Here is a 144,179-nt window from a genome sequence, read left to right on the forward strand (position 1 = left end):
TGCATTTTTCATTAGGACTTATGGGCCTCAGCTAGAAAAGATCCACGGATGTTTTATATATGGTAACTGCAGCGAAGATGGAAGACTACAGAAACACCAATAATGGAGGAATGGATAGCAAAGATGGCTGAGTTTGCAGAAATGGGTAAACTGACTTGTTTGATTAAGAGGAGAACTACTTTTACAAAAGACTGGAATAGACATTTTGCTAAAAATGGATAACAATAAACTGCTATTTTTAGGATTTATTGACTACAAATATTTGTTTATGGGAAAAAAGGTATGTAATGGTATGTAAATTGGATAGTGGAGTGGAGATGTTAATTGCTATGCTGGCTGTAAAGGAGATCAGAAGTTGCCTCTTTAGATATCTTTTTTTTCCTTGCTTTTTATTATTCATTTTTATCCTTTTATAATCCTTTTCTATTTCTATATTTTTAAGTCTTTGGAAAATATTCTTTTAATGAACATTATTTTTTAAAAAAAAAAAAAAAAAAACAAGAACAAAGAGAAGTAGAATAAATAATCAACATTCTCTTTCAACACCAAATGAAAGACACTGGAAACATGCTAGATTGTGAACCCAGCTTTCTGAATATCCTCAAAAATGCATTTTTGTTTATATCTCCATGCATTAACTATCTAATGTTGTAGAGATTGTTTGTTCAGAATGTGAATTAGTCGCATTATCTCCAAAGACCTTCATACACATATTCCAGACGTTTTATCCCAGTCACAAACACCGTGTCTTTGACCAGTAGGGGCCAGTCTTGCTCCATAAAACTTAAATTCCATTTCAGAAAATTCTCTAATAAGGATTTCAGAAGGAATTTTAAACGGAGAGTTGCAGTGTCAAGAAAAAGGGAGGTGGTTGTAATAGGGGAGGGAGAAAAGGCAATTAATGAACTCTAAAGTTAGAACACAAAATAAAGCTTCAAAACAAGCAGAAAACCAGGGTAAAACCAGAGCGTAAGATTAATCACTTCTAGCTAGTTTTCACATTAATATTGTAGAGGGGACATACATTCCAGAATATGCAAAAAAAAAGTGGTAAATGCAAGATGAAAGAAACATTAGTATATAGCTACCACTGACTAAGTTATATCTATCTTTCTCTTATCATCACAGCTGCCTTATTTTCTTTACCGCTGTGGAGTAAAAACATTGCAACCTAAGGGAAACAACTTTTCATCTGTTGAGCTGCCTTTTTTTTTTTTTTTAATGTGTTCTTGCTTTCCGGAGGAATTTTTGAATTCAATACTGCGTAAATGAATCTATGTGTCATTGAGGTAGGTGAGTGAGAGGAAATAGTTGGGAGTAATGTTGTGCCAAACGTCCCTTCCCTTTGGACTTTAACCTGTTTATAAATGATGAGATGAAGGAAAAAAGTCAGTGTGGAAAGCTCAGAATTTGAACAGGGAGAAGAGGTCATACGTGTTGTGTAGCATTTATCTTTCTTCTTTAAAAGAAGTTTCACGAATGACCTTCCTTCTTTCAAGCTCAAGGCTGCTAGATTACACAGTGATCAGAAGACTGGGCAGATTGATTGTTAGTGAGAAAGAGAAGATGAAGGATAAAAGAAACATGCTATAAACAGTACAAAGGAAAAAAAAAGCTTCTTATTTAAAAGAGAAGACACTATATGTGGTGTGTGAAATAACTATATTTTCTCTTCCTTCTACGAAACAATTAGCTGCAAGGTTGTAATGTCATCTAATTGTTGAATGACAAATGGTTTACTTGACTACCCTAAACCTAAACCTAATGTGAGCCTAAATCAGTGGTGGGATTCAGCTGGTCTCTCCGGATTGGGCAAACCGGTAGCGGCAACTGTGGGAGGCTCCACCCACCTGCCTGAACATAATGCACACCTACTGCGCATGCGCAGAAGCCTGTGTGCCTGTGCAGGTGAGGCACATGCGAGCGAAGCGAGCGCACATTCACATTTGCAAACCGTTAGTGAAGGTAAGTGAATCCCACCTCTGGCCTAAACCTAAACTAGAACTTAATCCAGGGGTGAAATCCAGCAGGTTCTGACAGGTTCTGGAGAACCGGTAGCAGAAATTTTGAGCAATTCAGAGAACCGGTAGCGGAAATTTTAAGTAGTTCAGAGAACTAGCAAATATCATCTCTAGTTGGCCCCAGAGTGGGGTGGCAATGGAGATTTTGCAGTATCTTTCCCCTAGGAGTGGGGAGAGAATGGAGATCTGCAGTATCCTTTCCCTGGAGTGGGGTAGAAATGGAGATTTTGCAGTATCCGTCCCCTGCCATGCCTACCAAGCCATACCACTCCCACCAAGCCACGCCCACAGAACTGGTAGTAAAATAAATTGGATTTCACCATTGATCTAATCTCTCCTTCCTCCACCCTTAATTCCTTGCACAATCCTTTAATTACTCCAGAAAGGAAGAACAAGTACCTTTATAGTCTCCCAACTATATAATTCCATGTTTGTTTATAGTGGTTTTCTGACTTTAAAGTTCCATCCCAAAATAAAGAGACGTTTGATACGTTGGGAGATTGAAATGAAATAGCACTTTGTTGCATTTGCATACTTACATGTTTTTGCCATTTTCACAATTCTTAAAGGTCCTGAAATGCATATGAACACCAACATCTAAATCTTTCTGTGGCCCCACAGAAAAATCTATAAGAAAAAAAAAACCTCATATATTACACGCACACAAAGACATATACACATATTCATTGTCTTGAAATTCAGAGAATTGAATAGCAGCAGCTTTTTAAAGACTAAAAACCTAAAAGTTCCCAATTTATATAGAATAGAATAGAATAGAATAGAATAGAATAGAATAGAATAGAATAGAATAGAATAGAATAGAATAGAATAGAATAGAATTTGTTATTGGCCAAGTGTGATTGGAGACACAAGGAATTTGTCTTGGTGCATATGCTCTCAGTGTACATAAAAGAAAAGATACATTCATCAAAATCATAAGGTACAACACTTAATGATAGTCATAGGGTACAAATAAGCAATCAGGAAACAATATCAATATAAATCGTAAGGATATAAGCAACAAAGTTACAGTCATACAGTCATAAGTGGAAGGAAATGGGTAATGGGAACAATGGGAAGATTAATAGTAGTGCAGACTTAGTAAATAGTTTGACAGTGTTGAGGGAACTATTTGTTTAGCAGAGTGATGGCGTTTGGGAGAAAACTGTTCTTGTGTCTAGTTGTTCTAGTGTGCAGTGCTCTATAGCATTATTTTGAGGGTAGGAGTTGAAACAGTTTATGTCCAGGATGCGAGGAGTCTGTAAATATTTTCACAGCCCTCTTTTTGACTTGTGCAGTATACAGGTCCTCAATGGAAAGCAGGTTGTCATTTTACCTTGGCTATTCTGCAGGTGAATTTAGTTCATGTTTGCAGGTTCTTGTTATTAAGGGATCTTCGATATTGGCAGTTCTGTTTCATAGGAAAGTTACTTAGTAAACTACACTTATACTAAATTTTTGCCTACTGAGTAGGAATGCCTGGCTTCTTTTGATGTCAAAATGAAGAACAAGGAAGTTGCAATAGAAAAGCATTGTACTTTTCTTCCCTCTTTGCTGTAAAGAATGAATTCATTGCCAGTAGGAAGAGATGACTCATGGCAGCACTCTAAAAAGTACCTTAAAGCTGAGCACAAAAGGCTTTCTGAAAATTTCCATCCAATATAAGGACAAAGGCTTTGGAAAGGTGAGTCCTCCAGATTGTTCTGAGGGGAAGATAAATTCTCCGCAATTTCTTAAGTGAAGGATTTCCTCTTAGTGCCGAGAGTAATATTACCACACGAAATTCTTTCAGGGTGGCTTTGAGATTGAGTATTGAGCATGAAAGTGAGCACTGGGAGATTATTGAGCAAGTTGATTTACATTCTAAATTGTAAAAAAATGTGGATAGCCCCGATGGGACAGTGGTTAAGTGCAGAATCTGCCCATAGACTGGAGTTGATCCTGATGGGGCTTAAGGTTGAGTCAGCCTTCCATTCTTCTGAAGTCACTAAAATGAAGACCCAGATTGCTGGGAACAATATACCAGTAATGGCTGACATTTTAAACTGAGTGTTGTAAAGCACTATGGGGAAGTATATAAATCTAAATACTATTGCTACTTTTTCTTTTCTTTCTCTCTTTTAAATACTTTAGCAGAATGTTAACGTATTTCTAATCATATCATAGAACCCCTGCTATATTGAAACAGTACAATTTGTCAAGATTTATAAATAAAATAAAAAGGGGGAGGGAGTCCCTTTCTATCTAAACATTTCATAACCTTAGTGAGGAATGACTAGCAATGAAAACTGGACGAGCGAAGCATAACCCTGAAATTCTCTGGACTTCTCATGCCATTTATCATATATATCTTTTTGGACCGTTTGGCAGAATTGAAACTTTTTGGCCTAGTTGTTTCTCTTAGGTGACTTCAGAAAGTGTGGCTAAGTAACGGGTGTTCAACATTTGTATTGTATTGACCATGTATTTGTTTATCACATTTATACGCTGCCCACCACACAAGATCCTAACTCAGGGGAGATGTACAATGGATAATTAAAAAGAAAACTAACAATATTTGTTGTTGGTTGGTTGGTTTATTTCTTACATTTATATAGTATTTCACCTCACAAAATTCACCTGGTACAGTGAAAAACAAATCATAAAACAAACATTAGAAACTTGATAAGAAATTCAGTTCAAAACCTTTGTGAAACCACTAGGGAGGCAATCAGTTCTTGTCTCACTTTCTTCCTCCTTTTCTTTTTGTTGCATGAGAAGGGGACATAATTGTGAAAGCCACTACCATGAAGTCTGGCTCGTTGGTGCTCTCTCAGCTTGATGGTTTCCTTGTAGTTGTTTCATTACCAAACTAAATAACATTATCAATGCTTCTAGCACTAATGATGTTACTTAGTTGGGTAATGGAACATCTGCAAGGAAACAACCAAGATCAGAGAACACGAAGGAGCTCATAGTTCACCCCTTAGCTACAAATATTATTTTCTATTGGTATTACTATGAATGTTTTTAAAAAGATATTTAGTGTATTCATGCAGGACAGGTCTATAAAGCTACTACTCCTAAAGCTTCCAGATTGGGGACAGGAGGCTTCTATGGACCAGTTTCAGGGTTAAAAAACCCCCCACAAAAACAAAACAGTGAATATGTGTTTATCTCTTAGTTATGAGGCATCTGTTGGCCACTATGAGCAAGACAGAAAAAATAGTACGAAGATGGATTTTGCCTAATTCTGCAAGAATACACTCTGGCTCATATATGATAACTATACTGTAGGATATGCACTACTTCTCAATTCTTTATAGGGAAGGTGGTGATTTAGAATTATAAAGCCCTAAAGAGATTGTGGTCTGCCTATTTGAATGGCTACCCCTTCCATTTTAGCAATAGCAATAGCACTTAGACTTATATACCGCGTCACAGTGCTTTACAGCCATCTCTAAGCGGTTTTACAGAGTCAGCACATTGCCCCCAACAATCTGGGTCCTCATTTTACCCACCTCGGAAGGATGGAAGACTGAGTCAACCTTGAGCCTGGTGAGATTCGATCTGCCAAACTGCTGGCAGCCGGTGATCAGCAGAAGTAGCCTGCAGTAATGCACTCTAACCACTGTGCCACCACGGTGGCGAGAAATTTTAATCTCTCTCTCTCCCTCTCCCTCTCTCCCTCTCTCTCTCATCTATCTACACACATGTGCAATCAAAACTCATCCTCCTTCTCCCTTTTTTGTGTACTGCATTCTCTTGGGAACTGCATTTAGTCTCTACTCTGCTACTCTACTCAGTCTTTAGAACATCTGTAACAATACCTTGTGTGTGTGTGTGTGTGTGTGTGTATGTGTGCGTGTGTGTGTGTTTAATGCTGATTCCCCCTCTCTTTGGTGCTTGTTTAAGCAGGTCAGCAGGTATCAAGCAAATAAAATTGAAACAACAAGCCACCTGTTTTCAAATCTCAAATATCTGTTAAAGGAGTTCTGTTAACTCTTTCCATCTCAGAATGAAGATCTATCTCATTACCAACTTCACTGATTCTTTTATTCATCCATTTGGGAACAGAACCTTAAGTTGCTGTGATCCTATCATTCTTAAATTTCTCCAAGTGTGACCTTTTTTGCCATAGCAGCTGTAAAAATTACAACCAAACCCTTTCAGGCCAAGGCAATTTATTATAAAGAGGATTTTCTAACATTATGGTGTATATTCTAAATTAAGTCCATGATTGATCTTGCTCCATGTAAATCCCTTGTAATGGTCCCTACTTACATACTTAATAAACTTCAGTTTGAAACCTGTCTTAATTCCTGTATTTTGGGGGAGGGGGATAAAAGAAAGCTTTAATCAAAGCTTTAAATTCCATCTTCCATCCTGCAAAAGCACTATTTTTTTTTTATTAAAAATGACAAAGGTTACGATCATTTATCATAGTGTCACTTCAGGAAATAAGATGCTAACCCACAACCGGGTAGGAAAAATTAACTATGACAGTATTACATTTGGGTGCATAGGTTTAATGTTATCTTTGATAGTGATGCGGTGAAAAGCACACCCACATTTCACATAAGATTAATTTGTAGAACAGAGCAGGTTTTCACACACACTGGCAAGGTTCACACTACTGATTATTGCCAAAGTGATTGGCTAGGATTGGTATCCTCAGATAGATAAAAAATGAACCCACCGAATTCTCACTTAGCTCAGTGATAAAGAATTTTTCAGTGCTAATGGAATTGGCTTCCTTTGAGTAAAACTGATAACCAAGGCATTGTTTTAATATTTGCTTTCTTTTAAAATGAAATAATTTTGCAGAATAGCTAAAGCCAATCCTAATACTACTGCCCCTTGTTTATTCAAGATATCCTCAGTTTTCTCCAAACAATAGAATGCATTGAGGAAGAATGTCTCTGGAACAATTTGAGCTCCTTCTGGCTAGTTGTTATTGGACAGCCTTCTTGGCTGCATTTCAAGGAAAATAGAAGGAGAGTAGAATGAATGATGGACTCAAGCAAGGAAAAAACAACAGCCAAATCCTAGCACAGTATGAGGCCCAATGAATTATTATTTTCTTATAGCTATTAATTTCTGCAGCAGGTGGCAGTATTAGCAGATCTTCATTAGCATGTTGAAGGAAGACCAAAAAACAAAAACCAAAGTCCTATAAGAAGGCAATTCTCAAATTATTGACAAGTAAATAAGAGAAGAGAAGACAAGAGAAATATCCAGGAAGTCACCAAAAATTGAAGCCCCACTTGTAAGCAATTTTATGTCAAGAATAGAATAGAATAGAATAGAATAGAATAGAATAGAATAGAATAGAATAGAATAGAATAGAATAGAATAGAATAGAATAACAGAGTTGGAAGGGACCTTGGAGGTCTTCTAGTCCAACCCCCTGCCTAGGCAGGAAACCCTACACCACTTGAGACAAATGGTTATCCAACATTAAAAACTTCCAGTGTTGGAGCATTCACAACTTCTGGAGGAAAGTTATTCCACTGATTAATTGTTCTAACTGTCAGGAAATTTCTCCTTAGTTCTAAGTTGCTTTTCTCCTTATTAGTTTCCACCCATTAGTTTGACTCCCTCTTCTTTGTGGCAACTCCTGAGATATTGGAACACAGCTATCATGTCTCCCCTAGTCCTTCTTTTCATTAAACTTGGGCTGCAATTTTAATTTTGTCACCCCTAAGAAGGATGGGGAAGAAGCAGAATAAAATAAATTCCAAGAAGGCCCTGGCCAATTAGATTCTCATTTAATATATTCCAATGTTTCTTGCCTCCATCAGAGAAGGAGAAGGATGCCATGTTCAAAATACTTTGGTTGACATCTCCACTGTTATGTGTTTTTCTGTTTTAAGGTTAAGTAATAAGGGAGAAAGAGGCATTTAACCATTGTTTTGTTTGTTAGGTTATAGAGGAGGTCACTATCACCACAGGAAAACAGTGGCAGAATCTGCTTCAGTGAAACAAGAAAGAAAAATGTTGAAAAGGAAAGAAAAAAAGAGACATATCTGACTGATATACTTTGACACACACAGCCCCTCTGCTCACTCCTCAGTTTCTGCAGAATTTGAACATGGAAAGAAAATCTCAATTCCTGGAGTGAGAATGTGGCTGAGAAAGTGAAAGCATTTTATAGGCCATTCAATGCTTATGATGCTTCATTGTTAGAGGGACCATTTCCTGCTTATTTGGTTGGTGAACTGGTAGATACATCAACCAGGAGATAGGACTATTGTAAAACAAACTTGCAAATACAACCCCTAAAATAGACTTAATATAAAGAAGACTGTGATGCAAAAGAAAACCTCCTTTCTTTGTTTTGACACCTTAAAGTTTTTATTCTGTTTTTTGCAGAGCTATGGAGATGCACCACGGATTGTCATAAACTTCAGGTTCTGAAGTTGCAGAGAATCATAATCAAAAGCAAGACATTTCCTTGACAATTGTTCCCAACCTGTCTTCTGTCTTCTAATTGGAGGAATGACTTCCTGCCAGCTGCCAGACATGACTCATCTTTAGTTTCTTAGTGAACATTGAAAAGCAACTTGTAAACTGCTCTGGGTGAGATTTCCCTGGAAGAACTGAAGGGAGGCTAAGTTAAACCTTTTGGTGATAATACCTTATCTATCTGGCAGAAGGTAATGTTGCAGAACTAAAAAAATAAAATAAAAATTGAAGATACCTTACCAACATTCAGGGGGGAAACAGCAGAAAATGTGGCTTCTATCCATGTGCTTCATCTGCTCCATATTATACAACACTCCTCCCATTGTGCCTTTGTTCCTTCCTTATGTTTAATTCAGTTTTAGTCATCCAGTTTTAGTAATCCAAAAGAATACAATCTTTGTAAAAGAAATGTAAATAAAATTCACAATTGTATCTAAGCCTCCTTGTCATCCTGTTATGAAGTTATTGACTTTAAATCTATAACACAGGGAGAATCAAAACAAATCGATGTTATGTCTATACACAATAGGCATAGCATAATTGTTCCGAAAAGGTGTGAACTTTTTACCAGCTAGATCCTCAAGAGATTCCCAGAACAAACTCACTTCCTTGAGCGATCTTCAACCATCAGCTGACATTTACTGCCACCTATTTGTCTGTATTTCCATACATCCAACTTGGAGATCATCAAATCAATAAAAACTCACAGACACATATAAAATAATCTATGCAAATACCCTCAATAGTTAAAACTCTGCGGTATTAAAGCAATGAAGAACTCATCCAAATTACAAATATATGAAAAAAACATACAGTGGTAATGAAATTATGCAGCAAATTTATATAATCCAATTAAATCAACCCAAGTAATTGAAAGTAAATAAAAATAAAAATGGTGATTGCAAACAATTCAATGTAATGCTCTTTGTAAAAGTTAAATTTTCAGTGGCTGAAGTGACTCTAACAGAAACATTAGAGAGGATGGAACAGGCTGTTCCACAAGTCTGGATTAGCAACTGAAAATAGAATAGAATAGAATAGAATAGAATAGAATAGAATAGAATAGAATAGAATAGAATAACAGAGTTGGAAGGGACCTTGGAGGTCTTCTAGTCCAACCCCCTGCTTAGGCAGGAAACCCTACACCACTTCAGACAAATGGCTATCCAACATCATCTTATAAACTTCCAGTGTTGGAGCATTCACAACTTCTGGAGGAAAGTTGTTCCACTGTTCTGTCAGAAAATTTATCCTTAATTCTAAGCTGCTTTTCTCCTTATTAGTTTCCACCCATTGCTTCTTGTCCTACCCTCAGATGCTTTGGAGAATAGCTTGACTTCCTCTAATTTGTGGCAGCCCCTGAGATATTGGAACACTGCTAACATGTCTCCCCTAGTCCTTCTTTTCATCAAACTAGACATCCCAGTTCCTGCAACCGTTCTTCATATGTTTTAGCCTTCAGTCCCCTAATCATGTTTGTTGCTCTTCTCTGCACCCTTTCTAGAGTTTCCACATCTTTTTTACATCATGGCGACCAAAATTGTTGGAGTAGAGTTTTAAAAAAAGGTCCAGGAAGATAAAGGAAAGAAAAGTTGTTGTTTTTTGATCAGAGTAAAAAGAGAAAAAATCCATAAAGATTTTACCAAGAAGAAAATATTAGATTGGCTAATTCAAGTAGGAGAAGAAGAGGCAGAGAGAAGCTATTATGTTATGATACTCTATAATAATAGACCTCTAATACAGGTATTCCTTAACCTATGACTGTTCATGTAATGACAGTTCAATGTTATGATGTCCTTGCAAAAAGTCACTTATGACCTGTACTTGCATTTACAATAGGGCATCACAGTCATGGGATCACAATTCAGGGGCTTGGCAACCAGCTTGTATTTACTAACTGCCTCATCCAGGATCACAATTTGTGATCTTTTTAGTCAATTTCTGCCCCAAAAGCACCTCCGGGGAAGCCAAACACACTTAATAACTGCTGTAAAAACTCTTGTAAAATTGAGTGTAACTTGATCTATCACTACAATGACATATGATGGAAATTCTGGTCCCAATTTGGGTCATAGGTTCAGGACTACCTGTAGTACTAGCTTCGTCTATTCCCTGCCTTGGCCTGCCTTGGTGAGTGGATTTAGATTGAGATATATGCATCATGTAACTTGGATACTAAATTGTACTCATCTTAAATTCATGCCTACCTTTAAAAAAATAAACAATAAAAAAAATCCATAGACTTAGAAGGGGGGTTTTGGCCATCAAATCTACCACCTGCTACTCTAGGAATATGTCCTTGTGGTGTTGGTCAGGAGGATATGTCTTTCACTGCCCTATGCACCATGAGATTAGGGCCAAACTACTAATGTAGGTGAATTTATGGACTTCAGTCTTGAACAATTGAACTTTTTTCTGGCAAATGTGTTTTCCAACTCTCAGCAACCAAGTTGCTACTTTTGCTCTGCTCTCATTTAAACTTAAAAAGAAATATTTAAGTTCTTAGCTATAGTCTTGGCTTTATTTTGCTGTAACCTTTTTACATCTAATACTCTTTTTTATTACTTTTTTAAACAATATTTTACTGTTATTTTATTGTATTTTATGGCATATTATATCTTATAACCTGTGGCTACAATAATAAACTTACTAACTTCCTTCCTTCCTACTGTAGGAACCTAAATTAAAGTGTCTTCAATAGAGGAACTTCTGCTGAAATATAACCAATAAAGAGGAGACCCATCCTCCACTTCCTGATATGCTACTTTTAGAAAACTTTTCCTGATAGTAAATTGGAATTTTTTTCTTATAACTTCAACATCCATCCTGATTCCATATTTTGTACATTGGGATTAAAGGTAAAGTTTGTTTCTGTATGATTCCTTTCAAATTCTTGAAGAGGTTCAAATGTGTATATCTGGGAAAAGAGGGATAAAGGACAAATTGCAAAACATGCATGGTGATGACATCACACCCATGTCATGGCTTGTGTAATGTGTCAGACAATGGGACTCCAGCATATAAGATTGGCATTTGCCTGCTGACATCGCCCTGTACATATCATAATTTTGACAATCTTGCAGTTGCTGCAGCTGCTACTAGATTCATATCTATTTTCAACCTGTGGTGGGATTCAGCCGGTTTGGGTGAACCTGTAGTTAAATTGCTAGCTGGCCCCTCCCCTTCCAGAAGTCCCCACACCCCCCATTTTGGCTCCCAGGTAAGTGCAGGAAGGCCTACTAGGGTGGTGCCTCCCCATGCCCTCCGTGCCCCCCATGGCTGTTTTTGTTCCCAGGAGGCTGCAGGGAATCCTACTAGGCCCAAAATAGGGCACCGGGGGGGGGGGCGGCACATCCCCCCATGGCCCGTTTTTGCTCCCAGAGGGTTGCAGGAGACCGAGTGATGCCTGTCACACCCACCATGGCCACGCCCACCCAGCCGGTCATTAGGGCAGAGAAACGGTTGTTAAATTATTTGAATCCCACCACTGTCTTCAACAATGGAAATCTAATGGGTAACTTTGGGACATACATTCTCTAATAGTCTAATTCGATCTTGTGGTGATAGAAATGAAGACAGATCCCCAGGTAAGTCAACATGAGTTCCTAGAGAAAAGGTGGAATACAAACCTAACAAACAGACAAACAAATAATATGTGAATATTGCTGAATGTTGAGTAACTCAAGTTCCATAAACTGAAGAACTTAAAGCTAAAAATACTCCATTATTATTTCACCTGATTGCATTGTTTGTTTCTGAGGATGTAGCTTACAGTATAAAGTTCATATTCATTGAATTGTAGAAGAGCAGAATAACAGAGTTGGAAGGGACTTTGGAGATCTTCTAGTCTAGGAAACCCTATAGCATTTCAAACAAATTTCAGATGAATACAATTGAAGTTTCAGGATATTCTTTAGCCCAGCCAAGATCTTTAGTTAACTATTTATTTTATATACAGTATCTATATCTACATCTGTATTTGTGTATACATTTGGACCACTAAAACCATTTAAAAAGCCCCAATGGTAAGCATACCATTAATAGTAGGATTATTATACTGTTAATAAGTTTGCTTATTAACCAATAAAAAGCTGGAACATATGTACAATATTATAAATACATTATTGAAATTATTTTCATATTGAGAACAAATAGTGCAATATTTGGCTTCTTAAACTGAGTCCAACACAACCTTAAGAGAAGGGCACCTGAATCATAAATTCAGAAATGATAGAAATATTTTGCTGAAAGTCAGCTTGCCGAAATCATGTTGTGTTCGGCACACTGTAGAAGAGCCTTTCATTTCACACAGAATGACAACGAACCCCAAAAGATCTGGTTCCATGTGAACTAAAAACGTATTTCATTCATAATTTATAGAGGCACCTGTCAGATTCTCTGAGACAGGTATGAAGTAGAAACTCTCCAGAGACTGAGGTGAACATGACTAGCAGCTAACTTTTATTATTACACTGGAATGGCATTCATGAGAGACATGTGATGGTTTCTGAGCAGGCAGAAGAGATAGCGTCAAATGTATACCCAGTCACACTTCAATTCTTGCATGCTGTTTAATGACACTCAATCAAAATAGAATTGGAAGGGACCTTGGAGGTCTCTTAGTCCAACCCCCTGCTCAAGCAGGAGACCCTATACCAGTGATGGCTAACCTTTTTCTCGTTGCATGCCAAAAGCGTGCGGATGCGTGTGCAACAGCACGCACGTGTGCCGGCATCCATAATGCAATGCAGCCCACCCTGCACATGTGTGCACAACCCCCCCACTCTGCCTGGCCCCCTGCGCATGCGTACGTAATCCCCCCCGCTTCCCCCACCCCAATGCATGCGCACACGACACCTCCCTTTTCCTTTTTTTGGGCCTAGTAGGTCTCCCTGCAGCCTCCTGGGCCCAAAAACAGGCCATTTAGGGGGCCTCGCTGCAGCCTCCTGGGCCTAAAAATGGGCTGTGTGGGGGTGTGCTGCCCCCCCACACTCCCCCGTCCCCAAGCATGCACGCACAACCCCCCACGCATGCACACACATCTGCGTGTGGCCCCCTGTGCATCCCGATAATCAACTGGCTAGCAGGAGGCATGCGCCCATGTGCGATGGAGCTGAGCTGGGTGACGGCTTGAATGCCCACAGAAAGGGCTCCACATGCCAGCTGTGGCACACATGCCATAGGTTCACCATCATGGCCTTATACCATTTTAGACAAGTGATTGTCCAGTCTCTTTCGAAAAACCTCCAGTGATGAAGCACCCATTAATCCCATGGAGAGGGGCAATTGATTTGCTGTTCTCATACACCTTTGTCTCATCTATTAAAAGCAGTTGCATCTTTATATTCTCTACATTCTTGTGTTTCTGACTAGACAGATCTGTGAATCTTCTTCTCTAACTGAAGGTCAGATCCCCTCGGCTGACCATTGATGAAAAATGAGCTCTTGATGATAGAAAGTTGCTTTAAAAATTATTTTAGAAAACACATTTTTTTTTCATATGTGCATTTTAAGTCTTCTCTTAATGCGTTTAAAGAACTCTGAGTTCTATAAACAATGATAGGTTGAGCAAGAATCACTTAATACTTGGTTGGGTGGAACTGATTCAATCTCAGAATTGATTAAGATGTCCTTAAGAAGCTAGATACCATAATGGATCGAGTTCTGGGACTTTAAATTTAGACATCTTAAATTTGCCAATGTTGAGAAATTTTGACCCAATTGGTCAGTTTAGCTGATTTATAATTGCAGAGATAAGTAAGAGAATTCAGAAATCACCTTTGAGCAGAGCTTAGCTCCTGGCGACATATGGATGTATCTCAGTGGTGAAATTTTTTTTACTACTGGTTCTGTGGGCGTGGCTTGGTGAGTGTGGTGTGGCTTGGTGGGCGTGGTGTGGCTTGGTGGGCATGGTGTGGTTTGATAGGCATGGCTTGGTGGGCATGGCAGGGGAAGGATACTGCGAAATCTCCATTCCCACCCCACTCCAAGGGGTGGAGTGCAAAATCCCTATTCCCATCCCACTCTGGGGTCAGCCAGAGGTGGTATTCGCTGGTTCTCCGAACTACTCAAAATTTCCGCTACCAGTTCTCCAGAACCAGTCAGAACCTGCTGGATTTCACCCCTGATGTATCTATGCAGTTTTCTTAGCCCGATACTGTGAAACTTTACTATTGGATTCTTCTACAGGCCTTCCTAATCTTTCCTACAGTCCTGGACTTGCCAGATGGTATGCTATCCAATTATCAACTAGGGCCAACTCTGCTTAGCTTTCTTGATCAGGCAACTTTGGCTAGGCTGCCACTGAGCTTGGCAGAGACATCACAGTAAATGTGATAATCTAGCAGTTGGTGGTATTGCTGTAATTGTAGACTCTGAACGGAACACTCTTTTGAGAAGATGGCTCTTTAAATGGTGTATCGGTATGTGAAAAAGGCCTTAAAAGAAGAGATGCTGCCTAGAGAACCATCACATGTATTTATTTAGCGTACAATGGGCTGTTGGTCTGCGCTCCGAGCTTGGCAACTTGGTTGCAAATATTTCATCACCATTCAAGAAGACATTGTCAGTGTGCTTTGAATTGTGCTCATCTGTCTGAACACCGGCCTTTAAATACCTTTTTATGATACCATTTGAGCAGACTGATGATGACTCCTTGAATAGTGATGAATACATTTAGCGTACAATGTCAGAGAAATATTCACAAAGTAGACACACAATGCAATCCTGACAATGTAGAATGCTATTTCATTTTGTTCAGTGCTTACACACCTTTCCTTGGTGCACTGTGTGGGGAGAACTAGCTTTATACCAGCTAACTAGCAGCACTTGGGTTGCTGGCTCTTCTGGTTTCCTCCATTGGTCTCTCATCTTGCCTCATCTTGTGTTTCTGATGCCTTGCATCCAGTCAGGTCCAGTACTGACTTCCTCTCTCCACACTCATGAATGCAGCTAGGTTTTCCCCATCAAAGTGGTACCCATTTATCTACTCACAATATAGCATGTTTCAAATGGGTTGGGCAGGAACTAAGGATCAAGCGACTGGAGCTCACTCCATCTCTGGAGCCAGGCTCAAAATGTCAGAGTGCAGACCATTTCTGGCCAGCAGTTCCAGCGTCATTAAGCTTCTGCACCATGGCATTGCCATACCATCAGATAAAAGAGGACATAGCCTGCAGCTGCATAGCAAGTGGAGAAAGAAGCTCAGAAGGGACCATAACAGGGGTGAAATCTAGCAGGTTCTGGCAGGTTCTGGAGAATCGGTAGCGGAAATTTTGAGTAGTTCGGAGAACCGGCAAATACCACATCTGGCTGGCTCCAGAGTGGGGTGGAAATGGAGATTTTGCAATATCCTTCCCCCAGGAGTGGGGAGGGAATGGGGATTTTGTGGTATCCTTCCCCTGGAGTGGGGAGGGAATGGGGATTTTGCAGTATCCTTCCCCTGCCATGCCCACCAAGCCACGCCCACCAAGCCACCCCACGCCCACCAAGTCATGCCCACAGAACCAGTAATAAAAAAATGGAATTTCACCACTGGACCATAACTAGTTCCCCATATGTAAAGGGGAAGGCAGGAGATTTGTACTTTCAGATTGCAAGATTCTACAATAAAATAGACTAGAATTAGCAGATTTGGTCATGCTTTCTGTCTCATCTACTTGGGAAGGCTGACAAAATTGTCCTGGAAGATGGCAATGATAAAACTCTTCCGCATTATTGTTATGAAGACATGTCATTCTATTTCCAGAATCACCAGGTTCAAGGATGTCTTAGCATTTGTTGCCGAAATTATAGTTTATTTTCCCCTAAAACAAATCTCCTTAGCTTTCTCTTTTATATATGTGCTTACCAGCATTTTAGAGTGCATCTATTTATTAAGCCAGAAAGGTTGGAGTTTTTTTGCTTCTTCTTTTTTTTTAAAAAAAACCCTGTAACAGGTTGGTTCCTTCTTGTTAATGGGTGTCATTATTCTGTTATTCGAAGAAATGATAGCCCAAGCAGGCTGATATTTTTAAAGCTAATGAGCCTACCTATTAGCATCTGACCATTGCCGTTAACAAGATAGGCTTTTTTTTTTTAAAAGAAAAACATTTTTTGTAGTGATTTATGATGGTAAATTAAATCATATAATACAGAAGTTGCTCTCATTTTTCTTAACAGGTTTGCAGAGTTTAAAGCAAATGGCTGGATTGTCTCAAAATGGAATTTATGATTTTTTTTTTCCTGGTGAAGCATATCATCAGGGCTACAGTGAGTGCACCGATATCAGCTTCAGAAGGCATAAAGAATGGATAAAAAGCAAGGTTGAAAATCTGTTCCCTGAAAAGCAGATAAATTAACACACACAGCTTGGAGACTGGGAATGGCTTTGTAGTCATACCAGTGGTGGTATTAAGCTGGTTCTATCCGGTTCAGGCAAACCAGTAGCGGCGGCTGAGGGAGGTTCCACTCTCCTGCCTAGATGTCATCACATCCCGTTTTTGATCCTCTGCGCATGCGTGGAAGCCTCTGTCCATGTGCGGAAGTGGTGCATGCGAGCACGCTCACATTTGTGAACCAGTAGTAAAGGTAAGTGAATACCACCTCTGAGTCATACATGTAGATGAGATTCAGATCTATAAAAGTATGCAAAAAGATAGGTAGCTGCACGAATGTACGAGGATCTGGATATTTGAGTCTTCTGAGAATTCGGTTTTGATCCCAGATAATTCCTATGTGATCATCTTGTAAAGCAGCTTTCCCAGAGTGGATCAGTTCCAGGTGCTGGTCTTTCTTTCTTTCTTTCTTTCTTTCTTTCTTTCTTTCTTTCTTTCTTTCTTTCTTTCTTTCTTTCTTTCTTTCTTTCTTTCCTTCCTTCCTTCCTTCCTTCCTCCCTCCCTCCCTCCCTCCCTTCCTTCCTTTCTTCCTTTCTTTTTAGAATTAGGTGCCACCCAACTGTAACTCTAGGTGACTCGCGGCATAAAAACAAAACAAATATACAATAAGTTAAAATAATAAAAAGGGCATATAACAACAATAGATGGCAAACATGTTTCAAGAACAAGCAGATCCATAAGGGACTCAAATCATCCTCACCCAGAGCCTGAGAAAAGACCCAGGTCTTTCAGATACTCCAAATTCCCGTTAGGGTAGAAGCCCTTCAAATAGCAATAGTGCTTAGACTTGTATATCACTTCACAGGGCTTTACAGCCCTCTCTAAGCAGTTTATACACTCAGCATATTGCCCCCAACAATCTGGGTCCTCATTTTACTGACCTTGGAAATATGGAAGACTTGAACTGGTCAGAACTGAACTGCTGGCAATCGTCAGATTTAGCCTGCAATACTACATTCTAACCACTATGTCTCTTATCTCAGGGATAACCTCATCCAGAAGGCAGGTTCCACATGAGAGAAAGCACACTTCTGGAGTCCTGGTAGATGGCGCTGCTTAATTAAAGGAACTTGCTCCTGTAACATTTTACTTTCAGTCTAACTTTTTAGCTTCCTTCTCTCAGTGCATTTGCCTTCAAACCATTCATTACATGAGACGGAGGATTTTATTATATGTATTCCTATGCACACATTCACATTACTTTCCTCTTGCAAGAACTATAAAGGTAGTCCTCCCTTACCAATTGCAATAGGGACTGGCAACTCTAAACGCACATAGACATTAGGTGGAGCATCATGTAAACATGCTGTCTGATGATATTGGTTTCTGTTGTGGTTAAGTAAATCCCTGCAGGCTGTTAAATGCGATGTTACATGTCCATGACTTGTAACTTTCTGCCCATTTCTCCATTGAAAGTGCTTGTCAGAAATCAACTGTGAAGTTCACAAATAGCATTCCATGACTGTGGGATGCTGTGTCTATCATAAATGGGCCCAGTTTTCATTTGATCAATCTGGGGTTGCTAATATAAGGGCAAGCCTAGGACAAAAATGATACACTAATTGAATTACTCACTGATAACTAAAGTTAATTGCTTGTAAAATAAGATACCTCATTTACCAAATTAAACGATCTCTCTCCCCCTTCTCTCTCTCTCTCTCTTTCTCTCTCTGTGTCTCTATTTATATTTTTGGTGACACACATTAACCATTTGTATGCACGTAGGTAGACAAACATTCTAATTTATCTTTCTAGCAGAAATGGGAAAAAAAGGAAGAAGAGAAGGAAGTGGGAAAAAGAATGATTCTATTAAGAAATAAAGGGGAAAAACAGGGAGGGAAATAAATCTGAGAAGGAAAGAAAAGAGAGAAAACCAGCTGAAGGCTTACAAAATGAGGTAGATTCACAGGGCAGGGAGCCTTTTCCAATCTTGATGTAAACTGATACAAGTTTGCTTTAAGATGCAGGCTTAATTTTCAATAGAGATGTTGATCTGTCCCCGTCCACACACACACACAAACACAGCCAGCCGAGGGTTAAGGAAGCACTTGGCACACACCCAGGTCTTTATCTCCAACTTGGCAGCGATATACACACTGTCTGCCAAGTGCTTTTATTTCCACAGAAACAGAAAGATAATATACTCAGAGAACAAGAGTCCAACAGAAAATAATATTCCTCTCAGCAGTTCCAGACGATGCTTTAGTGACTATCCAAGGTTTATTTTTGTTCGTCACAGGGATCACTGGCCACCACCCTCTATTATATAGTCTCTGGGGTGTGGTCCAGTGACTCAGTTCTAATCCCTAGCACGCCTCCTGAGCTGCTGCAATCGTTTATCACGCCTTCGGAGGCGTGCGTCCAGGAATGATGTCTCTCCTTCACTCTCATCCGAGACACCTGTCTCCCGGCTAATCTCGTCTCCCTCAGCCGGCACCTGAGACAGTGCCAGAGGGGAGGGGCCTGGAGAGGGAGGCCTGGCTGACTCCTCTTCCTCATGCTCGGAGCTTTCTTCCTCCGATGGGATAGGCTCAGAGGGCGGGGCCACAACAGATGTTTTATGCCTCTTCTTTGTTCCTTCTTTCCAACAATGTTTCTACTATTATTATACTCATCTCAAACGATGTAAGCCCTAAAGCTCACTATAACAGCATTGCCAAAAAGGCATTAAGAATTGTTAAACTAATTTTGTGAAGCCTCTTTTCCGGTAATGTTGTATTGCATACAAAACATTTGCCAGACCAATTCTTGAATAGAGCTTGTCCGCCTGGAACCCACACTGTATATCAGACATTAACAAAATTGAGCAGGTCCAGAGGTATTTCTCGAGAAGAGTACTCCACTCTTCTACTCACAATAGAATCCCTTATGCCACCAGGCTTGAAATCTTGGGCTTGGACAATCTGGAACTGCGCCACCTACAGTCCAATCTAAGCATAGTAACAAAATTGTCTGCTACTACATCTTACCTGTCAACGACTTCTTCAGCTTCAACCTCAATAATACACAAGCAAACAGTCGATACAAACTCAAGGTAAACCGCTCCAAACTCAATTGCAGAAAATACGACTTCAGCAACAGAGTGGTCAACGCCTGGAATGCTCTACCTGACTCGGTTGTTATAACCTCAAATCCTCACAGCTTCAACCTTAAACTGTCTACCATGGACCTCACCCCATTCCTAAGAGGTCCATAAAGGGGGTGTGCATAAGCGCACTAGCGTGCCTACCGTCCCTGTCCTATTGTCCCCATTTATCTGTATTTACTTCCTTTGTTCATGTTTATGTTCATACCTATACTTGTTATCTTGTACATGTTTGACAAATTAGATAGATGATAGATAGATAGATAGATAGATAGATAGATAGATAGATAGATAGATAGATAGAAAATGCTAGTGAGCCTTTGCACACCTAGTGCAGATAATTATTTTATGGTTCAGAGATGGGAGACTGACTTTTCCCTTATGTAAATATAACATACCACATGCATTAGAAAATGAGTCTTTTGTTCAGTTCTGAATAAAGTTTTGGGACTAGGAATCATTTTTTGTTTCATTTTATTGATTGATTAATTGACTGCATTTTTTTTGTTGCTCCAAAAGAGAGGACTTGTTAGGTCAATGCAAGACACATTTGCTGCTAATGTGCTACTTACTGGTTAAACATCCCACTTGCTGTCCATTATCCATCACTTTTCCAGTGAGTATATTGGGATTTTCCTTTTTTATAATACCCTGCACTTTGAATGGGATTGATTACATTAATTAAATGTACAAGACACATTAAAGCAGCCATTAATAAAGCTGTCAGAGAATCCACAAAACATGTTTAATTCTGATTTATGTTTTTTCCTTAGGGCTAAGCTATTTGAAGAGCGCCAGTTTGATATAATAGTTAAGGCACCGAGTTAGAAATTGGGAGACCGAGAATTGTAGTCCAGTTTTAGGCACAGAGCTGGGGCCAGTCACTTTCTGTTCAGAAATCATTTGTCAGAAAATCTTGTCAAGAAAATTTCAGGGCTTGTCCAAGCAGTTGCCAGGAGTCAACAATGACCTGAAGGGACAAAGAGAAGTGTGTGTGGGGGGGGGGACGGAAGTGTGTGGGGGGTGGGGGGAGGGAAGCTATTTAGAAATCCAGTCTCTCATTAGTTGGCAACAGAGTTTTCTACCATTTCTAGCTGTTATCCAGTCTTTACTACTGAGCTGTGTCCAACAATTTTGTCAATTTATTTGCTAGACAAAAATGAGAAAACAAACTGTTATGCTTTTTAAATGAGATAGCTGATTATTAAAGCATATAATTAAGCCAAGCTTAATTACTTTTTGTACATTAAAGTATATCCCTTTCTAGATGTGAAATCTGAACATTGAAGGGACTTGTCCAGACAGTTGCCAGGAATCAAAAACTGACTTGTAGGCATAAATATATATCAGTCCATCCGATCCATATCTATTATAGGTATTCTAGCCGATGGCAAACAAACAAACAAACAAACAAAAAATGTGAAGCAAGAAAGTGAAAGAAAATCTGATATTCCAGATTTTACAAGGTTGCATTCCAATGCTGGGCCAAATCTTTCTGGACAACTTCTCTAAACTTTTCTTTGTTACAAAGTAGGCTTCAGGTTCTACCAAAAGTGCTTTTTCAAGAGGTAACTGTACTTTCTTTGTTTTACTTTAAATCAGTGGTGAAATCCAATTTTTTTTACTACCGGTTCTATGGGCGTGACTTGGTGGGCGTGGTGTGGCTTGGTGAGCGTGGTGTGGCTTGGTGAGCATGGCTTGGTGGGCGTGGCAGGGGAAGGATACTACAAAATCTCCATTTCCCTCCCACTCCAGGGGAAGGATACTGCAAAATTCCCAATCCCCTCCCCACTCCTGGGGGAAGGATATTGCAAAATCTCCATTTCCACTCCACTCTGGAGCCAGCCAAAGATAGTATTTGCCAGTTCTCTGAACTACTCAAAATTTCTGCTACCGGTTCTCTGAACTGCTCAAAATTTCCGCTATCGGTTTTCCAGAACCTGCTGGATTTCACCCCTGCCTTAAATATATTTTGCTTCTCATCCAAGTAGCTTCAGTTCTGGTAAAACAAAGAAAGTGAAATAACAGGATACCTGTTCTAAAGAACTGACAAAGTTTACTGGATGAGAAGCAAAACATCTTCAAGATAAAACAAAGAACATCCAGTTGCCTCTTGAAAAAGCACCTTTGGGACAATCATGACCTGGATGACTGAGAATCTCCATAGACATTTAGGCTTCAGGTTCTACTTTAGTCTCAAAGAGCTGGAGAGATGATTTTACAGTCAAAGAAGAGAATTCCCAGGTCTCTTTTTCCCATCTTCCTGCCCAAAATACAAAGTTTGGAGGCTGAAGTCATCCTGTTATTTCTCTCATCATGTAATTCTTAATCTAGAGGATCATGACTCAGAGTTCTTCAGCAGGATTTCCAATGACTCTGCAATACATTTTAGCCTGAAAATGGTGGGAATTCCAACAATTCTCTTGTCAACAATAAATCTTTCTAAACAATATTCCATCTAAAGGAGCAAGGGCCTATGGCTCTGCTGAAAATTTAGCAGATGTCTATTTTTTTTTTTTAAAAGCTGAGGACCATATTTCCATAACTGTTCCAACTTTCGGCAGCCAAATTCGCCAGTCCTGTAAGCAGTTGAATAGGTTCAGAGCATTCTGTGTTGGTACTGGAACTCTACTGTCATAAAGTACTGAAAGGACTGCTATCAGCAAGGTAGTTTCATTGGCTATTGCAATTCACTTATGGTAAATACTCTTTTCCAAAGGACCAATGTGTTGAATTGGCAAAGGTCTTCAGTACTATCCTTCTGTCCTCTTGGCTTGAAACAAAGATTTGTTGTTCTTCTTGTTCTCACTTCCATCCCAGTGATTGCCCATCTCTCTGGAATTAGAAAGGGCACATGGAAGATACATTTCACTGAATCCTGCTCTGCGGCTGTGAAATTCCAGCTGTGGCATGCGGTTTCAAGTGTGGCGAGCAAACCAAGAGTTCATTAGCTTTTGTAGATCCGAAAAATGCCCTCATGTTCAAACAATCCCACACAAGGAACTTTCTGAAGGTGACATGATTAAAAGAATCATGGACCCATCTCTCAACTTGGAAGAACAGAGATGGAATACGAAGAAATATGTTAATGCTCAGGAACAGGTAACATGGCACCCCAAGGTACCTATGAACTTGGATATTTTTTTTTTTTTTGATATTCATCAGGATTCATGTACTAACTGACTTTTGAAAATGTTCTTTATTTTTTTTAAAGTTAAATAGGAAGCTACTATATTACCTAGTTCTTGATTTATTCTTTGAAAATAAAGACTGGTGGAAGTGCAAAAGTCACTGTTTTATTTGAAAGCATGTCCACCTCCCAAGTATGCAACCAAGGAAAGTTGCATACTTATGTGCATGCACACAAACAAACACACAGACACACACTGAAAAAAAGCAAAGGTAGATGAATGTCCTAATGAAGGTCTGGCCAATCAGTGGATTCCAAACTTGATGGCTGCTTGCTATTTCTAGATTGATAACATGGATGCTTTACATTTGGTATCCTCCTATCCAGTGGTGAAATCCAATTTTTTTTTACCACCGGTTCTGTGGACATGGCTTGGTGGGCATGGCAAGGGAAGGATACGGCAAAATCTCCATTCTCACCCCACTCCAGGGGAAGGATATTGCAAAGTCTCCATTCCCACCCCAGTCCAGGGGAAGGATATTGCAAAGTCTCCATTCCCACCCCAGTCCAGGGGAAGGATATTGCAAAATCTCCATTCCCACCCCAGTCCAGGGGAAGGATATTGCAAAATCTCCATTCCCACTCCAGTCCAGGGGAAGGATATTGCAAAATCTCCATTCCCACCCCACTCTGGGGCCAGCCAGAGGTGGTACTCAAAATTTCCGCTACCGGTTCTCCGAACTGCTCAAAATTTCTGCTACCAGTTCTCCAGAACCTGTCAGAACCTGCTGGATTTCACCCCTGCTCCTATCCATGTCTGAGGACTTTCTCAATGCATTGTTGGCCAGGAATGTTGCAGAACATTGGACTAGAACAGTGTTTTTTAACCTTAGCTACTTTAAGTTGTATGAACAGGAATTCCCCAGGCAGCATGCTGCCTCAGGCATTCTGGGGGTTGAAGTTCACATTGCCAAGGCTGAGAAAGCGTGGACTAGAGTATGGTTGGCCAAGTTCAGTTGGACTCATTTTAGGCTATACAGGAAAAAATATTAAAGCATTAAGATTGAACTAAGTTTTATCTAATGTACCTCTTTAGATATTTATTCTTCTTGTAGGAAACAGATGCAGCTTGAATAAGGAGATTACCTTAAAAGCCATCCTGTCTGAGCCTTTCCAAGAAACCAAGATATTTTGTTGCAACATTTTTAATGGAAAGCACAATCCCGGCACAAGAAGACAAATTGTGTTTACAGACTGAATTAGCTATGCTATGTTGTTGAGATTTTCTGGAAAGAATCCCCATCACTTGAATGAAGTTGCAGATTACCTTCAAAAAGTCTTTTAAAGCACAGATTTAAATGAGATTTTGCCGGCTGGTTTTTGCTTAAATGCTGCCCATATCTCCATCACCAATTTGGATCAGCCTATTTATTACTTGCTCTATCTTGCAGGTTTAAAAAAGGCAGACAGCTTAAAAATAGGTTGCATCTATCACACCAGAGACAATGCACAGAGATAAAGCATAGAAGAAAATAGGAAAAGCAGCCAATATATAACATGTATAGAGGTAATCATGGCGGAGGAATGAAACAAATTATAGGATTTACTGATCTGAATGGCACTAAAAGCAAATGAAGTAAACGGTACCTCTTAAAAGCAGTATCAAGAGTGCAGACTTTCAAAAGTGCTTGTCTGAGAAACTAGTATTTGTGGCTTTAATTAATGTTGCAATAAAATCTACCCTGCAATTTTTCAATGGATTTTCAACCTTATTATCAGGGTGCTTGAAGTTTTCCTAATTTCTCACTAGTGTTTCTGAGCTGGCTTTACTGTTAGAGACACTGTTGTTTATTGTTACAAGCAGTACAACTAGCAAGGTTTCTGATGAACATCTTTCCTCTTTCTGAAACTTTCTGAAACTTTCCAATCTGAAAAAGGACCAGGTATACATTCCTCTTATATCTTTCCTTGGGATACAGTGTGTTGGATATTCATCCTATGGTTGGGTAGTTAATATATAGAAAAACTATGTTTGTGACTTTAAATGATATAAGAAGAATGATTGGCTGTGCTATTATCAGGCAGCCATAAAAGTAGACAGGAAGCCCGGGAGCTCCTGCTCCTGCTATTTGATGATTGATCTCCTGAAGAGGGACTGTGTGTGACTGAAGAGAACTGTAAGCAAACTATGTTTTGTGTTGGAGAGTGATTATTCGAAGACGTGTTATCATTGTTTTGAGAAACCAAGTTTGTTTTTTCACTAAGAGTAAAGAATGTTTTTTTTTTCACTGTTCAGAGTCTGTGAGTATCTGTGTGTTTAACCAGCAACGTATCACTTTGCTGTCTGGTCTGTTGCCTACTATGCAGAGGGAAGTTTTACCCTCAACACAGTGGAAATATAGGAGTGGAGCAGTGGTGGGTTCCTCCCGGTTTGGTCTGGTTCGGCTAAGCCGGTAGTGGTGACGATATGACATCACCGAACTGGTTCTCCCCCCCCGCCCTCCCACCCCCCCACATTATTCTTACCTTTTATTTGGTCCCACCCCAAATCTATTGCTGCCTCCTGAGTCCCAGCTGATGACTAGAGGGAAAAAAACTGTTTAAACTCTTGCCGCGGGGCTTCAAAGGGCCGTCCTACAGCTGATCAGTGTTAAAAGCAAACAAATGAGTTGGGTCGTAAGTGCAAGGACTGGTCATAAGTGCGAAGACCTTCCAGAAATGACTCTGACCAGCTAGCCACGCCCACCTAGTCACATGACCTCCAAGCCACACCCACAAAATAAGTCACGCCCACAGAACCGGTAGTAAAAAAATTTAGAACCCACCCCTGGAGTGGAGGGAGGATGCAGTTAGAGAGATATTTGTGTACTGAACTATAGGGCATTATCACACCTCTTCCTTAGTAAGGAATATTAAAGATTAAAACATTTAAATATTATATAAATTATATACTATTATAATATATTTTACACATTAAAATATTGTTTAATCATTATATAAATATTAAAGAGTGCAGGGAAGAGCAATAAGGATGATTAGGGGGCTGGAGGCTAAAATGTATGAAAAACAGTTGCAGAAATTGGGTAAACTAGTGAAAAGAAGGACTAGGGGTGACATGATAGCAGTGTTCCAATATTTGAGGGGCTGCCACAAAGTTGAGGAGGTTAACCTATTTTCCAAAGCACTAGAAGGTAAGACAAGAAATAATGGATGGAAACTAACCAAGGAGAGAACTAATGAGAAATGTCCTAAAAGTGAGAACAATTAACTATTGGAATGTCTTACCTTCAAAAGTTGTGGGTCCTCCACCATTGGAGGCTTTTTTTTTTAATTTGATTTATATGCCGCCCTTCTCCGGAGACTCAGGGCGGCTTACAGTGCGTTAAGCAATAGCCTTCATACTTTTGTATATTTATACAAAGTCAGCTTATTGCCCCCACAAACTGGGTCCTCAATTTACCTACCTTAGAAAGGATGGAAGGCTGAGTCAACCTTGAGCCTGGGGAGATTCGAACTTGCAATAATTGCAAACAGCTGAATGTTAATAACAGGCTATTAGTCTGCTGCGCCACCAGGCTCTTACATTTAAGAGGGGACTGGATAGGCACTTCTCTGGAAAGGTATAGGATCTCCTGCTCGAGCAGGGGGTTGGACTAGAAGACCTCCTGTTAAGGATATTGATGTGTTAACCAACCAGCAGAGCAAGTGCACAGAGAAACGGTACTGAGAGCAATGAATACAATACATACAAACTGGTTTAACAAAGCTTTTACTTTGTGGTGAAAAACAATTGCATAGTCTTTTTATCAATCCAAGTCTTTAGCCATTCAAATCAGTCCGAAGTTACAGATATCTTCTTACCATACAAACAGCAGTAGGTAATAAACAGCAATTCAATGCTGGTAACAAATCACGATGGTAGCAGATCCATCCACTTCTTCACACCCGACAGTAACAGTTCCAACCAACAAGTCAAGCAATAAGTCAAGCAACAATGACTATAGCTCGACTCTCTCCTTATATACAGTTTACACTAGTAATTATCCACTTAAGATAAGTGGAGTCAGCAGTGCAATGACTCAACAGTACAATTAAGATAATTGCAGTCAGAAGTCTGTCAGCAGTCAATTACAATGACTCATCAGTACAATTACTCAGCATTACATCTTAAAGTTACAGAACTCATTTAAAGTTATAGCACACATATATTGCCTGGACAACTTGTTAGGCTTACACCATATCCTAACACCTTCCAACTCTTTTATTGTATGTTCTATGTTGTTCCAAATAGTACCAAACAAAATATAGTTGAGAATTAGAATTCCCCATGAATGCCAATTGTATCAACAACCAACTTCAATTTAACACCATGCCAGAGAAGTGAAAACAAGGTGTGTGTTAAACTAGTAGAAAGGTTGAAAAAAGAAATGCTGGACATACCGTATATTGCAGTGGGTATAAAATGGAACTGCACACTTATATTGAGAGATGGCAAGCAGGAATAAAGCAATGTTTCTCAAACTTGGCAACTTTAAGATGCGTAGACTTCATTTCCAAGAATATTACTTAGAATTGAAACCATTCGCTTAAATAACAGGTCAGCTCTGATTTATGACCATAATTTGAACTGGAACTTCTATCACTGAGTGATGCGGTCATTAACTGAATCACACCTAATTTTACAACCTTTTTTTCCCCATGGTTGTTAAACAAATAATCATAGTTATTAAGTGAATCCTACTTTCCCTGTTGACTTTGCTTATTGGAAGCTGGCTGGGAAATTTTCAAATGTCAATCATGTGACTCCAGAACGCTGGTTCCCAAGTGCCCAAATTCTGATTAAATGACATGGGACGTTGTGATGGTTGTAAGTATGAGGAACAGTTGTAAGTTACTTTTCTCAGCGGCCTCGTAACTTTGAACAGTTGCTAAATAAATGGTAATAAGTTGAGGACTACCTGTAACTTCATATGCAATACAGAAGAGGGAGTCAAGCTATTCTCCAAAGCACCTGAGGGCAGGACAAGAAACAGTGGGTGGAAACTAATCAAGTAGAAAAGCAACTTAGAACTAAGGAGAAATTTCCTGACAGTTAGAACAATTACCATATTTTTCAGACTATAAGACACTCTGGACTATAAGACACACCTAGCTTTTGGGGAGGAAAAAAAATCTGCCTCCGCCTTCCAGCATCCATCCAGTATTCATCTGGCCCTTTTGCCGTGGCCTGTTCACCACCGCCATGGCCCATTCGCCACCACGACCCATTCACTGCCACGGCCCGTTTGTGTTCTGCCCCAGCTCTGGATTCCCAAGGATTGTGACACACACCAACGGTCCTTATCAAAGTTATAATGTACCAAGAACAAAGTCCGGCAAAGGTTGGCAACCAGCCCAGAAAACAAGATACGATAAGACTCACTCTCCAAGATGCTCTGTAATAATTACATGTTGTTTCCAGCAAGAAATTACTAACTGTATGTGACTTAAATAGGCTAAGGGAGTGGCCAATTATCCTCAAACCTTACTCTTGAGGAGACCTCCTCCTCCTGAGTAGCCACTCCTGCCTTTTGGCAGCCCTGCGTGCTCAAGCATTGAGGAGAGGCTCCTCCACTTCACTCTCTCCACTTGAAGGAGCCTCTGGAGGTTCTGAAGGCCCTGGCTGAGTCTCTGCCTCTGGCACCACATCCTCTTCAGCCTCCTCACTGTCTGATGCGAGCGCCGGCTGCGCCGGCTGCTGGCGCAACCCCACACCAGCCTCCTCCTCGTCGGGATCAGCCACGATCTGCACAGGCCGCTGGCAGGCCACAACAGTTTGCCACCAAAGCACATTTGCTGCCGCCACTGCGGCCTGTTCTAGAACAGCTGATAGGCACCACACCAAGCCCCCTTCCCCCCACCACAATATTTGCTGTATAGGACTCAAAGACATTTTCACCCACTTTTTTTGGGGGGGGGAGTGTGTTTTATACTCCAAAAAATATGATAATCAGTGGAACAACTTGCCTCCAGAAGTTTTAAATGCTCCAACACTGGAAATTTTTAAGAACAGATTGGATAACCATTTGTTTAAAATGGTTTAGGATTTCCTGCCTAAGCAGTGGGGTTGGACTAGAAAATCTCCAAGCTCCCTTCCAACTATTCTATTCTATTCTATTCTATTCTATTCTATTCTATTCTATTCTATTCTATTCTATTCTATTCTATTCTATTCTATTCTATTCTTTAGTTTCTTATCTAATTTCAGTAAATCAAATATCTGTGCCTCCTCCGCTCAGACAGGGAACACTGATAATAACACCAGTGCAAACCACTACAGCCAAATATATGTATATATTTATATATACAGGACTGTATCTCCTGTACAACTATGTTCAGTACATTCTTTTGAGTTTGTCTGTGTTTCCTCCTAATTTATGTGGCTGCTTTTCTTCCTTCATTAATGGAGAATCTTTGAAAAATATCTTAATTTATTCTGTTTGCAAGTTTTCCCATGGAACAGCCAAAGACCAGCTGAGATGTTGCTTTAAACCTGAAGCCCTTACAAGCTATTTTGTAAATTAATATTGTAAAATGTACAAAGCAGGTGCATCAATGAATGCAAATTTTTAAATTCCCTAGTCAACAAATGACTTGGAATTTAGGGAGTTTTAATCCCCAGACATCTGGAACACATCAGGTGTCAGAAGGCTGAAGGATCCTTTTATCTATCAGCCCAGGGTAACTCATTCAATATAGTAAGTACTATTAATGAGCTCTCTACTGGTTTTTGTTTTTGTTTTGTTTTGTTTTGTTTTGTTTTGTTTTGTTTTGTTTTGTTTTATTTTATTTTATTTTATTTTATTTTATTTTATTTTATTTTATTTTATTTTATTTTATTTTATTTTATTTTATTTTATTTTATTTTATTTTATTTTATTTTATTTTATTTTATTTTTATGCTCTCTACATGGGGCTCCCCTTGAGGAGCACCCGGAGGCTCCAGCTGGTCCAGAATGCAGCCATGCGGGTGGTTATGGGAGCGGCGTGGCGCTCCCATGTGACCCCCCTCCTGCGCGAGTTGCACTGGCTCCCGGTGGCCTTCCGGGTGCGCTTCAAGGTTTTGGTTACCACCTTTAGAGTGCTCAATGGCATCGGACCGGGGTATTTACGAGACTGCCTTCTGCTACCAATAGCCTCTCACTGACCAGTACACTCCCATAGAGAGGGGCTTCTCAGGGTGCCATCGGCCAAACAGTGTTGACTGGCGGCCCCCAGGGGGAGAGCCTTCTCTGTGGGGGCACCTACCATCTGAAACGAGCTCCCCCAGAGATACGGAGGATCCCAGATCTGTGCACGTTTCGTCGTGCTCTCAAAACTTTTTTATTTCAGCAGGCTGGCCTGGCCTAACTCTCCCTTTTAAATTTTTAAATTGTTTAATCTGTTTTACAAATTGGGTGTTTTAAATTTGTTTTCGGCCAAAATATTTAATAATTTTAATGGACTTTTAATGTTTGTATTATCTGTATTTTATCTTGGTTGTTCACCGCCCTGAGTCCCCCCGGAGTAGGAGGGTATAGAAATTTGATAAATAAATAAATAAATAAATAAATAAATAAATAAATCAAATTTATATGACCACCCATCTGACACAAAATGACTCTGGGCGTGGACAATAAAAGCAATGATTTAAACATTATACAAAACTCTTACAAAACATTATATAGAACTCTTCTTCTTTACTTCCTCTTTTACTACTTTGGATGTTGACAAAATTTAGAATTAAATATTAAAATAAATAAGATAATTAAAGGGAACACATCAAAATATTACACATGATGCAGCTAACATCTAAGGTCCTTCTTAGCAGGGGATCCCAAGACGTGCTGAACCCCCTCCTTCCATTTTAAAGGGATTTCAAGAAGGGTATAAAGGAAAGGGCCAACACTGGTGGAGAGGAGATGATGTTCCAAAAAGCAAGTGTCATGGCATAAAAGGCTTGTCTCCTGGGCCCTGTCAGATGTAACTCCTTAAAGGAGAGGGTGGGACCCACAACATCTCTCTCTTGCCAGATCTGATGAAATGGATAGACATACTTGGGGAGAGGCAATCCCTCAGATAACCTGGCTTCATGTTTTATAGGGCAACCACCACCTTGAGTTGGACCTGGAAGCAAATTAGCAACCAATACAGCTCATGGATCAGAAGTGTAAATGTGTCCTTCCACGGGCATACATACCAATATAACATATAATATATATTATATTATATATTATATTATAATATAATATATATGAAAAATATAACATCACATCACATCACATAATATAAAACAGGGGATGTGGTGGCTCAGTGGCTAAGACGCTGTGCTTGTTGATCGAAAGATTGGCAGTTCAGCGGTTCAAATCCCTAGTGCTGCAAAACGGGGTGAGCTCCCATTACTTGTCCCAGCTTCTGCCAACCAAGCCGTTCGAAAGCACATAAAAAATTCAAGTAGAAAAATAGGGACCACCTTTGATGGGAAGGTAGCAGCATTCCGTGCACCTTTGGCATTTAGTCATGCCGGCCACATGACCACGGAGATGTCGTCAGACAGCGCTGGCTCTTTGGCTTAGAAGTGGAGATGAGCACTGCCCCCTAGAGTCGGGAACGACTAGCACATATGTGCGAGGGGAACCTTTACCTTAAATCTGCCAGATGTTCTTCAAGGGCAGCCCTGGGTAGAGCTCATTGCAACAATCAATTCAGGACTGCGAAAAAGCCTCACCATCTTGTATGCAACTGGCAAACAACATGGCATTGCTTAAAGACTCTCCTGAGAAAATGAGTGTCACCTTCTCCTCAGCAGGAGACCAGCAGGAACCCTACATTGCACATTATATCTGGTGTAGTTCCACTTCATCCAATACCCAAAACGGTAACATCATATATCTGAAAGGTCCTGAAACTCAAACCTACTAAATCTCACCAAGGTTCTGTTGAAGTCTGTGGTTTCCCCTTCTAGACCCCAACAGCATCCAGGCACCGGGACAGGACAAGCACAGCATGGGTTACTTCACTGGGGTGGACACATATAATTGAGTGTCATCAATGTTCTAGTGAAACATCACTCCATAGTGATGGATATCATCTTTCTTCATTCCACACATTCCTATTCCATAGGGTGACTGACCAAAGTTTACCTTGGGCTTAATTTAACTCATTCTGACATTTGGAAGAATGGTGGCAGTCCATGCATAACATCTGCAGTTAACACTGCTGTCTAAACAAATGCTTGTCAAGAATGTTTTTTTCCCTCTTTGTCATATAGAGTTTTACATCATTTAAAGTCATTGTTCACCCATCAAGGTTGGTCAAGCAAGAGTATGTTGCAAGGTTATTTTAACAAGGAAAAAGGAGAAAGCTTTCTGCATCAGTTTGGAGGTTTCTTAAATACCTTTTTGCAAGACACGTTTTCTTTTATTCAGAGGGAGTATAATAAAGCACTGATGGATCTAGGGCAGTATAGCAAAAGGCAGGCACTCATGTTCATATATCTTCTTTATGATTTTTTACAGCATCCGTATAGTTTCCCAAAAGTAGGCTTGAAGCAAAGGTCTTAAATTGGACTTAGCTAAGAAAATGTTCACAGGCTGCTCTTGTTTCACTATTCTTTTTAGACTGTAATGGTGCCTGCAATAAAGAGGGCTGAATTCCAATGAGATCACCAATGAGATTTTAGGGAACAACAAATCTGTGATATTTTCCAGTATTTTATTTTCTCTTCCTCTTATACATGTGTGCAGAGGTCTTTCTCCCTTTCTCTCTCTCTCTGTGTGTGTGTGTATATATGTTTGTACATACACACACACACACACACACACACACTTCCACAATTGTGGAAATTGCAATTATACCATTGTATGTGTATACGATATACAGTAAAGGCAATGATGAAATCCAATTTTTTTTACTGTGGGCATGGCTTGCTGGGCATGGTGTGGCTTGGTGGGTGTGGCTTGGTGGGCATGGCAGGGGAAGGATATTGCAAAATCTTCATTCCCACCCCATTCCAGGGGAAGGATATTGCAAAATCTCCATTCCCACCGCACTCTGGGGCTAGCCAGAGATGGTATTTGCTGGTTCTCTGAACTACTCAAAATTTCTGCTGCCGGTTCTCCAAACTGCTCAATATTTCTGCTACCGGTTCTCCAGAACCTATCAGAACCTGCTGAATTTCACCCCTGAGTAAAGGCAAAGGTTTCCCCATCCAGTTGTGCCTGACTCTAGGAGGCGATGCTCATCCACTTCTTAGCCAAGGGAATCAGCATTGTCCAAAGAACCTTTCCGTGTTCATGTGGCCAGCATGACCATATGCTGAGTTGCATAAAATGCTGTTACCTTCCCACTGAAGTGGTACCTATTTATCTATTTGCATTTGAATGCTTTCAAGTTGAGAGCTGGGCAGGAGATGCACATACAAAGGATTTATGTTTCAACTGTGTATTCATGACTGACATGTTAGAGTGGTGCGGTGGCATAGAGGTGGAGTTTGATCCTAGGTAGAAGCAGATATTTCTTTTTCTGGGCACACTGAGAATATATCTGCTGAACAGAACTCTGCATTGGTGATAGGAAAGGCATCTGGCCATTAAAACACTCTGCTAGCTCCATTCAGTTGCCCAGACTCCACTCCACAAGGGGTTATGGGGTTGTTTAAAGAAGATGATGATTCATGACCGACATGTTGATTTTTTTTTTAACTGTCATGGTCTGCTGATACCAGGGACCACTTGCTATGCTAGCAGGTAATTTTTTGGTGGTTGAAGAGCACACTTTAATATATTTTGAATGAGTGGGGGATAATGTAAAACAAACAGATCCAGAATTTTCTGAGAGTTTTTGAGTTTTATTTGGAATTTTAAAAAGAAACAAAATCCTTGAAACTAATTATCTATCTCTTGTTCCTCAGCCTTTCTCTATTCAGCTTGAATATCTACTGAACATCTTTTCTATGTGGGCATTGGATGATCTGCATTGGACCATCCTAAACCTTAATTTCCATAATTTGACTCTATTCACTTAATATACAATTAATGCAGTTCTGAAGATTGAAGGGAAACCTAATTTTATACATTTAATTTTCTTTTCATGCATTTCTACTGAGTTTTCTACTCGATTCCATCTTCCAGTGCACCATCTTCTTCCAAATGTATAAAATGCATCCATCTGCCTGTTGAAATAAATCCTGTAGTGCTCAATCAGCTTCCTCCCATTTTCTCTGCAGAATGCATTTCCACCAAGACAAACACATCATTTTATTTGATTCACAGGCATTATTTTCCAAAGAGTTACATGGCATGAATTGTGGGAAAAATACAACTCTGTATTTTTCCTAGATAATTGCACTGACTTGCAAGCAATATTTTTCTTCATTAAAGTTATGCTGGGGGAGAAAATTCATCAGTAGCAAATGACAGTGTACCTCACACAGGTTTCAAACTTCATGGTACATCAGCCATCATTTTAAAACAAATCCCAGGAGCAGGAAAGGAGACAGATCGGTGGAATAAGTATTTAATCCAATTCAATGTCTCCCTCCTTAGTAAGACAAGTTGTACTGGAGGAGGAAGGTAAGTTATCCATCATGAGGGAAATGGTACACCCTGAATTTGCCAATAAACATCGGTTTTTTGCTCCATCAGCACCTGCCCTGGAAAGTTCTTTTAAATATATAGAACCGCCAGTCTGAAACAAATGGAAAGCTATTTTCTTCTAGTTGAATTATTTCTGTAAAGACAAATGAAAAGAAAAGAAGAAACAAATTTCCAACATTTCCTTGATAGCTACAAAAGCTCAGGAGAATAAATTCTTTAAATTCCATGGCACCTTGCCACTTTGGATTTTTTAAAATTTATTTGTAATTATTTCAGGATTAACACCAGAACAATTAAGTAAACAATATCCCAATCAAGGAACTACCAATGAAGATAAACAAGCTAACAGTGAACAATAGGCTTATCAAGAAACCACCAAAAACCCTTCCACCAATACTGATAGGGCAAGCCACTAGTAGATAAAAATAAAAGCAACCCCACTCCCTTCAAGGGGAGTGATGTTACCTAGTTTGGTTAGGAAAAGCCTGCAAGAAAACCACTAGGTTCAGAAAACACCAAGGACCCCACAATTCAACCCTGAGCAAAAAAATATTCTCTTCTATCAGTAATTATTTCATGATTAGAACAGTGCAAGAATAGTGTATATTGAAATATTGTCTCCAATGGGGATTCAAAATGAGTCACTGTAAATAATGGTGGTTAATATTGTAAATTGCTGCAATTGTTTCTGTATTTTGATGATTGCATATTCTAATGTGGACATTGAACCAGTGGTGGGTTGCTTCCGGTTCGCACCGGTTCAAAAGAACCGGTAGTAAACATTTTTAGTAGTTCGGAGAACTGGTAATAACATTTGCTGGCCACGCCCCCGAACTGGTTCCCAGCCCGATCGCCGCTTGCTTACCCCGCCCACCTCATCAGAGGCTTTTTTTTTTAACTTTTAAAAGCATTTTTTCTACAAACTTTTTGGCCAAAAAAATGCTTTTAAAAGTTAAAGAAAAAGCCTCTGATGATCACACGCCTCAGCTGGGATCTTCAGAGGCTTCTGAAAACATTTTTCCTGCAACCTCTTCAGCCGAGGAGGTTGTAGGAAAAAAAATCCCTTTAAAAGCCTCTGGCAATTCCAGATGATTTGCCTGATCATCAGAGGCTTCTAAAAGCATTTTTTTTTCTGCAACCTCTTAAGGTTGTAGAAATAATGCTTTTAAAAGTTAAAAAAAAAAAAAGTTGGCCATGCCCACCCAGTCACATTACCCCCCAAGTCACGCCCACAAAATAAGCCATGCCCATAGAACCAGTAGTAAAAATTTTTAGAACCCACCCCTGCACTGAACGTTTTGATTGTAAAATGTAAACATGGCTTAGGACCTAGGTACTTACGAGACCGTCTTCTGCCACCAGTAGCCTCTCACCGGCCAGTACGCTCCCATAGAGAGGGGCTCCTCAGGGTGCCATTGGTCAAACAGTGTCGACTGGCAGCCCCCAGCGGGAGAGCCTTCTCTGTGGGGGCACCTGCCATTTGGAACGAGCTCTCCCCAGAGATACGGAGGATCCCAGATTTACGCACTTTCTGCCATGCCCTCAAGACTGTTTTATTTCAACAGGCTGGCCTGGCCTAACTTCCTTTTAATTTTTAATTTTAAATTTGTTTTAAAACAATAGGGGTGTTTTAATTTGTTTGGGCCAAATTATTTAATGTGTTTTTACATTGTTTTTTAAATTTTTTATTATGTGTGTTTTATCTTTTGGCTGTTCACCACTCTGAGTCCTTCGGGAGTAGGGCAGTATATAAATCCAAAATAAAGTAAAGTAAAAGTAAAGTAAAAGTACTTCAGAATGACTCCTACTGCTATGTCATTTAAGATGCTCCCTTACATAGACTTGACACTGACCACTTTGTGCTTTATTCTTCCATTTTATATCTTTTTATGTCTCTTTGTTCCTTCCTCACCTATTTCCTTTCCCCCCCACAAATGGGCATATTAGGAACATGGGGAATTCTTTAGCAGAAAAATCCTATATCTTTGAAGGTCAGTTCTGATAATAGATTCTTCTTCTTCTTCTTAGTGCTTTTTCCAGAAATAAATTCATGGTCTGCTTTTTCCTCCAGATAAATCAAGTGTCAATCCATCTGTTGCAACAGGAAAGGACGGACGGACTAACTTGTTGCTGGAGGCTGATATTTTGTGCTGAAAGAGAGTGACTGACCAATGTCACCCAACCAGCTTCCATGTCTTAGGCGTGACTAGAATTCACAATCTTCTGTTTCTATCTTGGTGCCTTAACTACTAGACCCGTGATGGTGAACCTATGGCACACGTGCCACAGGTGGCACACGTAGCCATATCAGTGGGCACGCCAGCTCAGCTAGAGAGGCTCTGGAGGCTGGGGACAGCAAAAAAGTCACTGTCTGTCCCACCAGGAGTTGGGAAATGGGCCCTTTCAGGCCACCGAGGGAGTGGGAAAGCTTTTTTCGCCCTTTCCAGATGCATAGAGAGGATCTGGTAAGAAAGAAAAATGTGCCTACCAGGCCATCGCATGCCAGGAGTGGGGAGGGATGGGGATTGCGTGCGCATGCACAGGGGGGCACATAGAATTATGGGTGTGGGCATGCGCATGCGCGAACCTCCCCCACCCCCCCTCTCCTGGCACGCGATGGCAAAAAGGTTAGCCATCACTGTACTGGCCTTCTAGAACTGATAATAAATAAGGATCAACAAACAGAATACCAGAATACTTTGCTGAACATGCATGCCCGTATATACAATAGGTGTCAGGCATGAAGAATTTTTTTTTTAAATTTGATTTATATGCCGCCCTTCTCCAGAGACTCAGGGCGGCTTACAGTGCGTTAAGCAATAGCCGTCATACTTTTGTATATTTTTATACAAAGTCAGTTTATTGCCCCACAAACTGGGTCCTCAATTTACCTACCTTAGAAAGGATGGAAGGCTGAGTCAACCTTGAGCCTGGTGAGATTCGAACTTACTTTAATTGCAGACAGCTGGTGTTAAATTACAGTGCTTTTAGTCTGCAGAGCTATCCAGGCTCTTCTAAATTTAATCTAAGAATTAATTTAATCTAATTTAATCTAAGAATTAAGTTCCAATTAAACTGATTTATTGCTCATGCCTATACACAAGAATCTAGTGAACTAACGGTCAGCACTAATTTGACACTAAGTAAGAGTTAAGGAAATTCAAGATAGTTTGGACTTTAGAGGCCTTGGGAGCATAACAACTCTAAGCTGATTTGTCTCTTGGCTCCACCTTCACCCCCAGGCCCTGCCACTCCTTTTCCTACATCAGGATGTCCTAGAAAAGCCACGGATTCCTTCTCAAACAATACTGTGATCTTTTCTTTCAGTGATGGATAGAAGAGAATGTAATTAAGTTTTCACTGAAAAATAAACACAGCTGCCCATAATTGCAGCTCAGCAATAATGTCTTTTAACAGTTGCCAGATTTTAGGAGGAGGAATTTAAATCATTATATTAATTTAAATCTGTCTTTACCACCTCTCATTTCTACATATCCTAGAAGTCCGTTTATTTGTCTTTCCTTTTTAGCAGTTAATTCTGATAGGGGGGAAGAAAAATACACATTCAAAGTCCACTTCAAGAAATAATGTCAAGGTAAGGAATTCATTTTTTTTTAGGGATCATTTTCATATTGGTCTTCTGTAAAGTATGGTCAAATTTTCAGAGCTGGTTTTAAACTTAGACCTTTCAAAGTTGCACGGTATTGCTCCTAGATCTTTTTAGAATTGAAGGGGATGGTTTTTTAATCATTGCTTCAGCTCAATTCTGCATTATGCACCCAACAATTTTAAATTATTTCTAGATATTCACCCTCACTACTTGATCCTATTCATGGTTGTTTGAACACCAGTCGTACTGAGTTCAGTGGCATTTATTTTTAAATTACAGGCTTGGGAGATTTACCTAGCAGCTACTCTGCTATCTTCAGGACCCAGACAGAACTTGCTTTCCCCCCCCTGAATTAACTGAATTATTTTAGTGAAACATTTTGTCCTCTATTTTTCTGCTTTTAAGTTTTTAGGGAAGGGGGTTCAATTCAATGCTTAACTCTCAGAAACTATCCAGAAATTAATTTATAACCCCAGAATAGCCTTTTCCCACTAATGTTTTGAGACTACATCTTTCAGAATTCCAGAATCTTCAAAACAACTGTTAAATGTTCTCTTTTTCTCTCGGAGGTGACTATCCCAAAGACTAGCCCTGTGACAGGAAGAGGGTTGAAGATAGTTTTAAAAATATTTTATTAAAGTTGGTTATAAATAAAAATACAAAATGAAACAGAAAGCTAGGAAAAGGAAGAAGAATGTGTGGATGGATGGATGGATGGATGGATGGATAGATAGATAGATAGATGATAGATAGATAGATAGATAGATAGATAGATAGATAGATGATAGAGTGGTGGGTTGCCCCCGATTTGGTCTCTGATTTGGCTCTACCCACCCACCACAACATCATCATGGATGATCTGCGCATGCGCAGAAGCTTTTGCACATGTGCAGAAACGTGTGCGCTCCTGTTGCAAACTGGTAGTAAAGGTAAGTAGAACCCACCCCTGGAGATAGGTAGGTAGGTAGGTAGGTAGGTAGGTAGGTAGATAGATAGATAGATAGACAGACAGACAGACAGACAGACAGACAGACAGACAGACAGACAGATACACATACATACATATATACATGCCTTTTGCTTGACAAAAGCATTTCAAGTCATTCCCATAACAATAAAATCATTCTAATTACCAAAACCTACTTTTTAAACTTTCAAGCAAAAGGTCCAGAACAACCTCCTCCTCCTCCTCCTCCTCCTCCTCCTCCTCCTCCTCCTCCTCCTCCTCCTCCTCCTCCTCCTCCTCTTCCTCCTCCTCCTCCTCTTCCTCCTCCTCCTCCTCCTCCTCCTCCTCTTCTTCCTCCTCCTCCTCCTCCTCCTCCTAACTAGGTAAATTCTTCTCTTTGATTAAAACAGTCAGTTTCATCATCTTTGCCAACTCTGTCACCTTTACCAGACATCCTTCTATTGTGGGAATTAGTATAATCTTTCCATCTTTGTGCATACGAGAGCCTCACTATTTTGAACATATATAGTGTTTCTGAATTGTTATGACATTTTCTGAGAGTGGTTTTCAAAGAGAACACGAGGCTAGAATGAAATTATGCAAACAATTCCGTTCAGAATCTTGAGGCTTAAGTTCACCGTCCTCTAAAAACTAAATACCATATTTAAACACTTGTATTTGTTTACCGTGTGGAACCAGAATGGGGAGAAAGCTATCCTTTGTGCTAAGGTACACAGTACAGCAAACTGGATTTTCAATTTATCTTAGATCACAGTGGGCTGTGCAAAGCTCACTTCTATAACAAAGCAACATCTTTAATACTTTAATCTTTAATATTGGCCCTGTTTCCATGGAAACCGTAACTCATAAATTCAAGTCATTAGGAGAACAGCTAAAGCATCACCCTACCTTAAAAATAAGTTTGAAATGGTCAGTCTTTCTTCTCTTTTTCCCTTAAATTCCCCTTTTAACATATATTAACTATTCCACAGTCACAAATGCTTATACCAACATTCACCAAGAACTGTGGATAGAAATGGAGGGCAAGACTTCGGGAAACACATTACATGCAAAACAGTATAAAATGGGATTATAACGATTCTATCTTCACTGCGTTTTATTTATTTAGCGTATTACCCAGCCTATCTACTTAAAACTCAGTTGTGTGTAAGATTATGAGAAAAAGCTATGGTGAATGCACTTGAAGAAGGGTGGGACAGAAAGAGTGGATAGAAGGTAGAATCAAGAATGTATCTTGTCACTAATTTTATGCCCCAAAGTCACATAAGATCAAAAAAAATAAACATAGATCACAAAGGTGAGATTCTCTGTAAATTCAGAACATATTTGCTACGGTGTGTGGAAAGAAGCTGACTGTCAGTCCTGGAAGCCATCTTTTACTTTGGATCTTCAGGGCTGCCACATTTAGTGCTGTGGGAAACTGGGAGGGGGGATTGTATGGAGTTGGGGAGATATCTAGCCATAATAACTTTCTTTTCTCTGAGAGTCAAGGTCATCCTGCCCTGCACCTGGAGTGGTGTGACTGGGAGGCATCTCCAGATGGGACTGTGCATTGACTGGATGTTCTATTGTTAAGTAAGAAATTTGTTAAGTGACTTTTGCCACATTTTACAACCTTTCTTGCCTCAGCTGATAAGTGAATCACTGTAGTTGATAAGTTATGACCAGAGGTGGGTTTCAGCAGGTTCTGACCAGTTCTGGAGAACCAGTAGTGGAAATTTTGAGTAGTTCAGAGAACTAATGGAACAGCTTGCTTTCAGAAGTTGTTCTGGAAGTTCATCACTGGAAGCTTTCAAGAAGAGACTGGACTGTCAACTGTCAGAAATTGTGTAGGGTCTCCTGCTTGGGCGAGGGGTTGGACTAAATGGCCTACAAGGTCCCTTCCATTATAATTCCATTATAATTCATACAAAACCCCATTCCTTTTGATGTGTACATGTGAAAAGAGGGAAACCAAAAATATGATTTCATGGCCATAGTTGTCATCTTGAACTTTTGAAATAGTCAATGTCCTGCTTAAGACGATGAGAAAACAGGAATAAGAAAACAAGCTTCCTGCTTGTTTCTTTTTCTCTGTATCTTTGCTCAGGGGAAAAAAAAATTCTTCCATTTTTCTTTTATCCAGAGAAGTTAGCAGCCCCATTAACAGGGGTCTGCTGGGAAGCAAAAATCTATTGAAATAAATCTTTTTTTCTTTTTAATTTTAACTGAGCAGTTTTATGCCGAATAAAAAGCATTGATAGATCTAAGCATTTCATCAACTCACTCATAATTGAGAAGGACGCAGCATAATTGTCCTCATTGCTCCTCCTGCACATAGGCAGACAGATCTGGACGTAACTGTGCCAATGATAAAAGGTAGAGAATTTCTGGCAGGCAGGTAGAATCAACTTGTTCAGGCATAACTTTATTAGAGGATTAGCCTGGAAGCAAATAGTTAGATGGCTAAAAATTCTATAATCTCATCAATTCCTTGACTGCTCTGCTTTCCGTAAAAGGTATAGAAAGAACACAGAGCATGGCTTTGAAATTTCTTCCAAATCCTTTATTCACGGTGGCCAACAGATTCTCCCTTCATGCTGTGCCTGTGCATATGTGTGCTTGTGAACTGGGAAGCACAGGATAGACTGCACATGTCCAAGATCAAATCTGGCTCGGTCACCGGGACCAGAGATTTAGTCTTCTGAGTTTTCGTATTTCTGCTGGAGCCCACCTTCAGGGAACTTCTCTCTACCTGAATATATGCACATGTTCCGCTCACAATTTGCTATCCAATTGTGTCATCCTTAGAGATGCATCAGGGCAGTGGTGAAATCCAAATATTTTACTACCAGTTCTGTGGGCGTGGCTTGGTGGATGTGGCATGGCTTGGTGGGCATGGCTTGGTGGGTGTGGCAGGAGAAGGATACTGCAAATCTCCATTTCTACTCCACTCAGGGGAAGGATACTGCTAAATCCCCATTCCCTCCCCACTCCAGGGAAGGATATTGCAAAATCTCCATTCCCATCCCACTCCAGGGGAAGAATATTGCAAAATCTCCATTCCCACCCCACTCTGGGGTCAGCCAGAAGTGGTATTTGCCAGTTCTCTGAACTATTCAAAATTTCCGCTACCGATTCTCCAGAACCTGTCAGAACCTGCTGGACTTCATCCCTGCATCAGGAACAGAAAATGTTTGACATAGCAGCTCCTAGCTGGATTCAGCTCATTTTTTGAACTTGCTCAGCTTTTCCCAATACACCTAATTTGGTCTCTTTCTGTTCGGGTCTCAGAGAATTATCTTGCTGATGGGTAGACAAAGCTTGAGTTCCAATACATTTTTTTTTTCATTTTAAATTTATTTATTTTTGTTCTTCCCATTTAATAATTAATATGTTTCATTGGTTAGAAACAAAATAAATAGGAGCTTGCTCAGTTTTAGCAATACAAACTCTGGAAATGATAAAAATGGAAGATCCTGTCTATTAATGGTCCACATGGAATGTCCACATGGAAATGTTATTCTAGGTCGTTAGAGGAAAATTTGAATGAGTAGTTGGGAATTGCTGCCCTCCCCCTTCCTGTATAACTTTTTTTTTTTTTTGGTTTCTCCATTTTGGAGTACAAGAAGGAAAAATTGAATGAACCATGAATGTATACATTGGGAGAATGGGTAGTATATGTGAACAAGCCCTGTGCTATTTGGCTTTAAAGGAGCATAAGGCAGAAAATTCACCAGATGAATTCTCCATTCCCAAATTGTCTAACTAGGCAACCTTAGATGATCCTTCAAAATTAAAACAAGGTTGAGCTTTATTAGAACTTGAGCAAGAGACACCAGATAAAGATAAAACAGGGCTATAGGTTGTATTGAGAAGTTGAAACAACATTCTAGATCAGGGGTCTCCAACCTTGGCAATTTGAAGACTTGTCGACTTCAACTCCCAGAGTTCCTCAGCCAGCTGGCTGAGGAACTCTGGGAGTTGAAGTCGACAAGTCTTCAAGTTGCCAAGGTTGGAAACCCCTGGTCTAGATAGAAGAAGACTGTGGCAAGCCATTTTGATATTGCTGCAAAATAAATATGTAAATAAATAAATAAATAAAACAATATGGATATATTAGTGTAGTCACCATGAATTGACCTCAACTGGAAAGACTCTACATCTCACAGCACAATATCACACTGTTATGTATGCATTCACTGTTTACGAATTTAGTTTCTCATCTTGTGTTTTTTGGTATTGAAAAAAATGACATTGAATCGTCTAAAAGCAATATAGGGAAATTAAGAGACAATAGGAGTCTCCGTGTTATAAATTACCACTTCAAGCCCAGCATTAGATTTCCAACATTGCTAAACAATGCCTTACTTTGTGCCAGATACATTTAAAATGTTCTTTAAGGAGAAACGGAGGTCAGGAAAGAATAATTTTCAATTATTTCCACAAAGTTTAGGCTCGTAAAAGAATAGCAGTGATTTTTGTTAAATGTCTGAATAATTTGGGCATAGTTTCCTGATTCACTAAACAGAAAGGGAAAAAAAAACACAATTGTTCAGCACTTTTTGATTGTTTATAAGAAGGCAGTTGGAATGGAAAATTTCTTGGAACCCCATAAAACCACTATTTCCCCCCATAATTCCCTAGACACAACTGTTTTCAATAATAAAAGCACATTTGAAGGACTATCTTCTCCTGGTCATATCTATCAGAATAGAGAAGCAGGCAATATTGCAGGTCTGTCTCCTAAAAGGTATATCTAGTGGGACCCAGAAGAAGGATCCTCTTTGTGGTAGCTCCTTCCTTGTGGAATATCATCGCCCTAGAAATAAAATCATTCCCCACTTTAACCATCTTTTGCAAGGCTCTGAAGCAGTGGTGGGTTGCTACCGGTTCGCTCGAGTTCAAGTGAACCCATAGTGGTGGCAGCAGGAGGCTTCGCCCACCGGCCTGGACATCATCATGGACGCTCTGCGCATGTGCAGAAGTGCTGTGCACTCGCGCTCCCAATAGTAAACTGGTAGCGAAGGTAAGTGAAACCTACTACTGCCCTGAAGACCTTTTGCCAACGGGCCTGGGGAACCCAGAGTGGGATGGAGCCCACCAAGTGGCTTATTTGACTGATTGTTTTCACAGGGAGGTGACGGAGAGTTTTCATTTTTTTATTGTTTTTTATATGAGATATTTTTACCTTTGTAAGCTGAGAGTGAGTTGGGCAGCCATATGAATTTTCTTAAACAAATAAATTAGAAAAGCATGAAAGAAGACCCAGCTTGTCATTTCCATTTTACCAACAATTGTGTGAATTTTGAGTTTTTTTCCCCCCTTTATGTTAATATTCTCCTTCAAACAGCAGCCACATATTTCAAGGTCTACTGGAGGTGGCCAAAAAGAACTAAAAAGTAGGAGCTTTTTCATCGCAGCTACTGAGTTCTCCTGCTGTGTGATCAGTGAGGGGACAACAATGCTTCATTCTTCCAGGAGAAGCACTTTAATGACACTTTTTCTTTTTCTTTTTTTTTTACAAAAGTTAACTCCAGACATCAGTTCTCAATGCTGTCATTTCAATAAAAATATTTCTTTTCATGTGAGATCTCTTTCTCTCACACAAATGTGGTCATCACATCATGATATCATCCATCTAGAAGTGTCTATAGATGGTTAAGAAAAGTCAAGATGGCGGTCAGAATCGCTAGAACCACCAGAATTGCGGTCAGATTATTGAAATCTGAAGGGATTTCATCATATCAGCACAGTCATTTTACTATTTATACCAGTGATGGCTAATCTTTTTGCCATCATGTGCCAAAAGTGGGGCGAATGCAGGGGGAGGGTCGCTCGTGTGCATGCCCACACCCATAATACTATGCGCCCCACCCCCTGCTCATGAATGTGTGACCCCCCACACATTTTTGGCATGCGATAGCAAGGTAGGCCCATTTTTTGCTCTTCCAGGGCTCTAGAGCCTTTCTAGGAGGCTGGGGAGGGCGAAAATGGCCTTCCCCACTCCCCCGGAGGCTCTCTGGAGGCTAGAAACAGCCTTTTTCCTGACTTCTGGTGGGCCCCAAAGTCCCAAAAATCAGCTGGCCGGTGCGCGCATGCATGCTGGAGCTGAGTTTGCATACCCACTGATATGGCTCCACATGCCATCTGTGGTACGCGTGTCATAGGTTTTCCATCACGGATTTATACTATTTCCTAAGGTCCCTATGACAGATTATACATCATACTGATGGGAAATCATAGGAATTGCATCTATGTTTTAATTCTACCAAAAGTTTATTCCCTTAAGAGCAGCAACAGCCTATTTATTCTAATTGTGAAATCTTAATGATCACTACTCAAAATCTGTTTTACTGCCTACTATTTATAAAGTCCATAATCACAGTTCAAAATGTTGACAAATGAATACAGAATGATGTATTCAATATTTCAGGATACAGATAATGTTTGACTTATGACCATTCATTTAATGACCCGCTTGAAGTTACAACACAGTGCTCATGAATAGTCCTCCTGCTTACAATGATAGCAGCATCTTCAAGTGATCAAAATTAAGGAACTTGGCAACCAGCATGTATTTACAATCATCACAGGATTCTGGGAATCACATGGCCACCATTTGGAATCTTCCCAGGGAACGTCCAATCAGCAAATTCAATGGGGATCAGGGGTGAAATGTTCCCGGTTTGGACCAGTTCGCCCGATCCAGTAACGATAGTGGCGGATGGTTTGGAGAAGTGCTAGCAAAAATCCCTGCTCCCCCACCCCCATGCCCAGCTGAGCCGCACGATTATCAGAGGCTTTTTTTTTTTACTTTTAAAAGCATTTTTTCTACAACCTCTTCAGCCAAAAAAATGCTTTTAAAAGTAAAAAAAAAAAAAGCCTCTGATGGTCGTGCAGCTCAGCTGATCATCAGAGCCTTTTAAAAGCATTTTTTTCTACAACCTCTTTGGCTGAAGAGGTTGTAGGAAAAAAAATGCTTTTAAAAGCCTCTGATGATCCCAGCTGAGTTGCCTGATCATCAAAGGCTTTTAAAAGCATTTTTTTCAGCTGAAGAGATTGTAGAAAAAATGATTTTAAAAGTAAAAAAAAAAAGTTGGCCACGCCCACCCAGTCACATTACCCCCCCACCAAGCCACGCCCACAGAACTGGTAGTAACAAATTTTACTGATGGGGATACCAGATTCACTTAATGATCAGGTGATTTCAGGGGTGCTATTCAGCAGGTTCTGACAGGTTCTGGAGAACTGGTAGCAGAAATTTTGAGTAGTTTTGAGAACCGGCAAATACCACCTCTGGCTGGCCCCAGGAGTGGGGAGGGAATGGGGATTTTGCAGTATCCTTTCCCTCGAGTGGGGTGGGAATGGAGATTTTACAGTATCCTTCCCCTGCCACGCCCACCAAGTCACGCCCACAGAACTGGTAGTAAAAAAAATTGAATTCCACCATTGAGTTATTTGCTTTAACAACCCCAGAAAAAATGGTTGCAAAATTGGCCATGGCTTACTTAACAACTCCATCACTTAGCAAAGAAAGTTCTGGTTCCAATAATGCTTGCAAGTCAAGAACTACTTCTATATATCACCATGGTTGCTCTCTGCCACCTCTTTGTGATTATATTTATTTGGCAGTCCCAAGACATGAATAATAAATATGACTTCATTTGTCTTTTCAATTTCTATCCAATTTATAGAACATTGACAGTCAAATAATCAACCTCTGAGATGGATTATTTGTAATCTCTGAATATCTTTGCTGCCTTGGATTTGATCTGAATATTGTTTTGGTGTGTGTTTTGAATTCATGCAGTTGGAAGACATCATCTAAGCCACTATGTCCAAGTCCCTGATCCATGTAGGAATCCAAATTAAAATATTTATGACCATTATCTTTCTCATACAATGAAGAAAATCCCACAACTTCTTTTTCCTAGTTTTCAACTGGAATCTGACTTTTCTGTATCTTATATTCATTATTCCTTGATTTGCACTCTAAGCTTTCTTCTGTGTGACAACCCTTTAGGGATTTGAAGCATGCAGTCATACCCTTTCCTTTTCGAGACTTCAACGTATCTGTTTCAAAATATCTCAAAATATCAATTTTTCAAATAAAATCTGCCTTACTTTGCATTTCCTTATCTGTCAGTCCATCTGCCTCTCTTACTTTTCCCCTTCCTATATTTTTTTCTGTAGTGATAATATTAGGGATATTAGGATATTAATTTTAAGAACATTGAAGTTCATGGTTTTGGATGATAGATGGCATAAATATAATTCACATATGAAGAAGAGTGGCTTCGTGTTTGAATCCACTAGGGGAGATACATTTTATTACCTCTTTTTTCTTATTCATAGCTCTATATATATATAGCTAGGAATTTCAGTCGAAATTAAGCCTAGTCAATTTGTGCTTCCAGAATTACTGCCTATATAAATCAAAAAACACTTGTTGTTTGCTTAAATCTACACTTTCCTGTGTTTTGGGCTGCAGATTGCAAATGAAATTATTGCAATTAAAATTTATCTATAAGGGAAAGATGATGTAATAAAACATACAGGAGCAATATGTGATAATAGCCTAATGTAACTCACAAATTTGTTTGTAATAATGTGTTTACTAGGAACAATTATTTTACTTAACAAGAAATATATACAAAAGGGAAATGAAGGATTGGAAAAATGAGACGTTTTAAAAAATTAAACTTGGTAAATTCCCCATATGTCAAGATTTTGCTTATGCCAAAGATAACCCAAACAATAGATTTCTATAGAGTATGTCATAAAATCTAAGCCTCCGCATTTGTGCCTCTGGGTTGATTTGTTCAATTAGCATTTATTTCTTTTCTTGGCTATCTGTGATATTCTTAGCTGACTTCTCCCAACACTAAAGTTGAAAAGTTTCAACACTCTTTCTACTTTGCTTCTTCGAAGTCCAATTTTCTCTTCTCTAGACTGTCACAAGAAAAGCCTTTGTAGGACTAGAACCTGTCTTAAAATACCTTTTTAAAGATATTTTGCATCTCTCTAGCTATGAGCTAGCTAAGGAGTATAGGTTGGAATCATTTTTCAGTGTAAATCATTTTTTCTAGAGGTCTCCATTCATCTTTAATACTCAGGGAAAATCCTCTTTATGGAGCTTTTTCAGAAAAGAATTGGAGCATTGGGAGAGGAGTAGAAACATAGAGGATTGTGGAAAGAAAAAGCAAAACTAGCATCTTCTACCATCTAACAAAATAAAGTTGAATCTACCCCTAAACATAATTTGAAAGAAGTTATAGAGTACATTGAGAACAAGCTAGAAAAGTCTTTGTGTGTGTATGTGGGTGTGGGTGTATTTATCTGTTTCTGTGTGTCTATGTGTGTGTGCGTGTGTGTGCACACAGACACAGCCTTCAAGTCATTGTTGACTCCCTGAAGTTTTCTTGGCAAGCTTTTTTTTTTAAATTGTCTTATTCATGAGAGAGAGAGAGAGAGAGAGAGAGAGAGAGAGAGAGAGGGAGGGAGAGGGAGGAAGAGGTAGGGGAAGAGAGACTGGGCCATACTTACTCAGCTGGCATCATGCCTAAAATAGAACTAGAATTCACTGTTGTGACCCCGACTCCTGAGCCTGTCCTAACAGAGGAAGAGGACTCAGAAGGTGATGGGGAGGAACTGACAAGGCCTCCCTCTCCAAGACCCTCCTTTCTGGCAATGCCTCAGGTTCCATCCGAAGGCCAGGAGGAACAGCCTGGGATGTGCCAGGAGGAAGGCATATTGGACCACCAATTGATAGGGAGTGAGGATAATGAATCCTGGCTTGATCCCAGGCAGCGTCGGAGGGAGAAGTGTGCTCAGCAATGGAAGAGGCATGGAAGGGCCAGAGATTGAGCTGAGTCATGGAGCCACGCCCTACCAGGAATAAAAGTGGGTGGGATTGCTCTTCAGGTTTTGTGACGGACAAAGTTAAACCCTGAAAGTCACATCGTGATCTCTGAAATTCGGCTTGGATATATTTTGGACTGAACATTGACTAAACTCTTGTCTCGTGGATAATTTTTTGCTCCTGGAACAGACTGAAGACAAGTCCTCTTTTGCTTTATGGGAGTGAAAACGGTCTTGGCAGGCATTCAGCAGTTTGCTGCCAAAACCTTGGTCTGCCAAGAATTCTAATCTGTTTACCTAATAAAATATTAGCAGGCATGCTTGGTATTATGTTTGCCTGTGTGAGGAAGGGGGACAGAACATTCACAGTCTAGTTTCTAGCCAGATACCTTTAACCATTACACATATAGAGGAAAATATCTATAGTTCAGGGTTGAAAATGAGAGGTCTATGGTGCTCTCTGAACTTGATTATTTTCTTGCACACATTTCATTACCCAAACTATGTAACATCACCAGCAATGATGATGTTACCTAGTTTGGCTAATGAAATGTCTGCAAGAAAACAACCAAGTTCAGAGAGCACCAAGAGCCCCTCAAACAGAGGCCACTTTAATGGGGTCTATGACAATTGACCACAGCCAACTTGCCACGTCCAACTCATCATGGCCAACTCATCACAGCCAACTTGCCATGGCCAACTTGCTGCTGCCAACTCACCATGGGACAACTATCCACAGCCAACTATCCACAAGACAACTTGCTGCAGGACAAGGGTTACACTAATTTCAAAGAAACGGTGGAATAGAACCCTTAAAGAAAGGGTGCAAAAGGAGGGACAAAATGAAATGTGAATGACAAAAATTAACATAGGTTTTTTAAAATTATTTTTAAATAATTAAATTGAATTGTTAAATTGTCTTGCAGCAAGTTGTCCCATGACGAGTTGGCTGCAGCGAGTTGTCCCATTCTGTCTTTAATAGGAAGGAAAATACCATAGGAAAGTTGGAGAACAGTACTAGTGAAGCAACACCTGGTACTAATTCAAGATGTATTTCTAGAATTAGAGTCTTTTCTATGGACAGTCTGTACAGATACTATGAAACTACAGTGAATAATCTCTGTTCTGCCCCAGCTACGGACCCCAAAGAACTCAGCACACACAAAGTCTGTACAAACTTAAATTTACTAAAATAACTCAGTCTTTTCCAAACAAAGGCTGTTAATAAACTTTCTTAACAGCCTACAAGAAACCAAAGATAAAGTAATCACAATCTTACTAAGGTTGGCAGAAAGCCCAGAAGCAATTTGCAGAGAATCCAGACGTGAAGTAGAGTAAACTAAAGTTGTTCCCTACAAATTGCTTCAGTGGGCATTCCTCCTTAAATAGGCTAAGGGAATGGCCAATTATCCCCAAGCCTTACTCTCGAGGAGACCTCCTCCTGAGGAGCCACTCCTGCCTTTTGGCAGCTCTGCACGCCTGTGCATCGAGAAGAGGCTCCTCCCCTTCGTCCTCTTCACTTAAAGGAGCTTCTGGAGGTTCTGAAGGCCCTGGCTGAATCCCTGCCTCTGGCACCACATCTTTTCCAGCCTCCTCATTGTCTGACTCGAGTGCCAGCTGCACAGGGTGCTGGTGCAGCACCACACCAGCCTCCTCGCTGTCCGAATCAGCTACAATCCACACAGGCCACTGACGGGCCACAACACTCTCTAATGTTGTGCATTTTATGTCCATGAGATTGGGGGGAAATGGTCAAAAGAATATAGTGCTGCTCGCCATAGCATTTTACACCCATGTGCCATAAAATAAGTCTTTCTGGCAACTTCAAACTGGCTTTTCAAAATTTAGCTCCTTTTTTTTGAGCTGTACAAAAAACTCCAGACCGTTCCATTATTCCTTTTTTCTGAAATGTCCTTACCATACAGTTTATGTCTGTAAGAATAATGTACCTGCAGTTTTTAATCTACTCTGCTCTTCTTTTCCCGTCCTAATAAAGAAGAGCGTGTTCACACTCCAGGAAGACAATTCAGTATTCTTTTTCTTTTTTCAGAAAAGAAATTAATAATAGTTATTCAATTTATTTTTTTTAATATCCTTTGTACTTTTCCACTTTGGATTTATACTGCTGCCTTCTTCTTCTTCCTTTCTTTTAAAGGTAGCATTTCACATGACATTTTCACAGAATGGCAATAATCCTTGACATGCTAACCTTAAACAGGAGGGAGAGGAGGAGGAGGAGGAGGAAGAGGAGGAGGAGAAGGGAGGAGAGGAGGAAGACAAGGAGGAGAAGGACAGATACTTTGAGTGAATGAAAATTAATTATTTTAAGCAATGTTAATCTTTTCTTTCTGGATTTTTAAAAATCAGTATATTGGATCAGTATTCCTAGTTTTAAAAATGGCCTATCAGTGTTGATAGATAGATAAGATAGATAGATAGATAGATAGATAGATAGATAGATAGATAGATAGATAGATAGATAGATGATAGACAGATAGATAGATAGATGATAGACAGATAGATAGATAATTTTATTTCTATACTGCCCCTCTCCCGAAGGACTTGGGGCGGTGCACAACCAAGTAAAAAACACAATACAAATCCCAATTAAATTTAAAATTTATTAAAATTATTACATTTACGGCCAAGTTTTGTTAAAAATCCAAAAATTTAAAACTCCGAATTTAAAACTACTTTACAAAGATAGCCCTGCCTGTCAGAAGAGCAGGGTCTTGAGGGCACAGTGAAAAACTCGGAGGTCAGAGATTGTGCGTATTTCCAGGGGCAGTTCGTTCCAAAGGGCAGGAGCTCCCACAGAGAAGGCTCTCCCCCTGGGTGTCGCCAGCCGACATAGTTTGGCCGATGGCACCCTGAGGAGTCCCTCTCTGTGGGAGCGAACTGGTCGGTGGGAGGCTATCGGTGGCAGAAGGTGGTCTCGTAAGTACCCAGGTCCTGAGCCATGGAGTGCTTTAAAGGTGGTAACCAACACCTTGTGGCTGTGATCTAGGCCCAAGTAGTTATTACCAGAGACAATCAGTCCTAAACAAACATATTTTATTAGAACAGCTGAGAATTGCTTAATTCCCAGCTTAGTCCAAATTAAGTTCAAAACAAGTTCTTCATAAAGAGCCCTTCGGCCTTTTCACCAACCTTTGTCTTCTTTGGCACCCTGCCAAATGCTTTTCTTGGCAAAAGTTCAGAAGCAAGAGACGCCAACAAGAAACAAATGTAGCAAGACAAGAAAGAAATGTAGCAATGTTGCTTTCCTACAAAGATCCCAAGAGCTGTTGCTGCTCTTTTAAGCCTTCTAGGAGGGGCCAATCATCTCCTGGCCTTACTCCCAAGTCGTCCTTTTTGCTTTAAGTGCTCTTGCCTTCTGGCAGCTCTTCGCATGTGTGCACTAGGAACAGGCTCCTCCTGTTCCTCTGCCCTCTGCTATCTGCCTCTGGAGTCTCGGGAGTCCGTGCATCACTCCCAGATGGCTCTGGCCCCATCTCTGCCTCCGACGCAGAGCCCTCATCAGGGCCTTCCCCAGCCTCCAGGACTAGCCCATTGTCCTCCCCAGCCTCCTCACTGTCCGACTCCGCTGCCAGCTCCTCAGGCTGCTGGCGGACCACAACAATCAGAGATTTTTTCCTTTTCATTTTATTTGTATCAGCCATCTCCAAACTCACTTGCACTTAGCTCCAAAAAGTGGGCAGGGCTAGGATATATTCTCAACATAGCCGGAAACAAACAATAAAGCAAAAGATGTTTTGTAATCAAGTTTAGCCTTGCAGTCTAGTTTAGCCTTCTACCAGAATTTATTTTTATTTTTACCTCTCAATAAAGACCATAGCCCTGGGATTCCTTACTAGTTTCTGATCAAGGAGCGAACTAGGTTTGACCTTGCTTAGCTTTCCAAGACTAGCGAAGATCAGCTGGATATTGTCACCTAACATAGATGGCTGCTTAATTGAATTTAATTATTCTTAAAACCAGCTATTTAATTAAGTCATTATGATTATATCTCTTGTAGTTAATAATTTCTCCCCTCTGTCCTGTTTTTGTATCGATAAAATAGAAAGCCTAAGGCTAACAAGAACTATTTTATTATTATTGATTTTACTAAGTTTATAGAGCAATCATACACACACTCAGAGACCAACTGCTGTTCTGCAAACTAGTCTGAGCTACTTTATCATGATATGGCCTCTCAATAAATTCTTACGATGACAGTGCTATTTCCAGATCTTCTGGTTCAGCGCAATAAAAATAGACAAATGGACAGATAGATAAACAGATGTCAGTTCATCCTTCACAGTGATCATCAGCGTTGTTCATCAAATTAGGAAGGAAGGAAGGAAGGAAGGAAGGAAGGAAGGAAGGAAGGAAGGAAGGAAGGAAGGAAGGAAGGATGGATTCTAATGCTCCCTGCCAGCTTAAAATATTAGAATGTGCAGAAATGAGTAGATTAACATTAGCAATTAGAGGGAAGGAAGAATCAGAGTATTACAACATATGGGGGCAATTTTATCAATGGATAGAGATTGAACATAAACATTAGACGATGTAAAAATAAGAAACATGGGAAAATATGTTGTAATACATTAAATTTAAATGTAAGAAGGAAGATAAATGCGTACTAAGAAAATGATAAATGTTGAATGACACAAAATTTTGTACCCAGATTTTACACTGATTGATTAATGATGAATTGTTTGTTTAAAAATAAAAATAAAAAACTTATTTTTTAAAAAAAGAATATTCAGTGAAGAAATGAACAAGAAATCAGAAGTCACTCCCAATGATTTTTTGGCCACTCATGGTCATCCTATTTCTCTATTCATGTAAAGAAAATTCTCTGAAATGATGACCCAATAGGATTCAGGTCTAATATTTGATCTGGTTTATATAGGCTTTACCTCAGGAGAGTGTAGTACTATGAGCGCTTATAGGCCACATATATTTGTTTGTTGAATTTATATGCTGTCCATCTCACAGTTTGAGGAAACTCTGAGTTGCTTAACAGTTTAGCTAGGCAAGGGCAAAGATTACTATGAAACAAAATCTCAGAAGCAATAAATCACAAGCTAAAGGAGTAGATCTTAGTTCTTAAAAGATTTTTTTTGGTAGCTGTATGACAATTTTAACACATTTCCTACAAGACTAGTAGGTTGCAAGTACTGAGAGCTGAATGTTATATGGCAATACTTATATTGCTGAACAAAGAGGTACTAGCTATGACGGAGAACCAAAGGCCATCCTCTGTCAGTCCAATGAAGGGAAACCAATGCAGACTGAAGACATCCTTTAATTGGCGGATAGTCTGGGAATCTACCTAGCAAAGCAATCTCAGGATAAGCTAAAAACCTTTGTGATTATTAAGTAATCCTTGCTCATCAGTGTAAATGTATCAGTGGCCATTGTGCACCAGTAGGTTATCAATCCTTTTTATTCTTAGAGTGAAATTTCTGAAAGGTAGTTGAATTAGAAACTGTATTTGCAATATCCCTGTTAATGTATGGCCAATATAAAACTTCCTTAGTCTGACATTTCCATTTTTCCTATCACTATGACCCTCATGAATCCTTTGAATCATATCAGTCTTTAAGGCAGCAGGAAGAACTAATCAGTGGCCTTTAAAATAAAACATCATCAATTACAAAAAGGTCTGGCCCAAATTGGAAGTCTGGAACTCAATCAATAATAACTTTCATAGCTGTAGGCAGTACAGCATCTAGCTAAATAAACTTATTCCACAGTCTCTCAGAGACTGTTGGCCAATGCCATTTCCATGCACTATGAAGACTTAGCAGAATAATTATAGCTGCTTACAGGTCCATATCATTTTGTCCAAAGTCAAACCAATGTTCTCCAAAGCCCCTTTTCTTTGCAATTTTGGGTTTGTTAGGCTTAGCACCACTCTGACTTTGATCAAGGATTCCATAACTTGGGTAAAATCTTGCTTCAGTAGCTTTAAGTCAGTGAGGAAGTCTTCAAAAGCGTCACCACTTGTTGACTTTGATGAAATTTAAATCTCACATGTCCCATTTGTTTTTGGTGTACAGTACTTTTATTTTTATAAGACATCTATTCTTAAGTAAGTTCCATGCCCTTAAAAATACCAACCTTTCCTTGCCCAGCTACAATGAGGAAAACTATTGCTACAGATAGTTCCTGCCTTAATATATACAGTATTACAGTATAATACCAATAGTATTAGTATTAGTATATACAGTATATACAGTATTAGTGAATACTGCATATTCATTTAGTGATCATTCAAAATTATATTGGCATTGAAAAAAGTGACAAAAGTCCTTGCACTTTTGACCATCACAGTATGCCCATGGTCACATGATCAAATTTTGGGTGCTTGACAACCAACATGCATTTATGATGGCTGCAGTGTCCCAGAGTCTGTTGATTACTATTTGCAACTTTCCCATCAGGCTTCCAATACGTAAAGTCAATGGGGGAAGATGGATTCGCTTAACAACTGTGGTGAAAAAGTTCATAAAATCAGGCACAGTTCACTTAAAAATTGCCTTGCTTGGTAACAGAAATTCTAGTTACAATTAGGGTCATAAGTCAAGGACTACCTGTATTTAATGTTCACCTTCTTTATTTGCATAACCTGCGGCTGGCATAGAAATATCAACACTCTTCTGAAACTTTTTTTCCCAGGATTCAGGACTTTTGCCTGAGAATTGCACAACTTTAGGAGCTTTTAGATAATCTTCTCTTACCCTGTGACCTTTAAAAAATTTTGAACGTCCCCATACTGCTTGCTATTTGTTAAAATATACAATTTGTTGCCAATTTTGGTATAGAGCAGTGATGGCTAACCTTTTTGCCACCAAAAGTGGGGGGAGCGTGGGAGGGATCGCAGGTGCCCATGCCCACATCCAAATTCAATGCGCCCTGCACTCCCGTGCATGCTTCCCCCTGCGCTCCCCCCTGCTTTTGGCACACAGTGGCATGGTGGCCCAGTAGGCCCGTTTTTTACGCTCCCCAGGCCCCAGTTGCCTTCTTGGTGTCTGGGAGGGTGAAAATGGCCTTCCCCACCCCCTCCAGAGGCCCTCCGGAGACCGGAAACAGCCCATTTTCTGATTTCCAGTGGGACCGGAAGGCCCCAAAATCAGCTGGCTGGCGCGCACATCCACATTGGAACTGAGCTAGGGCAACATTCGCGTGACCACCAATATGGCTCTGCGTGCCACCTGTGGCAGGTGTGCCATAAATTTGCCATCACGAGTATAGGGTGTGGGTTTCAACAAAGGCTTTTGAAAAGTACATATTTGTTTTTCAGATTTCCAGGCTGAGATATTGACAAGCTAGCTACCTTAACAAGCATGGCTGGGTTTTGTCACCTCTTTCTGATGTGTGCTTGTATAACATACCCATTGAGAATCTTCTTCTTTCAAGCATTTCATAAGAATACTCAACTGACAACATTTTACGTTTTCCTAAATAAAGAATCTAACCTACTAATGATTCTTTCCAGTAAACATGGCTCCATTAGGATAAAATGTGTTGAATAAAATTCCCCAGAGCATTACTACTGAATGAAGGCAACGTGCCAATTCCAGTGGAGATTGGTTTTTTTTTAAAAAAAGCAAAAAAACACAGTTATAATAGATAGAGGGCAGCTCATCAGAAAGAAGCATCAAAGCAAAGCAAAGCCCCAGAGATTTGTAAACAAATTCCATTTTATGTTGAAGAAATAAAGCTATCACCACTTTTCAAGCAGCTGCATAATGCATTTTAAAAATATGGTCTGTATTTCAAAGTGAAAACAAACATTGCAAAGTGCCAACAGCTATCCATTCAATTTTCCTGGATAAAAAAAGAAAGAAAGAAAGGAAAACATGACATACAGGATATTGTACTTGTTGAGTTAAATTAAGTGTTGTACTTACAAGCTGTCCTTCCAAAATAAAGCCAAATCTACATGTTACTGGCAGAATCAACCCATCAACAAGTCTCCACAGGAAATTATAGACATTTTGAAGTGCAGAAATTTCAGTGCTGGGTTAGGACCACCCAAAAAGTCCCATGTTTGGGCTGGAAAAAAAAAAGCCCATTGCCTGAGATAAGTGGAAGATTTAGTGCTGTTCTTGCTACCAACTGCCACAGGTTTTGTTCCTTGTACCCCTTTCACAGAGAAGCAGTACTTCCATTTGGTTACAATCTGCATCCATAACAACTAGATTTTCAGAGCCATGGGAGATTTTCAAGAATCACGCATGGTAGTTTTTGAAGCAACTATGTTGTCAAATCTTCTAATGAGATGCTTGGAAGATTTCCTCAGAACTACCTTTATAGGTTCAGAGATATCTGTAGGGAAGATTATAAAACAATTCAAAATGATGACTTGGATGGTTACTTTCTTAACTCCCTCTTTCCTTGCAAATCCCTCAGTCATCTAGGTCATGGTTGTCCCAAAGGTATTTTTTTCAAAAGATCTGGACTTCCTTTGTTTTTCCTTGAAAACATTTCATTTCTCATCCAAGAAGCTTCTTCAGTTCTGACTAATGGTGGAGAATGGAAGGATTTCTATTCCTTGCTGTCATCCAGTTGTTAGCGCCCTCTCTCTCTCCCTCCCTCCCTCCCTCCCTCCTTCTCTCTCTCTCTCTCTCTCTCTCTCTCTCTCTCTCTCTCTCTCTCTCTCTCTCTCTCTCTGAGTTATTGAGGCCACTTGGAAGTTTATCAGTGCCCTCAGGGTCACCTGAATTATGACCACCCATTTGCACTACTCAATCCTTCCATTTTCTACCATTCAGTCAGAACTGAAGAAGCTTCTTGGATGAGAAACTAAATGGCTTCAAGGAAAAACAAAGTCCAGTTGCCTTTCGAAAAAAATATCTTTGGGACCCTCTGTAGAAGATGGCTGACAGAGTAATTAGTAGCTCTGATTGTGTATGCATGACATACTATGGATGGCACAGTAAGATATCAGTGGTTAGAGTCTTGGTGAATTTATTCTCCAGCATGAGCTGCTGTCCATATCAGCTATTTCAATCTTCCTAATGGAAGAGCCCTGTCCTTGTTTAGAGGTGCGTGTAAATTCACAAGCATCTGACAGCCTCATAAATATACAGCCATTTGACAAAGAGGCTAAGATGATAAAATGGTATACTAAGGAAGCCACCTCCAGAAGAAAATATGGATAGTTGAAAAAAACAGTGAGTCATGCAATGGACACATGGATTTACAGCAGTGATGGTATTTAGCCAGTTCTATCTGGTTTGGGCAACCAAGTAGTGGCGGCTGCGGGAGGCTCCGCCCACCCGCCCGGATGTCATCACATCCTGTTTTTGACGCATGTGCGGAAGGCCCTGCACATGCACATAGGTGGCATGTGCGAACGAAGCGAGAATTTCACATTTGCAAACCTGTAGTCAAGGTAAGTCAATACCACCCCTGATTTAGAGTCATTCAGAAGAAAGAAACTTGAAGCAGATGTTTTGTTGTTGTTGTTGTAGTTATTTCCAGAATATTCTTTTGGTTTAATATTTGTACATATATTTTTTAATTTTTCAAACTTCAGCCATGTATGCACCGGCCAGCTGCTCTTTGGGTTTTCGGTGCTCTGGCACATGCAAAGACCATCTGTCCAGCACACATGTGCATGCCGGAAACCTGGAACAGTCGGCCTGTGTGCGCATGTGCACCGCCAGCTGCTCTTTGGATTTCCGGTGCTCTGGCACATGCAAGCACATACAGGCACACGCATGCGTGTTCCGGTTTGAGCGCTCGGTGCCAAAAAGGTTCACCGTCACTGTCATAAAGCATAATTTACAGATCATTCTCTTGGCCTATAATTTGTAGTTCCATATTCTGTACTTTATCTTATCAGATAAAATTTGTTCCGTATCTGTCATTTTTCCATTAGTATCTTTTAGACATAGTTCCATCCTTAAAAGCAGACATCATTACTGACAGTACTGATACTGTAGTTATTAACTTCTGGCTCCATTCTTCAAAGATCTCCTTTAATATGTCCAATGTTATAACATTTTCTTTCCTTTTCTAGACCCAGTATTAACTTCCATGAGACTTTGTGCTTTCTTTCTTCTGCTTTAAAAACTCAAAAAACTACTCCAAGATCAGAAGATGTGGAGGGACCTGGCCCACAGAATTGCCAAGGCTTGGACATGACTGAATGGATAACACCACATCACTTTTTTTTTTCTTTTGCTTAAAATTTTATATTCCACTAGTATCCAGTTTCTAAAACCATCATTTATAGTTTGTTATGATTGCATTTGCCAGGATAATCAAAATAAGTCTATTTCCCATGAGGAGTTACTTATAGTTAACTCCAAAATCTTTTAGTAAAAGTTGTTATTCCAAATTTGTCTGGATCCTTAATCCATTTAGTTTAAAAACCTATTTATTTTTTTACTTCAAAATCTTTAAATTCTTACATTTGTAATTAATTTTTATTTTGTTCAGAATTGAAGACAAACTCATGAAATACTTTTTTTCAAACCTCTAATTCCAAAGGTCTCTAATAGTTTTAGAATAATTTAATTTAATTGAATGGAATTGAATTTATATGCCTCCTCTCTCCGAAGACTCAGGGCGGCTTAATACTTAATAACTAATTTCTGAAAGTGATAAGAAAGTGAGGTTTGTGAACTTAATACCTTTTAAAAGTCTCGATCATGGTCATGAACTTTTGATGTCATCATCTTTTGCTTTTCAAACAGAAAACCATTGTCCGTGGTCTCCTCATGAGTAGCGGCTGTCCAGATCATGTATGGCAGGGGTGGTATTCACTTACCTTTGCTACCAGTTTGCAAATGTGAGCATGCACCTTCCGCGCATGCTCAGAACATCAAAAATGGGACAAGATGACGTCTGGTCAGGTGGTTGGAGCCTCTCGCAGCCACTGCTACCGGTTCGCTCAAACCGGATAGAACCAGCTGAATACCACCACAGATCTATGGGCAATCTTCGATCCTCTCCTTATCCAGAGAGGTTCCAGGGAACTGGCCTCCTCACTGGTTCCTCACTTTCAGTTCACCATACCTCCCACAGAAATCCATTACCACTTAGCTTTATAGGGTTGTTGTGAAAAAAATATGATTTACTTCATATGTTCCCATGGAGGAAAAGCAGGGCATGCAATGTGGAAAACTAATCTTGGAAGAGAAAACATATTTTGTTCCTTTTCTAAAACCTTGATGTATTCTTTGTAACACACTTCATTGTTTGCAATCAATAGTGACAAGGGACAAGAACCTGTTTCTGTGATCTGGCTGTTAGGAATGATAAAAGAGCTGGCAACATAGGGTTTGATTTATAGATATTGGTAAGTTCATATATGCTTCTTGGAAATACTCTATATACCGTAAAACACAAGAATTTCAAAAGGCATCAATAAAATGTTGAATAGAATGAACTTTGTTGTATGTTGGCACAATGCTTTGTACAGCTGTATTTTATACATATTTATTATATTTATATGTGTATATATAAACATCATTTTTTTTAAAAAATAGGAAAGATATAAGCTGACTTTTTCCCACTTCAAGAAATGTCTTTTATTTATTTTTTATTTGAATATGAAGATGATCCTTAAAATATGATAGTATCCACATGTTCACTTTTGAAAAAAAATATATTTATAATTCTCTCCCCCCTCAGCCCAAGGGATCCTTCAGTCTGTTGTACTATTTCTGCTATAAGACAAAAGGGATATACATCAAATAAATAAGTAATAGGACAACACTTCTGAACCCATTTCATGGTGACCTCCGAATGGACAGTCATCTCTGCCCATTTTAGAACATTTTAGTTTGGACAGGGACATATATTTCACTCTGATTTACAACTTTTGACTTCGACTTGGCACTTTCCTCTGTTCTAAGGCAGGTAACATGTGAGATGCAGAAATGATGGCAAGGAGCTGATCAGCAAGTCGGAATCACATCTGCCACTTTATGTTCTATGTTTTAGTGAATCTTTTCTGGGATCTTTCCAATTCAGTTTTCTTCTCTAAAAAATACCAACATTTTGACTCCCCTTCCAGGTCCCTAATTTATTGTCTCTTTCTACTTGTCCCCTATGGTAGAATTGCAGACTTTTAAATTGCATTTCGAAGCATCAGCTGGTTTCAATTTCAAAGGGTATAAAGGATCCGATCAACTTACCATATTTTTCAGACCTAAATTTAGAAGAGGAAATCAACAAAAAAAAAAGTTTTTGGCCTCCACACACCCCATTTTCGGGCCTTTTTCTGGGCCTTTTCCAGCCCATTTTCAAGGCTTTTTTTCTACCTGTTTTCTAGACTTTATTCAGCCCATTTTTGAGGCTTTTTTTCAGCCCATTTTTTTTCCAAAAAAAGTGGCCCCAAAAAGCCTCTAAAATGGGCTGAAAAAAGCCTCAAAAATGGGATGAAAAAAGCCTCAAAAATGGGATGAAAAGCCTCAAAAATGGGCCAAGAAAGCCTCAAAAACAGGCCAAAAAAAGCCTAAAAATGGGCTGAAAAAAGCCCCTAAAATGGGCCAAAAAAAGGCCTGAAAAAGGCAAAAAATAAAAAAAGCCCCCAAAATGGGGCATGCGGAGGCAAAAAAAACGGTTGGCAAGTGGGTGGGGCTTCAGCATTATTTGCTCTATAAGATGCACGGACATTTTCACCCCCTTTTGTCAAACTCTCCCCAACACTGTCAGAGTAAGCTACTGGATATAAACAGAGAGCAAACCCCACTCTCTTTTGGTAGCACTGAAGATGTTATCTAGTTGGTTAATGAAACATCTGTAAGAGAGCCGAGGTGGCGCAGTGGTTAGAGTGCTGTACTGCAGCTACTTCAGCTGAATGCTAGTTCAGCAGATCAGCAGATCAAATCTCACCGGCTCAAGGTTGACTCAGCCTTCCATCCTTCCGAGGTGGGTAAAATGAGGACCCAGATTGTTGGGGGCAATATGCTATTAGTATACTGTCGATTGTTGTAAGCCGCCCAGAGTCCTCGGAGAGTGGGCGGCATTGAAATATGAACAATAAAATAAAAATAAAGAAAGAAAATAAAGAAAACATCCAAACTCAGAGGAAGAAGAGCTCTGAGGATTACCTCTGCAGATCTGATCATTCTGAGCATATGTTCTCTTCTTATCCTTCATCAGGCAAGGCATAGTAATGATATGACATGCAATAAAAGTGGGGAAATACTGTAGGTTGATGAAGATTATGTGTCATCAAGTCATTACTGATTCTTAGTGGTCTCACAGACAGATTTTCTCCAGCATGATTTCTTCTGCTTCTTATTCTTTGACAGTCTCTTTTTACATTCATCTTTATGAAGTCTTTAACCTATTTCTACATGTTTCTGGTTCCCTGTCAATTAGGTTTGGGGCTTCAAAGCGATTCCTGATGTTCTCCTTAAAATATGCTCAACTTGGTATCCTGAAAACTGGTTGGCTTTATTCTTCAGCCAACCAGTTTTCAGGATACCAAGCTGGACTTGGAACTTGCATACTAACGTTCACATCTTTAGAGTTATAGCTAAGCTTTTCTATGTCTTTGTATCAATAAAATTTTCAGTTTTATTTCAGTTTCATTTCTGTGTGATGTCAATGCCTAGAGACATTGTTTTGGTTGTGGGAAGATTGTGTTAGCAAAGAAAAAGTAATTGAATTGACAGAAATTGATTCTCCTGTTTTATTTCAGTTTCCTAGACTATTCTTAAACCATCTGTTTCCAACTTTGTCTTTCCAATCTTCCATCACAAGCAGCACATCTTGCTTGAATGTTCTGTCACTTTCAGATTGAACTTGACCATAAAACTTGTCAATCTTCCCTTCTGCATCAGTGGTTGGAGCAGAAAGTTGGATAAGTATTATATTAAAGCCATAGAGTTTAAGCTCTCCCTCAGCAGTAATTATTCTTCATCAGAATCTCTTCCAGAAGGCATATTATTTATTTATTTATCAAAATATATTTGCCAATATATTTGAGTGGCATTGTGGCCTAGGGGTGAAGACTCTTGCCTCCCTTTCAGAAAGTTGAGAGTTCAATCCTAGGCAGTGGCAGATCTTCTCTATCAGGTTGCTAAGAGAAAATATCTGCTGCAAACTCCACATAGGTGTCGGGAAGGGTATCTGGCCAATAAACGCTCAGCTCCATTCAGTCTAAATAAAGGAATTAAAGAGTAATAAAAAGAGAAAAACATGCCACCCAACTCCAGTGGACTCTGGGCAGCATACAAACTAAAATAAACACAAAACATCTAAAAATATTAAAACAAATGGAAAGCCTAGACTGTAATAATTTAATAGACAGCAAAATCAACAAAACAAACCATTGAACAAATAATAAACTTCAATCCCTGGCCCTAGAACTTAAACCATTTTCAAAGCATTTCAGAACCTCAAGAGCAAGAGTGTAGTCCTTATTTCTTGAAGTATGCAATTTCAAAAGTTGGGAGCAAAGGAGGCAGGCCCTTCCTAGGTGCCTCAAGTTGGCTGTGTTTAATTCTGGAGTACATCTATCGGGTGGGCAGAATCAACTACCTGAGACAAGCTGTGGGTCAGCTTGGGTTATTATAGGTAATAACCAGCACCTTAAATTGAACTCATAAACCAAACAGGGGTCAGTGCAGCTTACATAACAGCAGTGACACATGGTGACATATTAACAAGAAATCTGACCAGATATTTAAACCTCCCATTCTCAGTATAAAGTGACAAAGGGATTTATTCAAAAACAAGAACGATGGAACCAGATTCTACCACAATATGCTAATGCCCACAGTTCTCCAAGCTCTCGACACTCCTTGACTGCCTGTGCTCGTTTCAGGCGAGTCAATCACACACAGGACACGTATGTATCAAACCCAGTTTAATCTCAGCTACACGACAGCTATTCGTAAATGTCTGACCACTGGAACAGAATAAAGTCGAGCTGAGAGCTTCACTGCTCAGCGCTGCTTTATAGGTCCTCCCAATTCTCCTGCCATCAGCATCCTCCTAATTGTGCTCAGCTGCTGTGTGGTTGGTTTGAATCTGCCACCGGATTAACCCCGCCGTCGTGGTCTTGTGACATCATTGGTCCGCACTGCTTAGTTCAAGAGTGTTCGTGTTGCCGCCAGGAGATTGGATTCGTGATTTCCCATTCACCCACAATCAGCCTTACTGAGCCCCTGCTAATCCCACCACCAACACTGTGCGTCATTGTCCTACATGCATCTACCCCAGCCTAGCCACCATCACCATCACCCTTGCCCAATATCATCATCAGTGGCATTGCCCGTCATGTTTTTCTGGCTGGCGACATTCTTGGCTGTTCCCCCATGTTCTGTAAGGGTGCTTGATGCTCGACTCAAGCATTGCTTACTACTACAAATAATATACTGATGCACATTATTTTTCTCCAAAACCTGTTTCCATTTCCATTTGGGAGAGGGCAACATGGAAATAGGGCATGGTAAGAGCATCTGTTAATTCCTGAACAATGTATCACTGTAGCAACACTTGCTGGACAAACCTCATGTATTTCAGGAATAGCAGTGATCAGTACAACAGAACCGAAATATTCCAAACCAAATAACTTCAAGTGAAAATATAGAAAATTGCAATATTTACTAGAATTTAACAGGTTGTATATAGTTTAAAGGTGATCTTCTGTTTACACTGGTTATTTAGCTGAAACATTTGTCCTTAGACTTCAGGGTTTATTTAGATCCTTTCTTAAGAGATATTTGAAATATATGACACATATTTCAAAAGTTCAAGGAATATTTCAAAAATCCATAGGGCAGTCCTCTTCCTTCTCTTCCCGCGGTATTAAGAGGAAGAGGACGATGGAGAGAAAGAAGGATAGTACCACGGTGAAAGTTACCCACAAAATTTGTGTTGACATGCCATTTGAACTCAGAATTCTCCAATCTACGGCTCTTAGTATAATCATGCAAAAGTAGTACTACATCTCAAGTTGTTCAAAACACAAAGGGATACATTTTTAGACAAAATGCATTTGTGCATCTTTGATCCCCCCAAAATAATTTACCAATAAGCTTTGCTGCATTTGTAGCATTTAACTGCAGCTATGTAAACATTTTATTTCACTAATAAATTTTTGCATTTCTCTGTGAGCTACTCAGCCTCCGATTCAGCAAACTATTCCCTAGCATGAACTTGTCCCTCCTCCAGGAAATGTAGCATAAATAGATGACCAGAGGACCTTAACTAATGGGAATGAGATTTAATTTAGGAGTATGAGTATGAGCGCAAGTTATTTCAGAATGAAACATTGCTTCATTTCAAGGATTAAAGAAATAATAATGAGTATAAATCACCAGACCGTCAGCTATTTTCTTTTTGCTTTACTCCTCCTATTTACTTTTTGCCTTCATTTTCATTAGAAGGAATAAAGTTTGCTAGATGTTACATATAGCTAATACTTTTCCTACGGTGGGCTCTAACAAGGACAGAACTCCATGTTTTCTCCTAGACAAACTTGGAATAAAACTCTTCTAACTCTCTTTTCCTTTTCCATTTGCTCGTTACACAATTGTTGATGTGCAATTTTTGGGGAAGTGTGTGTGTTTGTGGGGTGGTGGTAGTGGAATGTGGAATGTGGAATGTCACACATGGTGAGAACAGGGATGGGTTCTACTTACCTTTACTACCGGTTCGCAACGGGGCCACACATGTGCACTCGCTTCTCTCGCTTTCTCTCGTGCTCTTCTATGCATGCGCAGAAGCGTTCTGATGACGTCGGGGTCAGTGGGCGGAGCATCCCTTTGGCTTTACTACCAGTTCTATAGAACCAGTCCAAACCAGGGGCAACCCACCACTGGATCAGAACCAAGATTTTGGACTAACAAACTCTGGAATTCTGAACAAAGAATTCCTTGGCAGTGATGAATCAAAATTAATTAGAAATAGAGATCTTATTACAACAATTTTATCGATGCATTTTGAAGCTAAATGAACATATTGGTAAGCTGCTAAGAGCTGTCAGGTCCTGGTCAAACAGACTATTCACAAAGGAGCCGGATGGTGGCCTAGATTCATTAGGAGCATCTGGGACTCCATGCTTGCCAAAAAGCTGGTTCATTAGTAAAGAGTCCTGGTGTTCATATGGCTATTAAGAACAAAATGGCTTTTTAGTGCATTGTCCAATTAAAGTGTACAAAGTCTACTGTATGATAGCCATTCTCCTACCAGATGGAGACTTGGCTATTCCCAGAATGTAGGCTTGCATGCTGTCCATGTACCCAGACATCTTCTCTAATTGCTCACTCCATGTATTTACACTTAAAAATAATAAATCAGGAGTAATAATTGGGAGATATGATTTTTGGAATTCTTCATATAAATGGACTTCTGCAAAACCATCAATCAGAATATAGCTGATTCTTTGAAACTTGCATCCCTTCAAATATTGTGCTCCATTTCCTGGCTTCAAAAGATAAACCAGAATGCATTTACCAAATGCAAATGAAATGAAATGAGAATGCATTTGGCGCTTAATATCTTGAGCTAAAAGTCCGTTACATAATTGTATTTAAATCTGAGTTTTCATGCAGATTGTTTTTAGGAAAAATGGCAGATTAAGATGAAAAAGACTAATGAATGGTGGATTGCACCATCTACCATGAAAAAGAGGGAACTCAAAAACATTCCTCAGTTATTTAAGTTAGACAGAAGAATCCTGTGTTCTGACAATGAGAACTCCTTCAAAATATTCTTCTAAAAATGGGAGCAATTGTTTATCAAAGAGAATGATTAAAAATAAATAGACAAAGCTGACAGAAAAGTACATTTTCTTTTCTTTTCTGAAGAGGACTATTCTGCAAGTAAGAAATCAGAAGCTGACTGAATTTAATTGTTAATTTTTATTTATTTTTATTTATTTATTTAGTTTGTCAAACATGTATAAGATAACAGATATATATATATATATATTTCTGAGGTTTTCGCAGGTGTTTGTATGTAGGTCTTTGGTTATTCCGGTTTTCTCCCATGTAAAATTAGAAGTGTCTTGGTGACGTTTCGACGAAGTCTCATTCGTCATCTTCAGGCTGGTGTTTTTGGCTTTGTGCTCCTAGAAGCACGAAGCCGAAAACACCAGCCTGAAGATGACGAATGAGACTTCATCAAAACGTCGCCAAGACACTTCTAATTTTACGTGGGAGAAAACCGGAATAACCAAAGACGTAACAGATATAAGTATAAACATGATTATGAATATAGGAAATGGATACAAATAAATGGGAACAGAAGGACAGGGATGGTAGGCATGTAGGTGGACTTATGCACGCCCCTTACAGACCTCTTAGGAATGGGGTTAAAGTTTTTGGGGTTTGGGGAAGTAACCACAGAGCCAGGTAGTGCATTCCAGGCATTGACCACTCTGTTGCTGAAGTCGTGTTTTCTGCAATTGAATTTGGAGCAGTTTACCTTAAGTTTGTATCTATTGTGTGCTCGTGTATTATTGCAGTTGAAGCTGAAGTAATCATTGACAGGTAGGTTGTTGTAGCAGATAATTTTGTGTACTATGCTTAGGTCAGACCTAAGATTTATAATATATAAGATTTAGACTTATAATATATTATTATAAATTGATATTAGATGGCAATTTCTTTAAAGAGGACTTATTTTCAGGTTGTGCTTCTTAGGCTGAATGTCCAGAAATGGGCAATTGGATCATGAAAGAGTAAGCAAACCATCAATATCTTCTGTGGTGAGGGAATGTGCCTGTTTCTACTTAATTTTCAGGAGAACCCTTTCTTCTGTTTAGATGAAATATGGTCCTTCAGCCATTTGCCACCATCACCCAATGAAGGACATGCAATCTGGAACTGTATAATATCCTTTCCTGAAAGTGCATATTACCATAGAAGATATATGGCCAATATCAGTAAAAGAACCATCCTGTTAAGAGCAGCTAGTGCTAAAAAGAGATTATTTTAGTAGCTCCTAAAAGCTCTCCTGAACTGGAGATAAGGATCTGCCAGAGTTTCCATTACACATTTAATAATACATTTCAAAAAGTTATAAATTATTCCCTTTAAGCATCTATAACTCATTGGGCTAAAACTTTTGTAACTTTTCTCTGCCAGAAAGTTGACAAGTACATTTACCACCAGCTATAAAATAGAATGAAGGATCATTGGACAGCAGGAATAAGCAATCATTTTGGACTGGTGAAAATGTTTGACATTTTAAGAACATGCTTGTGGGAGCTCCCACGAAATGACTTCTATGGGAAGGTGCCCTTTTAGAAACCATCTGCATTGAGAATATGCAAGTCAGAAAATAGCTCGCTAACAGGAGGAAAACTGATTTCAAATTTCAAATCTTTATTGTCAATGCACAACATATGTACAATGAGATTGGTTGAGCTTCCTCAGTGCACCCCCCCAACACAATACAACTCACAGTGAAGACAGAAAATCCCTAACCCAATAAATCACATTAACAAAACACCCAGTCCTATTGCACCAGTGTGAACATGTTACACATTGCGCTGGCCCTGCAGTCCATCATACTACGTAGTTATGATGTTATTTCTCATTCAGGAGTCTGGCAGCCCATGGATAAAAACTGTTCTTCAGCCTGTTTGTGCGGCTGGCTATACTTCTATATCTCCTTCCTGATGGTAGGAGGATAAAGAAATGATGACGAGGGTGAGAATTGTCCCTGAGAATTTTCCTCACTCTTCTAAGGCAGCGAGCCCATGCGATCTCATCTAGTGGTATCAGGGGACAGTCCATGATGTTTTGTGCTGTGCTCACCACCCTCTGGAATGTTTTTCTATCCACGGCTGTCAGACCGGCATGCCATACCATTATGTAATAAGTGAGGACGCTTTCTATTGTGGACTGGTAAAAGGAGGTCATCAGTTGTTGTTCCACCCTGTTTTTATGCAAGACCCTAAGGAAATGGAGTCTCTGTTGGGCCTTCCTGGCCACCTGGATCGTGTTGTTATCTGCAAACTTAATGATCACAGTGGATGGGTCTGATGCTACACAGTCATGTGGTTGTTCCTTTATTACCTCAAATTTTCTTTGTCTTTGTTCTGAGCAAGTGAACAAATTTTCAAACTAACTTCCAAACAAACCATTAGAATATAACCAATAATTTATATATATTGTTCTTGGGGTGTGGTGCGATGGCCTAAAGGTGGAGCTTTCGCCTCACAATCAGAAGGCTGTGAGTTCAGTCCTAGATAGAGGTAGATATTTCTTTCTCTGGGCACAATGAGAATATATTTGCTGAACAAACTCAGCATTGGTGACAGGAAGGGCATCCGGCCAGTAAACACTTGGTTCCATTCAATTGCCCAGAGTCCACCCTGCAAGGGATTATGGGGCATTAAAAGATGATGATATATATTGGTCTTGGGCCTTTGGGGAAACCAAAGTCATTATTGCAAATAAAAATAACGGGAACTTGTCAGTTTTGCTTTATTGATTGGTTTTAACTAAACAAATGCAGAAATAACAGGTGGGTGGATGAATAAATAAATAAAACAAGATAAGTTGAGATTCTGAGGGAAGTTGTGCTAATGGGACATAACATTCATGGGATGTAGCTTTTAAAAGTGTCACAACTTCCTGTCATTTTCATTTATTTATGCTAAACTAGAAAACCAGTGGATTGTACTAGAATGTACTATAGTGTCCTTACAAATTAAGCTAGGTAAAGTAATTTAATTCAACAAGATTTTATTGATTGATTGATTGGTTTCTACAGTTGCCCAGCTTAACAACTGACTCAGGGGGGCGGGGATGTACATCATAAAAACAATTAAAAATAGTTAAAAAATTAAGTTGGAAATATTTCAATAAAATCCTACTGTAACATCAGGATCCTCTTTCATTGTCATGAAAGGATTCAGAATGGATGGCCACGTAAATCAAGTGAGTGAATGAAGAAGTAAATAGGTATTGAGGTGATGAATGTAATTGTTACTTTTCTTTTGTCACAAGATTGTCTCAGTCACAAGGAAAAGGCCCATTTAGAAAGCAAAAGAGGATATTGAAAAAAGAAGTAGAGTATATCCAGTGGTTGGATCCTGCCGGTTTAACAACTGGTTTGGTGCGTGTGCAGTTTTACGAAAACTTACAAAAACACAGCTGAGGCGTGGCAATCCGCTCTGCCATGCAAATCAGCTAAGAAGATATAGATCAGTAAAGCAGAGGGCCAGGCAGGCCCATCTGATCATCGGAGCTATCGGTTTGCCTGAATCGGTCTGAACCAGTAGAATCCCACCCCTAGGTATACCTGGAGTCATGGAGATAGAAAGGCTGAGCAGAAAAAGAGATATTTCTTTTCCCTACACCCAAATCTCTTTGCTATTAAAAATGGACTTACTACTCTGACACCTTGCTGATAAATTCTGCATACTGAAATCTTAGGAAGGGTTTCTCGGGGAAACTCCGTCATGTTAAATGAGATCAATGAGAAGAAAGGAGAAAGGTCATTATGCTAAGAGAATGCTTTCTCCAGAAAAATTCACCTGGGACTTACCTTGATGCTTTTTCAATGCTAGGCAAATAATTTATTTGCCCTGAACTTTTCATAAATGTTTATAACTTTATGTATATAATACCTTTATTTTTTTTATTTGTCTTGAACATGAAATCTTAAAATAATCAAGACATCATAAACTAATTCTTCTTGCTTATTCAGCATTAATCACAGACAGCTTTTCATATTAAAAGAATCTATTAACCACAGTAGTGCTGATAATACTAAAGTGCTTATTGGATTCTGCTTACAACACTGTTGCTCAGTTTTAGCAACTTTAAGCTGTGTGGACTTCAGTTCCCAGAATTCCCCAGACAGCTGGATGCTTCCTGCCTGGGGAATTCCGGGAATTGAAGTCTATACATCTTAAAGTTGCTAAGGTTGAGAAACATGGGCTTACAGTTTTCCAAGGTTCATAGAGGGAAATGCTAATGAAATGCATATATGATATTTTCCCTTACAATTCACCATTAAATATAATTTCCTACCTTATTTGCTCCTTTATACACACAACCAAATAGTTCAGTATAACAACCACAGGTGAGAGTTTCTTCCAATTTGTTAAGGAAAATGCAACACTAGACAATCAGTTAGATTTTCCCACCTTTTCAATGGTAATTAAGGTCAAAGGAAGATTTAGCTGAAAATATAGTCATTTACAAACATTTTTTTTAAAAAAAAGTCTCTGAAAGAAAGCCTACAGATTTTTAAGAGCTTTTTTTTTTCTTTTAATGCTCAGAAATTCAGCCTTGTTTTAACATTCTGAAAACCATAAAGTAAAGGTAAAGGTTCCCCTCGCACATATGTGCTAGTCATTCCTGACTCTAGCGGGCGGTGCTCATCTCTGTTTCAAAGCCGAAGAGCCAGTGCTGTCCAAGGACGTCTCTGTGATCATGTGGCTGGAATGGTTAAACGCCAAAGGCGCATGGAACACTGTTACATTCCCACCAAAGGTGGTCCCTATTTTTCTACTTGTATTTTTTTACGTGCTTTCGAACTACTAGGTTGGCAGAAGCTGGGACAAATAATGGGAGGTCACCCCATTACACGGCACTAGGGATTCAAACTGCTGAACTGCCGATCTTTTGATCGACAAGCTCAGCATCTTAGTCATTGACCACCACATCCCATATTACCATAGTGGTAATCTTATTCCATAAAGCATTTATCTTTATTTATTTCAGTACTGACATATCCTGCCTTTAAAAGCTACTCTCAGGCATTTCATAGATACTTTAATCCAATTCTTTAAGATCACTATTTGTTTATTATATTTCCATCTTGCTTTCTCTTCAAGAGTGCTGATGATTTACATGGGATTCTTTCTTGATTTTATTCCCATAGCAACACAATGAAAATACCTGATCTGAATTTAGTGCCTGGCCCAATGTCACTCACTGAGTTCCCAAAGCTTTAGGCAGACTAGAGCTTGGGTCTTTCTCCTCTTAATCCATTACTTAGATCACTTTCTCTGTTCTGACCTGGCCTTCCCAGAAGCAAGAAACAGACTCCCCACAAAGAAAACCCACTCTTTATTTACACATTGGAAATTAACTGCATTCACCAACAGAAATCCAAGCAAGAGTCCTGCAAGAAGTTAACTGAAACAATGGCCCTTATCAGCTCGTTATGATAAATGCAAGGCTGTGATCTCCCAGCTGAGAGGCTGCAAATTAAGTCAGTTCAAACAGAGAAATAGACAAACATCAGTTCTGGCAAGACAGTCTTTGTCGCATGAAACACACAAAGAGCAAACTTTCCAGAAATGTGAGCTGTTGTCTGCAACAACCAAACCATTCCCCTTTCCTCCTGTTTATTCCCCAGCCAGGGAGGGGCCAGTCAGCGTCCATATTTGTTTGCTTCCCAAGCTGGCTCATTGTCCTCTGTTGTTCACCTCTCCTATCTTCCCTTGCTCATATGCGCATCTGGAACAGGCCCCAGCTGTTCCTCCTCCTCACTCATCTCTGACTCCAAAGGCAGTTGCCTCTCTGGCTGGGAAATGCCAGATGGCCCTGGCTCTATCTCTGTGTCTGACACTAAACATCCATCAGAGCCTTCCCCAGGCTCCAGAACTGGTCCAAATTCTTCTCCAACCTCCTCATCATCCAAGTCTGCCGCCAGCTTTGCTGGTATCTGGCGGGCCACAACATTCTCACTGGCTTTGGGGTAAGAAGAAGAAAGTGTTTGTACTAAAATTATCCACTTAGCTTCCATTGCCAAGAACAAATTTCAACCTGGGTTTTTTTCAATAAGTGTCCAACATCTTAATTAATATATCACTTTGGCTCTTAGGCTGAGAAAACATAACTATCCGAGAGCAGTCCATGTTTTTATGATCCTTGTCCATTGTACAAGGTTGGAATTAGTAATTTCACAAAACTTGATTTTGTGCCCAAGTATGGGGCCCTGGGACTGGGATGTAGCTGTTCCTCTGGCCGGATGAATAAGGGGTTAGATGATATCCAACTGCTATTTCATTTTATATTATATGGTTCGTCACACATCAGCCAAATGTTTAAATCTGGCATCCACCTATCAAGTCCCAAGAACTTGGTATAGGTAGATGTCAATGTTTGATGGTGTTAAAGGTATTGTTGCAGCATGTAAGCTGTTCCAACTAAAGCTGCCTTTTGAAATTGATTAATGGTGAGTTTGTAAATGCCAATGAAGTCGAAGTGGTGCTGTAATTGTTTTGGGATTGCACCCAAAGCACCTATATCTTTCTTTTGCCATAGTCATTCTATTTCTATTTGCAGGTCTTTGTATTTTGATATCTTCTCCAGTCCTTTCACTTCTTTTACTTTTATAATATTATTTTATTGCAACCTGCCTACAGTAATGTAAAAGTCATATGGCTGGCTGTATAAATTGAATTAATTAATTAATTAATTAACTAACTAACTAATAAATCATAATCACCATACTCAGAACAATTCAAACGAAATGAGTGCTTCAGAACTGCAAACATTTAATGGGGTTTCAGAAAAACTATTGTAAAATGCTAGCAGTCAGATAGATAAAACTAAAATGTCAATTTCTGGTATAAATATGTGTCATCCTCAATTTATGACCACATTTGAACCCAAAATTCCTGTTGCTAAGCAAGGCAGTTGTTAAGTGAATTTTGCCCCATTTTACAACCTTTCTTGCGACAGTTGTTAAGTGAATCACTGCATTTGTTAAGTCGGTAACAATATTGTTAAGTGAATCTGGTTTCCTCATTGATTTTGCTTGTCAGACGGTCACAAAAGGTGATCATACAATTCCAGAACTGCAACTATCATAAATATGAATCAATTGCCAAGCCTCGGAACTTTGGTCACATGACCCTGGAGATGCTGCAATGGTCGTAAGTGTGAAAAATGGTCAGAAGTCACTTTTTTCAGGGCTGTTGTAACTTTGAAAGGGCACTAAATGAACTGTTGTAAGTTAAGGACTACCTGTATACCATACAAGTGGGTATACAAGTTCTTTAAATATAAGCCATTGTAGGACAATGCATTAGCTGCTTAAAATGCTAAGAGTCTAGAAAAGAAAGCTAAAGAAAATCCTCTTTTCCTTCCTTCTAGCAGTTATTCAGATTTGCACAGTCCTTAGCTAACTAGTACTAGAATCAGCATGGAAAAAGCCTTGTCTATAGTATTTACAATGTAATGCTTCTTGATGAAGGCCAGACGTGGAAATGGACAAGTATTTGTTGTTGTTGTTGTTAGTTGCGAAGTCGTGTCTGACCCATCGCGACCCCATGGACAATGTTCATCCAGGCCTTCCTGTCCTCTAACCATCCTCTAGAGTAGAGGACAGAAAGGCCTGGAGGAACATTGTATTATCTAAGTGCTAATACATTTGTCACATTAGTAGAAAAAAGATGGAAAGTAATCTGAACAGGTTTTGCTTCATTATTAGCAACTTACTGTGTGGAAGGAAGGAAAGAAAGAAAGAAAGAAAGAAAGAAAGAAAGAAAGAAAGAAAGAAAGAGAAAGAAAGGAAGGAAGGAAGGAAGGAAGGAAGGAAGGAAGGAAAGGAAGGAAGGAAAGGAGAGAAAGAAAGAAAGAGAGAGAGAAAAGAGAGAAAGAAAGAAGAAAGAGAGGGAAAAAGAAAGAGAGAGAAAGAAAGAAAGAAAGAAAGAAAGAAAGAAAGAAGAAAAAGAGAGGGAAAAAAGAAAGAAAGAAAGAAAGAAGTAAAGTAAAGAAAAGAAAAGAAAAGAAAAAAGAAAAGAAAAGAAAAGAAAAGAAAAGAAAAGAAAAGAAAAGAAAAGAAAAGAATGGGTAAAGGAATTCTTGAGGAATAAAGAAATAATATTCAGGTCATACATTGCACTGATATTAAAGATAGAAGAGCAGATGTTGATTAAGTGACAACTACAGTATGTTGAATTTCTTTGCCTGCTCTAATATTTCTGAAAAAGGATCTTTTCAGGAGACAGGCACCATCATAATGAAAAAAGGGTTGGTTTTTTTAAAAAAAAAAATTAACAAAAGGGTCCAAATTAAACACTATTAAATTCTTATGAGACCCCATGAAAGAGCTCCAGGATTATGCGTAATAGCTATCTCATACAATCTGATACATTTTTAGGTTTACTTAAAATAAGAAAAATGGAAGCCATCTAGTAGTGTCAATGACTCCTCTCTGGCAATTTTAGAGAGCTCACAGTGTCACTGTTCCCCTTTGTATGAACACTGAGAAATGATTGAATATAGAATAGTTGACAAGTCTGAACCTGAATTAGACCATCTTAGAGTTCATGATCATCTTCTATTGGCTAGTGTCAATTACATTTTGCTGTCATTCTGGAAAAGTAAAATGACAGCCAGAAGGTGACAGCTGCTAAAAAAACCCCCACCTCTGATACTATGAGAAGAAAGACTGAATTGTGAAAGAAGAAGAAATGTGAATTGTGAATTAGGATAAACGGGATAAGAATGTTGTCATCACCTCTGGTGGAGACTTCAACTGTGTGTATGGCAGAGACAGTACAACTCTTGGTGTCAAGATTTGGTGACACCTCTGAGGATTGTAGATCTTCTATAGAGATCAGGTTGACAAGCTTCCATGAAAATCAACTTCTCAGTTTCATGCACTAGGACACAGAGGCTGAAAGGCATCATTACAAAAGGTGGAGAATTACTTCCGGGCAGTTTTGTTTCCAAAAGAAACCTAAGTAAAACACAACACGGTTTGGGCGGATGATCTCAGAGGCAGTATAAAAATCCTAATCTGAGAAAAGTTAGATAATAGAACAACATTGGTGTCAGTCTTGCCTTGGCACTGTATGTTAAGTATTAAGTATTAAAACTTTTTAATACTTAAAAGTTTTAAGTATTAAGTATTAAGATACCACTGAGTGGTATCTTCTTTTTTTAAATAATTTTTATTAAACAGGTTTTTTTTAAAACAAAAAAAGAAATGTTTACAATATTCTTTTCAACATTTTCACAACAGTAAACAGTTCTTACATTTCCATTTTTCTCCCTTACTTCAATTTACCAATTATACATATGATTCTAATATTGATTTACATACATAAAGATAACAATGCACTCAATTTTAATCATACATTCTGTGTCTGTTCCATTTCCACTTGTTTGTTACTACATTTCAACTCCTATATCTTCCTCATTTACTCTTTCCTTGCCCTTTATACCTCTCCTCTAACCAATCATACCATTTCTCCCATACCTGTTTTCTCCTTTTCTTGTATTTCTTTTGTGAGCTTGTCCATCTCTGCGCACTCCAAAACTTTTCTAATTAAATTTTCTTCCGTTGGTGTATTATTATTTTTCCAATGTTGTGCATATATTATTCTTGCTGCTGTTGTAATATGTATAATTAAATATTGTATTTCTTTGTCATATATCCCTGGAAGTATTCCTAACAAAAATATTTCTGGCTTCATCTCTATACGTTATCTGGTTATCTCTTCTAAATATATTCTAATTTTACTCCAATATTGTTTTAACTTGGGGCACGTCCACCGCATGTGGTAGTATGATCCCTGACTTTGTTTACATTTCCAGCAGGTTGATAGGATATTGGGGAACATTTTGGCCAGTCTCGCCGGTGGAAGGTGCCACCTATAAAACATTTTATACATATTTTCCTTGTAGGCTACAGACATTGTCAATTCGTAATTTTTATTCCACAATTTCTCCCATTTCTCCAATTCAATGTTATAACTGAAATTTTTGACCCAAATTATCGTATTTTCTTTGACTACCTCCTCCTCCATTTTGTATCTCAATAAATAATTATAATTTTTTTTTATCAATTTGTCCTCTGTGCCTTGAAGGATTTTGTCTAATTCGTGTGTTTCTTTTTGAAATCCATGTTGTTCTAAATCTGTCCTGTATCTGGATTGTATCTGCGTATATGGCCACCAATCAATGTCTGTACCCTGTTCTTTCAGTTCTTGTTTTGTTTTCAGTTATCTTAATACCACTCCCCCTCATAGATTTTCTTTGTTATTGTAGATTTCTGTACTAGGAGTGGTGCGGTGGCCTAGAGGTGGAGCTCTCACCTCACAATCAGGAGGCTGTGAGTTCGATTCTAGATAGAGGCAGATATTTCTCTTTCTGGGCACACTGGGAATATATCTGCTGAAAAAACTCTGCATTGGTGACAGGAAGGGCATCCGGCCATTAAATCACTCAGTTGCCCAGACTCCACCCCACAAGGGTCATTAAATAAAGAAGAAGAAGATGATGATGATTTAGATTTCTGTACTAGGATTTTACTTGCTGGCTGGAGGTTAAGCTAACCTTTGATTTCTGTGATGTTTTCACCACCGTGCTTCTAGTTCTCAAGGGACTCTATATTTCAGCAACTCACTCTCAGCTTACATAAAGCAGTTTGCTTGATTCCATGTTTACTGCACTCCTGAGTCAGGACAGAGACCTTGCATCTATCGTATTCTTCAGAGTATAAGACACACCTTAGTTTTTGGGGAGGAAAATAAGAAAAATGTTGATTGGCAGGTGGATCTGGCTCCCAGAATACCCTCAATCAGCTGTTCCCAGAGGTGAATTTTAGCAACAGTTTCCTTGGTTGTGAGCTCTGTGCCTTGCTTTTTTTTTCTTTTTTTTCTTTTTTTTTCTGCCTCTGAAACTTCTGAAACTGTGTTTCAGAAAAAACAACAACTTTTTTTCCTGTTTCTGAAAGCCTCCGAATCAGAGCTTCAGAAAAAAAAAGCCTCTGAAGCTCTGTTTGGGGGCTTCTTTTCTGAAGCTTCATTTCTGATGCTTTTTTCAGACTCTGAAACCTCCATTTGAGAAGCTGGGTGGGGCTACATTCGGAGTATAAAAAGCACCCAGATTTTCACCCTCTTTTTTGGGGGGGAAAGGTGCATCTTATACTCCAAAAAATATGGTATGTAGTTCTGACTCCATAACACCTCTTCTCAGTCTCCCACCCTGCAAGCTCTCTGCTAGCTTTCACGCTGATATATTTTGATTCTCATCATTTCCACTTCTCTGAACACGGAATTGAGAATGAACCCTACTCTGTTCTTAATCAGAACACGGTTCCATTAAGCCCAGGGAATGTTGAACTCATTCACAGAAACTTCATTCAAGTTCCAGGCATACGGAAAGCAAGATGCAATTTTTGGTTTAGCATACCCTATATTATGTTAAACCCTATTAAGAATGGGGAACTTTTTTTTAAAAAAGGAAGTGCTCATTGATTATGCAGCAGCTTATGTTGCCGGAGGCTGTGTGTGTCTTTTGTCAGTACCACAATGTCCTGCTTTTGTGTGTGCAGGGGTGGAAGGGAGGTGTTGGCATTGTCTTAAAATGGAGACCAATTTGCCCTCCCATAAACTCAATTGCTATTCTTTTATTACAAGCACCACAATGACAAGCAGCATTCTCCTCATCCCAACTGATTCTATTGCCAGTTTCTGATAGAAATGAGGTCATGCCTAGCAAAAGAGATGGGAAGGAAAGGGAAAAAAAAATCATTTTTCCCCACCATGTTTGTCTAACATGCTCTGTGCTTTTGTGGTGAACTGTCGCCGTTATGGCATTATTAACACTCAAAGTTTGACACGATTCCAATCAGTTTAAGCACTGGCTCACTTCAGAACAGTGAAAGCCAGGAAGAAAAGAAAAAAAAAAAAGCTCAGGAACAAAATTTCAAAGACTCAGCCACTCATCAAAGAGGAATCATTTGCACGTTTGCTACTTTCCGGTCAATCCATTCATCAAACAGGGGCATCTGCAGGGGAATTGCTGGTGGTATAGCTGCATCGAAATCAGCCAGATGATGGCTGAAATGTCACGATTCAAGCCCTACTTCATTTGAATATTGTGTCCAATATTCGCACTTGTACAAAAGAGGCGAGGCTCGCATTGCAATGCTCCATCTGCCAATTTCTGTGGTTGCTTCTGATTGCCAGTTTCCTTATCACTGGGCAGATAAATTCTTGCCTTGCCTGCCTTTTATGGCACAGTCCTCCCGTCAGCAGTCTGCAGCTCCCCCACCTAAATTACATCCCAAGGAAATGCACTATGCCTGAACTACTGTCATCAGATAATTCTAAGCCAGGGACCGATGTCACTGTGCAAAGGGTGTCCTTCTTTTTAAGAAAATTCATGCTGACATAATACATGCATACATTTTTATCCCACAGATTGGCTCCCTGTTCAATAGGACAAATGGAAGTCCCACATTTCTTATCCTTTGGCCAAGGATATGCAAAGTGAGCCACGTGCACATAGAGAACTGAATTCTACCTTTGTTAATTTTTTAAACACACGCTTCCCTCCAGGCAGCACTATTTGTGCCATACCAAAATTCCCAGTTTGATGGCCTTCAGGGCAGGGGTGAAATCCAGCAGGTTCTGACAGGTTCTGGAGAACCGGTAGCAGAAATTTTGAGCAGTTCGGAGAACCGGTAGTGGAAATTTTGAGTAGTTCAGAGAACTGGCAAATACCACCTCTGGCTGGCCCCAGAGTGGGAATGGAGATTTTGCAATATCCTTCCTCCATGAGTGGAGAGGAAATGGGGATTTTGCAGTATCCTTCCCCTGGAGTGGGGTGAGAATAGAGATTTTGCAGTATCCTTCCCCTGCCACGCCTACCAAGTCACGCCCACCAAGCCACACCACGCCTACTAAGCCACACCCACATAACCAGTAGTAAAAAAATTTAGATTTCACCACTGCTTCAGGGCTAGAATGACATATGAAGAGAAACAGCAAGATGAACCATTGCTTGTAACTTTGAGGAAGTTACATTAGTCAGAGGTGGGTTGCCCCTGGTTCGCACCGATTCTATAGAACCGGTAGTAAAACTGGTGGGAGGCTCCGCCCACTGACTGATGTCATCAGCGCGCGGCCCCATTGCGAACCGGTAGTAAAAGTAAGTAGAATCCACCCCTACCATTAGTTAATAATTCGTGCCCTTTGCTTGTGACTTCCAAAGACATGTGCACTGAAAGGTTGGAATGATTTTACTTTAATCAGCTCACCAAGAATGATTATGGTCATGGATGCTTCGGTGCAAAGTTGAAGATGTTTTTGCCTGCCTGCTTACAAGGTGTCCCTCAGATAAACATAGTTTGCAGTAGGAAGGATGAATCAAAATGATGTCTTTGTTCGCAAGGCAGAAGAAATAATTTTCACTTCTTAGTGTCTTGTGGTAGATAAAATGAACTCTGTGGGTAAGGCAAAGAGCAAGAATACAAGGCTGAATGAGCTTCGCCAAAAGCAAGCAACATCAAGGCTATCATAGTGATGAATTTCTACCTCCAGGGCAAAGTTTATGCCACTATATTGATATAACACACTCTCCAGAGTAAGGCTCATAGAAATGCAAGGATGCTCTTTTTGTTTTCGAAACAGATCTGGCTTTGTTTCACGGCAAGATTTAACTGTAACTCACATAACAATGTTGATACATTTGTCCCAAATGAAGCATACTTAACCTAACATTAACTTTGCGTCATGGGTATGTGAAACTCTTGAGCCATTGATCATGACAGAATAGAAGGAAGTGTGTTCTCTTTTTTAACGTAGGTGACAGAATTCTTGGATTGGCAACCCTGGAAATGCAACCTTAAGCTTGGGGTGTAGGAAATGTGATGGCATATCAAGAAGATATCTACTTTTTGCAACATAAAAATTAAGCATTGAGGAAGGGAAGGGAAGTGAATACATCCTGCAATCTAATTAAAGAATTAGTCCTAAAGGAAATACAAGTTGAATCTTAGCTTGCAAGCAATTCCCAGAAACGTTAAAATCAAGAGGGTTATTTTTACGGGGGAAGGAAAAGGAAAAAGGTGATGTGGTAAATATATCCCATGCTCATCTTATTTTCTGTTTATAAAATTAGAGTTTTGGCATTATTGTTTCAAATAGAGAATCACAGATGTTTCATCCCAGATTAAGATAAGGGACTATACAAATTTGGTCTTTAATAACTCATAAAACAGGGTGGGATCAAGACCGTGCTTCTTGAAAATAGTGGTTTATTCTTTCTCTCTCTCTTTTTTAATGATTATTTTTTTTATTTTTTATTATGTATCTATAACTAAATGGGGATGTGGTGGCTCATGGATAAGATGCTGAGCTTGTTGATTGAAAGGTGGGCAATCCAACGGTTCGAATCCCTAGTGCCGCATAACAGGGTGAGCTCCTGTTGTCCCAGCTTCTGCCAACCTAGCAGTTCGAAAGCACTGCTAAGTAAAAAATGCAAGTAGAAAAATAGGGACCACCTTTGGTGGGAAGATAACAGCGTTCCATGTGACTTTGGTATTTAGTCATGCTGGCCACATGACCATGGAGATGTCTTTGGACAGCGCTGGTTCTTCGGCTTTGAAATGGAGATGAGTATCGCCCCCTAGAGTTGGGAACGACTAGCACATATGTGCGACGAGAAAGGTAAAGACCTTTACCTATAATTAAAGATACATCTTTAGGAAGATACATCTGGTGGGACCCAGAAGAAGGGCCTTCTCCATGGTGGCTCCCTCTCTCTGGAACAATATCCCCCCAGACATTAGACTGGCCCCCATTCTAACACTCTTTCGGAAAGCACTGAAGACATGGTTCTGTCAGTGAGCCTGGGGAACCCAGAGTGGGATGGGGCCCATTAAATGGTTTGTATGAAAGTGTTTTGTCACCGGAGTGGGGGTGAGGTTGGGGTTTATTATTTTACTAATTTATTATTTTATTATTATTCTTTTTATTTCTTTTATATGGTTTTTATATCTTTGTAAGCTGCCTTGAGTCTCTCTGCACGACAATATAAATTGTCTAAAATAAAATAAATAATAAATAAATAATCCTTAAAAAAAACCATAGTAATGCAAATCAAGAAAGAGAGAGAGAGAGAGGGGGGGGAGGGGGGGATGTAAATCAGTCCAGAATATTCCTGAACTGATTGGCTGAACTAATTATTTCCATTATATTTTGGAGCAGGCATGCCTAAGGATGCACTGTGATATACCTGTTGCAAAATGAGTGGGAGATTTAATGATGGGGTACAGCCACATTACCTGTCATCCCTGGTGTACTTCAGAAGATCCTGGTGACAATTTCTTCACTATTCTAAATTGAGGCATCAAATATGGAAACGCTGCATATGCCTTTATAAGTGAAGTAATTGTATTAACCTGGAGATAAACGGCTTAATATTTAATAAGTGATTTAATTGCTCTCAGAGAGATACTTAGATTGGCATGGCAGTGACATACACATTGACTTGCCTGGAAAAAAATATATTTTTTTCCTTGTCAGGATATAACCTTAGCCTCCAGGAGTAAATTTTAATCTTATGGTGTTTTTTTTTTTCCTTGCCACATCAGAGGTAGCTTCTGGGCAAAACTCTTGTATTTCTGCATCCTTAGCCTTCAGCTTGCAAGGAAGGTTAATGCCTTTAAGATTCAACAACTGTCATTTTAGTTACACAGAAAAGCAAGCAGCAAGATAGGATCTAAGGTCTGCCTCATCCATCCTTTTTTCTCTCTTCTTCCTTCTCTTCTTCCTTCTTCTCCCACAAGAATTTTCAGACTTCGGTTAGGGGGGAAAAAAACCCCACCTCTTACGCTTGGAATTATGAACATGAAATTAGGTATTCTTGGGAATTATAAAGCTCATTATATTTCAGATGAAAGGCCACTTGAACTGAACTTGACTGAAATACCTTCCTTGTGCTCGTACTTTAATACACCATGTATCAGAAAAGATAAACAGTCTTTCTGCGGCTTTGTCACATGCAAATGAAGACTTCTAAAGAAGAAGGTGAGCATATTAATAAGTCACTTCTGCCTATTAAATGCAGAGTCTTTTTCCCCCAAGCAACTTCCCACTAGGATTGTGGAACTACTGTGCAACGCACGAATAAAATTCTATGCATATTTACTAAGAATTAAAGCCTCCCGGTGTTCTTCGTTCAATGCCCAGGTAAGTGTGGATAGCTGAGCAGAAGGGGAAAAAAAGATGCTTATTTGAACCTGATCACCATTTCCCCCCCTCAAAATGGTCTCTGTATTTCAGACATTTGATCAAGGAAGAGGGTATACAAATTATTCATGACTCCTATATAGGCCATTTGCCCACCAGAGCTTTCAATTGTTTTCTAAGCATAGTTTAGCCCATCATCGGAGACAGGTTTTATATCACTTCAACGAAATGTGAGTGGTGCTGTAATGTGCTCTAAGTCCCTAGTGAGAAAGAACACATAGCCAATTCCATGTAAAAAGAAACCATGTATCAGAACCACTGATGAGCTTTATTTAATGAGATTATAGGGAAAGTTCACCATTGTCCCTCTGGTGAGAATGTGAGCAAGATGCACTTCACTCCCCTATGAAGCAGAGTTGCTATTTTTATTCTTGCCTGATCATTTTTATAAACAAAAGTAAGTGTATTTTTCTTTAAAGAGTACAAACCCTCATCTATACTTTAATGTAACTATACAATCCTGGATTGTTGAACAAGCTATGTATAGATAAACGTTAAGCTATGAATTCCATCTGAACTATATTTGTTTTATTATTTAGCGTACATGAACATGACAAAGAGAAGTGAACATGTACACACAATCCATGTAATTATATACACAACTTCTATGGGGTATGGCCAGGGGTGGGTTTCACTTACTTTTGCTACCGGTTTGCTCGCAAGTGCGTGTTTGGTTCGCTTGCATGCGCGCCACTTCTGCACATGCACAGAAGCTTCTGCATGTGCGCAAATCATATTTGATGACATCCGGGCAGATGGGCGGAGCCTCCCGCTGCCGCTGCTACTGGTTCTCCCGAACTGGTAGCAACCCACCACTGGGTATGGCAATGGCCTCATAACTGGATGTCCAATTCAGTTATTCAAGTGATTGTCTCTGGTATTGCTTCATGCAGATCTTTTAAGGAATCATAGAATACACATGGGCAGTCTTGAACAATATGTATAATTGTTTGCATATTAGCATCACAGTCACAACAAGGGGAATCTTTCCACCCCATTGATGCAGGACAGAGCAACTGTTGAAAATCAGTAACAGAGTTGCTTGCCATTTTGATGTGGAAACTGAATGCAACATTTAGCAGAAGACTGATCTGGGTTAATCCCAGATAACTCCTTCTCCCAAATATTGCCCAAATATGAACATACCGAGAAGCACAAAATCCTGAAATCCTGACCTCATTCACATATGTAACTCAGTTCCTTGAACTATGGATCACTGTCCCTGTGACTTCAGAACATAACCATCCAAACCATACTAACTGGCCTAACATACTAACTGTCAGGTTTCGATGCTATCTCAAAATAAATGAATTTCCAAACTGCCAATCTTTGAGGAAATTTTCTCTTTATTGAGCATAGTGATCTGTCCCTGGCTCTTTCGCGGTCAGTACTGACCTCTGCCCCCCCAAGCCCTCCCTTTCCGATCCCCAATTCTCTGCATCTCATTGGCTATCTTCCAAGCCACTCTCCTCATCCCATCTCCGTCAGATCACAGGAATGTCCCCCCCTCCTCCCATCTCCGAGGAAACAGAATCTTCAAAGGAATTAAGTAGGCAAAAGTTCAAGCTTCTCCTCTCCTTTCAATATGTCAGTGCTGGAACACTGACACTAACATCACAAGGTGAGTTGAGTTTGAACCTGTTTGCTAGACTTTTAAATATTTCAACAATTTATAAAGAAAACAGTCAAATTAAGAGTTTTGAAATGCATACATTGCCAAGAAAAGGAATCAAGAGATTTCATGAAAACCACCTATATTTAATTTTCATGCACTCCCTTCATGATTAAGTGTAGCATCCAAAATAAGATCCAATTTTTCCTTCAAGCATCTCCTTTCACTGTCTATGTCCAGTCAGTGAAATAACTGTTTTAAAAGACATCATAAATCAATTAGTTATAATGAATATCAAAGATATCATCATCAAAGATATGCAAAGTAATACTACTTGTAAGGTTAGAGTAACAGAATCTTGCAAATCTGAAAGTACTTCACCCCTCCATCCTTTTTTCTTCATGACCCTCCCTGAGATGTTTCCTCAAATTACATTTATGCCCTGGATTCAGATTTCTTTTATTTGATCATTGCTTTGGTTTAACTCTTCTTCCTGTTCCTCAATATTATTCTTTTTACCCATTATGGATACAGAAACAACTCAAACTACATGAAACAGAATCTTCCCAGAGAGGACAGCATTTTTAATTAATTATCAGAGTCAATTCAGTTTATTTTAATATACTCTGAGAATTACCAATAGAAGTGCTCAGGGTTGAACTATAAGGTCTTTGGTGCTGTCTGAGCTTGGTTATTGTTGTTGTTGTTGTTTTTTTTTTGCAGATATTTCATTACCAAACTCAGTAACATTATCAATTGCTGGTAGGTTGATTTGGAATTTACTGTCATTTTGTATACTAGTGGCTGGCCCTATCCATGTTAGTGGGTGTGATAAAATGTCTGCAAGAAAACTTCCAAGTTCAGAGAGCACCCAGGACTCAACAGTTCAACCCTGAGCTAACAAATATTCTTTTCTATTGGTAATTGTCAGAGTATATTAAAATAGATTGAATTATCTATAACTAAGCTGTAAAGCCCCTGAATCTGGTTTGCATATCACGTAAAGCAACTTTTCTGGAAAAAAAAAGATTAGTTTCTGAGTTGTGCACGCCTACATAGCACTGTAAATATTCAAATTCTTCCGTTTTCTTGCATTAAAATAGCTAAACACAAAACCCAGTTCTCATAAAGTCATTCCATTTATTATTTGAGAGGGCAAAATCCTTTTTACCGTGCCTGTTTTTAATATGAAAAATAATTTAGCTCAAGTAAAAAAGAATCACAATAAACCTTTGATACTCTTCTACAAATTTAGATCATAACTGCTTTTAATAAAAGTAATAAAGAGAAAAAATGGATTTTCTCTTACATTTTGGAAATAGAACTGGTAGAACAGCATAAATGGGAAAAAAAATCATGAGTTGTGGCTGAGAAATAATGAGAGGCCATACAGCGTAATGAACATTTCACTGTTCACACAGTTAGATAGAGCACTATTCTCTACAGTCAAATGACTATATAATTTTCAGTTTGAGAATATAAAGTTATGGATAGTTGCTGATTTTTTTTGAATTGGTTACATTAACCGACGTGAAGTCAAAAACATCCCCATATGGATTTGTCTTGTTCAAAGCCCCTGATTAAGCCACAGAGAATTCTTTCAGCAATGAAGGGCTGTCTACATCATTTTTAAAAACTATTCTCTAGTTAACATCATTTTATTTTAAATTATCTGCCTACTGTTATTTTTCAAATATTACGGCACATCTCTTTCCTCCAGAGTTCTGTTATTTGTTTAATTCACAACAGTACGTCAAGTGGTTTTAAGAATATATTGACTTGAAATAATATTCTGCCTAACACATTGTACGTAAGACTGTGTGATTCTACCTCATATTGCCTTAAGCTCTGTTTACTGTTGACACACGGACACTGTGGTCTCAGAGTCTCTTAGGGGAGGGTAAGTTGGTCATATAAATATTAAAATAGCAGCCTAGAAATGGAACCAAGGTCATTTGGACTTCAAGCCAAAGCCATCACATTCTTGTCAAATGCATTTTAATACATTAAATGCATTTTAATAAATGCATGTTACTCTTTAATGGTGTCATGACTAACATATAAAAAGGTGCAGTAGTTAGAATGCGGTATTTCAGGCTAATTCTGCCGACTCTCATCAGTTCGATTCTCACTGGCTCAAGGTTGACTCAGCCTTCCATTCTTCTGAGGTCAGTAAAATGAGGACCCAGATTGCTGTGGGGAATAGGCTGACTCTGTAAACCACTTAGAGAGAGCTGTAAAGCACTATGAAATCGTATATAAATCTAACTGCTATTGCTACAGCTATAAAAATGGTGGATAAATTCATTCTGCATACGATTAATAAAGTGGGTGCTGTGAATTAGAGAACCTTATTACTTTAGACCTATATACTTCACAGATGGAAACAACATCCAAAAACCTCTTTGAGGTTGGAGTAAACCAGTAGTAATGGAGTAATGGATTCCTTTGTCCTATTTTCAAAGCTGGCATTTTCAGAAGTTCTGACTGAACTTTCATGTTATAGCAGAGATTTAGGAATTCAGTTGGAGTTTAACTCCCTTTGGTACTTCCTATCCAGAGGCAAATGCTTGCAGAGAGAAGGAAAAATTAAATACCAAGTGGGAAATATAAAGGGACAATTATCTCTCCTCTGGTGATTTTGTGCTGCTGAAATGCAGAAGTTCTAACTATTCTTGATAAGTCTTTTGATAAGACTCAGATTCAGGACTTGCAAAAAATGGTGGCATCCCAGCCACTGTTGAGAAAGAACTTGAGGCAATGAACTTTCCATTTTGGCACAGCTGGAGATAAGTTTGTATTCTATTCAAGATAGTGAAGGCAATTGAGGTGCTGGAGAAAAGACAGAATGTAGACTTGAATATGAAAGAGGAATCGGGACTTTTCTGACAGAATAATGACAGCTAGTTCTGAACTTGCGAATAGACATTTAGGGAGTGTTTGAAGTTACGATGGACCTAAAAAAAGGAACTTATGGCCCAGATTTAATGTTCCAACAACCAACCCCCCCCCCAACATGGTCACATAACCATTGGGTGCTTGGTAACTGGCCTGGATGTATGGTTTCTTGAAAAACAAAGCCTATTGAGGATAATAGGTTTTCTTAGCATATTCACTTAATGACCACCACAAAAAAGTAATAAAGTCAGGTTGGTCACATGGTGACCTGCTTAATGACCATCATGACCTACAACTATAATTCTCGGCTCAATTACAGTCATACTATACTATACTCTCATCTCCGTTTTAAAGCCGAAGAGCCAGGGCTGTCCGAAGACGTCTCCGTGGTCATGTGGCCGGCATGATTAAATGCCAAAGGCACACGGAACTCTGTTACCTTCCCACCAAAGGTGTTTCCTATTTTTCTACTTGCATTTTTTATGTGCTTTTGAACTGCTAGACTGGCAGAAGCTGAGACAAGTAACAGGAGCTCACCCCATTACATGGCACTAGGGATTCGAACTGCTGAACTGCCGACCTTTTGATCGACAAACTCAGCATCTTAGCCACTGAGCAACTGCATCCCTAGAGATGAGTATCACCCCCTAGAGTCAGGAATGAGTAGCACATATGTGCGAGGGAAACCTTTATGCTATGCTATGCTATGCTATGCTATGCTATGCTATGCTATGCTATGCTATGCTATGCTATGCTATGCAATACTATGGACACCTTACCTTTCAATTTTATTCAGTGTGGTTATGACTGAAATTTCTTCCTCAACATCTTGTGAATCTTTTTCACATCTTACATAGGATGTGACTGGGGACCTCCTCTTTTTGATACTATAAGCAAAACTGCTGCTATCAAATCCAGAGAAAGGCTGGTCATAGAAAATGGAGGATGCTAGCAGGGTAGCATATCCTTTCTTCACCACATCAATACTAACATTTTGTTATAAGGACTCACCCTCCCTATGTGTCCTTGATTTTAATCTTGGTTTTAATTTACTAGGGGTGGTATTCACTTACTTTCCCTACAGGTTCGTAAATGTGAGTGTGCATGTGTGCATACCCTTCCACACATGCACTCAGGCTCAAAAACATGCCTAAATAGGACAGCATACAGATGGGGCAGGTGGGCAGGCCCCCACCCATGATTTTTGCTACCGGTTTGCCCAAATTGGTCCAAACCGGCTGAATACCACCTCTATCCTGCCTATGTTCTGAAACTATTCTTTAAACCTTTCATTTATAATGTTGATAGTCTTGCCTAGGATCAGCAACCCGTGGCTCTGGAGCCACATGTGGCTCTTTTATCCCTCTGCTGTGGCTCCCTGTCACTGGTCGGTGCCACAATTTGGATAGGAGCGTCCGGTTAAGGGGGGGAAAGAGGAAAAAGGACACCGCACTAGGAGGAGACTCTATGGTGGGGTAACTGGACTTCCGGTGGGCTCCAGAATTGAATGGGGTGCTTCCAGTTAGGACCTTTGTGGCTCTTTGAGGGTCTTGCCTAAGAAATCAGGCAGAAGCAATTTGTGTGATTATGGCTCGTTGCACAGTCAGCCAGATGTTTAGACTGAATTTGGCATTTTTATCCAGCTATCATGTCCTTCCCAAGGACCTGGGATAGGCAGAAGTTGTACTCTGATGATGTTAATGTATTATCATTATTATGATGGTGATGGTTTATAAACTAATCTCACATGTGTATGAAAAATACAGAATAATATCAATGTTCATATTGTGAAGGAAAAAAAAACACTTCAAAACACCCTGGGAGGCTGTATAAGATGCTAACAGATTGAATTCATGGAAACTGATTGTACGCATTCCTCAAATAAGGATCCCCAGAAGAAGTTGTAGATATTTAGCAAGTTTTAAAAATTAATCTGACAGATTTCTAACAGCCCTAAGCAAGATGGCACTTCTGTCTTTCAAATTGGAGGTGACAGGCTGCTTTGGTTCAGCCACTTCTCTTTGGCCCTTAAGTGTCATCTGGGTGTTTATGAGCGGAAGGCAGAAGCTGCTTTCTTTGAAGCAAAACAGGTGCTGGAATGGATCAGCCCTCCTTGATGTTTCATTTTGAGTATTCCTGACACTATCATCACTCAGATAAAGCACTGGGGCAGATAACATTTGCAGGGTCCTTGTGCATACTGTTAAAATAACAAACTTGTCTTTTCATTATATTTACTAGGTCTATTGATTAGGATACTTTTGCTGTCAATTAGATATATTTTACTAAGTCTATTCATGAGAATACTTTTTCTCTCAATTATATTAAAAATCGCCAAGAAGACTGACAACTTCAACAATATTGTGTACTTTAATGGTAAATTATCTATCTCTGTACTGCATAGAAATAAGTCCTGTCTCTGAGAACAAGCCTCTGTTTAGAATAATAATGGGTCATTGTGCCAAAAATGAAAATAAAAAAGAGAAGATTGAAGACACGGTCTCCTCTTTCTCCCTTGTTTAGAAATTCTCACTCCTGTCTGTTTGAAAAACTGGTGAGACCAAGGGACGTCTGCAACTTGTTTCAAATTAATATGTAAAAATGACTTGGAAACATATTTTTCCTACCACATTCATATTATGTTGCTTGCATTGTATCTTCACCTCGTGAGCAAGATAATCTGAATTTGGGCTAACAAGTATATTGTTTGTTGGACAATATATTACAGGTAGTCCTTGACTTACAGTTGAGCCCAACATTTCTGTTGCTAAGTGACACATTTATTACATCAATTTTGTCCCAATTTTGCCCCATAGTTGTTAACTGAATCACTCCTAATTAGTTGTTAAATTAGTAACATGGCTCCTAAGTGAATCTGGCTTCCCATTTACCTTGCTTATCAGAAGGTCAGAAGGCTGACAGAAAACCACTTGAAGAAACTAGAAGCATTTGAAATGTGGATTTACAGATGGCTGTTACGTATAAACTGGGTTAACAAAATCACAAATGAGGAGGTGATAAGCTGCCTTGGAAAGCAAAGGGAAATAATCAAAACCATTAAAAAGTGAAAGTTAGAGTATTTTGGACATGTGATGCGACATCCAGAAAAATACAGCATCCTTCACTTAATCCTCCAGGGAAAAATTGAAGGCAAACGAGGCCCAGGCAGAAGAAGAACATCATGGCTTCAAAACCTAGGAGACTGGTTTGGACAAAACTCAGCAGCACTTTTTCATACGGCTGTTGACAAAAATAGGATTGCCAACATGATCACCAACGTCTGATGACGGACATGGCACAACAAGAAGAAGATGATCAGAAGGTCACAAAAGGGGATTACGTGACTCCAGAACACTACAACTGTCATAAATATGAGTCAGTTGCCAAGCATCTGAATTTTGATCATGTGACCATTGGGGTGCTGCAACAGTCGTAAGTGTGAAAAATGGTCATAAGTCACTTTTTTCAGTGCCGTTGTAACCTTGAATGGTCACTAAATGAACTGTTGTGTGTTGAGGACTACCCATATTTGCAGACCAGCTTTCTCTGTTTAACTTTGTGCACCACACTTTCAGACCATTTTGCGTAAGTGCAAAAATGATCTAGAAAAGAAGTCTTCAGCTAAAGGACGACTGAAGAAGGTTATGATTCTTCCACTTCTCAAGTGTCTGAAAAGATGCTTTACAGAAGAAAGCCAAAATTTGGTCTATGATGTATCCCAGAATAAAACACAATCTCAGATTGCAGGAAGGCTGATTCTGTTTAGATATTAAGAAAAGCTTTCAAAAGATGAGAGCGTTTCAGAATGAGATGAAATATTATGAGAAGAGGTGAGTTCCTCTTCATGGGATGCATTCAAGTAGTGGCAGTACCATTCAAGTACTAATCTGTTGGGGATGCTTTAATCTGAATGCCTGCAGGGAGATGGACTTTATGGCTTCAGGTGATCCCTGACAACCTACAACTCTTTCATTCATCTGAATGAATCTAACTTCATGGATATGAGTAAGAAGGGGAGTGCAACACCAAAGCCTACGTTGCAAGACAAGTAGTAAGACTTTGGTAACAGCATAAGATGTAACACAGCACATTTAAATTGAAATAGCCAGGAAAGGGAAAAATAGCTGTAGTTCAGCCGTACCTTTGGAATTGTGATGAATTCCCAGAAATTGAAATCGAAAATCTGCTCAGCTTTCCTGATAATGAAAATTCTCATGTTGGTGTTGAAATGGACAGAGACAAAGAGGAAGAATTGGTAAAGTTAAATTTCCAGATTAGAAAATTTCCACTTACAATACAATACATTTTTGTTCCTCATTTCTTACTAGATGAGAGAGTCTTAAAAGCGTCTTAAAGTTTATGTTAAATCCCTTGGTACAACATGCCATTTCTTCCAAAAGCACAAGTGTTTTGGTGACATCCTCAGCATGCATTAGTTATCACTCAAGTACCTTGGGGGAATTAACTAGAGATGGAAAAGAAAAACATTCATTTGGGTACTCCAGAATATATTACTTGAAGGGTTATTTCATTTTTTTTATTGGACATTTGCAAGCTATTGGATTTAACTCTGATTAATTACTCTAGCTTCTCATTTCATCTTGGCACAGCTGGGCAATGAAATTATCTGGAGAAAGAAAAAAAACCAATTCCCTCTGGATTTCTTGGGGTAGTTCGGCCAATAAGGATAATCATATATTAATATATGTCATAAAATAGAATGATATTATATTGTGTTTTGCCCCTGTTCAAATACTAGGAATTGCTGCTTCACTTGAGAACAAAAATGTATAGTGTATCGTTTAATTGAGATTTTGACCCATTGTTTACTTTTCAAGACTTGCTAATATTTTGATAAGAATAGCCCTTTTAATTCAAAAGAGAAAGAAAAAAAACCATGTGCTTTTACAGAAGACCAAAGTTTAATTAACTATTCATTGGCTTTCTGATTTCTGATGATGCTCCATAACCTTTTTTCTTTCTAATAAGTTACTCTACGTTTCTCCAGTCAATTCACTCCTCATCCACTAAGTCACTAGCACAGAATTATCTAGATATTCAATTATTCAAGCATATTTTGTAGTATAATACTCATTATTCATGTTTGCTTTGAATTTACCATTCAGATCTCTTAATTGGAATTCAGTATATCATTTTAGATGCTGGATTCTTTTTCATACATAACATATGCTGAGTTTATAATAAAGAATACAACATTCATGTAAACATTAACGTAAAACTCAGTATTATGTTTAACAGACACAAGTGGAAACTGTTTTCTTTCTAATTGATTGATTCAGTTTAAATTATGGTGGTGGACACTGAATTTTTAGACATTTAAAATAGGGCAGGAACACCACTTCCAAAAAAACTCCTAAATTTTATTTAAATATATAATAAAGAAAATAGCTTAGAATACTTTCCTGGCTGTTTAAAGTTCTATGCATACAGTAAGTTTGCAATTAACAGATTTGTATGAGGGTTGTCAAATGTATTGAGAATTGTATTAAAGGGGACATAAAAAGTATGGTTCTATGATTCTGTTGCCTAAAATGAAACAATCCTGAGAAAATAATTGAAGGCCCATTAATTTCGTTCCCCTCATGGGTAATTTTGAGGGGAAAAGAATAATAATAAACCAGAAACCTATTTACAGTTGAAATCATCCTTTATCAGCCTCAAGAGTGGCTTGTGAGAATAGGCTTAAATTTTCAAGTTTAACTTGTGAAATAATTCCTAGAACTTGCTGTTATGGACTACTTGTTTTGTAACAAAGGTAGTCATTTCTCAGGTAGATCAGTGGCTTCGTTTTGGAAGCATTGAAGGAATTTCCGCTTAACCTCTTCTGATTAGTAAGGATGTGAGATTTGTCATGATAGTCATTAGAACGATGGCTTGTTTATCATGCTGTCTTGACAGATAGCTTACCAAGGCGATAAGTGTCTGTGAAATACCATTGACAGTAGAGAGAGTAATCGGATAATTAGGTTTAATCAAGAGCAGGTGGCAGTGGATAATATTGGGCAATGATAAAACTCCTTGAAGTCCAATCTGTAACACACCAAGCTGTGTTAAGCTATCTTAAGAGGAAAGATGGATGATTGGTTCTCAGAGTAATAATGCTATTTCTTCTTCATGGTTCTAAGGGTGAGGAATTAGATGAAATCAGAGTGTAGATTCTCTTTCTTATTACTGCAAAAATTTTCCTTTCATAATATCAGATTCTGGTGATGGACAATATAATATCTTGTGGACAAAGACATCAAGAATACTTGATGAGTTTCATGAGACTATCAGTAGAAAATATCACCCTGTATTAGATTAGGTTTGTTTTTGGTTCCATCAGAGACCTTGGTAGAATTTCCTATAGTAAACTTTTGTGATAAGGGTTTCATTCTTTTCTTTTTTCTTTTAATGCTGTGCTTCAAGAAAATACAAACTTCTGAAACCATATTACAAAATAATGTCTTTCTGTGTACAGGCTCTACGTATTAGGTAAATAAATCTTTGGAAAGATGTCCTCCTTCAGAACAGGAACCAACAATTGAAAAATAGAAGCTTCATGGATTTGCTGAGGGTTGAGATATGGGATGAAGAGATATCTGCTTAAACCTCATAGGGAGGAAGAATTACATTTCCAAGACACTTCCAATTTTATGCGGGAGAAAACCCGAATAACCAAAGACCTACATACAAACACCCGCGAAAACCTCAGAAAACAGAATTACATTTGTTTATACTTATGAAGGCTGATGGTCTCCTTATATATATATCCATATATCCATCCATCCTTATATATCCATATATCATCCATCCATCCATCCATCCATCCATCCATCCATCCATCCATCTATATTTCTATCCATCCATCCATCCATCCATCCATCCATCTATATTTCCATCCATCCATTCATCCATCCATCCATCCATCCATCCATCCATCCATCCATCCATCCATCTATATTTCCATCCATCCATCCATCCATCCATCCATCCATCCATCCATCCATCCATCTATATTTCTATCCATCCATCCATCTATCTATATTTCTATCCATCCATCCATCATCTATCTATCTGTCTGTCTGTCTGTCTGTCTGTCTGTCTGTCTGTCTGTCTGTCTGTCTATCTATCTATCTATCTATCTATCTATCTATCTATCTATCTATAATTTATTGTATTCTTCCTTTTATTTTTCTTCTTTCTTTTTATCCTGAACTTTTAATTCTGTCTTTTCATTCTATTTTCTTTCTCCAATCTTAGTTTGTATTAGTTTCTACTTCTTAAAAATTATATTTAACAAAAGGAAGTAATATAGTGTTTGACATCTTTTTACTAAAGCAAGGAATTGAGTTTGATGTCAAATGTCAGATTCAGAATTTATTTAGGTTCTGAAATAGACGCTGCATTTGCAGCCCAGTATAGTTAGAAGAACTTATGCTTACACATCTAAAGCTGATCTTAAATATATGTAGTTTAGTGGATGTCCTGCAGGATAGGATCAAACCAACTATGGAGAACATAATCATGTTAGGTCTAATAAAGTGGAGAGGTACAATTTTGTGCAATTGTTAGATGAAAACAGAGTTCCAGTTTGCTCTCATTCTGAATTCAGCTGGCTCTACTGGCACTGCTAGCAATATAGCAAGGAAACAGAGCCTTTAACACATTCAGCACCACAGGAATAGTCCCAGGGACATAGCCTGGTTTTTAGGGCCTTATGAAAGAGAATGGGACAACTTGTCATGGCCAACTCATCACGGCCAACTCGCCATGGCTAACTCGCTGCAGCCAACTCACTATGGGCAACTTGGTGTAGGACAACTCGCCACAGCCAACTCATCATGAGACAACTTGTTGTGGGACAATTTAACAATTCTATTTAATTATTTAAAATAAATAAAAATTATTTTAATTGTTGTCACTCACGTTTCATTCTGTCCCTCCTTTTGCATCCTTTCTTTAATTATTCTATTCCACCATTTCTTTGATATTAGTGTAACTCTTGTTCTACAGTGGGGTTGTCCTGTGGTGAGATGGCCATGGCGAGTTGTCCTGCAGCGAGTTGACTGTGGCGAGCTGGCCATGGCAAGTTGGCTGTGGTGAATTGTCATAGATCCTTATGAAAGGCTAATAGGGTTGAGGGGCATTCTGATCCCCAATGGAAGAATGTTCCACAGAGCAGGGGCCACTACAGAAAAAGCTCACCTTAATGGTCCCTGCCACCAGCCAACACTCTTTGGCTGACAACATCTGCAACATGCCCATTCTGTTCTTCCTGGTTGGAGAGACTCTTAGAAAAAGGCAATCCCTCAGGTACCCCAGCCCTAAGCCATGTAGGGCTTTAAAGATAGCCACTAGCACCTTAAATTGCTTTTGGAAACACATTGGTAACAGTGCAGCTCATGCAAGAGCAGAAGAATGATGCAGAGGAAAACATTATTAAATGTGCAGACAAAGTTTATTTAGAAAACTCCATCATCACAGATTCACCACTATCATCTTGCAGTCATGGGTCTAGTAACAAAGAGCCTTGGTGGCACAGCAGACTAAAGCACTGTTAAGTAACTCCAGCTGCCTGCAATTACTGCAAGTTCAAATCTCACCAGGCTCAAGGTTGACTCAGCCTTCCATCCTTTCGAGGTAGGTAAAATGAGGACCTTGTTTGTGGGGACAATAAGCTGACTTTGTATAAAAAAGAACACTGCTTGGGGGGGCCCGAAAGCCCTACTAAGCAGGTATATACAAAAGTATGAAGGCTATTGCTTAAAAGCATTGTAAGCTGCCCTGAGTCTCCAGAAAAGGGCGGCATATAAATCGAACCAATAAATAAATCCAGTCCGTAGTTTTGTTTCAGCTAGGATACTTAAATGGCAGCAGGAACAACAGAAAACAGTATTTTAGCAGCTTGTCAAATCACTCCTGTCAGAGATTTGTTTTTCCCAACCTGAAAATATCATAGTTTTTTTTCTCTCTCTCAGTTAAAGGGCAGGCTTTCTGGGGTCATTTCTTGGTGAACTATAGCACCTTTTCAACATTAAGGTAAAGGTGTTTTATTCTATGGTTGCCTAATGATTTTCTTTCTGATTTTATTTTAAGTGATATCGGTGGGATTTATACACCTTAGAGAACTGGTACTTGATAGTTCTTAAATGTTTACCTATATTCAGCCTTCTACAATTTTAAAAAGTTGACACAACAACCAATGTCTGGTGCATGTATTAGTATGCATGTACAATAGATCACTGCACAAGTCATTTCAAGTACTCAACAGACTGAAATTCTTGTTTAGGAAAAAGTGGACAGCTCTGGGCTCATCAAACAACATGCAAATATTTACATTCATTAACCAACACCCTGGAGCTTATGTAGAGCTTTGTGCATTTGTTTGTAAGTGTCAGATTACCAACATTTCTCACAATACTTGGCTCGTATTATTTTATTCTGTGCATCTTTTGTTACTCATCTTCTATTTTCTATATTGCATCATATGCCTAGAAGAAGACCATATGGGTGGAGATCCACTACAGGAAAAATCTGCTGGCTTTATCCTGTACAAATTAAATGGGAAGAAAATTCTGGTTCTAAATATAGTTTTCATAAGGAAGGATGCAATATTTCCTGCCGTACTTTTTGAACCAACCAATTCTAGTCATAGGTTCATTGTCCTTAGAGAACTACAATGGGGCAGTGGTGAAATCTAAAATTTGTTACTACTGGTTCTGTGGGTGTGGCTTGGTGGGAGGGGTGTAATGTGACTGGGTGGGCGTGGCCAACTTTTTTTTTTTTTTTACTTTTAAAACCATTTTTTCTACAACCTCTTTGGCCGAAGAGGTTGTAAAAAAATGCTTTTAAAAGGCTCTGACAATTAGGCAACTCAGCTGGGATTGTCAGAGCCTTTTAAAAGCATTTTTTACAACCTCTTTGGCCAAAGAGGTTGTAGAAAAAATGCTTTTAAAAGTCTCTGATGATCCCAGCTGAGCCGTGAGATCATCAGAGGCTTTTTATTTTTACTTTTAAAAGCATTTTTTTGGCCGAAGGGTTGTAGAAAAAATGCTGTAAAAAAAAAAGCCTCTGATGATCTCACAGCTCAGCTGGGCATGAGGGGGAGCAGGGATTTTTGCTACTGGTTCTCTGAACCCCCTGCCTCCATCGCTACCAGATCGGGCGATCCTGTCCAAACTGGGAGCATTTCACCCCTGCAATGGGGGTTGTATTGAACGCCACTTAGAAGGTGCAGTTGGTTTGAAATGCATACAATACCAGTGCTCCATTAGCTGCACTGGCCCTATATGCTTCCAAGTACAATTCAAGGTGCTAGTTACTATTCATAAATTCCTTTCTAACATAGGAATATGTTATTTTTGGATCACCTTTCTCCAATTGTTTCTACCTAGTCATTAGATATGTCAGGGTGGGGATCCTGTCTATTAAGCAGTGCCATCAGGTAGAACCCAAGAATTGAGCCATTTCTGTTACCGTCACTGCCCCTGTGCCCCAAAATTGTTTAGCCCTGACACAGCATGTAAATATTTACCTTCATTAGCTGACACCCTGGAGTTTATGTAAAGCCTTGTGCATAGAAAATTATTGGTTTGCTTTATAAGTTGCTTTGTAAAACTTTGATTACCTGATCAGCATGAGATCTGTAGATTAGGTGAACCTATCATTGTGGTTGTCTCTGACATAATGGTGGTTATGTGGCTTGTGTTAAATTGCCCACTGATGCCATCGCACTATTATTGTGCCGTTGTTGTGTTATTTATTATTTTTGTTTTGTTTTTATCCTGTGCTTGCTATGCAGATTCATGATATTGAGATGGACAGCTATATAAATCAATAAACTAGCTATCTGGATAGAGAAAGAATTGTCAAGTCCTTATGGCTAGTATCCCACGGAGAGACACACAGACACACACAGACATACCAAAGTATTTTGTTCTCACTGAATAGAAAGGTGGAATACAGAAATGCTGGAGTCTCAATACATTCACACATTCTTAACAGAAATATATGTGACAAGACACAATGGTATCAGAACAATTGAGTCATGATACCATTATATAGATAAGTCATTTTTGTCACTTGTGTGATGTCAATGATGCATGTGTTATCCCCCCTCCCCAATTGTCTCCCCTGTGGACCTTCATGATCTAAGCCAGGGGTGAAATGCTACTGGTTCGGACGGGTTCCGGCGAACCGGTAGTAAAAAAATGTTACTGGTTTGGATGAACCGGTATTTCTGATGATCAGCTGTGCTACACAATTTATATTCGTTAGAAAGCAGGAAATCCTGCTTTCTAGCAAATCTAAATCATGCGGCACAGCTGTTCCCCCCCTCGCTGTTCTACTTACCTTAGAAAAGGCTTCTTAAGCCTCCCTTTTCAGTGCTGCATGGTAGCACACGTGGCGTGTGTGTGAATGAAGCACGTGTTTGGTACGCACTGTGCATGCACTCATAAAGCATGTGTTTGGAGTGCACTGCATATGCGTGCATGCAGCAAACCAGTAGCAGACTTCGGAGCATTTTACCACTGATCTAAGCTATCTATGAAGATAGTTTAACTAAGCAAGTGATAATCCAGGGCACTAACTGGTTCTTATACACCATTGTTTATTTCCTTTACTAACATATTTGGAAGAGCTTTGTAAGAAACTTTTGGAACTATGTAGTAAATTATGCATTTTAGATTGTTTCCTACCGTGTTTCCCTGAAAATAAGACCCTGTCTTATATTTTTTTGAACCCTGAAATAAGTGCTTGGCCTTATTGCCATGCGCCAAAAGCCCAATTGGGCTTATTATTGGGGATATCAGAAGTTGTGGGTGCTTCATCACTGGAGGCTTTCACTGAATAGCCACTTGTCTGAAATGGTATAGACTCTCCTGCTTGAGCAGGGAGTTGGACTAGATGACCTCCAAGGTCCCTTCCAACTCAGTTATTCTATGTTCTACATTGTAATGTTATTTATTCTTTTTATTTCCCTGCAGAATATTTGGGCAAAGATTAAATCTTGACAAAATTCATGATGTTATTATTACAGTACATATTGGTGGAAAAGGCTTTAAATTGGCTGTGGTCTCTACCTCACTTAACCTCCTCTGCAGGAGTCCAATAATATATCAGGAAAGCAAGGCAGAAGGTATGGTATCAAGAAAAATGAAGATACACTTTAAGAAGCATTGTTCTGGAGGTATACACAGCCCCAAAAAAAGAATAAATGTGACGGAGTGGGAGATATGTATACCGTATGCATACCACAGATCATTGTAAATGATTATCTAGAGGATTCAGATTTGTGAATAGTATGTGTAGGAATACTAAAATTATCTCAATAAAACACTGCTAAATTCTGCTTCTAATTTCCCAAATATTTTCTCATCCTGCAAAATGATGTATAGTTCTACATTCTTAGGCTTAATATCAAAGTATTTGGTATTCAGATTTATTTTTGTGGTGTTTCTAAATGAAATAGATTAAGATAAAGTGAGAGGAAGTTTTTGAATTTTTATATTGTGACAGGTTGTTCCCATTTCCTATACTCTCTGTGCTGAAAAAAAAAAACCATGGCAAATGATTACAGTTTTCCCCAATTTAGGTATCCTAAATTCTAGCATCTGCAATAAACAGAAGAGCTAAAAGAAGAAAGAAGATAGGGAAGTAAGGGAAGGACAGTTTATCTCCCTTTCCCCATCTATTATATTAGTATGGTGCCTAATATTTTAGGAGAAGTAGATCCTTTTGAGTGTCTCCTGATTGATTTGGAGGGGATTGCCTTTTTTTCTTTTTTTACAATTTTTGATTGTAGAATCATCTTGTTTCCCCCCAAAAATGTAAAGCTTTTCAAAAACAATTTCATTGTTCTTATTATTTTATTTTGTGCAATGCAAGGTTATGTACCTGATGTTTCTGCTTCCTATTTTCCATAATAATAATAAGAGGATGAAGTGGGTATCTGGGGAAAGGCCAGATAAAGATTAGCATAATAGGGAGACAAATGCATATGTGCCAATGCATACATATATTTATTACAGTTTTAGATACAGTTAACCCACTCATCAACTATTAGTCCAAAGAATATAGATCTAGTTCCTGCAATATAATTACAGTACTTGCTTCCACTGTGTTGTAGTATATATCTGATGCTGTTAGCATCAAATGTTCCAGCCCATTAAAAAAATGCCTAGACAAGCACAGAATCAGAAAGTTTCCTGTGAGGGAGGTACTTAAATATGTAAGCTGCTGGCAAGCTCCCTCAGAAGAAATCTCCAGATGTTTGACTCAGCACAACTAGACTCTCTTGATATTCTTGAACTCAGCCAGGGGCACTCAGATACATGACACAGCATAGCAAGATAAGAATATCAATGGGCTTTTTACAATTCATGGCAATTCGGTCCTGAGAACCCCTTGCTCCCAGCTTAAGTCTTACACCATCCACTTGTAGCCTGAAATATTGCAGATCGTTTATAGGGCGATCAGTTCTGAACTGGGACAGAGTATGATATGAAAGAGCCGGTGTATTTGTATGGCCCTTGTGATATTTGTAAGAAGTTGCCAGAGTCCTATCAACAGGACTATTTACTGATGTGTAGTCGAATTGCAACTTTCAGAATAAGCAGGCAGTATTTAGAATTTAGAATAACAGAGTTGGAAGGGACCTTGGGGGACTTCTAGTCCAACCCCCCCGCTTAGGCAGGAAACCCCACACCACTTCAGACAAATGGTTATCCAACATCTTCTTAAAAACTTCCAGTGTTGGAGCATTCACAACTTCTGGAGGCAAGTTGTTCCACTGATTAATTGTTCTAACTGTCAGGAAATTTCTCCTTAGTTCTAAGTTGCTTCTCTCCTTGATTAGTTTCCACCCATTGCTTCTTGTCCTACCCTCAGGTGCTTTGGAAAATAGCTTGACTCCCTCTTCTTTGTGGCAGCCCCTGAGGTTTTGGAAGACTGCTATCATGTCTCCCCTAGTCCTTCTTTTCATTAAAATAGACATACCCAGTTCCTGCAACCGTTCATCATATGTTTTAGCCTCCAGTTCCCTAATCATCTTTGTTGCTCTTCTCTGCACTCTTTCTAGAGTCTCAACATCTTTTTTACATCGTGGTGACCAAAATTGAATGCAGTATTCCAAGTGCGGCCTTACTAAGACATTATAAAGTGGTATTAACACTTCACGTGATCTTAATTCTATCTCTCTGTTTATGCAGCCTAGAACTGTGTTGGCTTTTTTGGCAGCTGCTTGAAATCATAATCATGCACTTCCTCTTTACTCTTTACTTCACAGAATCACAGAGCTGGAAAGGATCTTGGAGATCCTTTAGTATAATCCCTCAGCCAAGGCAAGAGTCCTTATACCATTCTGGACAAATGATGTCCAATCTTTTCTTGAAAACTTCCAGTGATGGACCACCCTACAAGCTAAGCCATTGACTAATTATTGTCACGGTCCAAAAAATTCTTCTTAATTCCAGCAAGGTTTTGTCTTCAATGAGCTTCTACCTGTTTTTTTTTATTGTGCCCTCAATTTCTGCCTTTTGCTTTTATTTTTATTCATGTTTAATTTGGGGAGACAGAGAAAGACAGACAGACAGATAGACAGAGAGAAAGAGAGAGAGATTTTAACAAATATAACTAATAAAATTCTGGGAAGCAAGTAGGCAATAAAAGTACAATGTACAATCAAAACCAGTTAAAAAGAACAAGTAGAGACTACTATGAAAATCTACATGCTAACATTACAAGACCGGCTCTATTGACATTGTGGCCCAAATGCCTGGGTGAAAAGTCTTTATGGCCTTCTAAAACAGGGGTCTCCAACCTTGGCAACTTTAAGACTTGTGGATTTCAACTCCCAGAATTCCTGAGCCAGCAAATCTGGATGAGAAATTCTGGGAATTGAAGCAAGGTTGGGGACCCCGTTCTAAAATGCAATTAGTGTTGGAGCTGTCCAAATCCTCAAGAGTAGATTATTGATAAACCAGGTGACATGACAGGAGGAAAAAAAAATCCTGCTTTCTAAGACCCACCAAATGGCATTGCTTCACTGAGAGGAATCAGGGCAAGTCCATATTGTCAGATCTGGTGGGAATGAATAGAAACCACCAGGGATGGGAGGTCACACAAGAATCCTTCCTCTATGCCATATGTATCTTTAAAGTTGACAAGCAATATTTTGAATCACATCCATAATTGCCCACACAGCCCCTCAGTCTTGTCAGGGTGATGTTAAAGCCTGTTCTTCCTCATTTATACCCACATAATCTTCAAGCACTGGAAAGCAACTCAATTTAGTGTAATCCTCTCAACCACCCTCCAAAGCTTTCCCTGAACTCTCCTAACCTAAGGACAACTGAGTCACCCAAAACAGCATCAATTATCTGTGAATGCAGTTACTATGTTTCACTGTCTTTTATTTGCACAAGGCTATCCTTAATAAAGATTTTTCTTTGACTGAATTGCTCACTCTTAGTTTTTCTCCAGTGGCACTCCAGATTTCAAGGCTAAATATGTGGATTTTCTGTTCTCATTGTGGGAAAAAGGAGAAGTAGGAAATAAGAATGCTTTCTATAGGAAGTCAGCTAAAGGGGAGGACCTTCAGAATCAAAGTCTTCAAATGAGGAAATGTAAACCAACTTCTTTGCTTGCAATCTGTACTTTTAAATGTCTCTAGCAGTTAATGGGATGAAAAGTGCAGAATAAATGCTTTTCAATTTGCATTTCCAGTGAACCTGTTTTTCCCCCCCTTCTCTGCATATGTCATCTTATCAGACAAATGGTGAAATGATTAAAAAAAGAAACTTGTAATGGTTTATTTGCTAGATTTTGGCTTTAAGTATCATTTTATGATTTTTGTCAGCTGTCTCAGATATAGGATGGAACAGTTTAAATATAGGGATTAAAACAATATCTAGCTAGGGCATTTGCATTTCAAGGATAATGAACATTCCACAGCTGTTTTACATATTAAGCACAACCTTACAACGTTGTGAACTTGTAGGGTTGACCTAAGATGGAACTCAGAAAATAATTGTGCATTCTGTGATATAGTCCTTAGAATTGTAACACCATTTTCAGTGCTTTAGCTGTTCCTGTGAACACTGAAGAAATGCTATGTAGGAGTGGAATGGGGGAGTAGGTTTTCCCTAGAGATAGACAGAATTATACCTATCTGTAAGATAATGTGCAAACAAGCCTAAGGTACATCGGTGAGTTCTGAGCATTTTTTGAAATTACGAAGGTAATTTACCTTCAGAATTTAATTGAAGAATTCCCAAGGGTTTCTATGCTGGGATTGGTACATCATATGGTCACCCTTAGGGGGTCATGCAAAACTCCATTTAGCTCATAATTGATAGAATTATTTTTATCACTTTCTCTCAGAACTATAAAACTAGTTAAAATTGTTCTCTAAATGGAAAGCAGAATAATGTTTCTCTATATTTATGGGAGGAAAAACAAGAAAAGCAAGATGCCGTTTCGGAATGCATAAAAGTTTCATAGGAGTTAAGTTTATAAAAGTTAAGTTTATTGTTGGGATGGTATGGGATAAAGATACAGACAAATCTTGGTATACAAGTTAAGTAAAACACACTGAAGTGTATATGATCTGGGTCAGAGCACATGTGACCATACAAACAGACAGATTATGGAAGATGCTATATGCTAGATCAGATACAGTACTTTACAATTCTAATTTAGCATTAACTTCCACTTACTTACACCAACTTTTTGTAAACGCACAGGTCCCTTCTGCCTACAACTAGACAAGGACTGAACATGGGGCTTCAGGAGCCCTGGTAGCACAGCAGACTAAAGCACTTTATTAACATCAGCTGCCTGCAATTACTGCAAATTCAAATCTCACCAGGCTCAAGGTTGACTCAGCCTTCCATCCTTTCTAAGGTAGGTAAAATGAGGACCCAGATTGTGGGGAGTATGAAGGCTATTGCTTAACACATTGTAAGCCACCCTGAGTCTTCGGAGAAGGGCGGCATATAAATCAAATAAAAAAAAAATAGTATGTGAGTTATGTAGTATTCTTTTTCCATAGCATTTGCTATCAATTCTTCAAGTTAGGAGTCTTTCTAGATAAACCCTGCATGTCCTCATCTAAGATTAGTAATTTTGTCAAGGAACCAAATATCCACTCAAGCATATTCCTGATCAGAATTTTGAAGATAGAAAGTCCCTGGATAACAAATGTTGGTTATACATCATTTGGTCAATAATTAAGAAGCCCAAATAACCTTCTTCAAAGGAACCAGATGTTTCCATCAGAAGCTACCAAAACTGGATTATTTCATTTACATAACAGAGTTCCTATAGAAACATGAGAGATTAAAAAGGACTATCCTAGAATAATCCAGGCTGATTCCAGTTTATTAAGGAAAGAGTACCAACTCAAACAAGAGGAATTTTAAGGCTGGGAACATCTTAGATTCAATCTATAGAACATGCTCTCATATTACTTCATCCTTTTTTTTTAGTTGTGAGGTTAAATTTATGTCCATTACACAAAATTGCCCCATTTATCATATGATTCTTCCAGAAGACCATTACTGTCAGAAGATGGCACGTATCATTGGGGCAATTGATGGCACTTTCAATCTCATGTGTGTACTTGTTGGAACCCATGATGGTGTTGTAGACATCTGGATTTGTTGTAGAATCAGGTTCCCATGTTTGCATCAATATCCAGTTGTTTCTTGTTGCTTGTGAAAATCTGTTTTGGAAGAAACAGACTCCTATTCTTCAGGTTCATTGCCGTATGCTGAAATTTCGAATGACCACATCGCAGGAGCTGGGATTGCCCAGTGTAGTTCCCAGTTAAGGTCTCTCACTCCTTTATAATCTGGTACTGCACATTAATTAAGCTTTTAGATTTGCCCACAACCTAAACCTCTAAATAGAAATGATCCTTTTACTAGAGGTCAGGTATATTGTAGTATTGCATACCCAGAACTGAGAATTGTGCACCAAAACCCCTAAACTCTTCTCCCCCCTCAATTGTCCCCTTATTGCCCACCCCACTGTAACCAACCAAGTCCATGCAAGATGTTTGCATAATGGTCACTTCAAGCACAGCTTTGTATGCGACTCCCTCCTTCTTCCAACTGGGTGACCTTGAGGCTGTGTCTCGAGGAGGAACAGTATCTACTTTCAATTCCCCAAACATCCACTGCCTCCTCTCTCCTCCCAACAGTAATGGCAGTCTGTCACCACATAACAGTGAAGCACAGCAAGTGTAAGGTGTCAGCTGACATAAGCCCACAAATCCAGTGTTTTCCTCCTCATGAGCAATATGTTCCAAGCATCACTCTTCATTTTTGCATGCTCTCCTGCATTTTGAAAACTTTTTGTATAGAAATATCTCTGTACTGACCCATATAGCATTGTGATGAACCAATGCTGGTTTGAAGTCTAACTTCAGTGCAAATCTTTTTAACTTGAGCTCTGGATACAATTCTAAGAAAGCAACACTTCTGGCCTTCTTGCTGACTTTTCTTTTCCCTTGGTTCTATGCTGGATGAATGCTAGATTATGGTCTTCCATAGTAGGCATTGCCTCAATTATTAGTGGTTACATGCTGTTCCTTCCCTTCTTCGTGTTGGGAGCCAATTGCAAAATTGCTGAGGACATTTGAGAAGAATATGATGATGCAGATGTGAGTGAGCAATGGCTTTAACTGTAGTGGTGCAGAAATACATCACCATAAATACACCATATAAAAAGATGAGTACATACAGAATCTCTCAATATATTTAATCCTACCTATGTGATGTACTTATTAAGGTATTAATTCACAATTAAGGAATCCAGCTTGAAGTCTACAGTCATCTATGGGAACTTATTAGGTGAGTTTTGAACATATCTTATATAACAGAGTTGGAAGGGATCTTGGAGTTCATCTAGTCCAAACCCCTGCTCAAGCAGGAGACCTATATCATTACAGACGAGTGGCTGTCCAATCTCTTCTTAAAAACCTTCAGTGATGGAGCACCCACAACTTCTGGAGGCAAGTTGTTCTACAGATTAATTGTTCTCACTGTTAGGAAATTTCTCCTTAGTTCTACCCTGTTTCCACCAAAATAAGACATCCCCTGATAATAAGCCCAATCGGGCTTTTGAGTGCATGGCAATAAGTCCAAGCGCTTATTTCAGGATTGAAAAAAAAATACAAGACAGGGTCTTATTTTTGGGGAAACACGGTAGGTTGCTTCTCTCCTTGATTAGTTTCCATCCATTTTTTTCTTGTCTTCTGGTGCTTTGGAGAATAGCTTGACTCCCTTTTCTTTGTGGCAGCCCCTCAAATATTGGAACGCTGCTATCATATCACCCCTAGTCCTTCTTTTCATTAAACTAGACATACCCAGTTCCTGCAACCATTCTTCATATGTTTTTGCCTCCAGCCCCTTAATATTTAAGCTGAATTTACCTCACAGAACTACTGCAGAGAGAAAAAAACAACAAGAGAAGACATGTATTAATGTAATTAATAGAGCAAATTTATAAAATCTAGTTACTAGCCTCTGGAAATAATTTGGATTTTTCTCCTAGGTAATCTCTCAACATTATTGCCAAATGGGCCCTATGTTATAGAAATGAGTTGAAAGATATATATATATATATATATATATATATATATATATATATATATATATATATATATATATTAAAAAAGAGTTCTTTCTCATTCTTTTTTTCATTCCTTTGTCCTATAAAATAGTAACTACTTTGAAGGTTTTCTCTACATATTTCCAACTGTTTTGGATGGATGTCTCCATGGTTTCACACTCCAATACCATGATAAATGATATAGTCCAGGATACCACCGACTGATGCTTACACAAGCAACAAAATAAATGTAAAAAAATGAGAGAAAGTGAATTCCTGCTCCTACTAAGAAATAGTTCCATCCCTCTTTTTAAGAAACCATTAGAAGACATATTACCCCACCCCCTATACATTTATTGGAGTCAGCATCCCAGCATATATTTGTGCACAGCTTTCAAGATGAAACGAATGTGCAGGATTTACAGGGTCAGTAAACATATTGCTTTTAGAGAGGCAATAATTGTATTGTAATAGGGGTACAATGTGGAACTGACCTTAGGTGATCTTTTTATGGTGAGTTTATCACATGGAGAGAAGGTTGTTTAGCTGAGGAATACAGCATGTGCTTTGCATAGTGAAAATTCATGTTTAAATACGAATTGAAAAGATACTTCTTCAGTATCTCCTTGCAGGGTTGAAAATTGTTTATTCAAACCCTGGTCCGTTGTTGCTGATCCAATGTTCTGGTTCTGTATAAATTGATTCCTTCTGTTTTTATTCATCACCAGTAATTAGGAAGAATTTCAATTTTTAGTGTACAGGTAATCAGGGGTGGATTCTACTTACATTTACTACTGGTTTGCAATGGGGCTGTGTGCACAGAAGTTTCATACATGCACACACTCTTTTGCGCATACACAGAAGCATTCTGATGATGTCAGGGTCGGTGGGCGGAGCCTCCCTCCGGTTTTACTACTGATTCTATAGAACCGGTCTGAACCGGGGGGCAACCCACCGCTGCAGGTAATCCTTAATTTACAACATTTTGTTTAGTGATTGTTCAAAGTTACAACGGCATTGAAAAATGTGACTTATGGCCATTTTTCACAGTTATAACCTTTGCAGCATCCCCATGATCATGTGATCAAAATTCAAATGCTTGGCAACTGATTCATATTTATGACAGTTGCAGTGTTCCAGGGTCATGTGATCTCTTTTTGCGACCTTCTGATAAGCAAAGTCAATGGGGAAGCCAAATTCACGTAACAACCGAGTTACCAATTTAACAACTGCAGTGGTTCACTGAACAACTGTGGCAAGAAAGGTGGTAAAATGGGGCAAAACTCACTTAACAAATGTCTCACTTAACAACAGAAATTTTGGGCTCAATGTTGGTCGTACGTCGAGGACTACCTGCATTTTTGCAGTTATCAGTTTCTTGTTTGTGTCAGACAATTGCTTCCGAAATGTTTAACTTTTAAATAAAATGCCATAAAATGTTAAGGCATCTCTCTCTCCCTCTCCCCATCCCCCCTTCTCTTTCACAATAGTGCTTATTTCAGCTGGAGATGTAGAACTTCATATTTGACATAGGTCAAAAAACAGAATTGAAACAGATGGCTCTGGGAAGTGCATTTCTCCCCACTAATTTAAAGATTAAAGTCTACCTTTGGGAAAATTTGGTTGATCACAGTTGGCATCTAAAGCTAGATTTCAAAAGGAAAGAAAAAGGCTTTATCTCTAGGGAAGGTTTTGAGAAGTGTTCTTTTGAGCAAAGCAAATGAGTCCTCCTCACCATTCACATTTTAATTAATCTCCAGATATTCTGTGAAGATGCATTTCCCAATGCCTTTCCAAAGGGCTACTGGATTTCAGGGAGAATTTTTGAAGCCTGCTTCAATGGCAGAAGGTTGTCCCCAAAATTAAAATAGAATTCAAGATGGTGGCCACAATTGCTAGATTGGGAAAAAAAGAAGGGACGGCGTCAATTGTGAGGTGACATCCTGACTCTTATCATGCTTGCCATCTTTTGTATCATCAACCTGCAATCAGTCAATATATGACTTCTTTTGGTAGGAAAATTATCCATCACAGAACATAACACAGCAACAAGAAAACTTTCTGTTTATGATAAATAGTTTTCATGAAGATTGTATACTGATTCCTTCCTTCCTTCCTTCCTTCCTTCCTTCCTTCCTTCCTTCCTTCCTTCCTTCCTTCCTTCCTTCCTTTACTCCCATCTACCTACCTACCTACCCACAGACCCACCTACCGTCCTCAGTATCTGTCTACTTCTCTGCTTCAGTTCTGTCACTGCCATCCCAGAAACATGTTTTATAATCAAATAATTATAAAATATCAGTATGTTTGTTTCAGAACTTAATTACCCTCTTTGAATTTTTATGCAATAGAATAAAATTTAGGAGAACAGAAGGCAAATAGCTGTAGCTCTCTATACATCTAGGAAATTTCATCTGATAAATGCCCTTGAATTTTATTCCAACTCAACTCTGTGTACGAAATAGCTGGCTAAATTCTCCTACATACAAAACTCTTTCCCCATGCCTACATTTAATGCACAAAAGCAGTAAACATATTTTTATTTCACTTAATTTTTCATATTAAATTTTAAAACATGTCCTTATTCTCTATCTTGTTATGTCTTCAGCTGAAACCCTTTGGCTTCCTAGTATTAAGGAAATCCTACATCTCTAAATTCATTTTTCACTGAAGGTATAGAAAAATGAAAGAAAAGTGCTGCCAAATTAAGCCTAGTTACTATATTGGAAAGGGAAAGATAAATTTATAGTTTTTAGTAATCTAGATTTTGAAAATCCTAATTTGGTGACATGTGAAAAAGGATACAGGCTTTCTTGAATACAAAGTGGCTAGTTATTAAATCTAACTGGGCAGGGCTTATTTTCAGTTTTTCTCTCAGTTGCTCTTGGATAAATGAACTGCTCTCATGTCTTGATCCTGTCTCCTGATTTTCTTACTCTGATAGAGAGTTCAAATTTGAGGTGGAATAGAAAGACCATGCATTATCTTTGTATGATGTAGTTCTTTCTGATTTGAGAGAAAAGCTAAAATACGGTGGAATTCACAAGCAATTCACAATGCCTTTTTTCTCCAAGAAGTGTGATGAACCTTCTAAAGATGAAAATGCTATGTTCTTTCAGTAGTATATCATATCCACAAAATGTTTTGTGTTTTTTATTTCCAAATATCTTTCTTATGTTTCATAAACATTAAAATGCAAACTAACATAAAGAGGAAAAAGGGGAGCATACAACGGGACAGATTAAAAAGTGACAAAGAAATGCATTAAACCAATATCAAACAAAAATAAACTACAACATTTTTTCAGTAGAAAGGAAATAGTACAATACAACAACCTTCCTCTAGTTTAAATGAATATTCAACATTTAAATTAGCTTAAAATTCAAATAGTCAGCATTCTAAAAAACAATATTCATATTATATTCTTCTGTTAATCTAACATATAGTAAATTGTCAAATATGAATAATCAAAGATTTTAAAAAACTCTAAGCTTAACGCTAACCATGATACTTCTCTAGTCAGATAGATTTAATCCTCACATAATATTTTATCAAGGGATCTGTTTAGTTTTTATCATTAGAAATATTTACTGAAATATAGAATAACATAGAAAAACAGGGCTGGAAGGAACTGTGGAGATCTTCTAGTCCGAAGACTTTATACTATTCAAGATAAATGGTGGTATAATCTTTTCTTGAAAACCTTCAGTGAAGGAGCACTCACAATTTCTGAGCAGTGGAGCTAAGCTGCTCCACTGATTAATTGTGTTCACTGTCACAAAATTTCTCCTTAGGTTGGATCTCTTTTTAATGATCTTCCACCCATTACTTCTTGTCCTGCCCTCAGGTGCTTTGGAAAATAGGCCAACCCTTTCTTCTCTGAAAGTCCTTCAAGTACTGGAAGTATGGTGGACATGCAAGAAAATTAAGGCATTTTGGATTAAGATATGGTGGATTATACAAAATAGTCTCAAAAGGAAGATAAAATTTACTCCACAGTTGTTTTTATTGGGTATAATTGAAGGATGTACAATTATAGAGACTAATTTGATTTTGAATTTAATAATGGCAGCCAGACTTTTGGTGGCGCAATATTGGAAGAAGGAAGAAATACCTACTATTGAAGAATGGACATTAAAAGTAGCCAATTTGGCGGAGATGGCTAAAATTTCTGTATATTTGAAGGACCGTTCGAATGAAAGATATGTACTGGAATGGAGAAGATGGATTGACTATATACAAAACAAATATGGGACTAAAAAGTTGCAAATAGCTTATGAATGAAATATCTAGATGGTTTTTCTTTTTACTTTGATATTTTAATACCTATCGCGGAGTTAAAGAGTAAGGGGAAGTTAAGAGTTTATAGTTAGTTTGCTTATGTCAGATTATTTTGTTAAATGCAATACCCTGTATTTTGCTCTGGGAAGTCGGGGGGGGGAGGGAGAGGGGAAAGGGTGGGGGAAGGGGGGGAATTTGTTTGTAAAATATTTTAAAACTTTTCAATAAAAAAAAAAGTACTGGAAGACTGTTATCATGTCATTCCTAATACTCCTCCTGTCTGTCTGTCTGTCTGTCTGTCTGTCTGTCTCTCTGTCTGTCTGTCTGTCTGTCTGTCTGTCTGTCTGTCTACCTACCTACTGGTCATTCCTGGTACTGTTTACCCTCCACACACCTTCTCAGCTTTGTTGCTCTTCTCTGTATACTTTCTAGGGTCTCAGCATCATTTTGTATCCTGGTAACATAATATTAAGTTCACTTCAGCACTGTATTTCTTTTTTTAATTGTGATTATACTTTTAATTAGCCAAGAAATATTACCTAATATAGAAGTCATTGTTTTCTTAAACCATTTGGAGATGCTTTTCTCTCTTCTGATATTAGTTGATATTTACACATGCCTCAAAAATGTCAAACTCATTTTCCTCTCTCAGGAGCTGAAATGAATGCCATGTATTCCTTCCGAAACTTCTTTACATTGTAGCTTTTTCTGAAAGTAGTTATATTATTCATTTCAAAGGTTTGTCCTGTCATTTACTTTGAGCAAAATGAGGATGCAATGAGGTAGTACAGTTTGGAGAAGATGCAAAATAAATAAATAAAAAATAAAATAAAGGTACAAATTTAGGAAGATAAAAATAAACTGAACTGCAGTACTATAGGATGTTATCAAGACTGATACATTCTGGGAAATACAGATAAGATTAAGTTAATCATATTTTTCAGAAGAACTTATAAAACAAATGTTGTTTTTACCATAAATGGAATAGAAATAACTATACTATTTTTTAAACTTAATATAGAAGAAAGTGAATCTAATATATTTGCTTATCTAACTAATATTGGCCTCAAAAGTCTGAGTTTAGGCCAGATAAAAGCAGTATACAATTTTCCAATTCAAGATGCACAGGAAACAAAGCTATTTATTTTGGTAACTGTGGCAGAAAATCCTTATAGCACTTCCCTCCATTCATACACAAAATAATGATAATTAAACGGTTTTCTTTTTAATGACATCCATAAGATTGGTTAATGAAAAGACTAGGTCTGTGGACCTGTGAGATTTCATGATATGCATTTATTTGTGATTGTGGAACTGGTGTTGCCATCTTTGTATTTGCAAAGTGCTCCTGACAAAGAGAAGTAATATAACCTTCGCCATTAGAGCGTGTCGAATTTTTCAATGTTCAATTTCCAAATATTAGGGATGATCAAAAGTTGTGACATTCCTTGGGGTTTGTAAAGATATTTTACTTACTTTAATATGATTTAGATGTGCTTGGTAAGTAACAACATAAATATCATAACTTTTTAACATGTTGTTTGTTTCATTTCTAGGGCGTGTCAAATTTTTCAACTTTCAATTTCCAAATATTAGGTGTGTTCAAACCAGGGGTGGGTTCTACTTACCTTTACTACCATTTGCAATGGGACCATGCGCGCGCGCGCGGTTTACTTGCTTGCTTACTTCTGTGCATGCAGAGAAGCTTCCGTGCATGCACAGATCACCCATGATGATGTTGTGGTGGGTGGGGGAGCCTCCCGCTGGTTTTACTACCAGTTCTATAGGTTCTCATGCCTCAGGGATTGTAAAGATATTTTGCTTACTTTAATATAATTTAGATGTGCTTGATAAATAACTACATAAATATCATAACTTTTCAGACCAGCAATTCCCTAGCAAACAATTCATACCAGAAATTCCCCAGTATCATTAAAAAAAAAAAAAAAAAAAAACTTACTCTGTGTGCAATGAACCAGGAGGAAGGTATCTTTATCATTTCGCACCAGAGAAAGGCTCAAAAACAGGAAAACCCGCTGAAGTGATTGCAGATAATCTGGTGTATTTCATGAAGAAGAAAGGCATTGACAAAAGCTTGAAGGCCATTGGAGGAGATTCTACAAATGTTAATACTGGCTATGAAGGCAGTTCATGCACTGGGTAGAGGTTATCTACTCTGCTGGAGCTGATTGACTGGTCTGAAGGTGTTTATGAGCCACCTTTGATGTGCAAATTGACTACAGCGGAAATAAAGAAGTTCATTGACAAACCAATGCAAGTACCACAGTGGCCCTATCATGCCCAATCAATAGAGAGATGTGTGAAACAGGTCACAGAGGAAGCAAGCAGAGTGTATACACCTGAGAAATGTGAGGGTTATGTCAGAGGCCAAGAAGCAAGTCGGCGGCTGATGTCAAAGAACGAATCAAAACAAGACTTGATGAAACTTGCTTAAACATTCTTGTAACTCAGATAATTGCTTTCTGGTGTTAGTTTATGATTGCATGGATTATTTTTTACTTAGATAAGATTCATGCAGGAAAAAAAAACTTTGATTTTTGCAGCACAAGGTGTAATTTTGAGAAGATAAACAGTATTTGTGGGGTATATGATCAGATGTTGATTTACCGTTCTAGGCTAAATGTTCTGTAGTTGCAAAAAATAACAGCAGATTTGAATTCTTGGTGTAAAAACACATAGTTTTAGAACTCCTCACTGGAAAAAAAAATGCAAAAATTAATATTCACCCCATTAAATGACACGTCCTATTCCCTATTCTAGCAACTTAACCCACAAAGTTTTTTTAAAAAAATTTCAATTCTATTTTTTGACTTAATATAAGTTGTACAATCCTTCACAAGTATGAAAAGAAGTAACCCCATGCAAATCAGTTTTGATCTGATTTAAATCTATCGAATACAATTTGGGATTTGAACAGCATATGATATGATTTGAGCCTGCATTTTAGAAGCAATTCGGTTTGATTCAAGCTGCTTTGAGGTTCAAGATTCAGATTTTTTTTTTTTTTTAAAAATAAAAATTCAAAGGCCACAACAGAGCAATATCAAAGGGCCTGCAGCTCTTTCAATTTTTACCAGAGTTGGGATGAAAATAGCAGGGATTGTAAACTCTAGAGGATCTGACAAGTTTCAGCTGGATAGTTTTGAAGGTTTTTGCTGCAGAAAGGTATGAAATATTGCCCTGTAATTTTGCCTTTGGCCTTTTAAGACAGAGATAGCAGGGAAAAGGAAAGGACAGCACAGCAGTGTTCAGGTTGTCCAGATCTATCATCAGAACCAATGAAGAAATAATCCTGTCCAGAAAATGGTTAATTTGAAACTAAACTTAAAATGATTTAAAAACTAAGCTGTTATTATTCTATATGCTTTGGGGAAGTTAATATCGATGGCATGTCTTTGAAGTATGACCATTATTTTTCATGTGAGGGTGATGCTATTTCTTGCTGCTAATAGCACTTAGATTTATATACCACTTTACAGTGCTCTACAGTCCTCTCTAAGCAGTTTACAGTTGTCAGCATATTGCCCCCAACAATCTGGCTTCTCATTTTACTGACTTCGGAAGGATGGAAGGTTGATCCAGTGTTTTTCAACTTTGGCAACTTAAAGATGTGTGGACTTCAACTCCTAGGATTCTCCAGCCAGTATTACAGTCCGGGCATGATTTCTAGGGATCAAGCAGCTTATTTAGAACGAATCTGATATGCAAAGATCCAGATGTTCAATAGGGGGTAGTCAAGAGATACCAGCAGCTTGAATTTTTGCTTCTCTAGTGGACCACTTATATATTTGCAATCCAGATATAGTCACTCTAATGTGTAAATAAAACTACACTTCATTTCCCTTCATAATTTACATAAATTACATGCATCACTATAATTTGCGCCATATGCAAAATGTAGAAGTGTGAGCTACTCGATTGTTCAGACTGTCTCCAGTTGTTTTACAGCAGGAGGCATCTTTACACCTCAAAGTAAATTTTATCTATAAGAAAATGTTTTTAAAAAGTGTATATTGGAGGAGTAAGAGGAAAAAAGATGTATTCAGATGATACACTGATTGATTGATTATATATTGTATGTATGCTTGTTTATAAAATAAAAAATTTTCAATAAAAAAAAAGAAAAAAAGAGAGATAAATTAAAAAAGTGTATATCCACTTAAAGAATCTCCCTTCCATTGCTAATATAATTACCTCAAGTAGTGGCGTGTGAAATTCACCATATAATGAAGTTGAGTTTGATTTCTATTCCCAGTGACGTCAGAAGAAGCACTAACAATTTATTCAGTAGGAAATCATCTGGCTAAAAAAAATAAACATCAAGAATACACAGTGGGATTTAAGAAAGATAAGAATGATTAAAGCCATTAACTATAGAAGTAATCTGATTTAAAATTAAGTATTCAGCCATGCTCTCTCTCTATATATATATAATAGTATTACTTTTAACAAGTCCACAATTGTCACACATTTGCTTCCTCTTTAACAGTAGTAATAGTAGTGGGAAAGAAAGGCAAAGAAAGTTTGTGTCATGGATTCCAAATTGAAGGATTTGCTTTGTAAGGGAAAATGAAGCAGATCTATCCAATAGCCTCATTTTTTTTTCTTGCTCTGCAAGGTAAATTAGATCAGGGGGAAAAAAAAGATTGATGCAAAAAGTGTCATGGGCAAACCAGGACTTAAAGGTTAATCCATAATTCCTGTCAGAGCCGATGTCCTGTACTCTTTCTCAAAGAATCAGGATGAATAAAAGGAAGTTTTGGAAACCACTGACAGACATGTTCCTTGATTGTTGAGAAAACTAGGAAGAATTAGACTTTGCAGATGGTTCTCCAGCTTCAGATTGTGACTTAAGTTCCTTAAAGCTCATAAAAATTAATGTCAATGTTCGGCTGAGAATAGGGTAGCTGAGAGGGCTTAGAATGTAAGATTGCAAAGAATGATTCCTTCAGCATTAATATATATATATATATATATATATATATATATATATAGAGAGAGAGAGAGAGAGAGAGAGAGAGAGAGAGAGAGAGAGAGAGAGAGAGAGAGAGAGAGAGAGAGAGAGATAGATAGATAGATAGATAGATAGATATTATTTTTTGGAGGTCACCTACTATGGGAACCAAAATGTACCTTGATGTGTTTTTTTTTACTAGCAGCTTGAAACCTTCCCCTGGATCTTTCTACTGCCTTTTTGAGTCTGATTTGACTTGTACCTGATTTGACTTTGGTTTATTCTTCTAATATCTGGAACAATTAGCTTGATCTGATTAAAGTACTCTACTGTTCTTATACCATACTTTTGCTTCATGGTCTTATACTATTGTGACTTTGAAAGAATGTTTGGCTGTCACACGTATCAGTCACCTCTCTACTTAGAACCATTTATGGGGATAGGACAAATCTTATCCATCTCACCACAGAGGATGAGATGGTGCAATAATTATTATAAAAGATGGCCAGAGAATATCTTTTTCTTTCTTGTCTGCCCTATTCTTTCTACCTGGTTGTATCAGAGAAGATACTCACCTGTGCCACGTACATCATGGACTGTTCTGAGAATCAGCTTCACTTGGGTTTTCCAACCAGTGTCAACTCTGAAACGAACCTGGCTGAAGCCATCTTTTGCTGCCTCATAGTTGCCACAAACCTTGAGAGGGGAGAAGGGAGGGGGGAAGTAGATAGACTGGCTAACAGTCAAAACAAAAAGTTTTCTTGTGGGAAAACAGGTGGCAGATCAAGGAGCAGAGTGACTAAGCAGCCTGCCAGCTACTTCCATTGGACAATGTGACCGGTGACAGCTGGGAGGGGGAACTTTTGCTGTTTTAATTAGGTGAAAATCGTGGGAACTTTTAGAGTTGGTTTTCACTGGCTGTGCCGATATGATGTACCCAGAAGTGGGTTCTGAATATTTTTACCACTGGTTCACCCCGCATGCATTCACTTCACGTGCTCGTGAGCACCTTCCGCGCATGTGCCTGGCCTTCCATGAATGTACTTTGTTCACATGTGTGCCTTCCATGCATGCACCCGCCCTCGAAAACGTGGCTAAATAGGACAGCATAGTGCAGGGCCAGGTGGGCGGGCTCATCTCCGCTACCAATTCGCCCAAACTGGTCCGAACTGGTTGAATATCACCTCTGGATGTATCCAATAAACATGTTCTTTGAGGACTCTACCTGCCTCGGAGTTCTGCTTTCAATGGGTGTATTACTTGGAACACTGACAACCTTTGATAGAAGACTAAGCAATCAAATAAAGAAAACAAGTCTAAAACAGACACAGAACTTTAGGGGAGATGCTTCAAAGAGGTTCTTCTGCAGCCTCATTGCCTGTAGCATTCAGATCAGAAAACCATAGCAACTGGAATACTATGTGACCCAGAAGTTCAGGATGTGACTAGGTGAATATATTTTTCAAGTGGATTCGCACCCCAAAATAGCTACGAAAGAGCCCTTTGAGGCAGCAAGTTTAGAATAAAGAATGCTGTGCTCCATCCTCAGCCCTTGCTGGTGTTAGCGGTTAATGGTAGCACAATCCTTTCTTGCCTGAGGATAGATATTTTAATGCAAGTGCAGACATTGATGTATTACAGCAAACAACCATTTCCAGTTAAAAGTGAAAAAGATAGTAGCCTTAAGCAAAAGCAAACTATGTTTTCCATCAGAGGATTACAGCGTTCATAGAAGACATGGTTTTTTTATCCCCAAATGTAATTACCTTGTACCATTGTTTTTTTTAATTGGAATCACCTTCCAAAACTGGCACTCATATAGCTCAGGGTAAATTTGCTATGAGTGTTCAGTTGGGCTTCTCTAATCCCCTCTCTTCATTCAGACACATATTTTGGACTAATGGGAAAATGAAAAGTCAGGGGAATTTTGTGCATAATTTTAGCAAGAAGCTACAGTCAGAAAAGGGAAAGGATACACGGATTTTTTTTTAACCCTTAACCACAGACATACTATTTCTGCTAGGCTGTTACAGATATGAGGTCATGATGACCTCAGTAGCAAAAAGACATTCAATGTTTTCATGGCGAGAATCTAAAATTTGATGTATAAAGCAGTAAACCCAAAAATGTATTGATCTCCACATCGTGCAGGTCACTTTTTGTTTCTCCATCCTTGATTTCTTGAATTTCCAAGATTTCTAGCTGTTGACCATAGTCCAAGTAATTGCACTACAATATTGTGACTATTCTGTTCTGGATATATCACTTCCAAAAGGTTCAGAAGACCATTTTATTTGTTCTTGCTATATAAACTATTGCACGACGTAGATAGTACCTGATCATCAATTTCATCAGGAGCTTCAACATCGCTGATGTCAGAATCTGCGGCTGGTTCCACATCGTCCATTATAAAATTTTCCTCACAATCCAATTCCACTTCACTCAGATCACTCTCTGCTTCTCCATATCACTTTAGAACAGTTTCTTCGAAGTTTGGATCACCAAATCGCACTGTTTTTGGTTGAAAACTTGGCCCCAACATTATAATAATAATAATAATAATAAAACATTAACTAAGATCTGCGGTCAACATGACCAAAACTCAAATTCAAATGCCACTACAGAAAAACACCAAATAACTGACTGAAGCACAATGCTGCATACATTCTTATTGGTGGGAAAACAAAAGCTATTCACAACCGGAATGGTCCATTTCTAAAAATAGGGATGTTCCGAACATTTTGGAAAACTGTTGCGATCACTATGACTGCAGGTCTGTGGTTATGGGTTAGTATGGCCAAAGTTTTCTGAGAGTTCTCAATATCCTGGGGAAACATTCTAGAAACTTTATTAGGAGAGTGCCCCAGCCCAGATTTGAAAGCAAAAGATATTTAGGAATATGTATGGGAGTGTATATGCCAATTTGTGGGTTTTTTAAAAGGAAGCTCGTCCTTTCCAAGTGTTGAAGGGCAATGCTGGAGGGCTAATACAGAAACCTGGGAAAAGACATGGCAGCTTGAAGGAGTTTCATGTGTTCTGTGAAGCATCCCTTGTGCTGCCCAGCATCCCTTATTTGTCGTGAGCTTTATATTACTGAAAGAGCAAAATAACTAGATTTATGATGACCTGAAGGAAAATAGAAGGGAAAATGATGTTTCATAATTCAGGCACTTCCAGAACACTGGAGATACTTTATCAGTTCAGGTAGTCCTCAGTTAATGATGGAAATTTGGATGGGAATTCCCATCACTAAGGGATACAGATGTAAAGCATGACATTGTGTCATGCTTTTTACATTGCTTTACATTGCTTAACGATGGCAATCCGGGCAGGCAGATAAGTCGTTAGTGTAAAGCAGGGAAGAGTGTAAGCAATTTACCAGAGCGACTTGCAACCTTCCCCGCTGGCTTCCCCGTTGATGTTGCTTGGCAGAGAAAGTCACAAATGGTGATCATGTGACCATGGGATACTACAACTGTTGTAAGTGCAAGCTCATTTCCAAGTGCCCAAATTGCAATCATTTGGTTATGGGGGTGTTAGGAAGCCAGAACTTCAAGGACTGGTCATAAGTCCCCCTTGTTTAGCAGTGTTGTAAGTTCAAAGGTTTGCTGAGCAAGTGGTTGTTAAATGAAGACTACCTGTAGCAGTCTGAGTCATAAATCTGTTCTAACAAATACAGGTAGCCCTCAATTTACAACAGTTCATTGAGTGACACTTCAAAATTACAACATCACTGAAAAAAGCGACTTATGACCATTTTTTTGCACTTATGACCGTTGCAGCATCCCCACGGTCATGTGAATAAAATGCGGATGCTTGGCAACTGACTCATATTTATGATGGTTGCAATGTTCCGGGGTCATGCGATCCCCTTTTGTGACCTTCTGGTAAGCAGAGTCAATGGGGAAGCCAGATTCATTTAACAACCATGTTAATAATTTAACAACTGCAGTGATTCACTTGACAAATGTAGCAAGAAAACTCGCAAAATGGGGCAAAACTCACTTAACATATGTCTCACTTAACAACAGAAATTTTGGACTCAATTGTCATAAGTCGAGGACTACCTGCATATCTATTCCTGGTGTGGCCTGCCAGCGGCCAGCAGAGGTGGCAGAAGATTCAGACAGTGAGGAGGTTGAGGAGGAACATGGGCCAGTCCTGGAGTCTGGGGAAGGCTCTGACGAGTGCTCTGCATCGGAGGCAGATGGGGCTAGGGCCATATGACAGGTATCAGCTGCCTTTGGAGTCAGACATCAGTGAGGCAGATGAACAGCTGGAGCCTCTTCCTAGTGTGCGCATGCACAGAGTTGCCAGACAAAGGGAACAATTAAGGAACAAGGGTCAACTTGGGAGTAAGGCCACAGGTGGACGATAAAGGGCCCCTCCCAGAGGGAATAAAAGAGGAGCGAAAGGGGAGGAGTGTTTGCAGGAGACAATTCGTTCATTCCTGCATTTTTGCTAAGTATTGTGGCATCTGAAAGATATCGGCCTGGCCACTCTCCAAGCCTAATAAAGGTCAGTAATTGTGAACTATCTTGAAAGACAGTGGGAGAGGAAAGACTTTGCTGGAGAGGAATTCACTGTAAATTAAATAAAAGGGGTTTATTGGGATGAGGACTTGGCTTCGTGCTGCTGGGGTAGCCTAGGTCAGAGCAATTCCATCTATTCTATCGTTGAAAACTATCTCATGCCCTCTGTAAGCCAGAAGATGACAATATTGCCATGTTGGTGAGACCCTAGTGCAGTGCATCAAACTCACTGCATCATGACAGCGTCATGTGATGTATCATGACTTTTGCCCCCTTCACTAAACTGGGCATGGGCATGGCCAGTGCGTGATGCATCCAGCCAGTGTGATGGATCCGGCCTTTGACAGCCCTGCTCTAGTAAGATGTTTTACTTAGGGCTGCTCTTGACCATGATTCTGAAATCAACTGCTTATTTGTTAATTGGTACTGATCAGTTCAGCAAAAATCCTTGGAGTGATGCAGTAGCCTAGAGGTGGAGCTCTCACCTCACAATCAGGAGGCTGTGAGTTCAATCCTAGATAGAGGCAGATATTTCTCTCTCAGAATATATCTGCTGAACCAAACTCCGCATTGGCGACAGGAAGGGCATCCGGCCATTTAAAAAACTCTGCTAGCTCCATTCAGTTGCCCAGACAACTGAATCCCTCGCAAGGGATTATGGGATTGTTAAAAGAAGGTGAGGATGAGGATGAGGATGATGAGTTTAGCAAAAAGCCTTCTGTTTTGCAGGGCTTGCACTGGTAGGTGCATCAGTGTTAGGTTCTTGTTATCTTCAATAATTTAGCAGTTGGAGAATGCAGGGAGTACCTGTCTAGTGAGAACCTGAAAGGGTTACGACCATTTTTGTTATCAGACCTCTCATTCTGGAATGGCGTGACCCATGAAATCAACCTGAGGCCCACTTTTTTTTGTCCATCACGCAACTGTCAAAGACACCCCTCTTCTTAGTTGCCTAGTTCTGGATGTTTTTAGATCTATGTCTCAAGTTGTACAAGTAGGTGACATACAAGTGTTGGTCTAAGTGTTGGTATACATAAATAAAGCAGTGTGGTAACTGTAGCCCCGGGGTCGAAGCTCCCGAGAATCCACAGTGTTCCTGATTATATATTTCACATTATAGCTTTTGTTTCTTATAGAATTTCCACACTAGTAATTCCATCCCTGTGGTGATAAATCATGAACTCAGACAGGCTTTTTATCACCTTGGTGATGGCTGGCCGATGCTATAAATTGCTAGTGCAGAAATGTTCCTGGTCACCTTAGAACATGAGAGAAAGTTGAGACTTTAGCAGCATGCTGAGGACAGACTGGTAAAACTTTATTTAGAATAGAATAACAGAGTTGGAAGGGACCTTGGAGGTCTTCTAGTTCAATCCCCTGCTTAGGCAAATGGTTGTCCATTCTCTTCTTAAAAAGTTCCAGTGTTGGAGCATTCACAACTTCTGGAGGCAAGTTGTCCTACTGATTAATTGTCCTAATTGTCAGTAAATTTCTCCTTAGTTTTAGGTTGCTTCTTTTCTTGATTAGTTTCCACCCATTGCTTCTGGTCCTACCCTCAGGTGCTTTGGAGAATAGCTTGACTCCCTCTTCTTTGTGGCAGCCCCTGAGATATTGGAACGCTGCTATCATGTCTCCCCTAGTCTTTCTCTTCATTAAACTAGACATACCTAGTTCCTGCAACCGTTCTTCATATGTTTAGCCTCCAGCTCCCTAATCATCTTTGTTGCTCTTCTCTGCACTCTTTCTAGGGATTTTGGGATGTGTGTTTGGAAGCGAAAATATGACAGGCAGATATATGATCCATCACATTATTTATGAACCCTTAATCTATGTTTATTTTGATGCAAAATAGCATTCTCACTCATAACATATTCTCCTCCCTCTCCAGTCGATTCAAATCGCAATCTATAGAGGATTATATTGCCATGGATATTCCATTCCATTTTCTTGTTCCTCCTCCAGGTTGCAGTGATGCAACTTTTCTTCTGTCTTCTGTGCTGCTGGGATGCTTCTCTCTACTCATAATTTAGCAAGTACCCAAATTTTACCCCACCAAATCTCATTTGACTGAAAAAAATCATCGCCGGAACTGCAGACTGGTGATAGAATGAAGAAAAAAGGATGATGTTTTCACAGCCTCATTCTTAGATTGTGGCTGGTTAGAGTTGGCATTGCTGGAATAATATACTGCTCAAAAAAATAAAGGGAACAAAAGTAGAAGACATCCGAGATCTGAATGAATGAAATAGCCTTATTAAATACTTTGTTCTTTACATACAGTAGTTTATACACTGCTCAAACAACTAAAGGGAACACAAAACTACTGTATGTAATGAACAAAGTATTTAATAAGGCTATTTCATTCATTCAGATCTTGGATGTCTTCTGCTTGTGTTCCCTTTATTTTTTTGAGCAGTGTATAAATATTGGAAAGGTAAGGATTTCTCAGTATTAAAAGCTTCAAACAGCCTAGTTTGGTATGCATCAGTGGTGGGTTCCCCCCGGTTCGGTCCAGTTCGGCCGAGCCGGTAGCGGTGATGATATGATGTCACTGAACCAGTTCTCCCCCCGCCCTCCCACCCCCCCGCCCTCCCCCCCACCCACATTATTCTTACCTTTTATTTGGTCCCACCCCCAATCTATTGCTGCCTCCTGAGTCTCAGCTGATGGCTAGAGGGAAAAAAACTGTTTAAACTCTTGCCGCGGGGCTTCAAAGGGCTGTCCTACAGCTGATCAGTGTTAAAAGCAAACAAATGAGTCAGGTCGTAAGTGCGAGGACTGGTCGTAAGTGCGAGGTCCTTCCAGAAATGACTGACCAGCTAGCCATGCCCACCTAGTCACATGACCTCCAAACCACACCCACAAAATAAGCCATGCCCACAGAACCGGTAGTAAAAAAAATTAGACCCACCCCTGATATGCATGTAAAGCTTTATTCTCCAACCAAAAGGAAAAGGCAACCTAGCCAGATGTCCACTTCTTGGAATATGGTTCAACAAGATGCTGAAATGGCACAACGTAAGCTGTGGCTCATTTTTCTGTATTGTTTTCCTAATCTTCCAAGCAATTTTATTTGCCTGACCTATTTCTTCTTTTTGAGAAAACCTTCATATGAAAAGAAAAGCTAAACAGCTTCCAGCATAGCTCCTGGATCAATCACAAGCTTTGCTTGGGTGAGCAATGGTTTGGTACCGCTGCTGGTTTTGAGGCCTTCTTGTTTGCAAAAACCTGGAATTGTTCTCTACATTTTGTCTATACCTTACCACCAGGGGTGGACTTCAAAAATGTTAGCAAGGGGTTCTTTGCCCAGTTGCTGGGTGGGTGTGGCCATGGTGGGCATGGCCTAGTCAGCTTCCTGCACCACAGCAGGGGGGGAGCGTTTTTGCCCTCCCCAGGCTCCGGAGGCTTTTCTTGAGCCTCCAGGAGGGCAAAAACAGCCTCCTCAGGCTCCGGAGGCCCTCTGGAGGCTGGAAATGGGCCCATTTCTGGCCTTCCTGAACTTCCAGTAGGCCCCTTTTTTGCCCTCCCCGAGCCTCCACACGTGCCTTGCACTTACCTGCATCCAAAACGGGCCATGGGGACTCCTGGGAGGGGCGCGGTGGGGTGGGCGGGGCCAGCCAGGAGTGGGATTTGGGGGTTCTCTGAACTGCACAGAATCTTAGCTAGAGATTCTCCCAAACTCCTGCAAACCCCCAGCAGCCCACCCCTGCTTACCACAGTTGCTTCTTTATCATCTTCTTCCTCTTTCTGTTTTTGCCTTGTGGTCTGCTCCTCAGCTTATTGAGATAACTAAAATCAATGTAGTTGGAGAAACAGGCTTTTCCTAATATTATGTTCAAAGAATGAAAGGACTGCTTTGGCTTCCACTCCATTTATGAACTTAGTTTAATTTAAAACACCTATTTAAAAACAAACACCTAGGGAAAAATGGTATGTGATCAAGATACCTGAAAAAGAATATCAGCTTCCAACCAGTTCAGGCACCGAGGTTACTTCAGAGGTTCGTCTCCAGCTTCCTTAGATATCACAGGCAAGGCAGGTAGATTTCAACAGAAATTGTAGACATTTCCACAGGATACAAATATTTTTATTTATTTTAGGTATTTTACTAGGTAAAGGTAAAGGTTCCACTCGCACATATGTGCTAGTCGTTCCTGACTTTAGGGTGTGGTGCTCATCTCTGTTTCAAAGCCAAAGAGCTAGCACTGTCCAAAGATTTCTCCGTGGTCATGTGGCCGCCATGACTAAACGTCGAAGGCGCATGGAACATTGTTACCTTCCCACCAAAGGTGGTCCCTATTTTTCTACCTGCATTTTTTATGTGCTTTCGAACTGCTAGGTTGGCAGAAGCTGGGACAAGTAACAGGAACTCACTCTGTTACACGGCGCTAGGGATTCAAACCACTGAACTGCCGACCTTTCTGATCAGCAAGCTCAACATCTTAGCCACTGAGTCACCATGTTCCTTCATCTGTTTGTATACCAGTTCCTATATTAAGAAAATTATTGACAGTGCCATTGGTGTGGTAGTTAAGTCATAAGGCTGGAAAGCAGGAGGTCATGAGTTCTGTTCATCTCTTAAGGGCAAAACCAATAGAATGACTTTGAATCTGCCACTCACTCTCTGTTAGCTCCAGCAGAAAGGCAATGGCAAACAATTTATGAAAATGTTGCCAAGAAAATTGCATGGATTTATTCACCAAAAGTCAAGACAAAAACAAAGTTGCACGCGCGCATGCACACACACACACACACACGCACGCACACACACACACACACACACACACAGAGAGAGAGAGAGAGAGAGAATGAGAGAGAGAGAATCTCTCCACCTGTATTTTTATTTCTGCTTATCAAACGTGCTTTTGGTCTTTTCTCAAACTTTTAAATTTATTCTGATGAATTTCATTAAAGTTTTTAGTCATGCTTTCTTTATTGTTTGGGCTTTCCACTGTGGAAAAGTAGTTGAAGTCTTGGGTAGAAATCTTTCAAACAAGTAATAAATGTTTGTTTATTATGTGATCTGAAACATGATGAAATGGATTGTGTCTAATAGGTCTCTCTGCAAAGTTAACATGTTTTTGATGCCCAACAAAGTTTAAATATTGGTAAACATAGTAATTTTGTCTCTCTACTGAAACTGTGGCAGATTTTTCTGAAAAGAATCGTAGGGATCCGGGTGAAAGGAATACATATTCTTTGTTTCTTCAATTGGTTAGATTTTTTCCTTTTTTAAAAGAAGTCTCCCTTATCATTCCTGTGAATAAAGGTCAGCATGATTAATTACACTGTGTTACCATTTCTGTTCATTGCGTGGAAGATTAATTGAAAACACAGAAAGGCAATTTGCTACTATCATGGAATAAATAGCAAGTCTGTGTCAATTAAATAAAAACAAAACCAACAAAGAAGAATCTAATAGAAACAAATTTTAAATTTATCATCAATTGGTTAGGTTAACCAGTCCCCAATTGGCTTCTTATAGAAATATTGGATTTTCACAGCTTTAATTCCTGACCTACATGTTGCTGATTGGAGAATTGGAGATCTGATAACCAATTCATTAAAAGAGCCCTTGTTTGGGTTATAATGGGTGATGTGATGCCCAAGAGATTTGGCCGACATGATTACGCAATCAAGAATGAAACATTTTCTTCCTCTTTGTAGTTCTTTTCTTCCAGCCCATGGAATGCTTGCAACGAAAACAGAGTTATGCAAGTCAACTGACTTCAAATTACATTGTGGGATTGCTCAATTTAAAGATCAGTAAGAGCATATGAACCATCCAGAGAAACAGTAGGACTAGAGATGGGAAAACAGCTCCCTGCCCCAAGAACTATACTTCAGGAGACAAAGAAGAAGGAGGAGGAGGAGGAGGGGGAGGGGGAGGGGGAGGGGGAGGAGGGGGAATTATTATTATTATTATTATTATTATTATTATTATTATTATTATTATTATTATTAAAGGGTGCTACACAACTTTCATTGTGTAGCACCACCATTCTGATGGTAGGAAATGTTTCTTTGGCTCATCTTCATGATTCGATCAGGTGATCTGATGACCTGAATTTGATTTTTGTGCAAGGGTTGGTTCTGCAATCAGAAAATTCATTTTGTTTTTTTAAATGTAATTTTAGAGAGTTAGAAGCCACCCTGATAAAATTCTGTTAGGTACGAAAGCATGTTTATTTTTAAAAGACATATATGCAGACATCCTGTTTTTCTATAATATCAATTAGGGAATTGGTTTGACCATATTTTGAAATTCCTAGCAATTTCTAAAATTATTTCAGCACTACTTTTTTAAAAAAAAATTTCTGAAGAATATACTTATGAAATAGGCCATATACATCAAATCCTGCGAGTCAGCTGGGACTCAGGAGGCAGAAACTAGATGGGGGCGGGGCCAGTCAGAGGTGGTATTTACTGGTTCTCCGAACTACTCAAAATTTCCACTACTGGTTCTCCAGAACTTGTCAGAACCTACTGAATACCACCTCTGATTCAGAATTTCAAACAAGCCTTGGAAAAGTATGAGTGAATGCAAATAAAAGAAATCCTTTTTTAATATGCCATTTTACTACTAGTGAAAAAGTATGAGCGAAGGCAGATAAATCCTTTTTAAAGATGTCATTATTTTATTAGGAGTGGCAAAGTATGAAAGGACCCAAATAAAGGAAATCCTTTTTTAAAAATGTCATTATTTTATTAGGAGTAATACCAACACCCACAAGGAAATCAATTTTTTACACAACAAACATGGTTAATTTATGTTCATTAAACCAAGTAAGTACACAGTCTTTTGTACCAGAGACTTGGCAAATCTTGAATGGGAATTCCTTTTTCAACAGCATTTTGAGGACACTATTCCCTTGAAGCTGCTCCCCCTTATTTCTAAGACCAAAGGGACAGTGACAATGTTGCTTCATTTTGCTCTGATACACAGATGTTCACACCTGGCAGTGTTACCCAAGCTTTGGCAAAAGTTGCGGAGGAAAGTATTGTTCAGCTTCTTCCAGGGAGTTCAGCTAAAATTTTGCACAATGTTGCAGAGCGTATGGCACTGTATCCACCCGCACTGCTTGCCCTAAGCTTTGATGAGTTGCATCAGAAAACATATTCTTTGTGTTCCAAAGTATGTCCTTGCCAAAGCTTGAAAAAAATATCTCTGGTTTTGTCAAATGTCAGGTAACAGACAGGGAGAAGGGTTAGACCAGCAGGCTGGCAATGCTGGGGATCTATATCAACATCTTGAAGTTGCCAGAACTGAGAAACACTGGTTTAAATGATGCAAAATGCTGTAGGGAAGCAAACCATGTTGATTCTGCTTTGACAAGGAAAAGCTTTTTGTGTGGTGTGAATGCCTCCATCAAGGAGAATCACAGAAGCATATCTGCATATCTGTTCAGATATAAGAAAAGTCTGTAGACAGTTAGCACCCATCCCGCTTAGAAGAATGAAATATTTTAGGAAATATTAAAAAGGCAGAATATTATATTTCCCCTAAAAGAGAAATAAAAATCTTAAGGGAGACAGAAACTCAGAACTTCAGCTCCCTGCCCCCAGTAGATATTTGGTGCCCATTGAGAAGGACTGGGCCAGTCTATCTACAAAACAAAAGACCTTCAGTTCCAGGGTGATAGGATTAAGACATGACCCTCCAAGGCATAATAGGATTATCTAGCAGCAGGGTTCCCTGCATTGGAAAATCACCTGGAGACATTGTATCACCCTCCAGGCTTCAACCAAACCTGATTCAGACAAACATGACCCCATATGGCCCCATGGAAATCTGACTACAGCCAATAGAATACATGCTCTTGCCACAGGAACAGGAAGCTCAAGTTCAAAGCCCAAGAGAGGGTATAAATAACCTTTACTCTCCACTCCATGTGGTCATCTGCACCAGGACCATGTGCTTGATGGTTCTGCTCCATTAAACCATCTTTCCAATCAGCCTTCATGTTTCCAGTGTCTTTCTCCCTGCTTGGAACTGAACCAGATGGACATTCCTTCCAACAAGTCTTAAAAAGATTGCAAGCTGTGGCAAACTATGCAGGCTTAGAATTAAGTACAAAAAAAATGAAAAAGGGATATGCCAAAGATGCTTTTTCAAAAGGCAAAACTTTTTCTTTTGAAGATGTTTCATTTCAGAAGCTTCTTGTATGAGACGTGATACATCTTCAAAGGGAAAAAAAAAGTCCAGTTGCCTTTTGAAAAAGCTCCTTTGGGACAACCATGACTTGGATGACTGAGAATCTCCACAGAAAAAGGGATATATTCCAATACTTTCCTTCCATGTCAAAAGCAGGAATTCCATTTCAATTTGAAAGTCTAAAATATTAAATGAGGTTTCAGAACTGTTGATAGTTTTTATTTATGTCAGATAGCATGGTCAACTATAAGAGATAATGGTCTGTGCTTTGCATTTTTTTTTTTTTACCAATAGGTGTAAATTCAGTATTGTCATTCTTCCTAAGGTACCTGTAAGCCACAAATACAGAAACATTTCTTTGTTCAACTCATAGTAAGCAGGTTGTACCAGAAGGCTGATAGCTGAGTTCTGCTTTAAAGGCTTCGGTAGTATCATCAGGTCCAGCTGTTCAAAGAAAGCACTGTCAGAACATCTCTTCCATTCCTTCCACTTTTATTTTGCTTTCAAGTGTGAAAAGATGTAGAAATTTTAAAACATGATTGAAAAATAACTGGCATTTTCCCCAGATGTTCAGAATATCTCAGAATGCAAAATCCTGAAATGGTGTCTACTGACCTATGGTGGGGAATAAAACATATTTTCAGTTGGCTGTATTTTTCTCCCTTGTGACATAATGCATTTGTGGCCTTTATCAAGTAAAGGATTTGACATTTTGTACTCTTTTACCAAGGCATCAAGTATGTATCAAAGGTTCTGTGGTATATTTTTCCTTCTGTTGAAAACATAAAATAATCCTCAGTTTTTTAAAGGGGCAAAAGATCAGCAAAGTTCAAAGAAGCAATGTTTTAAAAGACGTTATTTTAAATTATGGAGTTATGAATTTTAGTAAGGTGACTTCACTCAATACACTTAAGGTTTAATAAGTTTACAGACATTGGATTTGAGATGCATTTTGGCAAGAAGTCGCCAATATACTATTCAGACTTCAGTGCAGTTTCCTGTACTATCACTAAAGTTGCAGAAACATGCTACAGTATGTGCAAATGATATATAGATATCTTAAGGTATGAAGATTTAGAAAAAAACAAGGTTGCTAAAATATTTGGAATAAGTACTTACATATGGATGGATTTTTTTTACCAATAGGTGTAAATTCAGTATTGTCATTCTTCCTAAGGTACCTGTAAGCCACAAATACAGAAACATTTCTTTGTTCAACTCATAGTAAGCAGGTTGTACCAGAAGGCTGATAGCTGAAGGCTGTTGGATGAGCTTTGTATAAAGTTAGCTTTTTACTTGACCTGTTTATTTCCCAGATTTCATCTATCTATCTATCTATCTATCTATCTATCTATCTATCTATCTATCTATCTATCTATCTATCTTCTATTTATCAATCTATCTATCTGTCACTGATTTATTTATATCTTAGCTTTATTATTTTTATAAATAATTCAGGCAGTGAACATACTTATACTCCTCCCTCCTATTTTCCCTGCGGTAACAATCTTATGAGGAGGTGGGTTGGGTTGAGAGAGAATGACTGGCCCAAAGTCATCCAGCTGGCTTTCATGCCTAAAATGGGACTAGAACTCACAATCTCCTGGCGCCTCAAAAATTGCCTGAGGAGGGGCAGCCTGTCAACCCTGGAGCCATCTTTGAACATCTTCAGGGTTGCCACAGCGCAGTAGGGGTTGGACAGAGCAGTGGGGAAGGGAGGGGGGAGTACAGATAGCTGTGGGAATATGTAGCCAAAATAACATTCTTTCTTCTGGGAACCAAGGACATTCTCACCAGCACCTGGAGGGGCATGGAGTTGGGGCTGGGGTGGTGGTGGATTTGATTGGGGCATGTGATGGTTGTGTGTAACTGGGGGAAGCACTTTGAATTTTGAATGGGGTGGGGAAACCCCGGGGAACTTCAGAGTTGGGTCTTCACCAGCCGTGCCAATATGACATGCCTAATAAATCTATACTTTGAGGAAGCCTCTGGCCTTGGAGTTTTGATTTCATCTGGGCTGTTACTTGGAACCCTGACATCAATATATCTTCAATTTTATGAAAAAAAAGTATTGAGCAAGGAGGACAAATGTATATTTGTGATTGTATTTGTATGTACGTGTATACAATTTATATTAACTATTTGATCCTATGCTTTCCATGTATATGTATTTTCAGGGTAATTTAGAACACCAAACATCAATAGAAAATTTAAAATGCTTAAAATACAAAAAAAAAAAAAAAAAGCACAAAATGAGCAAAAAACAAAGATGTATAACAACAATTGAAAAATATCTACAAAAATTAAAGCAGAAAGAAGCAGGAGGTGACACTTTCTAAAATTTATGATGCTTGTGGGAAAATGGGTTTTAGAAAAGGTTCTTAACTCATTAGCAAAATAGCAGCCAAAAAAGTATGAACTCCCTACAGGTATGTGCTATTCCAAAACATAAATGTGACTACCCAGAAATTCCTTTTTCTTGCTATAGTTATGAAATCAATGTCTGTCAGATATCTCACATATCTTAAAGCATGAACATGAATGACAAGAAGCCACCATCTCTAAAGTTGTTTGGATTTAACTTACTTAGAGCTTGAAGGATCACTAATACTTGTGCCATGGAACAAAGTAACAACTAAGATAAAAATCTAATAAGTAAACACATTCCAATATTCTTGTAACTGTATTCAGAATCAATAGCAGTTTTTAAAGACTCTTTAAGGTTTACTCAAAATAAAGGAATTGTTCTAATCTAATACAAATGCAATATTATGCATATTTAGAAAAGAAAACATCTGATGGAAAAAGGACCATTATTAATAGGACCGGATAGGCCTTATTACAGTGGTGAAATCCAATTTTTTTTACTACCGGTTCTGTGGGCGTGGCTTGGTGAGCATGGTGTGGCTTCATGGGTGTGACTTGGTGGGTGTGGCAGGGGAAGGATGCTGCAAAATCTCCATTCCCACCCCAGTCCCGGGGAAAGGATATTGCAAAATCTCCATTCTCACCCCATTCTGGGGCCAGCCAGAGGTGGTTTTTGCCATTCTCTGAACTACTCAAAATTTCTGCTACCGGTTCTCCGAACTGCTCAAATTTTCCGCTACCATTTCTCCAGTACCTGTCAGAACCTTCTGGATTTCACCCTTGCCTTATTATCTAGAACTCTGAGAAATAGAATTTTGGCTGGTATGAAATCTACCATGTGTGCAAATGTATGCTAACTTCAAAGGTCACTTGCTTGCTTTACCCAATTGTGCTGAATAATAGAGACATTCTGAATAGAAAGACATATAATTGTGTCAATAAATTATAGTCATTCGAACCCTAAGAACCAAAATAGCAAAAGAGGTGATCAAAATTATTTGGAGAACTTTTCCCTATAATTCTGAAATCCTGTGGAATCATGCCTAAGGAGGTGGTAGAATGGACCATTAAATCTCTAAGTCGGGACTCCTTACACACAGTCACTCAGGCTCTCGTCACTTCCCGCCTGGACTACTGCAATGCTCTCTACATGGGGCTCTCCTTGAGAAGCATCCGGAGGCTCCAACTGGTGCAGAATGCGGCCGCGCAGGGGATTATGCAAGCGATGGGCTGCTCCCATGTGACACCCCTCCTGCGTGAGCTGCATTGGCTCCCGGTGGTCTTCCAGGTGCGCTTAAAGGTGTTGGTTATCATCTTTAAAGCACTCCATGGCACAGGGCCTGGAGGGACCGCCTTACGGGACCGCCTTCTGCCACCGATAGCATCCCACTGGCCAGTTCGCTCCCACAGAGAGGGACTCCTCAGGGTGCCGTCAGCCAGGCAATGTCGGCTGGTGACCCCCAGGAGGTGGGCCTTCTCTGTGGCAGCACTTGCCCTCTGGAATGTCCTGCCCCCGGAGATACGTAGGATACCAGATCTCTGTGCTTTTTGCCGTGCCCTCAAAACTTTTTTAGTTCACCAAGCTGGGCCTGCATAACACGCCCCCTTAGATATTTTAATTGTAACGGATTTTAGTTGGGATGTTTTAAATCTTGGCCAAAAAATGTTTAATTCTTTTAATAATTTTAAATTTTGTATTGGATGTTTTTTATTCTTGGCTGTTCACCGCCCTGAGTCCAGCAGGAGAAGGGCAGTATAGAAATTTAAATAAATAAATAAATAAATAAATAAATAAATAAATAAATAAATAAATAAGTGAAGTTGGAGCACATCTCTTTATAAAATCATCATTATTCCATATTATTTCTCTTTATTTGCATATTGCATTGGTTTTCTATTTGTATAGTTTATCATGGAGAACAATATGTTCTGAAAACAACAACAACAAACCCTTTTGACTTGAAATGGTTCAGTCCATTGTATTTCACATTGCTGTGGAATGAGATGGTCAGCCTTGGACTCATTCTAAAAAAAACTTTTTCTCAATGTCTCTTAACTTTTATGTCACTTTTTAAACAAGTCTCACAAGGTTCCTTCATTCAGCAGTTTCAATTATTCAGCTGCATTTCAGACACCATATGTTAGCACAAGATTTTTGAAAATCATATAAAGGAACCAAAAATAAATAAATAAAAGAAAATGCCTGACATTTTACATTCATTTTCTAACTTAACACCTTTACCTTATTACCTTTAAATGCTAAAGAGTTCACTGTCATGATGATGAATTGCATTTTATTGTGTCAATAATCAATTCATTTAGAGTCCTTAACATTTGTTTTTGACCTGGCAAATTTGCAAAATAGTCGGATGATTATCATTTGTGTATTTTAGTAAGAAATCATACCTGATTAAACATAGGTTTTCAAACTAGGTATTAGAACCTTGCATCTCTTTTGATATTTATCAATGCCCCCCTCCCACCCGCAAAGCTCAGTAATTACAGGCCATGTTTTCAGAAGATCCACTTTATATTAAAATATTATTTGAACAGCATATTTGGATCATATGAATAGTTGCCCATAAGTTATGATGCCAGAATAGAACGTATTAGATGTCATACACTGTGACTTGAAGATCCTTGGCTAACTACTATTTTTGTGTTTTGAAGAATTCAGCCAAAATAAAAGCTAGGCAAGTTTTGTATGTGATAGATAGACTAAACTGATGGATGAACATCCCAATTTGTCATGTATTAAATACAAATTATTTTCTCTTCTCTTGATTTATTCCTTGTGATTTGTGGGCTGTAGAAACTAGAATTTGTATATCTTCCTTTCCTTTAAAAGAAAGGATGTTGGTTTTTTTTTGTTTTTTTTAAATATACTCACTCTCCTAGATTGAATACTGTTCTGACCTAGGCTTCCTGATATAATAAAAAGTACACAATTAGTCCCAAAACCCCCTTTTTTTATTTTAACAGTTGTGAATTCCTTTCATTCTTGGTGCTAAATCACCAAGAGTTTATAAATAGTCCAACAGAAGTCTGCCACAGTCCTTCAGATAAGGCTGGTAAACACCCACCTTTATCTTCTTTGAAATGCTGCCAAAGACCTAATTGGGAATTATCTTGGCAAGGCCACTCGGAAACACAGAGTCAAAAATGGAACTTCAAAGTACAAACTGACACCATCCACAATGTTGCTTCCTGCAAAGGCCCACGTGCCTTTGCTCTTCCTTTATGTTTTATGGGAGGGGCCAATCATCTCCAAGCCTTACTCCCAAGTCGTCCCTTTTGTTTTAACTGTTCTTGCCTTCTGGCAGTTCTGTGCATGTGCGCACTAGGAACAGGCTCCCCCTGTTCTTCTGCCTCTCTGATGTCTGACTGTGGAGGCTCTGGAGTCTGCACATAACTCCCAGATGGCCCTGGCCCCATCTCTGCCTCCGATGCAGAGCACTCGTCCAAGCCTTTCCCAGACTCCAGGACTGGCCCATGTTGCTCCCCAGTCTCCTCACTGTCCGACTCTGCTGCCAGCTCTGCAGACTGCTGGCAGACCACAACAAATACACAAAGGCAAGGCTCAACTCCAGCTTTCATACTGCATGATATAGAATAATTTATATACAGTAGTTGGGTTACTGTAGTAGGGATGTTCGACTGATTTGGACTTCAGTGTCACACATAGTTTTGGAGCATCAAAGAGTAGGAGTGTTGCTGTCTGTTTTTGTTCTTAGTTTTATGGTTTTCGTTATGAATATTTTCAAAGTTTTGGGCATTTGGTTTGTTGAATTTTAAAAAATCATAAAACAAGGAAAGAAAATAAATCGGATTAGGACAGAAGAGTGAGTGGAAAAATGGATTTAATTTGATTCAATATGCATTGATTATTAGGTTTATCGCTCAATTATCAAGAATCAGTTTCTTAAGTCAAATCGCTCTGAATTTAATAAGCTACCTCAATGGGAAGATAAGCAGAAGGCAAGGAAGAGTACAAATAAGAGAATAACAGAATTGGAAAGAACCTTGGAAGTCCAACTTCCTGCTCAAGCAGGAAACCCTTTACCGTTTTAGACAAAACCATCAACATTATTTTTGTTGACAGTATTGCTGGATTAAAAATGGACCTCAAAGGCATATTTATAAAATAAAAATAGTGGCTCATTAGGATCCAGTGGGCTTTTTTTGGAAATGCACCCACCTGCCCAAATAAAAAAGGAAACATATTTTGGGATGGTAGAAATCCTCTTGGATAAACTGGAGGAATAATGGGGAGCAATCTTATCAGTTTGCCTATTAAAGGAGAATTTTATATTAGCAGGTTACATAGGCTCATCATCATGTCTGGCTTTTTCTATCAAGCTAAAATAATCAATTTACAATCATTTGTCTATTACATGGTCTTAAAATTCCAGAATTGAATACTAGTTGAAAAAGTTTGCTGATTCTTGTATTATGTTCTTTATTGCCTTAAATGTCACTACTGTGTCTGCTAGACCAAAGTCCAGTGTGAACAGGTTTTCAATAAGCTTTAGTTGTCTCAAGAATTATTAAATATTTCCCTTCCTCTCAATATACTCATAATTCATAACATAATCAGGGAACTTTGAGTATATAAAACAACTGTATACCCACTTGTATTTACCGAAGTTGCCAAAAGTTTCTTTCCATTTTCTATAGAAAGTGAATTATTTTAGCACATTAAAGTATGTTTGGATTTCAGCTTGGATCAAAAAAGATTTACTTTTAAGTCCATTTTTATTGTTACTTTATTGACTTTAGACTACAAGGACACATACAAACCAGTGTTTCAAATATCTGTAAGACAAACCTATCCCTTGTCGCCTGGAAAATTTGATGTCCTATACATTCCTTTTCATGTTGGATAACAGAAGAATTAAAAAAATCATAATTTATTAAATGTAAGTACTAATTAGAAAACATCATCTAGGGCGGCTATTCACAGTAAAGATAATACATTCAGTGGTAATAATATGATTATAAAGAAATGAAAAACAATGTATCAATACAATAAAATGAAATTATTTTTCAAAAATAATGCATCGGTACTACTGAAATCTGTTAGACCAAATGCATACGAAAGTAAGGCATGATTTAATAATATGATGCAGTCCCTCGTTTTATATTTTTTTGAAGACTTGGCAAAAGCCTTTTGTACCTTGATGTAATAAAATATTTATTATATTTTAATTTTCTATAATGCTTCAAGTGAGTTCTTGCAGCTAGCCGCAAAAGCCAGGTGCCAATTCTAGTCTTGCTTTCAAGGAAAGCATTCGGTCTATGGCCTTGAAGTTAGCAGGCTGAGAGTCTGCTTGCTTTGACCAGCCTTCAAGTGATTGTCCATGGCCTTGCATAACTCAATAATGTAGCTAAGGGAATCATGAGTATTTAGAAGTCCAGCAAGCTTGTGGTTTTTAAGACACTGTAGAACTGTATCTGCCATCATTTTTTACAATTGTTTATGGTTATGGATTCTAAATACTATTTAGTGTAGCAAAATCTGGAGATCTCCATCAGCGATATAGGACAACCTGGTTAAATGAGGGAAGAGTATCTTCATGTGCCAATGGTGGACTTCAAGGTGATAGGAAACAGGAAAACAAACCTTGAATAAAATAAGGCTAGCTTTCAGAACTATTCTTCTTCTTCCTTAGGGTTTTCTGAGCTTAGTTGCTTGCAGATATTTTATTACCTGACCAGGCAACATTATCAGTGCTAGTGACTGATGTTTGCTCCTGGTTTATATATAGTAGCTTACCTTGTTTGTGATTCCGGGAGTATAGTTTTCTTCTTCTTTAATTAGGGTATTGTTTTCTGCTTGACTATCTATTTGGCATTAATCTTTGCTGATTTGGATGTAAGTTGCTGGAGAAGATGTGTTCTGATCTCTTTCTTTTCTTCTTAGTTTTTTTTAATTGTCTCTTTTGAAAGGTATATAAATGTGGTTTATCTCTTTCTGTCTATTGATGGGTGGTTATTCTGAATGCCAATCTTCTAGGACTTCCCTAGAATTTTTTTGGATCTAGTTAGTTCTAGGATGCTCAGTTTCCCAGTGGAAACTGTGATTATGTCCATGTATTGTGAGAATAAGGGACTGAAATTATGTCTTCTGACAGTCCATGGATATGGTCAACTAATCTTCTGCCTGTCTATCCTACATAGTGGCTGTTATACTATAAAAGTTGCACACTGTGTGTTATAGATGACAACTGTTTTTTTCCCCCCTGAGCTACTGGCAGGGGTGGGCTTCAAAAAATTCAGCAACGGGTTCTCTGCCCGGTTGCTGGGTGGGCATGGCCATGGTGGGCATGGCTTAGTCAGCCTCCTGCATCATGGTGGGAGAGTGTTTTCACCTTCCCCAGGTTCCAGAGGCTTTCCTCGAGCCTCTGGGAGGGCGAAAACTGCCTCCCCCGGGCTCCAAAGGCCCTCCGGAGGCTGGAAACGGGCCCATTTTTGGCTTTCCAAAACTTCCCGGTGGCTCGTTTTTCCCCCTTCCCGAGCCTCCACACAAGCCCTGCACTTACCTCACATCCAAAAAGGACTGCATGGAGACTCCTGGGAAGGGCAGGGTGGGGTTGGAAGGGCAGGGTGGAGTGGGAAGGGCCAGCCAGGGGTGGGATTTGGAGGTTCTCAGAACCAACCATAACGTTAGCTATTTGTTTTCCTGAACCTGGGCAAACCTGTAGCAGCCCACCCCTGGCTACTGGTCTTTTGATTTACTAAAGACATTTTGGAGGCCTTTGGTTGGTTTGTGTGCTAGGATGATACCTTGTGGTTGTAATACTCTGTTGGTTATAGAATAGAAAAGAATAACAGAGTTGGAAGGGACCTTGGAGGTCTCCTAGTCCAGGCAGGAAACCCTACACCACTTCAGACAAATGGTTATCCAACATCTTCTTAAAAATTTCCATTGTTGGGATATTCACAACTTCTGCAGGCATTTCTGAGATGTTTCTGATATATGGTAGTAATATTGTTTTCATAGCTTAGGTTGGTTGTGCTGAAGTGGTTTGAGTGTTTAGGCCCTTTTTTATTAAATTGCGTGGGTTCACATTTTGCTGGAGGATGTTATAGCAGTGGTCTGTTTTCTTTTTCTGGTGTTCTGGGTTGCTGCAATATGTTTGTGCTGATCTAAATAATTTTCTTAGCTCCTCTTGTGGGAGGTTGGGTTGCTACTTTGGTAATGGTGCACTTGATTAGCGTGAGTTGTTTTTCAACACTTCCCTGCCCCATTCACGATAGGTCACTTGACTTTGCCTATAACATCATGGGCAGAAGAAGAATAAAAGATTATATCTATTTTATAGCTCCACTGGGTATTGTTGGCTATACATTTTCCTATTTGACAGAAAATATGGTGCAGGCCTTGGTGTTCTCTGAGCTTGGTTATTTGCTTGCAGATATTTCATTACCAAACTAGATAGTGCTGAAACAAAGCAGAACTGTTAGGTTCTCCATCCCATCTGCTATGAGAATAACCGACACTACTTTGTCTCTATATAAAAGGAAGCAATGCTATTTCTGTGGGCTGCGTGAAAAACGAAGTAAGGGTGAATTTACGTTGTAACACAGTTGTTTTACATTCCTGAACAACCAAGCTCAGACAACATCAAGTACTCCATTGTTCAACCGTAAGCTCAATATTTTCTCTTTTATTCTTCCTTACCTGAAGCAAAGGGTGACAGTTTTCCTTGATAAAGAAATCACTTGGTTTATCTGTGTCTGATTATTACACCCTTGCTAGCTGAAGGAATGCAGCACACTGACTCTACTGAGAAACTCAATAGCTCAGGTATTATAATTCTGTAGTTACCTTGAGAGGATGTATTTACACATGCCAATCATTATATGCTTCTGTCACCCGTTAACAAGCATATAGGTATGAATCAACTGCAGTGTGAAATATTCAAGTAAGTTGGCCATATCATGTACATACAGTTGAGAGACGATCGTGCAATATATATAATAGGAATTTTATTCTGTTTGTAGTTCTTCTATTATGTAACAATTGAATTGTGCTATTGATATAAAATTCTATTTGGACTTATTAGACAATGTACAACGAAGTTTGCTAAACCTACTTGAGGTGTCTGTCCAGGAACATCAACCCACATATGAAAAGGAAAGCATGGAAACAAATTTGGGATTTTATCTATTCCCAGAACAACAGAGATGTCTTACATGTGATTGTATAAAATGCTGTCATTCAGAACTATTAGATTCTCTATTCCATCTGCTGTAAGAATAACCAACAGTACTTTATCTTTATATAAAGGGAAGCAATGTTATTCCCGTCAGCTGCATGAAAAAGAGAATAAGGGTAAGTTTATATTACCACACAGTTCTTCTACGTCCCTAATCAAGTTATCGCACAAGAAAAATTTTAATATAGTACAGAATTGTCAGTGCACTTTTCATAACAGATACCGCTGCAGATATAGTAATAATAAAAGGGCTCCTATCTCCCAAGAAAATTACATTATTTTCTCTTGGATTGTATCCAGTATCAGACTTTACTTTGATTGCAGTGAAACTTCGAAATCATTTTATTTTTTTTAAAAAATCCTACTAGAGTCAGCAAGCCTTTGCCAAATGTTTGTAAATTGTCTTTTAAAGACTCTGTTGATGCTTATTAATATAATTAGAGGGTTTCTGATTTATTTTTCAGAATGTTGACTAGCTTATTCCTCTTTTGAAAACAAGGACAAAGAGGAAATTGTTGTTCTGTCTCTTCAGTCTTAATATTATAATCTTATTTCTTATGAGGTAAGTTTTCTCATGTGGAAGCTTGAGTATGGTCTTGTCCTAACTCTGAAAAACACAGCAATTTAAAGTTGGGAAACATTTCTTCTACAATCATAGCAGGGGTGCTATTCAGCAGGTTCTGACAGATTCTGGAGAACCTGCAGCAGAAATTTTGAGTAGTTTGGAGAACCAGCAAATACCACCTCTGGGTGGCCCCAGAGTGGGGTGGGAATGGAGATTTTACAATATCCTTCTCCCAGAAGTGGAGAGGGAATGGAGATCTTGCAGTATCCTTCCCCTGCCATGCCCACCAAGCCAGGCCACGCCACACCCACCACGCCACACCCACAGAACCGGTAGTAAAAAAAATGGAATTCCACCACTCAATCATAGAACTGGAAGGAATGTTGGAGGTCTTCTAGTTCAGTCCCCTGTCCTTGGCAGGAGACCTTATTCCATCCAAGACAATATTTTCTTGAAAACCTCCAATGATGGAGCATCCATAACTCCATGAGGAAAGCTGTTCCATTGGTTAGTTGTTCGCACTGCCGAGAAGTTCCTCCTTAGTTCCAGGTTGGATCTCTCTTTTATGAGCTTCCACCCATTGTATAGTGTTTCATATCTTTCATGTCTGGAACAGAAAGACTGCAATATCATTCAAATCCAGTTTCAGCCATGAAGTTCACTCAGACCATTCAACTCTCTTTCAACTTTAATTATATTGAAGGATTGTGGAGATTATAAAATAGAATATACAATATTGTGGAGATTATAAAATAGAATATACAATCTCTCCTGGATACCCTTGAGGAAGGTTGAATAAATAATGTGATCTTCTTTAAACTTTGTTAAGTTTAATAATCTTCATTAAATGCTTAAACTTTTTAAGCTTATGTTGACATAAGTTCTTCAGGTCGCGTGAAGGGACAGACTCTTGATGTAGCAGGAAAAGATCACCAATAATTCTACTTCTACTTGCTTCTCTCCCTGATTAATTTTCATGCCTTGTTTCTTGTCTTCTGGTGCTTTGGAAAATAGATTAACCCCTTCATCATTGTGGTAGCCCCTCAAATATTGGAACACTGCTATCATGTCTCTCCTAGTCCTTCTTTTCATTAGACATACCCAATTTCTGTAACCATTTTTCGCATGTTTTAGCCTCCAGCTCCTTAATCATCCTTTTTGCTCTTCTCTGCACTTTTTCTAGAGTCTCAACTTCTTTTTTATATTGCGGTGACCAAAACTGGATGCACTATTCCATATACTATTCCATATTATAATTATGGAATAGTATTCCATATATCCATTCCAAATGCTGCAGTATCAAATAATATTCATCTAGATCAGGGGTCGGCAACCTTAAACCCTCAAAGAGCCACAAAGGTCCTAACCGGAAGCCTCCCATTCAATTCTGGAGCCGACTGGAAGTCCGGTTCTCCCACCATAGAGTCTCCTCCTAGTCTGGTGTCCATTTTCCTCTACTTGTCCTAACCAAAAGCTCTATCAATTGTGGAGCTGACCAGAAAATCCGCCCCTTGCAATAGAGTCTCCTCCTGGGATGCGATGCTTTCCCCCACTTAACCGGAAGCTCCTCTCTGAATTGTGGCACCAACAAGCAACAGGAAGCCACAGTAGAGGGATGAAAGAGCCACATGCAGCTCCAGAGCTGCGGGTTTCCGACCCCTGATCTAGATTTCTGGTAGCCAGTGAAAATCCTAGAATTATAGAATTGGGAGGTCCTATTTATGCCACTTGGTCCAATTGCTTTTCAGTTGGAATTACCCTTGTCTTGAATTTATCTAGTGAAGTGGAATTCACCAGCTCTTTTGCTTGGGTGAGAGAGATCAGAGGTGGGTTTCAGCAGGTTCTGACCAGTTCTGGAGAACCGGTAGCGGAAATTTTGAGTAGTTCGGAGAACTGGTAAATACCACCTCTGACTGGCCCCGCCCACATCTATTCTCTGCCTCCTGAGTCCCAGCTGATCGGGAGGAAATGGGGATTTTGTAGTAATCATCCCCTGGAGTGAGGTGGGAATGGAGATTTTACGCTATTCTTTCCCTGCCATGCCCACCAAGCCATGTCCACCAAGCACGCCATGCCCACCAAGCCACACCCACAGAACCAGTAATAAAATCTTTTGAATCCCACCACTGAGAGAGATCATCTTTCTTCTACACATCAGGATCCTGGTCACTTACAAAATGCTTTGGAATTAGACTGAGAGTTGTATGTAACCTTTGGTTTTAGACTTGTGTCTCAGGGGATGAACTATAAGGAAAGTAAGCAGATTGTCCACCACTTCCTCTTGCATACTGATTTTCACTCCAAAGTGCATTGAATATTCCTTCACTATAGTTGGACTTTTGATGCACATATATGCCTGGGCAAGTTTGTATGTATATCTGCAAATGATGGGTTTCTTCAGCACACAAATCCTTCTTGTTTCTTTACTCAATACATGAGAACCATAAAGGAGAATGTCTATGGAGATTCTCAGTCATCCAGGTTATAGGATGTCTTGAAAGTGCTTTTTCAAAAGGCAACTGGACTGTTTTGTTTTGTTTTGTTTTTTGAGAAAGAGGAAGAAGAAGTTTCATTTCTCATCCAAGAAGCTTCATCAGCTTCATCTGTCAGTGGGCCTTGGAAACCCAGAGCAGGATGGAATCCATTAAATGATTAGTATGAATATGTATTATCACCAGGGTGTGTGTGTGTGTGTTGTGTGTGGAAAGTTATTATTTTATTCTTTTAGTTTTTTAAATTTCTTTTATATGGTGTTTTTATAGCTTTGTAAGCCACCTTGAGTCACCACGTGAAAATAGGCAGCAATATAATTTTTCTATAAATAAAAAATTAAAAAAATCAGTTCCATCTCTCCACCATCCAGTCGCAACTGATGAAGCTTCTTGGATGAGAAGCAAAACATCTTCTTCCTCAAGAAAAAAACGTAGCCCAGTTCAGGGGTGGTATTCACTTACCTCCGCTACCGGTTTGCAAATGTCAGCGTGTGCGCGTGATCGCTTCGCTCGCATGTGCCACCTCTGCGCATACGCAGGATCTTCTGCTCATGCGTAGAGCATCAAAAACGGGATGTGATTATGTCTGGGCAGGTGGGCGGAGCCTCCCACGGCTGCTGCTGCTGCTACCAGTCCGCCCAAATCGGATAGAACCAGCTGAATGAACTGGTCCAGTTGTCTTTTGAAAAAGCTCCTTTGAGACATAAAGGAGAATGTATTTTTTCTTGTTTTTGGATAATCTTGCAAGCATTTAATTCAGTTCCCCCACCCTGTCAGATGAAGGCAATAGAATACATTCCAGGGGGTCAGAAGTCTGAAAAATATCTGTCTGTCTGTTTACCTATCTATCCAGAGATACAGATATACAGATTCATCGGCTTGCATTTGAGAATATTGGAAAGAATCGGAAACCTGTGCCTGGAATACATTTTCTGTACAATATTCATTTGTATGTAAGTTTTTTCTTAAGTGTCACAAGAATGCTTCTGGTGGAATACTTCAGTTTACAGGATCAGGATGGAATAGTTGTTTTGCAGTTGAAGCCCAGCTGGAAGTCAGCCTGAATCAATATTTTCTAGATTCGCCGCAAGCAGCTGCAAATTTAATTTATTTATTTGGAGGGGGAAAAAATCCAACTTATTGTCACAAACTGAGGCCAGGGGAATATGGATAGCACATTATTTCACATTTTTAAAAGACTATGTTAGGAGAGGACTTCTGCTGAGGACATATGAAGGGTGCTGTCATTTAGGTCCAGTGTTAGTGTTTGTTGTTGTTAACACTGTAGGGTGATCATGCACATAAAGTCAATTAAGATCAAGAACCTTGGGAGGGGAAATGCATATTTTATTTTATTTTATGTATTTATTATTAAATTTATATTGCCGACTATTTGCCCATGGCAACTCAAGGCAACTTACAGAATATAA

The 144,179-nt window shown here is 39.0% G+C and overlaps 2 long non-coding RNA genes across 5 annotated transcripts; both read left to right on the forward strand.

Annotated features, from left to right (window-relative positions):
- Positions 1-11,522: 11,522 nt before the first annotated feature.
- Positions 11,523-17,919, forward strand: LOC148114948 (uncharacterized). The gene is made up of 4 exons (XR_015732920.1): positions 11,523-11,688; positions 16,701-16,771; positions 16,884-17,036; positions 17,827-17,919. It is a non-coding gene; the product is annotated as an uncharacterized LOC148114948 (long non-coding RNA).
- Positions 17,920-38,176: 20,257 nt separating this feature from the next.
- Positions 38,177-111,581, forward strand: LOC148114949 (uncharacterized). Of its 4 annotated transcripts, XR_015733434.1 has the most exons (6): positions 38,177-38,268; positions 40,735-40,825; positions 44,094-44,258; positions 99,531-99,682; positions 104,289-104,448; positions 111,008-111,581. It is a non-coding gene; the product is annotated as an uncharacterized LOC148114949 (long non-coding RNA). The 4 variants fall into 4 exon arrangements; XR_015733431.1 differs by lacking the exon at positions 38,177-38,268 and having other exon boundaries at positions 38,278-40,825; XR_015733433.1 differs by lacking the exons at positions 38,177-38,268; positions 99,531-99,682 and having other exon boundaries at positions 38,278-40,825.
- The last annotated feature ends 32,598 nt before the right edge of the window (positions 111,582-144,179 follow it).

Source organism: Pantherophis guttatus, chromosome 3, assembly GCF_059756535.1.
Source record: "Pantherophis guttatus breed Tessera chromosome 3, ASM5975653v1, whole genome shotgun sequence".
Lineage (NCBI taxonomy): Eukaryota > Metazoa > Chordata > Lepidosauria > Squamata > Colubridae > Pantherophis > Pantherophis guttatus.